General features: G+C 36.1%; 1 long non-coding RNA gene across 1 annotated transcript; it reads right to left on the reverse strand.

The window, feature by feature from the left end:
* Positions 1–15,563: 15,563 nt before the first annotated feature.
* Positions 15,564–109,481, reverse strand: LOC138823029 (uncharacterized). Its single transcript, XR_011370717.1, has 4 exons — positions 109,403–109,481; positions 98,747–98,821; positions 49,752–49,849; positions 15,564–15,634 (listed from the first exon to the last, which is right to left on the reverse strand). It is a non-coding gene; the product is annotated as an uncharacterized lncRNA (long non-coding RNA).
* Between the last annotated feature and the right edge of the window lie 34,698 nt (positions 109,482–144,179).

The following is a 144,179-nucleotide window of genomic DNA, read 5'->3' on the forward strand; positions in this document are numbered from 1 at the left end:
CCAGAAGTGACCTGTGGCTCAAGTGCTAGGACGCTAGCCTTGAGCAGAAAAGCTGAGGGACAGTGCCCAGGCCCAGAGTTCAAGCCCCATGACAGACCATCCCCCCCAAAAAAAGATACAGGGCACTGGAATTAAATACAGTGAAAAGAACAGGGGTTTTACCATGGGGGAAGAGCATAAAAAGAAACAAAAAAGCATATAGTACATCATAAGTACATTAAAAACTACAGCAAGAGGGCTGTCTGGAAAGGTGGCTCAGTGGTAGAGTGCTTGGCTTGCATGCATGAAGCCCTGGGTTCGATTCCTCAGCAACACATAAGCAAAAAGAAAAAAGCTGGAAGTGGCGCCATGGCTCAAGTGGTAGAGCGCTAGCCTTGAGCTGAAGAGCTGAGGGACAGTGCCCAGGCCCAGAGTTCAGGCCTTACGACCGGACCCCCCACCCCCCCCAAAAAAAACTACAGCAAGAAAGGTAAAACCTCTTGTGGCTCTATCTTGTGGTTCATTTCACTTAGCATCTTATATGGTCATATGTACATAGCTTTTGACCGTTTCTGCTTGTTCTAGACATACTAGTTATTGCAAATAAGGAAAACCATAGGACCTATGTTTCTTTGGGTCTGGCTTAGTTCACTTAATATGATTTTTTCCAAGTCTCTCTATTTATTAACAAATGGGATGGTGTCATTCTTTCTGATGAAAGCATAGAATTCCATTGTGTGTGTGTGTGTGTGTGTGTGTGTGTGTGTATACACATATATACATGTATACATATATATACATATGTATACATCTATATATATCACATTTTCTTGATCCATTCATCTACTGAGGGGCATCTGGGTTGGTTCCATATCTTAGCTATGGTGAATAATGCTGTGATAAGCATAGTTGTGCTGGTTAGCTGAAGAAAACTTGTTCTTCTGTAGGTAGAGCCCTTTGCTTTGAGGACACTGTAGTACTTTTCCAGAAAAAAGAACAAACATCTGGAATGAAATTGAGAAAAAGGGGAGGGCATTTATTTATTTATTTATTTATTTATTTATTTATTTATTTATTTTATTGGTTGCAATTTTCATAGGTTCTTTCATCTTCTTTAAGGCCATGTATGAAAGCTTGAGTGTGGCAATCAATCGACCTTATTATTTCAGATTGAACAACATTCTATGAAACAGTTGGCTTTGGCTGTCTGTTTATTAACTTTTCTTTTTCCTAATTGAAATGGTTTATTTTTATTGGGAAAATGGTGTATTTCCTAATTTCTAGCTTCATCTTAAATTTTTATATTTACTTCTGCTTTATTGAGCATGGGAGATATAAAAAAACATTTGACGATCAAAAGTATAAACTTAATCAGCCAGAATGGTGGCACACACTTTTTATAATAGCCATCCTATTGAGTATAAAGTGATAGTTCATTATGTCTTTCATTTGCATTACTCAAATGATTAGTGGTGTTGAACATTTCTTGTGTTTATTAGCTACATTTTATATATGCATGCCTTCTTTGGAGAAATGCTTATTCAATTACTCTGTGCTTTTATTGTGTTGGTTTGTTGATGACTTGGATCAGTTTCCTATAGATTCTAGATTTTAATCTCTTACCTGTCATATCATTTTCAAATATTTTCTCCCATACTGTGAGTTGCTGATCTACTTTGTTACTTGTGTACTTTCATATACAGATGTTTTTAATTTTGATGCAGTCTAGTTTTTCTGCTGTCTTTGTAGACTATACATTTAGTATCATAACTAATAATTTTGCCCAAGTCAATGTCACAAAGCTTTTACTGCATGATGTTATCTAAAATTTTATAGTTTCTAAACTATAAAAGACCTATAATTAAGTCTTTGATCCTTTTTGAGTTTGGAGGTTTGTTTTCTTTTGTATATTGTATAAGGCTCTAATGTCATTTTTATTTTTTCTTTTCATACTTTTTTCTCTTTTATGTTCCAAGCTTATTCTTTTACATATGGATATCCTAAAATGATTGTGGCATCATTATAAAAATCATTGATTTTTGTAAAAATCAATGATTTTTATGTAAAAAATAATTTAGCCATCCATGTGAGGGTTTATTTTCAGTCTTTCCAATGTATATTATAACTTTATGAAAAATCTGTTTAGCCATCCATGTGAGGGGTTACTTCTAAGCTTCCCCATTGTGTATTGCGACTTTTTAAAAGTACTTATTATTTTGACTATTCTGAATCTCCAGAGATCTTTAGAATATTTTTGGTTATGTGGAGAAATAGTTTGGGAACTTTGATAAAGTTCTGTTGATTCTGAAGTTCACTTTGAGTAATACTGATACCTTAACATTATTAAATTTTCCAGTTCATGAACACTGATATCTTTCATTTATTCACATCTTCTTTTATTTTGGAATTTTCGGTGAGCAAATCTTTTGTTAAGCCGATTCTTTAATTTTGTTGTTGTTATTGTTTATTGTTTGTTTTTATGCTGGTCCTAGTGTTTGAATTCAAGGCCTGGGCACTGTCCCACAGTTCCACTTCTCTTTTTGCTGGTTGATTGACGGTAAGAACCTCATAGATTTTCCTGCCCGGGCTGGCATTGAATTGCAATCCTCCCATCTCAGGCTCTTGAGTAGCGAGGATTGCATAAATGAGCCACTGGCACCCAGAAAACAACTTTGTGGTAGAACACTATAGTGAGGCTATCTGATTTATGGTGTGTGTGTGTGTGTGTGTGTGTGTGTGTGTGTGTGTGTGTGTGTGTGTGTGTGTGTGTGTGTGAGTGTGTGTGTGTGTGTTCATTGGGGATGGAGAGTCTCAGTAATCATAAGATTTCATATTGCTATTTAAAAATTTATTCAGGGGGCTGGGAAGGTGGCTCAGTGGTAGAGCCTTTGCCTTGCATGCATGAGGCCCTGGGTTCGATTCCCCAGCACCACAAAAGCAAAGAAAAAAGCCAGAAGTGGTGCTGTGGCTCAAGTGGTAGAGCACTAGCCTTGAGCTGAAGAGCTGAGGGACAGCACCCAGGCCCAGAATTCAGGCCCCATGACCGGACCCAAAAAAAATAAAAAATAAAAAAAAATAAAAATTTATTCAGAGTTTTCATTTCTTCATGATTTAATATTTGTATTTTTTTCTTCTTTGTAGTTTTGCATTTCACTTACATTGCCTAATTTATTAACATATAATTGTTTACAGTGTTCTTTTATCATACTTTTTTCTTTCCGTATATATTTTTATTGTAAAAATATATTTTTATTGTAAAAGTACAGAGGGGTTATAGTTACACGAGTAATGAGTACATTTCCTATCAAGCATTGTTATTTCCTCCTTTGTTTTTCCCCTACCAGCCCTTCCCTCCCCATATAATCCTTTTTATTTCTACAAATTGGTAATTAGGTTTCTTCTTTCATTTCTAAATTTAATTATTTGAATGTTCGCTCTTTATTATATATTAATGTTATTATTTCATGCTTTGATTGAAATTCATTAGCTTGAAAATAAATTGTCAACTATAGTCAAAATTAAATGATATTTAATAGAATTCAACTGATCACAAATCTGCTAAATTGTACAACCAGGAGCATATAAAATTTTCCCAATTAATCTCTCATGGCCTATTTACTCATAATATGGATACATTGTTCTCAATCCATATTTCAAATTTTCCATGTCATTTGATATAATTGGTGCCATTGTTTAAAAAGTGGAAAAATCTAGATTCAATAAATATGGTACCTTGAAGAGAAAATTGGAATTAAAGGAAATTATCAAACTACTTTGATCTATAGATCCCTCCCAGGGAAGAGTCTAGATCAACAACTTAGAAAGAAGGAATGAAATGCTAGAAATTCAAGTCTACACAAATGAGTAGGTAGAAGGGTAAGATAAATTGATGAAATCTGAAAGTTGATGGAAGTCGATGACATTTGGGATTCTATCCTCCATATTTTCTTACTACTAATTGACTTGTTCCAGTGTTGAATCAATTTGGGCTACAGGGCAATTTCTCACCAGGATATTATTGATGGCCACTTCTATGATAAAATTAGTTACAAATTAAATGATATATAGCCATATCCATAAAAATATCTTCTAAAAAATCAGGCCAGTCTCCAATCATATGCGTATGTATCAGATTTGTCATTTACATTAGTATTTGTCAAAGACTTCCAAACAGGGCAGTTGGCATTAATAGAATCAACACTAGAGCTTCTAATCAAAGTAAAGATTTGCTGATAATCTGTGAGTCGTATATTGCTTACTGCTAAGAATAATCATACTTTTTGAAGGGAGATGAAAATTGAAAAGCAAGTGAAAATTTGGCTAATTATTAGCCAATATTCTCATGTCTCCTAATTATCTTATTTTGAACAATGATTATTTTGTTATCTATATTAGTTTTCTTGAATTTTATGGATTTCAGCATATTGATCTTTTTATTCAAAGTCTTCATATTTGGCTCATATTACCTAGAAACTATACTTAAAAGGAGAATCAATCATCTTTTATAAAATCATATAATTATTTTGTCTGTTTTTCTTGTTCTTCTTTGAAAAGATTTATTCATCATTGCAATATAGTCTCATTTGAAACGTCTTTTTGTAACAAAAATTTGGGGCTTGTTTTCTGGTGCCTTATACAGTAAGTTACTTTAAGGTCAGTTTTGTATCTTTCATGTTAGATTAATGTTTACTTTCCCATTGCATTTTTAAATTTAATTAAATTTTAAATTTTATTTTATTTAGTGCTATTCCAGCATGAACTCAGTGCCCTGATCTTGTTAGGCAGGTCCTCTATTCCTTCAACTTTCAGTCCCTCTTCCATTCTATTATTTAATACCTATAACTCTTTGAGATTTTTATATAAGATGTTCAACATATTCAGGTGTCGTTTAACTGCTCTTCTTCATACCCGCAGAGGGCACCAGTGAACACTATCTAGTTGAAGTTATACTGATGGGGGGGGGGGGGGGGCTTAAGTCACTGTCCTTTTTGAACCTGATCTTTCTTTGGATTCAACCCTCAAACTCAGACTCAGCTCACCTCCTCCTTCTTGGACTTATCTCTCATTGACTTCTTCCTTGCTCTTCAGATTGGCAGGTTCTCACCAGTGTCTGTTATACTATTACTAAACAGGTTTTCTTTATTAAGCCTATAGTGAATTTTTCCTCCTTTTTGTGGGATCTTCCTGGCCCTCAGATTTTGTTTTTATTGATATATTTATACCATTCCTTTGAAAAGTATGGTATGTTTACATTTTAAAACTACCAACACATGAAAATAACCATTTTTCTTACTTTTAAGTAGCTGTACAAAAGAATTGTCATTTAAGAAAGCAGTCTATGAATGCAATATATCTTGATCAATGTCATCACTTTTAACATTCTCACCCATCCCTCACCTACTCTCCTCTTCCCTCTTCTTAATTTTGTAGGACATACATTGGGTTCTTATCTGCATTCCCCCCACTTCATTTATCTACTCCTTTCCCCTTGACTACACTAAACTCCTTTGAAGTACCAGCTTCCTGGTATTTTATTTTGCTAAATTTTGATTTTGGCTTTCTAAGGAATTACACTGAGATCTCCCTTAAATCTACCACATTTCAATGAATATATTTGTATACACTGGCACACTATTCAACATACTTACTGAAAAGAACATTTTTGCATGAAATTCTAAGTATTTAGCTTTTTCAAATACAGAAAACTTGGCCATCAAGAGAAGACAGTCACTTTTATATTATATGTCAAAGGCATGAGGATAAAAGTTTGTTTCATATTTTAAAATCCCTGTCTTGAGACCAGAATCAACCATCCCTTATTTCCAGTTGAAGTTAAAAGTGTTTGTTTTTTAAGGACTTTTCGTCATGCTAACAAACTCCTAATAGCAAATTATGCTTAAGTAGTTTATGACATACAGAAAGGAGAAAGAATTGTAAGAGTGTTAGGTAGGCTGGGCTAAAAAAATGAGTTAAAAGATGTATTCTTATGTAACTTATCAGCAATTTCAATAATTCTTAATCCACAAGGAAGGATAAATATGAAAGGAAAATAATGGCTAGAAAAATTACTTCAATGGATAGATACTTCATGGCTCCACAGAGTTAGAAAACAAGTTCTATTAATAACAACTTCCTCAAAGGCTTTTTTTGCCAAGGTCTAAATTTGTCTATAATGCCACCTCATTATTCTCATATAATTTACCTGCTTTTTAAATGTACTTACTGCTTATTGTCTCCTGTAATATGTACGGCAATGAGTAAAGAGACCATACTCATCTTCTTAGAAAAGTACCTGACCCATAATTTTCTATAAAAGTCATTATAGGATGGGCATTGTTTTCCAAAAAGAAAAAGCACATTATCTTTAATTACCTATAGAATATCACTAAAAGCTCCAGCCTTAGCCAGGTAGAGTGGCCCAAGATTGGCATTCCAGCTCTCCGAGGCTGACACAGGAGGATTTCATATCCAAGACCTGTGGCCTACATAGTTAAAGCTTGTCAAAATGAAGAAGGAGGAAGTGGAATGAGGAGAAGAAAGAGGAGGAAGAGGAAAAGAAATTGTAGGCCTATATTCAAATCTTATTTGTACTATCAAAAAAACTAGTGCTCTAAATTTCTTTTTCTTTAAGTTTTTTATTGTGAAAATACTGTACAGAGGGGTTACAGTTACATGAGCAAGGTAATGAGGACATTTCTTATCAAGCATTATCTCCTCCTTTGTTTTTCCCCTACTATCCCTTCCCTTCCACTTCCATAACTACACTCTTCCTCCCCTTCCCACCCTCCCACTCCTGCCTAAAAATTTCCAAATCCTTTTGCTCATGTTCTCCCTTCCTCTGATTTTATCTACTTTCTTCCATATCTCTTGCAGAAACCACTTCCGTCCACATGTTCTCGAAGTTGCCACCCTTTCCCACAGTCAGAATTCATCTCCCCTCTTTGGTTTCTTAGAGCATATTGCTTTCCCTTTATCCTACTATGCATTTTTATCTATCTTGCGGAGCTCCAGTTCACTGGGAATTCACTTCAGGCAGAGATACTTCCATCCCCGTCTCTCCCATTTGCTGGGCTGACAATCATGGCACTGTCCATGTGGCAGGAGCAAGACAAACATGGCTGCCCCTTGCCCAGCGAGAGCTCGCTAGCACACCAAGGCTTTCACTCTTCTCCCCAAGAACCTTCAGTCTGGCTTTCAAGTATTCAAGGCAGTAGGCAGTGCTGTTTTATGAGTTGTTTTTAATTCCCTCTTCTTTTTGTATCTACTTTTTTTTGCCTGGGGAGGTCTGAAGAATGAAACTTTTCCTAAACAGGAAGCAGCTCAATTCCTGATGTTACAGTTTGCTTTTCCACAGCAACTTTTATAGATTTTTTTCAGTCCTAGTGTCTAAATGTGTTCTTTCTTTTGCCCACAAATTCTTAACTGGGGATGCATAGTAGAGTCTTCAGTGTGGCATTCAGACAGGGTGTAACTTTTCTCAGCTCCAATCAAAAGAGAAAATGCATTGTTATCCCAAAGGTTCAAGGTCAGATAAAACTCAGTAAAAGCATTACTGAGATGTGCTTTGAAAGAAAGAAAAGGGAAGAAGGGAAGGAAGGAAGGAAGGAAGGAAGGAAGGAAGGAAGGAAGGAAGGAAGGAAGGAAGGAAGGAAGGAAGGAAGGAAGGGAGGGAGGGAGGGAGGGAGGGAGAGAGGGAAGGAGGGAAAGGAAAGGAATAAAGGAAAAAAGAGAAAAGAAAACAATTAAGAAAAAAATCAAATGACTAAAAACAGGAAAAAAAAATCATGTTCTTGCAAGAACAAAGGATATTATCTGCATCAGGCTCCTGATGTAGGAAGGACATTTTTAATTGATACTAGAAGTCTTATGCTCCGTTGGACAATTATATTAAGTAAAAGAACAATATCTTTGCTTCTCAATAAATTTCTCAATCTGATCAATAGATTACAGTCAATAATGACAAGACCACTTTGTACTGCCAAAGTTAATTTAATTTTATCTAAGTTTTCCAATATGGCAGAACAGCCTTTAGATCAAACAACTAATTTAATAGAAAATTCACTAATCTCCTCATTAATGGTAGGGGATTGTTTTTAATCTTCTTATAGAAAGAAACCTCATAATATTGTGCACCAAAAATCAGGAATTTGGTTCATTGGAATATTATCCATATTTCCCCTATTTGCCCTTACACATTGAAATCTAGTCTCATGTCTGACTTTTTTATAATAGAACTTTAGAGAATATAAATTTCAAAGAAAGTAATTTGAGAATACCAAATATCGAATTTTGAAATTTGAAACAATTTTTCACTTGTCCACCACCATCTGATTTTTAAATCTTCTCAGAAGTATTCCAACCACCCATTGCAACAATGAGATGTACAGGACATTATGTCGAAAACGAACTTTACAAGTTGGGGTGGGGGGGAATGGGAGAGTGGGGGATGGAAGGACAGGGATGGGAAGGGGAAACAGAGGAGGAGACAACAATGGTTGATAAGAAATGTATTCATTACCTTGCTTATGTAATTGTAACCCTTCTGTATGGTATTTTCACAATTAAAGAAACGTATTAATAAAACTAAAAAAATATGGAAAAATAAAGAAGTGTTCCAAACAGTTGGTAGTTTTTCCTGCTACATTCTGGAGTGCCAGGGGTCTCTGTTATTTCAGAAAAGGCTCCTGGGGATGGCAGCTCTCTCTTCAGTTACCCTGGGGTCAAGCTGAACAAATTGACTTCCTGCCTACCGAGCAGTCTTATAGCCAACACCTTCAGTTCTCCACCTGGCCCACATTTGACATGGTTTGCATTCTTGTTTCTTCCTGGCTATGCCCTTTGGAATGAAAACTTCATCTGTACTCTTTGGCTTCCTTGATTTTACCAGGCTTGACTTTCAGTGCTTACTGCACATGAAGTTACCAGGATTGAAAGGTCAATGGAAAACAGACCTTGAGGAGCATTCTCTGAATACCAACACTCCATGAAGCCAGTCTGGCAATGTTCAGGGCTATCCCTGTGGACTTTTTGACCCCAGTCAATTCTCAGGGGTTTACAAGAGTCTACACAATATTAATCAATATTAATCAAACTGTCAGGGAATAAGAAATCCGGAGGTTGCTTATATGTCTAATACATGTATACATACATATATTGCACTATTAGTATAAAGAGATTTTGCTTCTGAAGATCTGAATGTATACATGCAGTGGTTCTTGTTTTTCACATAGTCAGGAGAAGAGGAGATCAGTGGTGAACATTTCAGAAGCTTTCTGAAAGTTCCAGCTTCCTGTTGCTCATTCAACTTGTCCCTTAAACCAATTAAAAGAATGGGGAATAGCTCTGAGCAAATTCTCTCCCAATGGGTAATACTGACCCCCAATGATGGCATATACAGTGGGTATTATGGTTCTCAGGGGACTTAAAACAACTGGTATTGTTTTAAAATGCCTTTCCTATACCCAAGTAGCTTTGCCCTTGGGATATTTCAGATTACATCTCATATTGTCCCAAATGAAAGCTGAGATTCCATCCAGAAACAGTTTCTTTTCTTAGAACTGTGTAATAACTTAATGAGATTCATTGAGTTGCAAGTGGGACAGAATATGTTCCAATTTCCCCTTTCATTCTCTGATAAAATGATCTCATGAGAATTGCACCAACACTTTTTATTTGAGAAATTAGTTTCTCTGCACTGATCAGAATAGCTCATTTCAATTTCACTTTTTTCTAACCACTCTAACTCGTGTGCATCTCCACTCACTTATTAATTGTGATAGGTTTAATAGAACTGGTGGTTTCATCTAAAAATTGTTTGCCTTTTACTGCTCAGTATGTTCCACTATTCCTGGAGGGTGCCAAGGAATAAGATTTTATTAATCATTATCAGAGGAAAGACATTTATCAAGTATCTGATCATTCTTAAGATGAATTACTAGATTGATTTCTTTTTTCTCATTTGAGACCATTTGTCCAGATACATTTGTACAGGGAAAAAAAGATTTATCATTGCCAAGCAGGGGAGATTGCTTTTTAAAAACAATACTACTTTATTTCCTATAAATAAATAAATAATTGTGGTATCACATGGGATAGTAAGAACTTCTATTACTATCCTAATTTTCCATCTCCATCCCCCAAATCCTTCCTTGCCTGGAACATTTTTTAAATTAGACAGCTTGAATTGACATTCTTGAGAGTTTTATTATTATTATTATTATTCCTGTTTCCCACAGTTTCCTGAGGTTGGCTCTGTACATACCTAAATGCCAATAATTGCCTTGAATAGACTGAGAAAAAATAAATGAGATGGCTAAAATTCATTTTGTCTCATAAATGTTACACCTTGTCAATTAAAACAAATATTCTTTTGCTGTGCCAAGAAAACATTTTCTCTTGCATTCACAATCTGCTTCTCCTGCCATGAGGTACCAGGAAAACCTCTAACAGATGGAATTCAGTAAATGGCAACTGCAACTGGAACTGACTAGATGAATAACAAATGGATGCGCTTCCCGTGAGTTACCTTGGCAGGCCAAACTTAGTTAGGAGGACTTTGTGAGGTACTCTGCCATTGATTCTGAGATTAAGATCGAGGTCCGGACAACAAATAAAAGAAAGTATTGAGTAGATACAATATGATAGATGGATAGATATATAGATACATAGATATATAACATTTTCCCTTTATACAAAGTTGTCTCATTATGTTGTTCCTGAGAATATTTTAGAGGACTGAGATAAAATAAAAAGTGAAGATGCCAAGATTTGAAATATTTATTCTCAGCTGGGAGTTGTACATTCACTTAGAACATAAGGGCTACAATCATCTTTTTTTATTTCTTTATTGTGAAAATACTGTACAGAGGGGTTACAATTACATGGGCAAGGTAATGAGTACATTTCTTATCAAGCATTGTAGCCTCCTCCTTAGTTTCCCCTTTCCATCCCTTCCCATCCTCCCCTGCCCCCCCCACCCAATCCTCCCGCTAACCCCCCCCACCCCTCCCCCTGCACCAAAGTTGTAAAGTTCATTTTTGGACCCATTGCAACAATGAGATGTACAATCATCTTATATTAACCTTTAACCTTAGTTTTAATAAGGTAGAGACAAATATTATCTGGATGGGTAGATAGAGTTAATATGGATTTTCTAGTAGCACTAACTCTGTAGAACACTGGCACCTTGAAAAAGATTTAAATGTTATCAATGGACAAAAGGAAAGTGACTTCTGTTTCAGATATTTATTAGAAATCTCTGACCTCTGCCAAGGCAAAGCAATAAATTTGTCTCTCTTGGCTTACCATCCCCACCCAACCTTGCTCCATACAGCTCCTTTGGAATATCTCTTTCAATTCTGCTGAGCACATGCATGAACATGCCAATGAGTACATCCCAAGAAGGCAGGTCCTGGATTCAGGCAGGAATAGTTGGGAAGGAAAAGACACACAGGTGCATTCCCTCCATGGCTTTCTGTTTTCCCTAGTCACTTCTGCTCATGTCATTAAAACCTGGAACTTAGGAACAAAGAAAGTTAGTTATTGCTACACAGACTGGTGACAACTTGCATTATTTTTACCCTTTCATTTAGAAATAATTCCTATCTGGGAGAAGGGACTTTGCAAAATAAAGCTAGCAAGGGAAGAAAGGAATACCGGAGGGAAATAAATGGGAAGGGTACTACCTTCTGAATTGTAGCAACTTGCTACACTGTAGTTCATCCTTTGCCTTCCCTTCATCCAGCCTCCCATTGGTCCTGGAGCGACAGCCTTCCTCCAATATACACTCAGCTTTACTTGACCTTGTTTGCTTTCAGAAATCAGATGACTAACCACAGTCAAAGAAGATATATATATATATATATATATATATATATATATATATATATATATATATGTTCAGGTTATAAGCATGTGGTTATTTTCACTGATCTTTAAAACTGATTTAGTAAATCCCTCTAAAATAATGGAATACAATTTAGGTTGAACAATTTTTTTTCTGTGAGATTCAAAATATTACTATACCTGCCAAGGACTTCTAAGTCAGGTTTTGTGCTGATTGCTCATTAATGGTTCAATCAACAAGGAAGAAAACTGGAGAATATGCTGAGTTTTCTCAACTTCAAGTTGAGGAGAAATTTTATTTCATTTTCCACACAACGTAATCTTTGCCCAGATAATCAGAATCATGTTATATTTTGATTCAAAATCATCATCCACCATATCTTCATCCTTACTGAGACTATAATTTTTTTTTTTGGTTCTGGTCATAGGGTCTGAACTCTAGGCCTGAGTGCTGTCCCTCAGCTCTTCAGCTCAAGGCTAGCACTCTACCACTTGAGCCACAGCACCACTTCCAGCTTTTTTCTTTTTTTGCTTATGTGGTGCTGAGGAATGGAACCCAGGGCCTCATGAATGCAAGGCAAGCACTCTACCACTGAGCCAACTTCCCAGCCACGACTATAAATGTTTTTAAAGGTTTTTCTTGTGCATACCTCTCTATACTAAGTTTTCAAAATTAATTGAGGGGAGCCCCTGATTATCACTATCATAAACCTCTTTACAAATAAATAAATAAATCCCTTTAAAAAAGTCTCTTTTCATCCTTCCCCTGGTCCTTAACGCATGTGTTCTATGTGCACAATTCTTCCTGTGTGTCTCTTCGTGTTTCTTGTCACTAAGTGTCACAGAAAATGTTAAACCAAACTAATGTTCTTTGTATAACTTCATAAATGCACAATCTTGTTCAATGACAACATACCTATGGTTCAAGTGGACACATTTATATTTACTCCATGCATTCGTATATGCTCTATTGCTTTCAAACTTAGAAATGATCTATTACACCTTACTTTCTCCTCCCTCAAATACAACATATATTCACATTCATGAATATATTACACACATGCTTAATTCTATACCATTGGAAAATTTTAGCTTGTGGAAATATACACACATATTAGGAGATTGCATATGTTGATTACATAAGGACATATATGCTACTACAAGTCAAATATCAATATTTAAATAATGTGGCAGCACTGCTCCAAATAAATGAAATGGCAGATTCTATATTGTCTTTGGAACTCTTTTCAGAAGTCTCTGCTTTCCTCTACGAATTCAACATAGAGTCTTTACACTTTCTTTGTTTTTTAAAAAATTTTTATTGTAAAGGTGATGTACAGAAGAGTTAATGTTACATAAGTCAGGTAATGAGTACATTGCTTTTTTAATAGTATTACCCCCTCCATCATTCTCTCCTAGTTTTTCCCTCCCAAACCTCCTCCCCCAAGTTGTGTAATTCATTTCCAATATAGTATCTAGTGTCACTGTTGGATTGGTTCACCCTTTGTCCTACCAAGTTTCTGTGCTGCCCCTTCCCCACCCCAAATCAGATAAACTTACAAGACAAAGGATATAGAAATAAAAAACAATGCCAAAAGGGAAAAAAATAAACAGAAAAGAAGAAAGGGAAAAAAGAATTGCAAACAGAACAATAAAATCTTCTTGTTTCTACCGAGACTTTACACTTGCAAAAAAATGTTTTTGCTTAGGGTCCTTTCACTTTTATAGAATCATTACACAGGAGTATCACACATTGCTTGTGTTTACCCTTCTCCAGTTAGGAAATAAAATTAAAAAATTACATATTTTAACCTTTTGCATTGGAAAATTAGTTATAGAAGTAATAGCCATGTGGCAAAGAGGCAACAAGGGGGCCCCAGACACTGACAAACGCAGAACTGGTGTTGATAACTGTTGATGTCACTACCACATCAGTAGGCTAATTCCATACAGGTGTGCTCCCAAAGATGCTGAGCTTTGCACTGATGCCCTTAGCACAACTGCCAGTACTTTGGTGAAATAAGGAGCTCCCAGTCCTCATGCTGGAGGAGTCAAGGCCCAGGAGGACTGTGCTACAGAGGAACATCTGCTGCTGATCCACTGGGCCTGGGCTGCCTCATCCGGACCCAGGCTCATGACCACTTGCCACTCTGGTGACAAAAATGAAAGTAAAATAATCTTGGCTTTTTCTTCCTCTCACCTTCTAGTCAGTCACTTGCTGGTGCTTTACCAGGCCAGAAACACATTAATGTTTGGCCACAAAGGAGGCAATGTACTCACTACCTTATGTATGTAACTGAAACCCCTCTGTACGTCGTCACCTGGACGATAAATTAAAAATAAATAAATAAATAAAAAAGAGTCTGAGAAATGTAGTTTGTAGTTATCTAGCCCCCTGTGATAGAATGAAGGAGCACAGGAGATCAGGAGGAATGGGGCTGTGCATCAACAAATAACTGACATGCAGTACTTTATACAAAATAACTTTATAAGCAGAATTTGCTGTTGTAAGAAGTTTAGCTGGACATGTTATCTTTCTCTTTAAAGATTCCTGTTCAGCCAGGGGCTGGTGGCTCACACCTGTAACCTAGTTACTCAGGAGGCTGAGATCTGAGGATCACGGTTCAAAGCCAGCCCAGGCAGGAGAGTCCGTGAGATTCTTAACTCCAATAAACCATCAGAAAACCGGAAGTGGCACAGTGGCTCAAGTGGTAGAGCACTTGCCTTGAGCTGAAGAATTGAGGGATAGCACCCAGGCCCAGAGTTCAAACCCCATGACCAAAAAAAAAGATTCCTGTTCATCTCAGTTATGATGTGATATAAAGGCTTTGCTTTTGTTTTGAGATACAGAGTTAATACATCCCTCTTTCTCTTTCTCTGTCTCTCTCTACCCTACCACTCCCTCCTCTTTCTTTCTTCTTGAATTTTTTTTTTTTTTTGGTCCGGTTGTGGGGCCTGAACTCTGGGCCTGAGCACTGTCCCTCAGCTCTTCAGCTCAAGGCTAGTGCTCTACCACTTGAGCCACAGCACCACTTCCGGCTTTTTTCTTTTTGCTTATGTGATGCTGAGGAATCGAACCCAGGGCCTCAGGCATGCAAGGCAAGCGCTCTACCACTGAGCCAACTTCCCAGCCCCTCTTCTTGAATTTTTATATGCCACTTTATTTCCACTACTGTTAATCAACTGTTTTGGGTTGACCAGTGGCTCCTTGCCCCCATATTCTTTCACTCCAAAGACACTATATATATTTTTAATTTTATCTGATTTCTTTTCTCAGAATTTCCCCTTATCACTAACAAAACTAGACTACTGAGTTTTCTAATCACTAACAACTTGACCTAGGAAAACTCACTTCTTGGAAGAATTAGTTACTTCACAGGTGAAGTCAAAGGGTTGAATGCAATCTTGAAATTCTTGTCCCATTCAGTTTTATGAGGTTTTGTAAGAGTTGGCTGCTCCCTTATTCTTTTGAGAACTTTTCATGATTAAGTCTCTGAAATCTAAAAAAGAAGAGTTCAATGCTAGAAATAAAAATACATATGCTTATTGCATGATCTAGTACATGCATAGAGCCTAGATCCCAGTAAAAAATGTTGTTTCCAGATTTTCTTTCATTTCTCAACAAGTTTATTGAACAGGCTATGGAGTAGATATCTTTCTGGATTCTCACCTTCTTTCTTCTGTGTGTTACAAATTCTTAGTCTCTTTGGGCCTGGGTCCCCATCGTAGAGTTTGATGACTTTCTCTATTCATTCACCTTGGGAGACTTACCTTCTATTTCTCTTGGAAGATGCTTTCAGACCCTCGTGTTCTACAAATAAAAGGAAAATATGATAGCCACAGATCCTTTCTTTTATAGCTTTTTAAAAAAAAATGTTCAATGTGAAGAAGCTTCCTCTCATTAATTTTGACCATAATTCATGCTATAACTTCAGGTCACTGACATCATTCTATCTTTATTTTCCCTCATTTTTTCCAACATTTAATTTTATTTTCTTAGATTCCAAGTCACAAAAAGTACAGGTCATGGTAGAAAAAAAGAGGTGGAGAAAAGTTGGGTAAAGAAAATTCTACCTTGTCTCACAGCAGAATCTAAGTATGTTTGATGATATCATAAACTATAAGAGTAAACAAGTTCTAAAACTAACAAGCTTGTATCACAAGGAAGAAAGGGAGGAAAAGAAAACATAAATCTAATTTACTTAACTCCATAACCTATGGTCATACATTTCTGTGTACATGGTTAATTATATCCATTTTTTTTCTCTTTATGGCAGTGAATGCTTCAATAAAATATACCAGCCAGGGGAATTGAGAAAAGGAAATTAAGACAGTTAGAAAACAGCATTAATATTTATTAGTAACACTTAAATCAGAATTATATATTAAAAAGAAGCTTTTAAATTTCTTTTCAAATTTGATTTGGACAAAAAAATGCATAAGATGGTACAACATATTTCTAGGACTTGCTCAGGATTTGCAACATTAGTTTATTTTTTATCATTTTATCATTTACTAGGGGTGTTTTAACCATTTCTTAAATCAAGTGCTTTTAGAAACTGGTCTTACTAAGAAACATAATAAAACAAATGCTCATTTTTAAGTGTCAAGAGACTTTGAGGCATTTTTACCAAAAAAGTCAATAAAATTATAATAAACAGTAGCAATATGTTCATTTTACACACTTTGAGGTCCACCTTGCTTAAATGTTTTCAAATCAATTAAATGCATCTGTTTAAATGTACTGTGTGAAGTTCTTTTTTTTTTTCACTTTCCCCCCTTTGGTTTATCTCCTGTTGTCACTGTTTTTTTATTTTCATACCCTGTGTTTTATATACATATATGAGATTTGGGGGATGGAAGGGGAATAACAAAATGGTGAAACAATGAACAAAAGAATGAACCGGTATAACAGCAGTAGTCACAAGACACTATGTTGGAAATGAACTTTACAACTTGAGGAGGAGGGGAGGAGGGGGGGAGGGAAACTACAATACGTGAGCATGCTAAGTAATATTGAGTCTCTTTATTCTGTGTGCTCATTTTATCATTCATAAAACCAGAATTTGAGAGAGGAATAGCTTATGTGATACTAGCAATCCTGAGGCCCTGAGTTCAAACCCTAATACTGTCAAACAGAATTTTATTATTTGCCTCTTGTGAGTCTCATGAAGAATTCTGGTCATGTAAAGCAAGGTTAAAGCAAGTAGTTATCCCTTAGATAAGAATGGATATTATCATCAAATAAATAAAACCAACTAAATTTTTCCCTCTGTCTGTATCTGCATGTATTACCTTGTTTCCTATATTTGGTGTACGAATATCAATAGGCTGCAGATTCAGTCACTAGTATGCTCGAAAAGTAGCATATGAAACTGGAAGATGATGTCATAGCTCTCATATGAATTATTGACATTATATCCAATATTCTCTTAAGGATTGTTTTATTGTTACCTCCTTCTTACTTATCAAGGTATTTGGCAATTAGGAACATACAGAGCAAAACTTCTGAGGAACACACTGTATCAATGTTAATAAACATCACCTGATATTCATGGATGGCTTAATATATGCAGATAGTATATTGCCTAATATCACTGTCCAGGATGCACATAACTCTGCTGTGGGCAGCTTCTGTCCTTAACATAAGATGTCTTTCAACAATTGTCAACCATTTAGCTTTATCCCTTCTTCTAGTAAAGGAAATCTACTCTAATATGTGGAAATGGCTATCTTTATTCTCCTTTCCTGCATTTCTGTTGTTAATATAAAGGTGATATACAGATGAATTACAGTTACATAAGTCAGATAAAGTGTACATTTCTTTTTGAACAATGTCACCCCTTCCCTCACTCTCTCCCAGATTTTTTTCCCCACCCAGAAGTTGTATAGCCCATTTTCCACATAGTGTCTAATGCATACTGGATATATCTGGAAAAAGCCTGAATGGTAAAGGGACATATTAAAATAGCACAACAATTCACTTCCCTTACAATAGTAAGCTACCACATTTGTTAGTCTGTGTCTTCTGAATATGATTAAATATGTAAGGATTTTATTTTTTAAATTAACATGGACCATTTTTGTGTTAAAAGCTTCATACCATCTCTGTGCTAGTTATTCCTAAAATATGCAATTGGTTGTTATAAGCTGTAGTCATCCCTTTGTGCTATAGAAACCTGTAATTCATTCTTCCTTTCTAGCTGTATTTTGATAAGTGTTATTGACTTCGCTACATCTCTCAGCCCCTACCCATTGTAGCCTCTAGTGATCCCTAATAAACACTTTTCTGTTAAAATATCCATTTTGTCAGTTTGACCAATTAGTTAGCATGTGAGACATTTGCCTTTCTATGTCTAGCTTACTTCACTGAACAGTGTCTTTTATTTCTATTTATCCTACCACAAATGACAGGATTCATGGGAAGGAGATGGGAATGGTAGTTACCTTGGTTCAGCCATCACAAATTGTATACATGTGTTAAATGATAGCCTGCTCCCCAGAAATATGCATAATTATGTCAATTTTAAATGTTCTGAAATTTTAAAAGTAGCAATACAGAAGAGTAAAATAGAATAATACCCTTACCTTAAAACACAATTCTTATAAGACAAAACTGGAAAACGCTGGGGAGAAAGCAATTGCTTTCATGTCTAAGAAGTTTTGACATGGCCACTATGGAACATTTGGGTCACTCTGGGCCATCAGAGGAGACCATGTCTCCCAGGAACAGGAAACCTCAGTACCCCTGTTTCTCTTCTTGCAAAGCAGCTTCTTGGGTGTGTGGCTACAGTGTCATTTGAGATGGGTTTCAGGAGTCATACCATTAACATTTTGCAGGTGAATATCTGCAAGCTATATTTGCATGGTCACCACAAATCTCTCCTTGTGGTTCCTGCCGTGGTATTTGCTACTGAATCCAAAGGAACCACCTTTGATATAGTCTTTAAAATCTCACTCTTCAAGATGGCATGCAAAGAGTTTTCTTAAAATCTGTGACTTCATTTGTACTCAGGAAATTAGATGTTCACGAGAAGGATGATCACGTGGAACATCTCACCACAGAGTGAAGCTGTTATGCTCCATTTATTATGCAGGACTTTATCATCCAGCTTCTGTCTTCCCTAATATACTGAAATGGCTTCATAAAGTCATCAGTGTCATCTTAATTGCCAAATCTGTCAGACATTTCACCATCAGAATTGAGGTTCATGTGCATTTAACATTGCCAGTCATTCATTTCTTAAAATTTCCCTTTTCCAAGGCTATGAACATAACAGTCTGTTTATTCTCTTTATGTCTTACAGTAATTTCTATATTTCTCTCCATATTTTCATATGTGCGCTTGTGTGTGGTGATGTTCGATAACATGATCTCATAATGTAACCCAGGTTGGACTTAAACTCATTATCCTCATGCATCTATTTCTTAAGTACTGATACACAGGCATGCTCTAGCCAGCCTGGATAATTTTTTCCTTATTTTTTGTTCCTTCCAAATTATTAAATACCATTTTGCCCCAGATCATTAAATACAATTTCCCCCTATGTCTCTTAGCTTAGTCTTATACTCCTTTTATCCTACAGTCTTTCTCTAAAAATCCTGTCCTCTGCGGTATAAGAAACCTTCATTTTTTCATGAAGTATTATATTTATCAAGCACTTAATGAATGCAGTGCCCTGACTGTGTTATGCCCCAAAGATTGATTATGGGGGGGAAAACATCTCTAGTTTTGATAGATTAATTGCCCAGTTGGGAAAAACTTGAAATTTAATAGGAGATTCTATGTCAAGAAGGCTCTGGTACAATAGAAGAGTGTACGTGGTTTTGGGTATGAACTGAAGGGTAGGTACCTAATTTAGATTTGGAAAATTGGAGAATCTTCTGATGAGAAAATGACCACTACATGAAGATATTACAAGGCACTGTGGGGCATTCCAAACTCAGAAAACACCATATTGGAGGAGCTATGGGTCACTGTGATGTTCCTTTTATTGGCAATATTGAAGAAGGTAAAAAGGAAAGGTTACATCACAAAGATGTTTAAAAAAATAAGCTACTTTGATGAAGAGTGTGGTGTGCTGTATTACAGTCTTTGGTATTCATTCTGACTGAAATCCTTGGACAGGCTTCAAATAAGGTTTTTCTCATGATTTAAAGATGGGTGCTGGTGGCTCATGCTTGTAATCCTTACTACTCAGGAGACTGAGATCTGAGGATCACAATTCAAAGCCAGCTCAGGCAAGAAAGTCTGAGATTTTTATCTCCAATAACCTACTCAGAAAAATCTGAAAGAGGCTCTGTGGCTCAAGTGTAGAGCACTAGCCTTGAGCTCAGAGAGGTTCAGGAACAGTGCTCAGACCACTAGATCAATCTCCATTATTGGCAAAAACAAACAAACAAACAAAAAAACAAGCACATGATTTATTTAGAAAAATGCTTTGGAAGTTGAATGATGGAATAGAAACAAGACTATAATTGAGGTAGGCAAAGAGTACCACATCTCACTTTGATCAGATCTTATTTAAACAGTACATATCAAGCATTTAAAATGCTAAATGTAAAGACAGGCTTTAGATTAATGTGGACAGTATGATACAAAGCAAAATCAAAGAACAAAATTAAACCAAGTTGAACTTTGTAAGTGTGCGTGTGTATATATAGATAATGTGCTTATAGTGTTTATATAGATAGATAGATAGATAGATAGATAATGTGCTTATATGTCTAGTTTCATAGTTGTCTCAATCGACCATATAACTCATTTACTCAAACTAGATATCCTACTCTTTTATTTCCTTCTTCCTTTATATCCATTTAGCCTGTCTGTCCCAAAATATGTCTTACATCTATTCACGTCTTTCTATCCCACTGTTACCATCTCAATCCATGCCTCCATTATCCTTTGCCCAATTACTGACATTAGCTTCTTAAGTTGGTCTCAGCTTTCTACTCTTTACACTCTATGGTCTACTTTCCCTGTGTGAGAGAGAATAATCTTTCTGTAACATGATTCACATTATCTTATTCTACATCTACAACATCTAGTATCTTTGTATTGTATTTAAAATAATACATGACTCTGTCTTATGCCTGCAAGGTCTTATGCACTCTGACATTACGTAATTTTTAATGTCACCTCATGCTAGCCTGCTCCAATCTCTTGTCCCACATTAGATTTCTGAAGTTTCTCAATTAAACTGGTTTTTCTCATATTTTTCTATCCACCAGCTATATCCTGTATTTTCATTTTACTTCACATCATTGGTTGCCTTTCTGGTCCATGGTTATCATTCTGATCCATACTGCCCCATTTCTTGCTTGGCCACTGTAATAACTCATCTGAGTTTCCAGCTTCTGTTCTTTCCCCTATATAACAACAAAGTGATCTTTTCAAAATGTGAAACAGAGTATGCCATCCTTCATTAGCTACTCACCATATTAAAAATTAAATCCAACAAATGGACCATCTTTCACTGAACTTTGCCTTCTGACTGGCATCCTTTCTTCTACTTGTCTACATTCTGTTTCTTCGTCAGCCCCAGTGGCTTTTTCTAAAGACAGTAGCATGCCTGAGGGAAGGTCCTGAAGCTCATCTATCCAGGAATCTGCTCTTTCCATGTCTCCAGGGGTCTCAGTTCCATTGTAGTCCTCTGATCAAACAATATCTCTCTTGAGAGGTCCTTCCAGGCTCATCTTCTTGTCCTTTACCTTTCCTTATCATTTCCTGTGTCTGTTCTTATATTACTGTTATTCATCATAATGAACTGTTCTTCATCATGAGCTGTCATTTTACTGTACTTTGAAATGTACTTATTACCTTACTCATGTAACTGTAACCCCTCTATATATTATCTTTACAATAAAAATATAATAAAAAACTAACCAAAAAAAGAATTTTAATTAACATTGTAGTGTAGACCTGTTTATTGGCTATAACTTTTATAATAAGTTTCTTGTGAACATTGACTTTGTTTTTTTCTTTTTTCTTTTTTTGTTCGGTCATGGGACTTCAACTCTGGGCCTGGGCGCTGTCCCTCAGCTCTTCAGCTCAAGGCAAGAGCTCTACCACTTGAGCTACAGAGCCACTTCTGGTTTTCTGGTGGTTTATTGGAGATAGGAGTCTCACGGTCTCTCCTGCCCAGGCTGGCTTTGAACTGCGATCCTCAGATCTCAGCCTCCTGAGTAGCTAGGATTACAGGCGTGAGCCACCAGCACCCAGCTTGTCTTTGTTTTTTTTTTTTTTTTTTAATAATGCTTCTCCAATATTTAGAACAGGACTTGATGTACATTCAACAAATATTTGTTGAATAACTGAATTGAAGACTGGGAAGCCCTATCAATTAATAATTAAGACTATAGATACTTACTCATTAGAATAAGTTAAACAGCTGTCATAATCAACATCCTAATAATACATCTAAGGTTTACTTAGATGAGAGGACTTCAGTGTTAAATACAGGTCTGGGGAGATTAATGGCAAACTTACTGTTCAACTAATAATGAATTAGAAATAAAGCATGGCCTACTTGATTACAATCTGCTAATATATTAAATTTATCCATTATCTTATCATATTCACATTCTATTCTTTTTTAATCTCAGAAATTAACTTCATAAATGCAGGCAACTAAATGAAACTCAATGAAGATGTTGATTCCAGATTCCAGCATTTAAATGTTGTCAGGAAGAGAAAGAGGACTTTATGAGATATTTCACAAAGCAAGATGATTTTCTATGGCATTATTTTCATAAAAGAGCAAATACCAGGCAGGTGCCAATATCTCAAACATGTTTTTTTTTTTTTTTTTTTTTTGTTGGCCGTGGGCTTGAACTCTGGGCCTGGGCACTGTCCCTCAGCTCTTCAGCTCAAGGCAAGCACTCTACCACTTGAGCTACAGCGCCACTTCCAATATCTCAAACATGTAATTCTAGCTACTTAGGAGGTTAAGATCAGAAGATTGCTGTTCAAAATCAGCTAGAGAAGCAAAATCTCTGACTCTTACCTCTAAATAACTAACAAAAAGTTGAAAATGGAGGTATGGCTCAAGTGGTAGAGCAGCAACCTTGAGTGAAAAAGCTAAGGGACACCACTCAGGCTGAGTCCAGGCCCCAATATGGAGGAGGGAAAAGAGCAAACGCTGTGTGATAAGACGTTTGGACAGTTAAAAGGAAAAGATTCAAGACAACTATTTATTGTACATCTTGGTGACTATAGTGTTTGTGAATCGGCTTGATTTAGCCATTCAATAATATATAAATATATCAAAAATGTTATGTATCATAACATTCTTATTTTCCAGTTAAATAAGCAAAACATATGTATTATTTTAAGATAAATCAACCAAAGGCAGATGGCTCATGCCTGTAATCCTAGCTGCTCAGGAGGCAGCTTAGGCATGAAAGTTCTTGAGACTCTTACCTCCAATTAACTACCAAAAACCTATGACCAAAGTGGTAGAGCAACTAGCCTTGAGCAAAATAGCTCAGAGACAGGGCTAGGACAAATTCAAGCCCAAGGACTGACCTACTCTGTGTCTCTCTCTGTGTCTCTCTGTGTCTCTCTGTATCTCTCTCTGTGTCTCTCTGTGTCTGTCTCTGTCTGTCTCTGTCTGTCTGTCTGTCTGTCTGTCTGTCTCTCTCTCTTTCTCACACACACACACACACACACATACACACACACACACACACACACACACACACACACACACACACACACACACACACACACACACACACACACCATAAAGATAAATCAACAGTACAAAGTGAATTAGGAAACCAGCAGAGAAGCAAGGTAGAACAAATCCTTCCTAAGCCACTATTTTTTCTTTTTATTATCTTTAAGTAGTGATACAAAAGAATTCCAGTTAGCAAGGCAATTTAGGAATAGTTTGATCAGTGTTTAATAGTCTCATCCATCCCATCCATACTCAGCCCTTCCTTCACTCTTCTCAAGTTTATAGGTTATGCATTGAATTTTTAAGTGCGTTTTCCCCCTCTTCTCCTCTTCATTCCTTTATCCTTTTTCCCTTCACCATACCCCACACCTTTTGAATAGGTATTTTATTTTGATGAAGTTTGCTTTTGACTTAGTAAGAAATTATACTGTTTGAGACTTCACTTATATCTTATTTCAGTTAATGCAAATGTATAAAATGAACCACTATTCTCTGTCTTACTCCTAGCAAGTTTTGTGATCATGTTTCCCCCTGTACAATGAAGGTATATGACATAGAAGTATCGAGTGCCAAGTATTTCTTAAGAAACTCAAGAAATAATGCATACTACATCACTACCTATGCCTTATGGATGATTGATCAATCTTCACGAAAGGCACACAACTATCTTTTTTTCTATTTTCTCACAGTTTCTAAAGCATTGAAGCATAATTGATTGGACTTGGATCATTTGGGTCAACTGCTTCTATTTGATTTTAGATGCATAGAAAGAATAGTTGTCTTATTTTTAGTTTTATTCTTTTCCATAGTCATCCTAAGATCAGAGTAATACAGAAGATGGAATAGAGCCACATGAAATAGCAAAGAAAAAAATCAACTTGCCACAGATTTAAATTTTAGTAATACTATACTAGTTTCACAGTTTTCTATGTATAAGTAACTTATTCCTAAGTCACAGACTTCATATTTTTAAGAATGAAATATATACGTTTTGGTTTGGATAGAAATCTAGTTTTCCATGTGAAAGAATGAAGGTAGTTTTAAAACTGTTTGTCATGGTAATAAGGTAGTTGACAGAGTTTGCCTCTCATACTTCTGGGCCACATAAGACTTTGGGAATAATTATTTCTGGAAATATTCTCTCAACATATGTGACAGTAACTGGTCAAGCTCAACAACCTCAAGATGGGTTTTAGAGCATGTATAGATTACTTCCTTGTTTAGGGTACTTTCACCAATAAAAATTTGTGGCAAGCAGTGGCATCTTTATTACCCAACTCATCAATGGGATGCTGAGTTAGGGGAATGCTTTGGGTGATTGAGTGACTATTGAATTAGTAATTTGCCAAGCTCCAAGTAAGTGATTGAATAAAAAAAAAATCTAGAAAGGAAACTATTTTCAGGACTAGAACTGAGAAGGAAAACGCAAAATCTAAATCATGAAAGTCTCTGATACATTTAGTATTTAATTAACTGATATGATTCAATATCCTTTTTCAGCCTCAGCAAATATGATGATTGCTACAATGGCCTTGTATGAGAGTTTTCTGTAGGTAGCAAATTTTAAATGAACTTGCATTATCTGCTTTGCCTCATGGATATATAACAAAAGAACATGGAGATGTTGTTATTTTTAAATCTCTGTTAATGCAATGATTTTTCAATCCCATAGTTGATATATTTTCATGACAAAGACATGGATTCTAAGAATAATCACACTGTTAATATTTGCCCTCTAATGTACCAAGTGAAAAATCTTATAAGATATTTGTGTTTCCCCAAATAAATCTGATTTGACATTTTGCAGCTCCCTTGACTCTGTTTAGCCAACCAATAATGCTCAGTGAGGATACATAGATTGGCATCCATAACTTTCAAGGTGATGAGTCTTCAGGAAGGTGAAGGAAGTCAGGTGATCAGGAGAGAAGTAGGAACCCAAGCAGGGAGAGCGAAGCAGGCAACAAAGCCTGCCCTGCCTTCAATGACCTAGAGTTTCAAATCTGAGATCATCTGCCTAAAAACACATTCAGAAATATGGGGGAAAACATCCACCCAACTTCTTTTTTATATGTGAAAATACCGTACAGAGGGGTTACAATTATATGAGAAAGGTAATGAGTACATTTCTTATCAAGCATTGTTGCCTCCTCCTTTGTTTCCCCTTCCCATCCCTTCCCATCTCCCTCCCCTCCCCCTATCCCCCCTCCCCTCTCCCCTCCCCCCCCCCCCCGCGCCAAAGTTGTAAAGTTCATTTTTCGACATAATCTCTTGCACATCTTATTGTTGCAATGGGTCCACCCATATCCCTATTTAAACAATTTGTTTTTTCCCTTCCCCTCCACAAATTATACCAACATCAAAAACAGTGAAAACAGGGGTTATACTGTGGGGGAGGGACATACAAAGCAACAAAGAAATATCTTATAAAAATGTTAGAAACAATAGCAAGAAAGAAAAACAATTTGAGTCCTTATCTTGTGATTCATTTCTCCTAACATCAACTTATCTGACCATTTCTGCTTGTCTCAGACATATACTAGTTATTTCAAATAAAGGAAATCATGGAACCTATGTTTCTTTGGGCCTGGCTTACTTCACTTAATATAATTTTCTCCAAGTCTTTCCATTTCCTAACAAATGGGACAATGTCATTCTTTCTGATGGAGGCATAGAATTCCATTGTGTATATATACCACATTTTCTTGATCCATTCATCTACTGTGGGGCATCTAGGTTGGTTCCATATCTTAGCTTAACTTCTATCTTAACTTAGATGAGGATGGAAGAAATAGATGAACATCTCTCCTGATAATTTAATGTACACTGGCCTGCATTTGGCTTGGAGCCTAAATCCATATTGTTTATGCAGACCTCAATTCCCAAGCCCCAGATTATAATATAAAGTGGACCTAAGCCTAGAATGCTCACAGGGACCTAGAAGAAACAAACATAAATCCTACCAAGGTATATTTAGACTGACAGCTAGCTTATTCACAAAAAAATAACGAACAAGGGTAGAATATAACACAATATTGTCAATGTGTTCAGAGAAAATAGTAGAAAATCTTGACTTGTTTTCACTGCTGAAGTATCTTTCAAAAATGAAGACAAAATAACAACCTGAGAAGAATTTCAGAGCTCACAGCTAAATGACTCCTAATATAATGATTGCTGAAAGATATGATACAAAAAGAAGGAAAGGGTTCCAATCAGGTCTGAAAGAAGGGAGAGAAAAAGAGACATGTGCCTCTAATGAACAGTGTTGAAGATGTTAATCACTGCTGTGTTTAGGGATTACAAAAATAAGCTAAATTAAAAACATGATGATTGCAAATGTTCTCTGAAAGGGGTGATGGGAAATAACGCAGTTTAAGGACCTTAAAGGGAAAGAAGAGAAAATAGATTCACATACATACACCTTTGCAGGATGGCAATGAACGTAACATTGGAGATGACTTCTAAACAGTGAAGGATGTGAAAAATACATCTTAATTTAAAAAGAATTAAATTTTTAAAAACTCACTTCCAAAAGATCTGGAGCAGGGAGACAAGGAACACAAAAGATCAGGCCATATCAAGGGTCGATGACCCTTGTGTCCAAGACTAAAGGTGTTATATTTACCAGTGAAGCATACTTAACCACACCAAATCACTTTCTACTCACACTCATCATTCATGAAAGTCCTATTACTATCCAAATTTGCTTTTCACCATCATTATTGTTATTATTATCTTTAAGTAGTCATACAAAAATGTTGCAATTTAACAAAGCAACTTATGAATGAATGCATCTCGATCAGTGCTATCCCTTTCAACATTCTCATCCCTCGCTCCCCTACCCACTCTTTCCTTTACTCTTCTTATTTTGTAGATATACTTTTGGATTCTTTTGTCTGCATTTTTCTCCCACTTCTCTTCATTCATCTACCCTTTTCTCCTGGACCATATCCCTTTTGAGTACTTGGTTCCTGGTGTTACATTTTGCTGAACTTTGAGTTTGGGCTTTTTAAGGAATTGTACTATCTGAGATCTCCCTTGAATCTGACATATTTTAGTCAATACATTTATATACACTTGTTTACCACCTAACATATTTACTTACAAGTTTGTGTGCTAACTTTAGCTTCCAGGTATAAGAGAAAACATTCATCCTTTTTCTCTCTGGGCCTGATTTACTTCACTTAATATCTCTGGCCATAAAGGAAGTGTAAATCAAAACAACATTGAGATTCCATCTCACCCCACTGAGAATTGTCATTGTCAAGAACACTGACAGTAAGCTGGGCACTGTTGGCTCACGCCTGTAATCCTAGCTACTCAGGAAGCTGAGATATGAGGATCACAGTTCAAAGCCAGCCTGTGCAGGGAAGTCCATGAGACTCTTACCTCCAATAAACCACTATAAAACCGGAAGTGGCGCTGTGGCTTCCGGTGGTACAGCACTCGCCTTGAGCTGAAGAGCCCAGGGACAACGCCCAAGCCCGGAGTTCAAGCCCCACGACCAACAACAACAACAAAAAGTAAACTAACAGTAATAGATACTATTGGATTGGCCAAAAGGGAACCCTAATACACTGTCAGTGAAAATTTACATGTGTTCAACTATTGTGGAAAGCACTGTGAGGGTCCTCAAAAAATTAAACATAGATCTACCTTAGGATCCAGCAATTCTACTCCTCTTCATTTATCCAAAAGTTGATAAACTAGGATATACTACAGTTACCAGCATAACAGTGTTTATTGTAGCACTATTCACCATAATCAAGACTTTGAATCAACCCATATGACTGTGAGTGGGTAAGTGGATTTAAAAAAATGTGGTGTATATACAGAATGAAATTTTAACTTATTCATTAGAAAGAATGATAACCCAATTTTATAGATAAACTGTAGGCAAAGAAGCATTATCTTTGTCTGTTCAGGCATAACAAAAAGACACAATAGACTGGGTGGGTCAAACATTCAAAACTGATTTTCTCATAGATCTTCAATCTGGAAAGTCGAGGAGGAAAGAGACCATCTAGCCATCTTTCATCATGAGACCTCATCTCTTGGCTTCAGCTAGCGCCCTATGGCTTGGTACTCACTAGTGTTTTTCTTTGTGAACATGTCAAGGGCATAAGAGTGAAGGTGTGCAGGGCTCCAGTGTCTCACACCTGAATCCAAGAATCCTAGCTACTCAAGAAGGCTGAGATCTGAGGTTCAAAGCTAGCCCAGCCAGAAAAGTCCCTGAGACATCTCTAAAAAACTACACCCATGCCCCATCAAGGCCAGAATTGGGGCTGTGGTTTAAGTGGCAGAACACTAGCCTTGAGCAAAAGAAGCTCAAGGACAGTGCTCAGGCCTTAAGTTCAAGCTCCAAGGAGCGGCTTACAAACACATACAAAGAGTAAGCAAGCTTTCCTGCTATCTCCTCTTTCTTTTAGGGGTACTAATCAAATCAACACAAAGCCTCTAATTTCACGATACCAGGTATTAATTTCTTCCTCAAACACCCCAAGTCTAAATTACATCCAGTTAAGGGTTAAGACTTAGGAGGGACACAAATATCCCAAGATTAAATGATGGTCAAAAACAAAACAAATCAAAAATGGCAAGATTCAAACCCAGGCAGTCTGGCTGAAGAGTTAGTATCTTTAAACATTACCAGAAGAGGTAATATAGAAATAGACATCATTATGTCAAATACTTAAATGAACATAGTGAGTGAAATTTCCTATCTCCCAGTAAAGATAATCTTACTAAATTGGAGAAAAATCTATTTGCTTAGAAGGAGTTTATCTAAAAAAATGGTTACTGAGCATTTCATTCTATGCATGTATTGTGATATATTTTTCTAAGTTCATGATTTGATATACTTGGCATTAATATCAATAAAGCTGATGAAAACTCTTCTTTATACATATTTTTGTGGAGTATGTTTATGAAAACATGTTTTGTATTAAAGAAATGAAGATGCATATTTGAAGATAACTGTAACAAAAATATGGAAAATACATATACTGAAAACAAACATTGCCAAAGGAAATTTAACTTGTAAGTAAATGGTGAAGTATACCTTGTCCATAGATTGAAAACTCAGTATTTTAAAAATATTACAATTCTATGAATTGATAAAATAGATTAAATATAATTTTAATCAAAGTACCAGATAGAATTTTTGTAGAATTTGGCACGCTGACTCTAGTGTTTAAATGACAACATGAATATCAATAGAATAGCTAACATCTTACTGCTACTTAAATTATAAAGTGACTAAGATTTTCATCTTCAATCATATTTATGAAAATTCTCATCAGTATAATAGCTGTGCAATGATATTCTTTGATTAAAAGTGAGAGAAAATTCCTTTTAGCCTTGTACTGCTGTTTATTGTAGCTTAGAAAGAGAGATAATAAATGAGTTTTTATCAAACATCTTATTTTTGGACGCTTTATTAAATATGATTATTATTCTTTTATTTCCTCAGAATAGTATCGTAGGTTCTTCTATCTGTTCATTTTTCAGAGTACATAGTATTATAGAGAATGATGGGTTTCATTATGACTATTCCACAATGCACATAATATGCTTTGATCATTTTTCACCTCCGGCTCTCTCTTCCATCCTCTGCTCTTCCCCTTCTTCTTCTCAAATAATCCTTTTTTGACTTGCATGCGTTTTGCTTTTTTTTTTTTTTTGATTGGTCATGGGGCTTGAACTCTGGCCTGGGCGCTGTCCCTCGGCTCTTCAGCTCAAGGCTAGTGTTCTACCACTTAATCCACAATGCCATTTCCAGTTTTCTGGTAGTGTATTGGAGATAAGAGTCTCATGGACTTTCCTTCCCAGTCTGGCTTTGAACAGTGATCCTCAGATCTCAACCTCCTTAGTAGCTTGGATTCAGGCTCTTTTAAATCTTTTTAAATCTTTTAAATCTAGATTCCATAAATGAGAAAACATCAGTACTTGGTTTGCTGAGTCTTTCTTATTCTGCCAACATGATTATCCCCATATCCATCCATTTTCCTGCAAATAACATAATTCTCTTTTTTCATAGCTAAATAAACTTTATTGTATAGCTATGCCACAGTTTCCTTACACATGTAACTGCTGATAAACACCTGGCTGATTCCATAACTTGGCTATTGCAAAAAATGCTATAATAAACATGAGTGAACAAGTATCTGTATTGTATGCTGACTTTATATACTAAGGAACAGTGTAGCAGGATAGAATGCTTTTTAAAATTAAATTGTATTGTATTTTTGGCAGTACTGAAATTGTAATTTGGGGTTTCATAGTTACTAGGCAGAAGCCCTCTTTCTAAAGCCATGCCGTCAACCTGTGTTGCTTTTGTTATTTTTAATATAGGACCTCCTTTTTTTTTTAAGGCCAGACTGAACAGCAATTCTCCTATTTGCACTTTCCATTGTAGCTGGGATGACAAAGCATGGACTATCATCATCATTTTTTTTTCTGTTGAGGTGGGGTAATGAAAACTTTATTTGTGACTAGGCTTGCCTAGAACACTGGTCCTCTCAGTCTCCACTCCTCAAGTGTCTGGGATTATAGACATGATACCCAGACATCCTGCTGGCAATTTAAAAATGGGGCTATACTGGCCAGGTGCTAATGACTCACTCCTGTAATTCTAGCTACTCAAGAGACTGAAATCTAAGAACTGCAGTTGAAAGCCAGTGGGATTTATCTACAATTTACCATCAGAAAACTAGAAGTGTGTGGCTCAAAGTGGTAGAGCCTAGAGCAAAAGAGCTCAGTGACAGTGTTCAAGCCCTGAACTCAAACAAACAAACAAAAGAAAGAGCTATAGTTTTTGGTAGGCAAGACACTGCACTGACTTGGAAGAAATTGGAACAAACGCCAACTGAAATACTTCGTATAATGGATGATCCTGATAAAGCAACTTTAATCATTTTATTAATATAGCCACATTTGTGTTTTTAAATCTTTGCCTTCTGTTTAATAATTTTATCAACACAATGCAATTTGGTTATCAAAAATTAAACATAGCGGTAGTAATCCGTATCAGGTATTTCCGTTATACCCAGAGGTACTCACATTGAACTTGTGCTGGGCTGCTATTTACTCTTCATGTTTCTGCCCTTAGCAATGTACAATTTAGGAAAGAGGGAAAGAGATTAGAAGCAATGAGTGCTTTTCCTTTTGCTCAATATCATTGATCAAATAATCTGTCTGTGCCCATATAACAAGCCTGAGAAAATAGTGTAGTTTTATTAGTGGTAACTTTCCAGAATCAATAACTTTTCTAATGAACATAAAAGCCTGGGCACCTTGCAGTTCAAATTCATGCAATTGGATTGCTTGTTGTAATCAAGCAGTGGCATTAACATTCTGTTGTGCTAAAAAAAAAAAAATAAGTGTTTAGTAATTTAGTTCTCAACTGCTTTTGGCATTTCAACCCTTTGTTGGTTTCTAATGCAGAAATTTCTCCTGTAGTAAAAAGTAATTTATTGACTTCTTTTCCTTTATCACCTGTGACGAATAGGTTTTACCAGCCTTTCTCTTCAAACATTGCTGGACAGAACTTGGTGCTCTCCAACCTTAGCAAATTGAAGTTTAATCTTTATGGTAAGATTTCCTTTAAATTCTATTTGGCCCTAGATTATGAAAGTAACTATTATATTTTATAATAAGCACATCTAATTGTACCTTCTGAGGTTGTATTTATTCTGAATAATCAAGATGCACTACAGCCCTTGTACCTTAGACTGACAAATTGACAAGTGCATATGGATAGATATGTACTGGGTGTGTGTATAGTGGGGAACTGCTTATTTGTGAGGTAGTATGGAAGACCCTTCTTAGATACAATATTAAAAATGTGATAAACGTTAACCTAGCATTTAAAATATTCCCAGGATTTCTAAACAGCTATATTTTTCTCTAATTGTGTACAGAGGTTACAAAAATGTTGTTTTCCTAACATAGCAACTACTTTTTCTCTATGAAGTGCCTTCAATAATGAATATGAATGAAGTTAAGTAATTGTGAACTCAGCTATCCCAGAATGAGCTCTCAGAATTGACATGGTTAAATACACCGTCAGCTTTTGCTTTGGGACATAACCTCCCCTAACTTACTGGCTTAAGGTGATAACGATTTTCAGCTCCTTGTTCTCTGAATAAGCATTTGGGGCTAGACTCTACTAGTAGTTTAAACCTCATGTAGACTCATATAAGCATTTATATTTACATTGGTCATTGGTAGTGTCATCCAAGGTAATCTAGCTTCTTTGAGATCTGGTAGGTGATCAGTTGTTGACTGAGATGTTGTGGGCATGTGCCTTCCATTGCCCAGTGGGATTGCCTTGGGTTTTTCATTGAATAGGCTCAAGACTCTGTAAGTAGCAATACTTAAGCCTCAATTTATTTGCCTTTTCAAGTTTGTGAGCATATTATATTTGCTAATGTCCCATGTGTCAAAGCAATTTGATACACAATTGCAGAGTATGCATTAGAGGATAATACCAAGGTGGATAAGTGCAGGGTGTGTGGGAGCCAGTTGGGTTGTTGGTGCAATCATATATCTACCACACTGCTTGTCCCTTGTCTCTGTTCTCTTGTCATTCAATCCTGCCTGTTAACACATGCATTATTTCTCATTTCTGCAGGGCTAAACTATATTTTGAAGATTTTATATGCTTGACCTAATACTTCAAAACAAAATAGATATGTATGTGTCCATAAAGCTATAATTTTTAAACAAAAATATGATATTCACTGCTTACTATAAGTTTCAAAATATTTCCCACTATATTAGTTTAAATTTTCTTTCTTTATAGCTATTTTCTCCCATTCTAGATTTATATTTCACTCTAGATCTAATATTTTCTAAAATGTCATTGAGTATTTGTGTAATATTCTAATATGTTTTAATCGCTTATGCTATTTAAAATTGCAAACCCAACCTCTGCAATTCCTACCCTATTTTCTGTCACATACTCACCTTCATTAAAACTCTTTTGCAATTTATTTTATACTGCTTATTTCCTATTTTCTCTATCTTCAAATGTATACCAGGAAAACACTGTAAAGTCAGAAATGTATTACCTTGTGGTATATGTTGAATAAATGTTTCTTGAATGAAATGTTGAAACTACCAGAACATCATCTATAGATAGATCTAACACTCACTTTTATGTTTAAACTAGATTAGGTAGGGTTATATTTAGAGACTCAGAGCCTATGCAGACACTTGCTCTACAGGAGTCTTTGTAACTACCCTCCCTCTTCCATAATAAGCATGAAAATAATTATGAGTTCTAGAGTAAGAGAAATTCAGGATAGAGTACATGTACATGTATGTGCATGTCTCTATACATACATATGATGCTTGATTTTATGTGTCAACTTGATGGAACTAAGAGATATCCAGAAACCCAAATTCTAAATGTGTTTGAAAGAGTATTTCCAGATGAGATTAACATGAGTCAGTAGTCTAAGCAAAGAAGATCTTCCTTGGTCAATGTGACTAAACATCACTAAATTCAATCCACTGAAGGGCCAACAAAATAAATAAATAAAAGAAAAGGTAAGATTTCTCTGGACTTGACCTGGGATATCCATCACCTTGTGTTTTCAGACTCTTAATGATTTTGGTTCCTAGGCCTTTGGACTCAGATTGAATTATATTACTGGCTTTCTAGTAATATGAATATCATTACTCAGCCTCCTATAATCATGCTACCAGTTTCTCTCTGCGACTCTCTGTCTCCATGTCTTTCTGTCTCTGCTTCTCTCTGTCTTTTTCTCTCCCCATCTTTCTCTTTGTCTAGTCTCCAGTCTACTGAGACTCATCTGCTCTTTGCATTCTCTCCATGCGTGAATTTATACAAGAGGCCAATTAAGCATTTGTTTTGTTCTTTCATTTCTACATGAAATATTATATTCATTTTGGATATTGAATTTCCTTTCTCATTCTTAACACAATGTTTTTCTTGGTCCTATTGAGTTATTAGTGAAATGGTTATTATGTGTCTCATAATAATATTATTTTTACAATGCATAATTACTCTTAGAGTAATTATAATGTTATACAGTACCTTCATTATCTCCATATAATTTTTATGTTATGCTGAAATGTACTTATATATAATAATTCAACTTGATACATTTAGTGATTATAAAATATCTGTCTATAACGTGATCAGCAATATGGTCTAGTTATAATGGGTGGTTAAAGCCATCTATACAATCTTGAGCTTATTATATTCTATTGCCTTAATCCCTTAGATATATAATGTATAATTCTCTGAGGCTCTCTGATTGATTAGATTTTTCTATCAACTTTTTAATACTCTCTTAGATTCTTCAACTCAACTGCATCCATATATAGTCTTGAAAACATTCTGTATTCCAAGGTCTGTGCTAGACAGAAATAGAACAGAAGATAAGACAGATGTGGGGCCTACTTTCGGTGTTTTAGTCTATTGTTCCATATGGACAACCACAAAGCAATTATAACTGGTACAATAAAAGGCTATTGGATAAATAAAACACTATTGGATACCATGGCATGCAGAGAAAGATTTCAGGGACTAATGGAAAATGTTCCCAAGGTCAATTACCCAAAATGAAGGCTGAAATGAAGGATAAAAGTTACACATATGATGCAAAAGTTATGAGTAGAAAGCAAGAAAATTCTAGTCAGAGGTCCTTGTTTCAAGAGAGCATGGACCAGAACTCACAATAGCCAAAGTGCCTGGAAGATTATCTCCATATGCTTGACTATGGAATGAGACATGAATAGGTAGTCTGCAAAAGCAATACATGATATCAATAAGTTCATTTAAAATTTATGAAATTTTACTTGTTTTTTCAGAATCAAGTATCTACCTTAAAAATCTCTTATTTGGAAAGAATTGTCCTTTTTGTTAAACTTATTTGTGCACATACATGCCCACCCATACATAAACCTCAGTTCCACAGGCAGGATTTTGAAAGGCATATTCTTATATGCTCCTAAGTAAAACAAACCAGACTCAGGACACAGCTGCTATATGTTTTTTCTCATATTTAGAACTAGATCTTTAAAAAAAGTAGATATGAACTGAAATGGGAAAGTATAATTCAGGAGAGGCAAGAAAGGACATGGACAAAAGGGTAGCATATGACCAAAGAGATATGTATAAAAAATCATAATGAAATTTCACAGAAGATAAGGGAGGGAATAAAAATAAAGAGTAATAGATATGCCTATATTGAATAATTCATATGTCTTAACCAAATATGAAAAAAGGAGAAAGTTATAACGCTTTAAAACAAAAGAAGCAAAATATCTTTTGTGATGTAGCAATGAAAGAAGAAAAATATTATGGAGTTTAAAGGTAGCAGAACATATGATTTACTTTCTCTCCTAAGAAAAATCATCTGAAACAAATTGTTTAAATAGGGATACAGGTTGACCCATTGCAACAATGAGATGTACAAGACACTATGTTGAATACCATAGGAGAGGGGAGGTGGGAGGGAGGGAAGGGATGGTAGGGGGAAAACAAAGGAGATGGCAACAATGCTTGATAGGAAATGTACTCATTACCTTGCTCGTGTAACTGTAACCCTTCTGCACAGTGTTTTCAAAATAAAAACTTATTTAAAAAACAAAAAGGAAAAAGAAAAGTCATCCCATAGAGCTCCTCATGATGAAAAAGAGCATGCAGGACATGAGGTCTCAAAGGACGCTGTCATGCTCTGACATTTCTATGTCACTCCTTTTTTCTTTTTCTTTTTCTTTTTTCATGGGGCTGGGGTTTGACCTCAGGACCTCATGTTTGCCAGGCATGCAATCTATCTCCAGCCCCTCCCTATCATTTCTGTGATCATTTTTTTCCTTTTTCCTTTCATATTTTCAATTGTTTTTTGCTATGACTTTACCTGTCACCTCCAGGTACTTTATTAGAGACCCCAGGTAAGCAAGGTGACTAGCACAGGATGTGACCTGAGAATAGTCAAGGAAAATGGTAGTTACTGCATGACCTTGTGTTGACCTAGAAAGAAAACAGTAGAATTGCATGGTATGTCTAAGCTCCCAGAGACAGAATTCATGGAACCTGTAGCCTAATAAAACTAGGGAGTCAGAAAAACAGTCAAGTGCTTTGGTGTTTCAGAGGGATGAACAAGCAGCTAAACATGAGAAAGCTCCACAGGGAAGTGGGAACTTAGGAGAACAAAGAAAGTAATGTATATCGTATATCGGCAGGGACATGCCTTGCGGAAATGAGCAGGATTAAGGACAAGAATCATCCCACCTGGGGGGGGGGGGGGAGGAGAAGGATTGGGATGGGGGGGGGGAGGCTGGGAAGGGATGTGAAGGGTAAACAAAGGAGGAGGCTGCAATGCTTGGTAAGAAATGTATGCATTATCCTGCCCATGTAATTGTAACTCCTCTGTACAGTATGTTCACAAATAAAATTAAATTAAATTAAAAAAAAAAAAGAATTATCCCACCTCACATACATGATTTAAGACATGCTCTCAAGAATTTCAATTTATAATAATAGTTACATGGGAAGATGGAAAGCAAGAAGATTTGCAGCTTGGCAAGAAAAGTGAGAAATTACCTGAAAAAATGTTAATAAATAAATAGATAAGTAGTTTGGTCAAGGTAATTGGAATGTTTTTATATGTGCATTTGTGCATGTGTGTGTATGTGCGTGTGTGTCCCCATACATATGAACTGAATGGATTTCATATATATATGTATATATATGTATATATATACATATTATATATATATATATATATATACATATGCTTTTCCAGAAAAGATTCTCATCCCTGGAGATTTTTTTTCTTTCCTTTATAGTAAGAGAAGTGTTTCTTATTTGCTTTTAAAATGTAATGTGTCGCATTATTTACCATAGCTAAGATATGGAACCAACCCAGATGCCCCTCAGTAGATGAATGGATCAAGAAAATGTGGTATATATACACAATGGAATTCTATGCCTCCATCAGAAAGAATGACATTTCCCCATTTGTTAGGAAATGGAAAGGTTTGGAAAAAATTATATTAAGTGAAGTAAGCCAGGCCCAAAGAAGCATAGGTCCCATGGTTTCCCTTATTTGCAATATCTAGTATAGGTATGAGTCAAGCGGAAAAGGCCAGATAATGTGATGTTAGGAAAATGAACCCTTAAATATGTATTTTAATGTTTTCGTTTCTTTCATGCATGTATTTCTAATGCATTTATAAGATTATTCCTTTATTGCTTTGTATGTCCCTCCCCCACAGTGTAACCCCCGCTTTCACTATATTTGATATCAGTATATCATGTGGAGGAGATGGGGACAAACAAATCGTTTAAGGATTCAGGTGGACCTGTTGCAACAATGAGAAGTACAAAATGTCATGTCAAAACCAGCTTTACAATTTCGGTGTGGGGGGGGGGAGGGGGGTATAATTGGGTGGGGGGAGGGGGGTAAAATTGGGTGGGGGGAGGGGGGAGGCAGGGAAGGGAAGTGAAGGGTAAACAAAGGAGGAGGCTGCAATGCTTGGTAAGAAATGTATGCATTATTCTGCCCATGTAATTGTAGCCCCTCTGTACAGTATGTTCTCAAATAAAATAAAATACAATTTAAAAAAAAAATAAAAATAAAAATAAAATGTAATGTGTCTTCAGGCCTTGGCATTCTTAAACAGAAATACTGTTCTCCCAAGAAAGTTCTGAAGTTTGGAACAGATGATTCTTTTTCTTTTTTCTTTTTCTTTTTTTGGTCCATTATTTCTTTTTCGTAAAAGGTATGATAAGTTTACTTCAAATAATTAGATTATTTATTTATTGTTGTTTTCTATTTGTGGTTTTGGATAATTTCTAAACTTTTCTGTAATATACAAATCCTTGGGTGAGCTAGTTCTGTTTTTCACAGTTGTTTGTCATTGAGGCACATATCTGCCTCCCTTTCTTCTTCAGAGGAGCCAGCTAGATCTTAGCTACTGGGTAAGATTTATTGTCTCCTAACTGACACTTATTCTGAGCTGCCCACACTCATTAATCAGTCTGACTTACTGAATGGAGTGCTATCTGCAATGGTTTGTTTATATCAGATAGGTTGTGGCTAAAGTCCATCCATTATTTCTAGGTGCTCACTTCTCCATACGGTCACAGCTTAATCACTTTGGCAAATATCTGGATAACACTTAGCCCTGAGGGGTTCTATAACAATCTATGCTCCATGATTCAGAGTCAGATCTACAAAAGCTGCAGATGGCATTTGAAATCTATAGGCACTACAGGATCATAGATGTTCAATGAAGAAGAATATGTGCTCTGATGGTACACTGACTATGAAAAGCTAAAACAACATACGGCCAAAATTCTTTGTATTTTTGCCTTGGCAAACAAGTCAAGAATGCATATTGCAATACCTCGTTTTACTATGGTTCATTGATTTTGACATTTAATTAAACTGATCAGGTACAATGATCGCTAAAGCAATTGTTCGACAAACATTATTGGCAAAATAAACTAAGCTTATACTTCTGATTTATTTTAGGCTTTCTATCGAGACTAAAACAAAGGAGGAATTTGTTTTGAATAGAAAACTGTGCACCGTTTTACATATGAAGTATACTGCTGTAAAAACAACTGTATATTTGCTTCTTCCTTATTTTGTTAGTTATCATATTAACTTCAGAAAGTTTGCCATTCTTGGAGTTAATACAATGTTTCCTTCAAAAAAATCTTGGGACTATATTTAATTGTCTTTAAGAAAGGAAACTGTCAACTTTTGAGCAATATAATGATTTTGTTTAGAAATCAATCTTTATTAAAGCAAAATCATTTGAAAACATTTGATTAAATATAATTGTAGTGATGGATTTCTGGCCATAATATTTCACAATGATGAATCAATGTTTTTCCCCAAAATTCTAATAGTACATGTGAAGAGAATTTCTGAAAATAATAGTAAAATATAAGAAAGAATGATCAGTAAAGCTACTGGTAATTTTGACCCCTAGTTGACTTCAATTTAGAAAGCAGATCCAATGGTTGAATCTAAATAATGAGGTAGGATGAAAAGCGAGGGTTAGATTTTTTTTCTTCAAGAAAATGCTTGCTTCACTTTGGCAAGAGAGCAAGTTCACTCACAGGCATTCATATTCTAAAACTGTATGAATTAAGAATATGTGAAGTGGCTGATTGTAAGCTCATTATTCAAGAGGTGAAGACAGGAGAATCAGGAGTTTGAGACCTTGTAAGACCCTGTCTCAAGACCAAAAAAAAAGAAAAAGAAAAAAAAAGAAAGAAAAAAAGAAAAGAAAAGAAAAAAGTGAGAGAAACATGTAGTTTTTGTTCCTTCCCACTGATATATTATACTAGAATAGCCAAGATGTTTTTGAATATCATGTGAAGAACTATCTATGATAATCACCACAAAGGTAATGCTTCATATCAGTCCAAACAGTCCTATGTGGCAGGATATTTTATACACCTTGTCCCTCTGTCATTGCTCTCTTTTTACTTTAGTAGAAAAAGTCCCTGTTAAAAGAAAGCAAAGGAGGAAGTGGAGCTATGGCAAAAAGAGCTCAAGGACAATGCCCAAGCCCTGAGTTCAAGCCCCATGACCAACAAGAAAGAAAGAAAAAAGAAAGAAAATGAAAGAAAGAAAGAAAGAAGGAAGGAAGAAAGGAAAGAAAGAAAGAAAGAAAGAGAGAAAGAAAGAAAGAAAGAAGGGAGAGAGGGAGGGAGGGAGGGAGGAAAGGAAAGAAAGAAAAAAAGAAAGAAGGGAGGGAGGGAGAGAGGGAAGGAGGGAGGAACAAAGGAGGAAGAAAGGAAGAAAGAAAAAGGAATCAAGCAAGCAAGCAAAGGAACAAACCTAAATCCCAAGATGAATGTCATGGGTTAAAAAACTTGCCAGTTTACATCTTAGCTGAATGCCATTTCTTTTTCTTTAGATTTTTAAAAAATTATCTTTAAGTAATTGTACAAATAAGACACTATTTTAACAAAGTAGTTTATGTTAACATTTTGGTCAATGTCACCTCTTTCAAAATTCTTAACCATTTCGCCCTTATCCACCCTTTTCCTCACTCTTCTTAATTTTATAGTATATGCATTAGACTCCATGCGCCTCCTCTTTGCCTCTTCAGCTGTCTATTCTTTCCTCCTTGACTCCCCTCCAACCTTGAAGTTTCCACTTTCTGGTGCTTACTTACTGAACTTTGATTTTGCCTTTCTAAAGAATTACACTATTTGAGTCTACCATATTTCAGTTAATTCATTTATACATATGTTCATATCACCCAGTGTATTTACTTATAAGTTTGTAAGCTAAATCTAGCTGCTCCATGTAAGGGACATCCTTTGTATCTCTGGTCTTATTACACTTAACATGATTTTTTGCAAGTCCCTCCATTTCCAGAAAATGATGCAATATCATTCTAATGCACGAATAAAAATTCCATTGTGTGTATATATACCACATCTTGATGCATTTATCCTTTGAGGGGCATCTGGGCTGATTCCACCTTGGCTAGTACTGCAATGAAAATGGTATGCAGATAACCTGAGAATATCTTAGTTTGTATTCTCTTCCTTTTGACATTCCTTTGAGATAGAAACACCTTCCAACAGATAAAGATCAAAGAAAGTGTCCTACCTTCCTAAGACCATGTAGCTGGTATGAGTCGGCACCAATGTCTAAACCCATGGCAATCTGATTTCAAAGAATGTGGTGGTGGTGGTGTTTTCTGTGCCAACAAAGCATTTCTTAAGAAGTTCTCAAGGAAAAATTGCTCAAATTAGAAACAATATCTCCAGCCTAGGGAATTTGGGACTAATATTTTAAAATCCAGGCAGGGAAAAAAAAAAGTTTCTTCCATGTTTTCAGACACCACTGTTAAAATAATCAGGAGACTCAGAGGCAGTCAAACAACCAAGATTTTCACTGGCCTCATTGAAGCTCACACACACAGGCTTCTGGGAGTGTGCTCAGATAAGAGAGAGAGATGCCATCAGACTCAAAGATGTGAAAGTGCCCCTTGGAAGAAAGCGATCATTGAAAAAAAAACAAAAAAAAAAACAAAAAAAAAAAAAAAAAACAAAAAAACAAGCCCATTACAGGTTAGCTGGTAAACAAGTAGCTGAGATTCTGTGACCAAAGCAATCTGCATTTGAATTGCCCACACTGGACAAATGAGTAGAAAAGAAGGAAGGGGTAAACAGGATGTGAGGTTAATAGCTTTCATTTGAGGTGTCCCATAAAGAGAGATTGAACAGAAGGAAAGAAGCTGACAGTGGGGAGGACAGAGATACTGGATAACACCTCAGGAGATCTTACTTTTGGAACTGGATGTCATTAACTAAAAGCAATAAAATGGGACCATAAAACAAAAGCTTCAGGAAGAAAAAAGAAACTGGTAACGGGTGAATCAAAATTCTAGGGATGCTAAGATACTGAGTTTATTTGATGAGGGCCCATAGTTAAGGTAACTGACCTCTACAATTTTCTACCTTTCTTTTTTTCTTCAAAGGTGTCTGCTCTGCAAAATATCATAACCCTGGAAATACAAACATTAGTTCTGCTTGAATCAGGAGGAAACCATGAGTTTAACCTTGTAAAGATGCAGTTTAATGTAAAGATTTATATTTTAATTGTTTATATATTTATATAGTTTTACTATAAATTATGAAATCCACCACTTTAAAACTTGATTGCTTTTATGTTGCCATCTTGGTATACACAACAAAGAGTTATAAGTAATAAAATATTAAAGAGATTCTAGGAATAAAAATAAGTAAATATAAAAAAAAGAGGTTCTAGGAAGAGAATGGAAGAATGAGGAAATTTCAACCTGAAGTTTCCTTCAAATTACTCATGAGAAAAACTGTGTCAAACACAGGAATTTGAGCACCTATGTCATGTGATCATCTGTAAGAAGATAAAGTAAAGGGAGTGCAAAGAGATATCAATTAACAGACTAGTAGTAATTGGTTTAATAGGATAAAGAAAGTTACAATGTAAGTGTGGGAAAATGAAAAATATGATTGACCCAGAAGATCTCAGAAAGTTTGAAAACTTAGAATCACTGGTGGATCAAAAATTATGGAGTCAGTCTTTAGCCCACTTATTTATTGGGCAGTTGTTTCTTTGAGGATTTGTTGTTGGGGGATTTAATTTTTTGAGTTCCAGGTATATTTTAGATATGAGATCCTTGTCCATTGTATGGCTAGTGAAGATCTTCTCCCAATCCATGGGCTTTCCATTGATCTTGCTAGCTATGTCCTTTGCCATGCAGAAGCTCTGTAATTTCATGAAATCCCATTTGTCCAAACTTTCTTTGATTTGTTGTGTTTCTGGGTCTCTATTAAGAAAATTTCAGCCTGTGCAAAGGAGACTGGGTTTCTCCTATTCCGTCCTGGAAAGACTTACAGAGAAACTTCTCTGAAGAGGAAAGAAGGATGGCCAATAGACACATGAAGAAATGCTCAACCTCCCTAGCCATAAAAGAAATGCAAATCAAAACAACATTAAGATACCACCTCACCCCAGTTAGAATGGCTATTATCAAGAACTCTAATAACTACAGATACTGGAAGGGATGTGGACAGAAGGGAATCTTACTGCATTGTTGGTGGGAGTGTAAACTTGTTCAACCACTTTGGAAAGCAGTATGGAGGTTCCTCAAAAGACTCCACGTAGAGCTTCCCTAGGACCCAGCAATCTCACTTTTGGGCATTTACCCAAATGATCACAAACAAGACCACACTAAAGCTACCAGCACAACTATGTTTATCACAGCTTTATTTACCATAGCTAAGATATGGAACCAACCCAGATGCCCCTCAGTAGATGAATGGATCAAGAAAATGTGGTATATACACACAATGGAATTCTATGCCTCCATCAGAAGAATGACATTGCCCCATTTGTTAGGAAATGGAAAGACTTGGAAAAAATTATATTAAGTGAAGTAAGCCAGGTCCAAAGAAACATAAGTCCCATGGTTCCCTTATTTGCAATTACTAGTATGTGTCTTCGACAAGTAGAAACGGTCAGATAAGTTGATGTTAGGCAAAATAATCCCCAAGATAAGGACAAATGGTTTTTCTTTCTTGCTATTGTTTCTAACGTATTTATAAGATGATTTCTTTGTTGCTTTGTATGTCCCTCCCCCATGGTATAACCCCTGTTTTCAATGTATTTGATGTTGGTATAATTTGTGGAGGGGAAGGGCAAAAGCAAATTGTTTAAATAGGGATACAGGTGGACCCATTGCAACAATGAGATGTACAAGACATTATGTTGAAAAACAAACTTTACAACTTTGGCGGGGAGGGCGTGGGGGAAGATGTGAGGGCAGGGATGATAAGGGGAAACAGAGGAGGAGGCAACAATGCTTGATAAGAAATGTACTCGTTACCTTGCTCATGTAATTGTAACCCCTCTGTATGGTATTTTCACAATAAAAAACTTATTAAAACATAAAAAAATTATAGAGTCAAACATTGGGAAGAAAAGAAGGTGCAAACCAAATGAAGATGCCTATTAAACAAAAGTTAGGAACAACAGGACAGGCATCTTGAGCCTCCAGGCAGAATGCAATGATCCAGTCTTTTACATCTTCCCAGATGCCAATGGCTAAATGAGGAAGGAGACACATTTTTACTTCAGGCAGCAGCTAGACTGTACAGAAGACTTGATATCCCCTGTTGTCACTGTACTTGATTTTGGTAGCCTGAATCTTGTATATACATTGTCTAATTTGGGGAGGGGAATAACAAAATGCGAAACTAGGACACAGGATGACCCATTGCAACAATGATACCCACAAGACAGTATATTGGAAAGGAACTTTACATGCTCGGGGGTGGGGAGGAGTGAGCAAGGTGGGGGAGGGAAGGGATAGTGGGAGAACAACAAGGGAGGGGGTAACAATGCTTGACAATAAATGTACTCACTGCCCTACTCATGTAACTGTAACCCCTCTGTACAGCATCTTTATGTTAGAATGTCCTAACCACTCCTTTTCTGTGAACTTGAGACACCACGAGAGACTTTTCACCAATACCATTGCTGGCCTTCACAGCCACATCCACACCACTTCTCTACTCTGGTGAATAAAACTACTCTCTATGGTTCTCTATTGCTCAGTATCTGTCCAGATGTGGCACCATCTCAGAGAGCTCCTATAGCCTTTAGCCGAAAGGCTGGTCACATCCAGAGCCGAGGACACTTGGCTTTGGGGGCTTGGCCATTTCTCTCTGGAGGGCTCTGGGGGAAGTCGGGACGCCGCTTCTGCCTGCTCAGCTCTCCTTCACTCACCAGATCACCAGACTGACTCTCCTACTCATTAATGGGGTGCTGCAAATCACACCCGAGCCATGAAACCCCTTTGAAATGCCTCCTGCGCTCCCTGGAAAGCCAGAGCGCCTCATCTTTATGCCATTCTCAGATGTAGACAGTTTTTGCCACTGCAATGGTAAATGGTCAGAAGTCTGTTTGCTTTCAGGCTCTCTTTGCTCTCTCTCTGCCAATCATGTCCAACTTTCCCTATCTCTCCCTTTCTCTTTTCTACAACATTTTGGCTTGTGCCCTGAAGAGTGCGACTCAGGCTGGGTCCTGGGGACCCCCCTCTAGGTTCCCTCTCAAAGCCTAGCCACTCTACGTTTGAAAATTGTCAGAGTTTCCATTTGTTCAGGTTTTCTTTGCACTTCTTCAGAAATTCACCATCTTGAGTTTGCTATCTTGGCCACATGGTAGGTTAAGTGTTTGGTCTCATCTGACCCTTAACCTTTCACCAAGCTTATTACTCCCCCGCCCACCTTTTGCTGCCTCTTCACAGGCCCTACTAACTGAGGCCCAACTATCTGATGTGCTTTGTTAGCAAAGATGTCTAAACATTGTTGTCAAAAGTTTTAGGTTTTGAGTTTTGCCTTTTTTGTTTGGTGTTGTATATTCTAGATATTGGACAAAATAATGTCATCTTACTGCTGGAATTCCAAGAGTCTACAGCCATGATTCATTTTGGGGTACTGTAAAACTTAATGTGTACAGTGTATGTGTGTACGACTATGTGTGTATGTCTGTGTCTGTGTAGACTTATTATCTGGCATTGTAATCAAGTTATTTGGCTTAGATTGTCTGAGATTCTTGAAGTTTGCTCAGTCTGGATTCGTAGTTCAGTGCCAGCCAGTCTACATGCAGTCCAGATCCAGTCCATCTCTTCCAACCTGGAAGACAGGCCTCACTCCTGCCTAGACCATCCTGACTACCTCCACCATGGTAAAAGTAGACTGGAGTCTGGCTTGGATCTATCACATGCTGCTGATTTCCTGGTGAAAGATTGCTTTAGATTTGCAAAAGCTAAGGTCTTTCTGTAACTTTGGTTAACTTAAGCACTGTTAGGGTTACCAGGAAGAAATCAATACTATATCTGAGCTAAAATTCTCATCACATCTAATGAGTTTTGTCATTACAGAATATTTGTTGGTCAATTCTTGATAAGGACCAGATAAATTCTACTTATTCTATTTGATCTCCTTGTTGCTTTAATTGGAAATAATAAAAAGGTTTTGTTGCAAAGATTGCAGTTCAAAGCCAGCCGAGGCTGGAAGCATCTCCCAACTAACCTGCAAAGAAACAGGCTAGAAGTATGGCTCAAGACTCTTATCTCTCACCAGCCAAACACTGGAAGTGGTACTGTAACTCAAAGTGGTAGAGCGCTAGCCTTGAGCAGAAGTGCACAGGGGTAGTGCCCAGACCTTGAGTTCAAACCTTCATGAATACTAACTGGGACAAGTCATCTCAGAAATGAGCACCTAGACTCAGCCAGTCTGGGGAGCCAGGGAACATGGAGAGGAGTAAGAGGAGATGATGTCACATCAGCCACTTTGTGCCTGCCCTTTCAAAGTTAACAAGAGCCGGGAGGTCAATAGAAGTAAGAAGACTGCCCATCTAATGTCCATACCTTTTAACTGGACAGTAATTTACATTCTAGCCTTTGTTATCTGACTTCTCCTCTACCTAGTCGCCAAATGTCAGAAGTAGCTAGGTATATTTCTACCAACATTTTCAGCCCCAAGTCCTTCCTCTTGCCATTTATTTGTTCTCTAGTATGTTTTTTTTTCCCCAGCCCTTCAATGCCTCATGAGATTTTCTACAGACTTCATCCAAGAGACTTGCCTCCTCCAGACTTCATCTAAAGACTCACAACTACCAAGGGACAGCTGCTGCTGCTCACCGCCTTCTCTGGGAAGGGACTACATTCCAACCTTTTACCCCTAATGTGGATGCTCCTTGTCAGCAGGAAGTAGCCAGAGAGAATCCGCGCCCTATTTAATGATTATTAAAAGGCTGAAATGTAAGGTCCACTCCTGGATGGCGAGCAGACTCTACCCTCCTCGCAGTAAAGTCTCCTCCCAGTACCTGCATTACTAGGCAATTGGCATACCTGGAAGAGGTCACATCTGCATCCGCTGAGGTCACATCTGGATTCCTTTCCCCGCCCCCACCCTAGATAAGGCCTAGTCCAGAGCCAGATCCTCTCTTTCCCAAACTCGTTCCCAGCCACATGGAGTGCTAGCATGGCCTCGTGCCAGCCAGAACAATGAATAAACCTGGTACCCCTTACCTAAATACCAGGTGCATGATGTGGTTCTTACTTGGCCACCTCTTCTTTAAAACCTAACACTTTACAATAAAATAAAAATTTTTAAAAAGAAGACTTGATTCCATAATGGCCTCCTGGCTCCATTTCGAGAAAGGCTTTCAGTGTTGCTGTCAGTGTCGTTATAGTTTTTTATTTTCACAGGACAGTGGTGACTGAGGTAAGGTATAAGACTGATGTATAGAACATAAATAATAATATACAATTCAAAAGGTAGAACACAAGGCCCATGTTGCCTACTCTGAGTAAAAAAAAAAAAAATTCTCTGCCAAAAAAGTCACATATTGAACTTCTAGTGTTGTTCTGTTTTATTTATGAATGGAGGGTCAAAGATCAATAAACATAGAGATACATATTTAATATTCTGGCAAGAAAATTAAGGGTGAAAGGGAACTAGCAAGGAAAGACTGCAGAAATAAGAAATTGTTAAATGTTTAAAATATTTAAACAGTTTAAATATCTTTAAACATATTAATGTTTAAGATATATTTCTAATAGTTTTGAAAATAGATAGTGAAATTACACATCAAAATCAAGCAATGAATGTAATGGCAGAAAAACACATATTGGGATGAAAGTCGGTGAAGTATAGAAATTGGGAAAGAAACACCTAGGATGTTGCCAAAGTATTGGAATACAGGTGATAAGTTATTATGAGTTGAAAACATTAAAAGTCAAAAATGATTTTCACAACTGACCTATCAAATATCATATAGCCTCAAACATGCCAAAGAAGTTATATTAGCTTCCTTTGTGCCAAATTGTCTAACATAGTCTATTTTATAATGAAGCAATAGATATTTTACATGTTTCATTGAGTGCTATGCATAAAATGTAAAAAGTACATGAATACACTTACATAACAAAAGTTATAGGATTGTCTTGATACCTGCTTATTTTGATACATTTTTATTATAAAAATATTGTACAGAGGTGTTACAGTTACATGAGCGATGTAATGAGTACATTTTCCATCAAGCATTGTTACCTCCTCCTTTGTTTTTCCCCTACCATCCCTTCCCTCCCACCTCCACAACTAAACTCCCACCCAACCTCCTTCCTAACTTGTAAAGTTCATTTTTCAACATAGTGTCTTGTACATCTCATTGGTACAATGGGTCAACCTGTATCCCTATTTAAACATTTTGTTTTTTCCCTTCCCCTCCACAAATTAGAGAAGTGTATATACACGATGCAGGACACCAACATCAAATACAGTAAAAACAGGGGTTATACCATGGGGAAGAACATACAAAGAAACAAAAAAATCATATGGTACGTTATAACTACATTAGAAACAATAGCAAGAAAAAAAACACTTGTGTCCCTATCTTGGGGTTCAATTTGCTTACCATCATCTTATCTGCTCATATGTACATAGATTTTGATCTTTTCTGCTTGTCCCAGACATATACTAGTCATTGCAAATAAAGGAAACCATGGGACCTATGTTTCTTTGGGCCTGGCTTACTTCACTTAGTATAATTTTTCCAAGTCTTTCCATTTCCTAACAAATGAGGCAATGTCATTCTTTCTGATGAAGCATAGAATTCCATTGTGTATATATACCACATTTTCTTAATCCATTCATCTACTGAGGGGCATCTGGGTTGGTTCCATATCTGAGCTATGGTAAATAATGCTGCAATAAACATAGTTGTGCTGATAGCTTTATTGTGGTCTTGTTTGTGATCATTCGGGTAAATGCCCAAAAGTGGGATTGCTGGGACCTAGGGGAGCTCTATGTGGAGTCTTTTGAGGAACCTCCATACTGCTTTCCAAAGTGGTTGAACAAGTTTACACTCCCACCAACAATGCAGTAGGGTTCCCTTCTGTTGATCACTACTTATTAACGAATACATTTTGCATGTAATTTATAGGTATGTTATGAGTCATATACAGATATCTATATAAGATATCTATAGACAACATATATCTATATCTATGTATGTATCTGTATAATATAGAGATGTCTGAATCTATATCTATACACATACAAAAAATAAAGGACTCAAAAGAATAAATAAAAAGAACTTTTAGAAAATACAGTTCTGGTAGTATCCTCTTTGCCCTCATCCATTCAAAATAATGAAAGTTTGAAAGAAGCTGAACAGTAAGAGGGGAGCATCAAAGTGGCCTACTGGTAGTTTGAACATGATACAAAGATAGTAGTTGCCCAGAATAATCCATAAAACTTGAAACAGAAAATCCCATTTCCATTGAAAACAGTAGAGGTGAAACACATAACCATAAACTAGAGGGGAGCTGCAGGCCCAGTGCACACTAAGCAGGGCTGCTTGTAGGAAGAAGCCCAGAACTGACTGTCAGGCTACAGATGTTAGAAAGTCCAGGGAAAAAAATAGTTTTCCAGTTTGCAAAGAGGGAGGTAGTAAAGGGGAAAATGAAAATACTTTTCTGCCATGATAGAAGACTACTTACCAATTTCCCTAATCTTAAGATAGAGTCTAGAAATGGAGGGAGTGAAATTACATTAGATTCCATATACATACACACTCTTTGTTCTCAAGGCAACAGGCAACCCAATAGACTGCCCTCTCCTGATGTGACCAAACACCTTACAGCCAGCCTACGGGGTCTAGAACAATGCATGGCTACCTGAAATCTGACAGAGCTCTGCATGTGTCTTCTTTCCTTAGTCACTGATCTGGCTCCTTTATGAAACACTCTGCTCCAGCAAGAACAAAGCGTTGGTCCTGAAAAAATGAAACATAGACCCAGATTAGTCATCGGAATGAATTATAAGTGGCTTATTGCACAGTAACATAAAACAAGCATAGAAACTAACAAATGGGCAATGACCGGAGGCTGACACTATGCATGCTCAGTGCACTTGGCCTTTCTTGTATTGCAGTCTACTAGAACTGATGTGCTAACTTGTACCTTTATCTCTAGAACAGTGGAATCAAGATGGGGAATCAAGAGATGAGCTTTGTAATATCAAAGTGCTCCATAGTACCTTGCCTTGACCATTACATGTAATACCTATATGTGCTCTGGACAAGGAAAAGAGAAACTGGAGCTACTAAGTAACCCAATGAGATGAAGCTGCTACATACCAGCCTTGTTTCTTAGCCTGTACTCAACCGTCTGCTAAGATAACCAAATGCATACCAAAGGAAAGCTTGTGTCCTGTGAGTCCGATGGCTAAGTTGAATCTGTCATCACAAGGTCAGTGGTCTAGCTCTATTCATCTGGGACAGGTGACACCCATGAAATTCTTACAGCAAGAAGTGCAGAGCAGGAATTCTATACCAAACCATATCTTTATTCAAGTAGAAGAGCAACACAAACTGATTTAGAGGGTCCAAAGATAAGGGAACATTGTTTCCATGGGAACTGCTTTAAAAATCGACTACTGGACCAAGTTTGGTGAACCAAATGTGGAAAAGTTGCAGCCAGGAGGTTTCAATGGCTCTCAATCTGTTGATTGTAAGAGAAGCTAAATGCGAGAAATGTGAGCAGGAACAGAATGTTAAGTGCTGTTAAGTGTTAAAAAGGTATCTAGCTCTTGTATGACTAATAGGGGAGGTGGATGATTTGGGTGCCATCTTATTTTTTAAGTTCTTATTTTTAAGTACTGGGAAACAAAAACATAGTTTGTAAGGAAAGAGCAAACAAAAAGGGGAAAAATAAGTGAGTGTGTGAACTGTAATGTAGATATATTAGTTAGGAATTTTAAAGATTAAAAGCACAGTATCAACATTCTTATAAGTAGGCAATGTGTAAAGAAAGACACAGAAGCATAATCACATAAGAAGAAATTCAATCACCTTTTATCCGATTGTCACTGCTAAAACAAGTAATGGTATAAAACACTTCAGTAACATACTTAATTAGTTCTTTCTCATTAAGATAAACTTGGAACTTCAAATAAATAGAAAACCATTATTGTTTCAACAATAAGGTCATAAGAAATACATTTCAAACCACAAAATATTTTAATAATATCCAAGAAAAAAAACATAAAGACAAATGACACTGTTTTAAAATTCAGTGTTTCTAAAAAACAAAAACCAGCAAAAATAATATGCAATATAGTTTTTAAAATGTTTTCCAATATTACTAAGGACCAAAGGGGGAGAGTTATTGACTATGTTATAAAAATAGTATACATTTAAAAGCAAGCACACATTTAAAAGCTCTGATATAAAATATGGACACAGAAGAAATTCTGTAGCCTTAAATTATAGTTAACAGCAAACAAGAAAACCACAGAAAATATCAACAAAATACAGAACAAAATAAATGGTAGAGAATACAGAGCAGGATTCCAATTAAATTTAAATGGAAGTATTGTGGGATGGTGTGTGTGGGGTGTGTGTGTGTGTGTGTGTGTGTGTGTGTGTAATTTATGGACTTTTTCTTTTGGAGAAACAAATAAATAAATCAACCAGTTAACTACTTTATTCCAGAAAATATCAAACCAATAGAGATGATAAATATATACAGGAAGAAATAAGTGAATGTTACAGAGAGAGGCATTTGTAATAGAACATTTATTAAAAGAGCAAAGAGATCACATCATCTGCAGGTAATTGAGGGCTGGACTTGAGAGGGACAGCTGATCACTTTCTCTGGACCAGAGCCCAGAGGAATCTGTTGGTTGAATGTTGCGCCCACATGTTCCCATCCCACAAAACCTTTTCTGGCTTCCCTCTCAACCCACAATCCATAATAGGGTCACATGACAAGATGAGATAGGAAAGGACAAAACACAAGAAATTGTGGCCTCTTTTTCAAATTCCAGAGAGCTAAATACATGACATTCCTTTTGTGGTTGTCTGAGTCTTGGCTCCCAAGAGACTTGGACCATGTCTTATCCAGGAACTTGTTGTGGATGCTTTCCTTTAAAAAAAAAAAAAATAGCTATACAATTAAGGATCTTGAGTGTGGTCATATTGTATTATCTCAATCATTTACAATTCCATGAACAAATATCCTTAGAAGACATATAAGGGAGGCCCCTGTGGAGACAACAATGTGAAGAGTAAGAAGGAAACATTATGTGGTCTTTATTTTTAAATGTAAATCATATTTTTATTCTTATAGGGTGACTCCCATAGACTAGGAGACTGTCATTTAAAAAGGTAGTTTATTACCTATAGTTTTCAGGAAGAATGTAATAATTCCCTGTGTGGGAGACCCGCAGGACTGTGGAAGAAAATACTCCAAGTTTGTTTCAGGCAGAGAAAGAAGTATTGTGCCTTAGGATCTACAAAGGGAAGAACAGTCCTGCTAACATCTGACTACAAACCTCTGGAGTGCAGAAGCAAGCAAATAAATTTCTATTGTTTTAGTCCACAGGCTTGCAGTAATGGAAACACATAACGTGCGCATGCACGCGTGCGCGCACACACACACACACACACACACACACACACACACACACACACACACACACACACACACACACACACACACCTCATTGCCCTGGATGACAACCTGGTTCTGCTAGGCTGAGAGAGTACTGACATTGACATTTGAAGTTACGACCATCCTGCGTATTGCAGGACATTTAACAGCATCCCAGGATTCTTCTCTTGAAGTGCCAGTAGGAAATGCCTCTCCTGGAAAGGTGTGAGAACCACAAAATGTACTCAGACCTGTTAACTATCCCCAGCAGTGGAGTAGAGGGACAAGTAAAATCACCCGTGCTTGAAAATCACTTAGGCTCACACTAAGTACACTTTCGATGAAAGGACCAACACACACAATCACACATAACACATGCACAAGTTCAAATATCTATTTACTCATTTTTAAATGAAAAGTGAACACTATGTTATTAAATCTTGTTAAAAGTTTAACATATATAGGTATCTTTAAAAATTGTCAAAATGTAGATAGCTTTCACCTGCTTATTTATCCACTAAAGAAATATTTATTCTATAAATGCCAGGCAGTCTATTATATGCTGATCATAGCATGAAACAATTTACAGACATTACAGAGAAAATTCCAGATATATTTAAGCTACTGTTGCTATGTTGACATAGGTTCATGAAATTGGCAGTTAATTCTCAAGGTTTTTAAAGGATAAGTGGCTCCTATTCTAATCTGAGATTCTCATTTGCAGACACAATTCCTACCCTGTTCCTGGTTTACCGCTTTCTGTTACATGCCAATCATTTCCTGTAGAGGGAAAGAGTGTGATTAAAGAGCTCTTCTCTCAATATTAAAACCTGCTCTGACCAGAGCAGTAGTACACTGAAGGTATTTAATAAATAATGTATGAATCACATCGGTCTTTTGGGGGAAGATATTCACATTTTTTTCCACATAAACACACATCATTCATCAAAACCAAGCTGGGCACATGCAGTTCTGGCTTGATGAGTAAATCTATCTATCTATCTATCTATCTATCTATCTATCTATCTATCTATCTATCTATCTATCTATCTACCTACCTACCTACCTACCTACCTACCTACCTACCTACCTATCTAGCTATTTGTTAAGCACAAAACTAAATAAGCATACCAATGTAGTTCTGCCTCTGTCCAAAACCCATGAGTGGTAATTGTGAGAGTAACCTATTTTGACCAGGAGCTTATACTAATTGTAGTATGGAAAAGTAGGATTGGAATTCCTTTGTATAAATGATAAATAGACCACAAAAGGATAAATGAAAGGAGTTTAGGTGTTGGCAACACTGCCCAAGAAATTTTACTATAACAATGGAGCCCTAATGACTGCATGCAAGAAAAATGCCTAACTTTTCAGAATAATCTGTGCACCTTAGGAGCTGCCCAAGAATTGTCAGTGGAATTTCGCCTGTAACAAATTTCCTTAAGGAAAATTCAGTTGCAGATACATGGAATTTTCTTTCAAAGTTATATAGAATTTTAAAGAGGTTTAAAGTCATATCCATTGTGCAGAGCCAGGATTTTTAACAGGAGACAGACCAAACAAACTCTGTTAATACATTATTCACAAATATACCAGGGTTCTCATTTATACCATTTTTCTGTCCATATAAATGATTAAATAACCACATAGTAGTCATTGAAGTGTAAGCTCTAAAGTTATGAAGTACGTTTTTATATTTTCACATTTTGTTGTACTAGGGATTCAGCTCCAGGCCTGAGTACTCTACCACTTGAGACACACAGCCAAGTAGTTTATATATGTTCATATTAATATTTTGCTGTCTTCGCATGGCATAGATGACTATTCTTGTCATCCTAGTTACTCAGAGGAATGAGCTGGAGGATCATAGTCAAAAGTCAGCATGAATAGAAAAGCTCACCAGACTCCATTTCCAATTAACCAGCAAAGTGCTGGGTTAGAGGCATGGTTCAAGCATTAGAGCTCCACTGTGAGCAAGAAAGCTGAGCAAGAGTACAAGGCATTAAATTCCAACCCTACAGCCATAAGAAAATCTTTGTCTTAAAAGTGTTAATATCCTAAACACTAATTTTGTTAATGATTTTTCCTCAAAGACACAGTAATATTTTAGAGGTTCAAAAGGAAATTTTCATTTAAAGAATTCTTTGAAAACAGTGCACACTTGATTAAAAAATGTACCATGAGTATATGTAACAATAATGTTCTATATTTATGAAATAATAAAATGTACTAAAAATCTGTAGCTTTTATGATTGTTCAAAAGCAAGATTAACTTATACAGCTATCAAAGTTACATCCACTTGTTCACTTACTACATGCATCAAACTTCATAGAGTAATAATTACAAAATTAAGCCTGGTGTTCATGGCTCACAATTTGCAATCTTAACTACTCAGGAGGCTGAGGTCTGATTGTATTTTAAAGCCATCCCAGGGGGCTGGGAAGGTGGCTCAATGGTATAGTGCTTGCTTCACATGCATGAGGCTCTGGGTTCAATTCCTCAGCACCACATCATCAGAAAAAGCCGGAAGTGGTGCTGTGGCTCAAGTGATAGAGTGCTAGCATTTAGCTGAAGAGCTGAGGGACAGTGCCCAGGTCCAGACTTCAGGCCTCATGATCAACAAAAATAAATAAATAAAAATAATAAAATAAAGCCATCCCAGGCAGGAAAGTCTGTGAGATTCTTATTTTCAATTAATTACCAAAAAAGCCACAAGTGGAGCTATGATCCAAGTGGCTAAGTGCTAGCCTTGAGCATAAAAGCTCAGGGACAGTGCCCAGGTCCTCAGTTCAAGCCCCAGGACCAGGACACAGACACAGACACACACACACACACACACACACACACACACACACACACACACACACACACATATACACGACAAGATAAGTAAAAGTGAGTAAGAGAAAATTTGTAATTTGATGATGTTCACAGTTTGTAAAGACACAGATTGTAAGCACAATGCAATATGGTAAGGTGAAAAAACTGAAGAAAAGAAACACTGAAGAAAGATGGTAGAATAACATACAGAGAAAACGTATGATAGTGTGTCCTAGAGACAACAAATATTTGATTTAAATTAATATATGCTAGAAAATTTTCACATCAGATATCACAGGTAAATGGTAGAGAAGTCAGAAATTTTTGGAAAGAAATGGCAGTACAATAAAGTTACTCTATCAACTGATGTGTTGTTTCCCCCTATTTCTTTGAAAGATTCAATGGGCTCTCGGCACCTTTACACTCCCCATGTTAATGACTACCTGATGATTCACGGATGCCAACATGACAGTTTTCTCAGCCTTCTCCATCATAAAATACCAGAGAATAAACACAAGTACAATAGTCAGTAGAAATTCGTGTGTAAGTATAACTTTGTGGGTCCTGTAGCTCACTCAGGTACACAGTTACCCTCAGATTCTATAGAAATATTAAGTGTCCATGGTGATCAGTCACTTGAAAATGAAGCTTTGAGGGAGTTTTGTCTTTATTTCCTTCCCTGTCTCTCTTATTCTCATAGGACTATCTGCAAAATAAACCAGTTGCATTGAAATGATTTTGCTTTGGATCTAAAGTTAAAATGGATGTTGGGATGAAAGCACCCAAATAAAATGCATTCAGATAAGCAAGAAACACATATTACTTTTCTAAGACCGTGAAATGTTGAGGTCATTGTTTCCCGAGATGCTGAAACTTTGAGGTCATCTGTGATTTAAGAGTTATGAGGACTCAATTTTAATGACATATATATGCAAATAATATATATGGACATGACAAGAAGATACTTAGAAAAGAGACTCAGATATTTCATAAGAAAGAAACATGAGACAAAAACAGAGATTTGGAAAAGAAGGAAGAAGGTTATTCATAAGAGAAAAAATTAGATATTATGTGCAGAGAAAATCAAAAGAATACTGATCTATATAAATATGACTTCAATTTCTTCACACATCCTTTTATCTGAGATTTTTCAGGTCGTTAAATGTCACTATTATTTTTCTAGTCATACAAACAAAATTCTTTCATCCCTTTGCTTCACCTTATTCAATGGGCAGGCAGGTCTTAATTCTACTGCCTAAATAGTCTTCAAATCTATCACTATTTCAACTCCAGGACTTCTCTGAGTCAGATCTTTACTCATTTGATTCACTGTAATCGCCTGGTTACTAGTCATCCTTTATTCAGTTCTATCTACCCCACCTCTAGCCACCATTAGTCTAGCTGAATGAGTGATTACAAAGAAAAATCCAATCTCCCCACTCCTTGTCTCTGTGAAGTTGTAAATAATGTAACTGTCTTCAAAGGGAGTGAAAAAAAAAAGCTCTATTGGAATGTAAAGAAATTTCATGCTTTCACTTTATCCCACAAAATGAAACAAATCACTAATATTGATATGCAGATATCACAATATGTATGAAAATCTTAATATAACACATATTTTAAACATGACTAGTTTTGAAAATGGTTATGTCATCTAAAGATATCTAGCAGAAACTAGCAAAAAGGATTATGTTTGAATTGCCTAATATAGTATAACACTAATCCCAGCTTCTGTTTTCTGCCACCACATAGCAGGAACATCCGCAGTTAGTCACCATGGTATGTACTTTTGTCCCTTGATTTTTTTATTCTCTATTTTTCCTTATGTTGCCTGATGTCCAAAAGACTGTCTTCAAGTGTCTCCATATATATATACCCACACTCCTTTGAAACTGAATTCAGTGAGGATCTCTCTTAAAAGCCCTTTCCTGACTTGTCACAACAGGCTGACATAATTGCATTTTCCATGCTCATTGAATATCATTGTTATAAGACACATTCCATACTGTTGGTACATCACATATGCATATGCGATTTTTCCAACCATTCTAATCATTAAAAATATTCCAAGATACACATATGTGTATCTCTGAGTTACTAGAACCTAAAAATTTGTCTCAGAATATGAAGTCCCAGTAAATGTGTGTTTCCTAAAGAGTGAATACTTCAGCATCTATTGTCAAAGCCTACATGTGAAGCAGAGAGAAAAGAAACAAAAATATCTGGGCCTCCCCGATTCAATTTTGTGGAAACAGTAGATAGGAAATGCTAATTATAGAGGCCTGAGGTTTTCCCAAGTCTTTTACCAAATCCTTATGTCTGACACTTACATTAGTATTGTTTCCTAGATGCTGGCGGCCAACACAAGATCTGTAGAGCAACAGAAGTCTTTATTACTAGGACATTGGCAGCAGCATGGACTCCATGCTGCTTCGGTGTTCCTTTCATCCCACAGCGCGAGGTGCAGTGGCCAAGGGGATGTTAGGCATGAAATGGATTTTCTTCATGGGGAACGCTAATCTTTTATAATGGACCCTAAGTAAATTGTCTATTTTCCTGGAAGGAGATACTATCTACTTTTCCAAGAAAGCAAGAAACCCACCCTCAACTGGTACTAACAAGGCTGTTCAGACTGTAAGTATACCTGGAAACAAGGCTTCTGGAATCTTTGTGTACACGGCCAATACTAGCATGAACTATCTCAGGAGAGTCAAACGCAGTAATTGAAGTTTCACAAATGGATGAGAAAGCCCTTGAGCAGCTGGCTTGGCCAAAGCTGTAAGATTCTACTTAAAGCAAATGGTTTTCATCCTTTAATTTTAACTGGACATTAAATGTCACTCATTTCTGAAGCTTAAAAATGCCCCTCTCCCTGATCTAAATTTAAATTCGAAACACTAAAAATAGACTTGTTTAAATAAAAAGTATTTTTTCTTTCTCCATCACATCTTATTTCACACCCAGTTTCTTAGCATATAATATATATTGTAAAATATATATATATATATATATATCCAAAGATTCCTGTTCTCAAGGGTAGAAACATATAATATATAATTTATTATATAATTTTGGATTTCTCACAATGCACAGACAATAAGATTTTTATTTTTCTCTTTGTTATTTGTCTTTGTGTACCTAATTATAAACCATAACATTAGAATATTTATAATTTTATCCACATATAGACTTCATGTCCATATTATTTTATCTTCTAAACAAGATTATGTACATCTCATAGTTAAGCATGGATAAGAATCAACAGGAGTAACTGATAAAATGTAGATTCCCAAACTCTCAAAACACACATTTCCATGATACTGGGTAGACATGTACACTTTAATATGATTCTCAAACGATTATGAATTACATTGTTTTTGTAAGATTACATGAGTACTTATTACAAATGTAAAGATAATAATTCACTGTGTTTTTTAGAAGAAAAAGCTCAATGGAATGTTTTTTCAAATAAGAAAAATCACAGGATAACAAAGTGGAAATCCTTGGGTAAAAGGCAGAGGTCAGTTAAAGGCATTGTATATTGAAAGAACAGGATTGTTGGCTCACATACTCAGGAAAAAATATCTGGAAGGCAACTTGTAAATTCTAGATTGAATTATAGAATTCAAGTAACCCTGCAGTTCAGGGATTTCCACTCTGACTAGGAAGTTCTCTGTGTAGATGGGATTTGGAGAGGAGAGATATTTTTTGAATAAATGTACTTATGAATGAAGGGAATAGCACATTTTAATTATAGTATATTGAGACACTCCTGTGAAGAAAAGAAAACTATGACTGGGTAAAAAGAATATGAATAGAGGCAGGGGATAAAATATAGTAGTGTGATTTTTTTTTTATAAGAGCCAAAAGAGAAACTACCAAAAACAATGGGAATTGGCAGGGAAAGCAATACCTGCCTATAATCCCAGCACTCAGGAAAGTGAAGCAAGAGGATCGTAAGTTCAGTTAGCTTGGACCACATTGAGGTCCACAGTGAGTCATTGTTTCCAAAACAAATGATAAAAGTAGATAGTAGTAATATTCTTACATAGCACTTTCTCCTTCTAAACCATAGTCTTTATACTTGTCAACACATTTCAAAAACACAGCTCCTCTAGGAGATATACATCATGCACCTGTACACATATGCATACATCTATCTGCTGAATTAAATGGATGAAAAGGAGAAGAGAGCTCAACCTCTTGATTTTGGGCTAGTGAGTGGCAGACTCACCACAAACTAGTCCTTAAAATTAGGTAGGAGAATAAAGCTAGGGCTTACAGCTTCATCTCATTTATGGTGAGGTGGAAAATAAAGACGAGGTAATCTATTTTTAGGATCCCTACAAGATGAATAAACTTAAAGGTTAAAAAGGAACCAGTAAAGAAGGGAGAGATCTGAGATGAGAAAGAGAAAGAGATAATGAGCTACACAAATTTTCTGTGGAAGTTAAGAGAGAAAATTTGGACCCAAAGATGGGAATTAGTGTTGAAATGTGAGGCCAGCATCTCTTCTTTTAAATGAATAGATTAGAAAGGTCAAAAAGAGTTATCAAAATGAGCAAGTATTTTTAAATTCAAAGAAGAGAAAGTAAAAAGGATAAATAGGAGATGTCATTGCTCTCAGTAATTTAATATCAATTGATCTCTAAGGTACTTACAAAGTTAGATTAGGTAGATGATAAATAGATGACAGATAAATGACTGAAAAATGACAGGCAGATAAACATAGATACAGATATATAGATAGATAGATGGCAAGCAAATAAGGTACAAACTTTGATACTAAAAGCTAAGAAAATTAAATTACTATATAAGATCTTTAATTTTAGGAAAATTATGTTCTTCACATTCAGCTTTTAAGATAATTCAGCTATATAGTTTCATTCTATGCAAACTTTAAACATATCACTAACACCTTGTTATAAAGCTGGATTTGTTTTATTAAAGCAAGTGTAATTACTAGGTTAAATGTTACTCAACAACAAATGGCAATGATTGATTTTTGAAAAAAAAGATACAGTTTTGATACAATTAGGTTCTGCCACAGCTCCACCTATTATATTAATTAGGACTTTAGAAGTGTTCTGCTATCTTAAATGACATTCTAAACCAAACTTCTGCTAGCTAACACAATTTAATCATATCACTTTTCTCCTTGAATCATCCAAATGAATGAAGTAACATTTTAATTTCCTGCCTTTTATAAAGTTGTTTTCCTTGCATGCTATCATTACTCTCATTCCATATACTTCTATAGTGCTTTGAAATCATCAGTGAAAAGCTTTCCATAGAGTACACCAAAGCTTTTTCTCTGTCTTTGACTTGTATACAACTTTTTGCTATGTACATTAACCCTAACCATCACTTTCTCAAATTCTATTGTTTTCTACTTGATCATGCTGTCCTAGAAATGTTTTAAAAGTATAAGTGATTGTCTGGCAAGTTTTTCCATAATTGAAGCAAAAGATATTGAAAATAAAATGACCATGGCATTCTTGGTTCAGCCTTTTGTGTGAATGATGGTTACAGAAACATTGGGAGGAAATTTTAGGCTCTGTACCACAATGAGATGAAAATGATTTCCTGTATAAAAGAAATGCAGACTTACTGTGTAATTTTCTTTGTTTTGATGGCCGTTGGCGCCATTAAATTGATGGTTAGACCTAACAGACTACTGATGGTTGAAAATAGAACAGCCAGCATCTTTGTGCATAGCCAGTGGTCAAAGTACCTTAGAGGACCAGGCAAAGCAGAGCATTATATATTGAGAAATGGCCATTTGCAGTGATTTCGCTCTTCTACACAGTAATGGAAAAGCAGATATTTATAAACATTGGCTAAAAATTATTACATCCCAGGGACCATTACCCTTTTGAGATACATACAGTTGAATCAACCCTCCTCCTTCTCTGAAGTAGCATTGCAGTATCATTTCTCTTCTGGCTGGTATCCTGGAATCCACAGTTCAGGGAAATGCTGATCTGAATACCCCATCCAATTACAAAGGCACATATATAAGAGGATTAGGATGTGACATGGCCCAGGCCTCAAACACTTCTAACCTGTCATAAATAAAAAGCTCAGGCCAGGAAAAGAAACGTGAAAATTGGAAAGTTAATGAAAACCCAGGAGATACAGAATGGTAGTAAACTAATGGACAGGGTAAAACAGGAATTCAGACAGATGATTGAAATCTCAAAAAAAAAATCTCTGAGCCTACAAAAGTAGGGATTGCTCCTTGTGAATTTCTGCTTAGGGTAAGGGAAGCCCTGTGGACTAAGACTCATTTCAGAAAGAAAGCTCACTCCATCCAGCAAGACAAAAACAAAAGTAAGACAGCGTTTCATGGCAAACAATTGAACTGAAAACTCTCTACAATATGACATTAGCCTTCTTCTTGCATCAGATTTATCAAAATCAGACAGGAAGTATAGGGTGGACAAACCAAACAGATTTAGAGCAAGAAGACAAGGTGGGCCTTTTTTTTCCTTTGTTGGTCATGGGGCTTGAACACTGGGCCTGGGCACTGTCCCTGTGCTCTTCAGCTAAAGGTGAGCGTCCTACCAGTTGAGCCACAGATCCATTTCTGAGCCAATTTTTAAAAATATAGGAGTGACTACAAATATTAGAATGAGTGGTTTGTAGTCACTGGATATCCCTCATTCCACAGATATTTTTGAAATGGCAAAGGAGTATAACACCTTGTGAGTCACTTGGTAAATGGGTCCCCAATTGAGAGAAAATGTAAAGAAACAGGCCATATTTTCTAACATATAGACAGATACGTGCCAGTAGAGACGGATATGTACAAGAACATGTTTGGTTTTGCTTTACTGTTATGTTTATCTACTCATCATTCTTCCTTCCCTTTCCATAGTCTAGTGTCCTGATACTGGAGTCTTTATGGTATGATAATATGTGTGTTTGTGTGTGTGTGTGTGTGTGTGTGTGTGCTCATACATGCATGTGTGTTATGTGTGAGAGAAAAAGGAGGTAGGGATATGTTTCAGTTCATGTCTTATTAGCTATTTATGTAATAATATGCATTCTTTAAATTTAAAAGGTCACCAGTATCTGCCTTTTTTAGTTAAGACATATCTATTAAATGAGTTCAGGGAGATTGGAATGCTTGAGCAATAGATCCAAACAAAGCATTGGGCTGGGTTCCATCTACAAAGAGATAGCCAACTATGTTGTGTGTGTATCATGTATCGTGTTTCAGAATTTTAGATCTTGTCATGAGAAGGAATTGAGTGTTCACTCATTATGTCCATTATATAGATGACCACTAATCAATGCTCCAAAGTTTTTCTCCTTCCCTCTCCCCTCCACTGTGAAACATTTCAAAAGTTCATAATGTGATGTTGCCTAAATTTCAAATCCAATATTCAACTAGGATTTTCCAATAAATTTTGTGTATTTGAAATGACATTGATTCTGAAAATATTTATTGGCTGCCAACTGTCACCACAAAGTTCAAGTGCATTATGGTGGTTGTAGAAACTGAGGAGACAGCAGTTAACAAAACAGATAAAACAGAAAGAAGTCTTAAATACACAAAAAGTCTTAAATTCCCTTCCATTTCACCCACATGACTTGTTCTTGGAGTCAATCCTTACTTTTCATATATCTTATGTATCTGGTCCTTCCCTTTTCCCAATTTATGGGTGCTATGAAATACTTATGAGGGCTTATAAATTGCCATTTTCTCTTCTTCAGCTATTACTCACTTCCTGGATGATCTTTGCACTCTGTATGCCATCTATCCATATAAGGAACCTCAATTAACATCTTCAGCCCAATATCTACCCAGTAAAATATATCCAACTGCTCATTATAATATAGTCAATGGATGCTGCATCTGTTTGTGTTGTTCTAAATTTATCTAAGCTTAAGTACTTAGGGAAATAAAGAGGTTTACTTGTTAAAGCTAAAACTCTACTTCACAAATCTGATGTTTTGAGGGTCCAAACAACATAGTACTGTCATTCTGGTGAGTGACCCCTATCTGTATCAGAACATCATAGAGAAACAGAAAGGGAGCTCACTGTACATGGATGTGGGCTGCCTTTGCTTATAACTCCCTGCCCTCACTAGAACTAACTTGTTCTAGTAGGCCACTGTCACGACCGCCTGCCTCGACCCGCAAGGATGACGCGACAACAGGTTCTTCTTTCAGGCGGTTTATTCAGGACCTTGTTTACAGCTTCTCTCCTGCTTCTCTCCTGCCCGCTTCTTCCTGCTTCTTCCTGCTTCTCCTTCCCATTGCCCCCACGCTCCGGTTATAAGCCTCCTGGATGGCCAATCCCGAAGCGCCACGTGGCATATACTGATAGGACTGCAAACACGGAAGCAAACTAGGAGCCAAGTCATAGCCATATAAGGAGTTGTTTTTTACAGAGAGCACTCGTCACCGGGAAGACAGAAGGCGGGAGCCCGCGCCATCTTAGGTCGGAGCCGCGCCACGCGGTCCCGCCATTTTACCTACAATGTTGCTTTTGCGGCTGTCTCTGGTCGAGGCTCCCGCAGCTCTCCACAGGCCACTAATAATCCCTTTCGAATATAAACAACCAGGAGCCAATTCATTTCCATCAATCTCACCTTTTAAAGGTTTATTCCCCTCAGCTGCCATGCAAGGGACGTACTGTCCAGCATGGAACTTCAGGAGGACACACTTCAACCATATCCAAATCACTGCACATGCTTCATCGTCAAATCAAATTTAACCGTTTTCTATCTGCCTAGCTGACCATTCTTTCTAAATCATTTCCATCTGAAGAACTGTCAGAAACATCCAGGCAGGATCTCAGGTCAAAATTCTCTTGACACTTCACATCCGATACTTGGATACATATTCTTGATTTGACCAAATGTATTGGAACACTCTCTAAATCTTACTCTACTCAAGTCCACAGCCCCTACACTATGTTATCTGTTGTGACTGACTGATTAAATATCACATCAAGAAAACTGCCCAGGAGCATGGTGACTGACAAATAGTAGCTGCCGTATTTTGCCACCAGGTTCTTTCTAGTCAATGAATTAGCACAGGGGATACTAGAACAAAGTGGAATATTCCTGCCAGGCATAGGCTTACTCTAAAGAGTAACTTCTACTATAGGCCTCCCATTGATCTTGTCAACACATTCTCCTAACAATACAGTAATACAATCTGAGGCTGTGGTGCTACCTTTTCTTTCCTAAATATCACATCTGCATCTCTGTCTGCAGGTTCCCTACCTCTGCTCACACTATCTTTGTGTTTTTGTTTCCTAGCTGGATCTTGCCTGTGTCATGCCGTACAGAGATTTTTATCACAAACATGGTATAACTATTGCTTTTTAAATCAAATTTGCTTTTAAAATGTGTCATATCATGCCATTTGTTTGCTTAAAGTTCTCCAAAGAACTATTATTTTTGTAGCCAAATCTACTAATTGTCTCTATTGTTTGAATTTATATGGCAGAGATTGTTTCTAAGGCTTTGTATACCTTTGTTTTTGCAGAGGCCAAGAATGCCTTTTTTTGTTATTGTTGTTGGTAGTGAGACTTGAACTCTGGGTCTGGGTGCTGTTTCTGAACTCTTCCGCTCAAGGCTAATATTCTACCACTTGAGCCACAGTGCCACTTCTGGTGATTTAGTGGAGATAAGAGTCTCATGGACTTTCATGCCTGGGCTGACTTTGAACCACAATACTCAGATCTCAGCCTTCTGAGTAGCTTGGATTACAGGTGTGAGCCACTGGCACCCAGCTAAAAATGTTCTTCTTGACTCAGGCTTTACTAGTACACACATCTAATCCCAGTGCTTGGGAGGCTGAGGCAGGAGGATTGAAAGTTTGCGTCCAGCATGGGCAATGTAGTGAAACAAATAAATACATACATTAAAAAAAACATCATAAAGGAAAGTTCTTGTGGATAGTTTTTCACTTTCTTCCCCTCAAAGAGACTCTCTCTTAAGTCCATCTAAAACAGGAAGTACTTTCCATTCCAAAAAACCAAAAGTATTTGAAAGTCCAAGTATGTAAGCATTTCTTTCATCAATGAATCCTCAAATAAATCCAAAAGACATGCCAAGAAAGTATGCAAAATAAAATGAGCTGTTTTTTGATGTCACAAAAATGTTAGATATTAATACTTCAGAAGATTCTTTTCTCTGAGATTAGAACACATTTTCCTTTTCTTCAAAACATAAGAGGTTGGGTATTATTTCCCCTAAACTATCTATTTAGTTATTTGTACAATAAAATAAAAGTATTGTACAAACAGATATAAATGAAGCATGACTATTGGTGTTTGTTTTATATTCTGGGTACATTTACCATAGTTTGCATTTAAATGGTGTGCCTAGATGCTCTTTCAGAGTGTTGTTAGAGACCAATAAGTCCTTAGAGAAGTGCACATTATAAAGATAGAGATTTGAAAATGTGTTTATTATCTTGGTGGCTGTTTTAGGATTCAAGTCTAAAGGTCTTTTTAATGTATTAGTTTCTATGTGTCTCTTGTTGTGCTCTCCTGGTAAGTACTATAAGGAATTTATAAATTATATTATAGTTAAGACTCAAATTTTAATAAGCAGATTACCAAGAAAAGATTCTAAGGAAATGCTTGATCTTAAATATCAATTATTTTCTGATCTATTATATTCATAGCAAATACCAACATATGGAAAAACTCAACTATTAAAAAGAAAAAAAATCCTAGAGCTATTTGTGATGAGAGTTGAACTGATGCTTTATTGTAGCCTTTTTTTATTTCAGCAAGTCCTTCCATTTTCTATTCTGAAATTGACTTCCTTTTTGAAAAGTTATGAATTTTAAATTAGGGGGTGCATGTGAGTGATATCACCTGATCAAATCACCTTATCCTAGATCTTGAAAAGTATGTAACTTGCTTTCTGACTCAGAACTTAATTTCAGAACTCATCAAACTTAATCAGCACTACACAACATTTGAACTTCAGTGTAGTATCCTCAAGTAAATACATTTTCACTGTGATAGGGCTTGTCAAACCTCACCATCCATTTTGCTTTTGTGACTCTGTCTTAAAAAGAGGACTACACCCCCATCCATGAGACTAGTTCTTTATGGTTTGACATTTAAAAATATATGTAACCACTGCTCTGTCTGTGTTCCCAAGTAATGGGTCCTAGAAATAGGTTCTAGAAACATGCCATGCTGCCTAGCTCAGTGCTGTGCCTGGCCCTGTAACTTCCTGTTTGACATGCACCTGCAAGAAAAAACAGCAACTTTCTATCGCTGAACAAACAAGGAGGTGGGTTTTCTGTTTTAAAAGGGGCCCTGAAAACAGGCTTGAGACTTCATATGGAATAGCCCAGGTAGTTGCCGGCTGGTTAATGAAGACTTTCTATTGGTTATACTCTGTGTCTGCTTGGTCTCCCCTGGTGGCCTACCCTACACATCATAAAACTATAATATTGTGCTATCATAACAATTTTATAAAGGAATGTTTCAATCATCTTCCCTCCAAATATTTATTTAGCAAGTGTCGCACAGGACCTAGTTTCTGGCTCAAAAAGCTCAGAGTTTAATTAAAAAAGATAAGACACATTTAACAAGTAACAATAAAGCAATATCATGGGACTATGCCTAGAAATTACAACATGTAAGTTGCATAATTATCATTCTATTTGTATTTTTTCATGTAGTATATTGCGCTTGGAGGTGTTTAATGCTGTGAGGACAAAACTGAAGGGAGATGAATATGCACCATGGTGAGTCATGACCTCTATAATTCAGAGACTTCCCAGAAATTGAGAGGATTAAATGTCCTCACATCAAAGGATGACATTTTTTTTTCAAAGGATGTAACATTGGCAAAACATCTTATGGTTATCCCAATGTTTTCTTTACTCCATCATTTTTTTCTTTAAGAGAAAAAAATATATACATATGAAAGAGAAGGAATATTCTTATTTAGAGATGACAAATAAATCCAATGAATAGTCTATATATAAAAAAGCAGAGCAATTTTAAAAGGATTCATTTCCATAGCACTACAGCAATAAAATACTATTAGATATACGAATATATACTAAGAAATAATAATCGGTAATAGTATCAAAGATCAGTCAGGATACTTTTGTTAGATATGTTTTATAATAAATAAAATCTGGGAGTATAATAAGAGTGTACAAGATGAATTATGACCATGTATACAATATTATTTTGATGGACAATAAAATTATTATTTGCTGGAAGCTGGTAGTTCATGCTGGTAATCCTAGCTACTTAGGAGACTGACACCTGAGGATCAGACTTTCCAGGCAGGAATGTGCATGGGAATCATATCTTCAATTATCCACCAAAAAACAAAAAGAAACAAACAAAAACATGGGGATGAGACTCAACTTGTAGAGTACTAGCCTTGAGCACAACTGCTCAGGGACAGTGCCCAGGCCCTGAGTTCCAGCCCTAAGACTGGCATCAAAACTTTTAAAATTATGTTAGAGAGTAATATGAACTCACCTCAAATATCTAAAAGTTAAGAAAAATATTTTAAGTGTATGCCACATGTGTAGTCATGCATGCCAATGGTTAGAGTTGTATGGGGGGACATAGGTTAAAACACTGGTGACTCAGTGATAGTGCCCTTGCCTAGCTGGAATGAGGCCCAGAGTTCCCACCCCAGTGATGTCACAACAAAAATGATGCAGTAAGTCCACAGGCATGTATAAAGATCTTGAAGAATATTGAAATAGGTAATCATGTCCTTCTCCAGAATGTTTTTTTGAGACAGGATCTAGCTCCATTTCCCAGACCAATCTTAAATCTCTGGCTCAAGTGACCCTCCTTCTTGTCCTCTCCAGTTGCATGCAATGTATTGTTACACATTGACAGTTATAAAGTTAGTGATTGATTTTAAATTAAAGTTGATAGATATAGTTGCTTTCTTTTCTTACAGATGGTTTGGTTCACAAGCAAATATTACTGGAAGAATTTATTCTAGTGAATGCTCTGTAAATAATTTGCAAAGTGTTAACATTTACATATATATTTTTCAACAACAAAATTCTTCTGCTTCTTTATTTATTTTGGCTTTAAGTCATCTTAGACATACCATGAACATGAGGAATGAGTCTCTCACCTACTTGCCAAATCATAAGTAAACTTAATCAAAAGAAGGTGGTCTGTGTCTATCAACATATAGCTATTAAAATTCCTTGAAGAGTAAATTCAGCTCTACTGGGTTCAAACAGTAAAGACTATTTTTACTTCAGAACATACATTGAACAAAGCAGTGCCGTGCAACTCAGTATTCTTTTAAAAGTCCTTCTTCAGCAAGTTGGTAACTACATGGTAAAATGATACGAAAAGAAATAGAGAAACAATATATTTCTAATGCTGGACTTTATTTTAAAAAGTACAAGTGTCTGAAACAAGACTGCAATATAAGCTGTGTCTGCATGATACAATGAAGTAGGTGGTGGAATCTATTACACAGATAATTCAAGCAAAAATAGTACTTTTCTTTCAATCATGCAGGCATTTCAAGCAACATGCATTTCTTGCCTTGAACTTTTTGGCAATTGCTGACCTTTCTCTGCAGTTCTTTTGTAATCTTCTATTTGTAAAGTATGAAAGAAAGAAAAAATTCTAACTTCATAGAGAAAATGCAATGGCAGAGAATGCCCAGTTATACTAACCCACATTGATTGTTCCTACCAAGTTAAGGTCTTTTCTGCATTTATCTATACACATACGTTTTACACCTGTAGACCTAGAAGTGAAAGATTTGGAATAAAAGGTGTAAAGTTGTAAAAGACACATGGGTTGAAGAAAACACATTTGCTACTTAGAAAGACTATGTAAAGCTTCAGGGTTCTTTTGTGTGGGAACATTTATTTTTTTCTTCAATACTGAAGAGAGGGCAGCTAAATGTAAAGTGCAATGATATGGATACCATTAGAATTAAAAGAAAACAAAGCCTTTTAATAACAAAGACAAGAATGTTTCATAAATAGACTAGCAGTCTTACATCAAATAAAACAAATGTTCATACACAAGAATAAAATTCACAGAGGGGGAGGCAGATGTCCTGTGAGTCATGCTGTGTCTGGGGCAGGGATCACAACTGTCTTGTTTCTTGTTGTCTTAGGACACTTAAATAGAACCAACTCTACAGGAAGCTATTACTACACAATTGTTGAGTGAGAGAGTATTAACTACTACTCATCTTTGTTGCATTCTAGGAGCTAGGGGAGATGACCCAAAATCATGTGGAACACAACCTTGAGAGTTTTCCATGTTAGGTGAAAATCTGTGAACTTTACTCAGTAGACAATAAGGAAGGTTTTTTTTTTTAAGTAGCATAATTTGGAGCTTTACTTGAAAAACAATAAACTGGTGAATTGTGGTACAAAGTTAAGTGTCTAGAAGAAGAGGAGAGTGAAACGAGGAGGGTTGAACTCTAAGTCTGTATGGAGAAGGAAAAAAAACAAAGGCAAGAGGTTTGACAGAGATTGGTAAGAACTGAGCAGTGATTTTGTGCAGGAAATAATAGAAGGAATAGGGATAGCATTCCAGAGCAGCACCAGGGCATGTCCAGCCCATAGGCTGCCTGAGGTTCACAAAATTCATTTGGTACAGGACAGGTTGGACATCTATGTTTCTTACCAGCTGCCTGAAGCCCAGTTGCCTATATTGATGATTTTGTCTAGCCCAGGTATGATGTCATAAGTATCCTTATGATCATTAACAGATAAAAGGTTCTCCTTACCTGGTCATAGAACTTGAAGTCAGCGCCTTGATGCTGTCTCTGAGCTTCTTTTGCTCAAGGCAAGTACTCTAACCTTGAGCCACACAGCTCTACTTACAGATTTTTTGGGAGGTTAATTGGATGTAAGAATCTGCCAGGGATGGTTTTGAACTATGCTCCTTAGATTTCAGCCTCCTTAGTAACTAGGATTACCGTTGTGAGCCACCAGCACCCAGCTGAAAAAGTATGTTTTAGAGTTTCAGAAGGAGTGTATGAGACAAAGGGGAAAAGCATATATAAGAGAAGAGCTGAAGAGACAGTTTTCAAGTGTCCAAAAATCTCTAAATTACATCTGGATGAGGTGTCATGTTCTTCTCTAATATAAATCATGAGTTAAACATGAGAGAAAACAATACAAATAACAGTGATACCTTTTTAGTGCAGGGCTGGGGAACTGGTGATCTGAGTTTTATTTCAACAATTACTGTGATTTCCCAGATTCTAGACTGTTATTGACAAAGGTCCATGCAATATGAAGCAAATGTTTCTAAAACATTATTTTTCCCCTTTCTAGTTATTTTTAAGACTCAAGAAGGAACTCACAGATAAAGCAGAATGTGAATCACACCTATTGATAAACAATTAAGTGTCTTGGGTTGAAAAATATCCCTGAAGCATAGATTTTAGCTAATCAATTAGATTAATTAGGAGCATTTTACCAAAGGCTGGTCAGTTAAAAAAATGAAGAGAGTGTTTTGCCACCTGAACAATACATTGTAGTTATTTATAAAAATAGATGTGTATTTGCTATCATATGCATATGTTAAATATAGTCTGACAAAACATCAATAATTTAAGAAATGGTCTTTCAAAATAAGGGAATTTAACATTGTTGCCCTCAATCTTTATCTCTTAAGATAGTGCATAAAATCCCATCTATCCATTTATTTATTCATTAACACAGAGAGAATACTTTGTGTCAAATTTCAACTCCCCAGTTACTGAATATTTTTCGAGAAAGTTCTATAAGGATACTGATTTACATTTGAACGAATTTGTGGTCTCCAGCTCAGTTATATAGTACTCAGCAACATTTTGCAGTAAAATGTCAAAACAAGTAGGTCCGTTGTTACGGAAAGATATCCATGAAATTAAAATTTCTAAAATCTCTGATTCCAGTCTTACATTACTATCTTTAGATACTACCATTTTCTAGAAGTAATAATTAATTTACATCTTTCTATCAATATATTAGTGATAGTTGTTAGAGAATCATTTTATAAATATAGCATATAACTGACAAGGCCAAGTGAATAAATTCTCTTAAGTTATTTTCATTTATTTTGGATAGTTGTTCAACATTGTCAGTGATTAAAATATATCCCCAGGTACTCATTTACCTTGGGAAAAGTTTAGAAATAGTTGCATCTGCAAGGGAGTTGGGGATCTGAGATAGATATTTCAGGGTAGGGAATTGAAAGGTAAAATATGCGTTTAAAAATTATTCATGCAAAATCATTAAGGAGAAGTGTCAAAGTTCTTTGCTAGTTGACCAGACAACCAAGATATTTTTTTTTAGTTTTTGCTTTGTAGCAAGCACTGTGACTGTAATTGGAAGTACATACTTGGTTAAATATCCCACAGTATAATGCCACATACTGGCACATCAGCAGATGATACAGTGCTGGGTTATAGACTCAAAGACAACGCCCAAAGAGGTCAAGATAAAGGAAAGGCTTCTCAGGAGAAAAATGAAGCTATATGGTACATGATGAATAGAAATTGCAAGTTGAAGGGAAAGGTCTAGAAGGAAAAGAATAATATTCAAAAAAGTGTACTCTGCTTTGGAAAGGAAATATTCTTTTTTATTGTGAAAATACCATGCAAAGGGGTTACAATTACAAGGGCAAGATAGTGAGTACATTTCTTACCAAGCATTGTTGCCTCGTCCTTTGTTTCCCCTTTCCATCCTTTCCCATCTCCCCCCAACATCCCCACCCTCCTCACCCCCCGGCCAAAGTTGTAAAGTTCATTTTTCGACATAATGACTTGTACATCTCATTGTTGCAATGGGTCCACCTGTATCCCTATTTAAACAATTTGTTTTTTCCCTTCCCATCCACAAATTATAACAACAAATACAGTGAAAGCAGGGATTATACCCTGGGGGAGGTACACACAAAGCAACAAAAAATCATCCTATAAATATGTTAGAAACAATAGAAAAAAAGAAAAACCATTTGAATACTTATCTTGGGGTTCATTTCACCTAACATCAAGTTATCTGGCCTTTTCTGTTTGTCTCAGACATATACTAGCTATTGCAAATAAGGGAACCATGGGACCTATGTTTCTTTGGGCCTGGCTTACTTCACTTAATATAATTTTTTCCAAGTCTTTCCATTTCCTAACAAATGGGGAAATGTCATTCTTTCTGATGGAAGCATAGAATTCCATTGTGTATATATACCACATTTTCTTGATCCATTCATCTACTGAGGGGCATCCCTATCTTAGCTATGGTAAATAATGCTGCAATAAACATAGTGGTGCTGGTAGCTTTAGTGTGGTCTTGTTTGTGATCATTTGGGTAAATGCCCAAAAATGGGATTGCTGGGTTATAGGGGAGCTCTCTGTGGAGTCTTGTGAGGAAACTCCATACTGCTTTCTAAAGTGGTTGAACAAGTGGAAAGGAAATATTCTAAGATAATGACAATGACATAGAAGATGAGGACAGATCTTTCCATTTCCTAACAAATGGGGTGATATCATTTTTTCTGATGGAGGCATAGAATTCCACTACACACACACACACACACACACACACACACACACACACACACATGTATATGTATATGTATGTATGTGTGTGTATATATGTATGTGTGTGTATATATATATATATTGTATATATATATATATATATATATATATATATATATATACACCATATTTCTTGATCCATTCATCTACTGAGGGACATCTGGATTGCTTCCACATCTTAGCTATGGTAAATCATGCTGCAATAAACATAGTTGTGCTGGTAGTTTTAGTGTGGTCTTGTTTGTGATCATTTGGGTAAATGTCCAAAAGTGGGATTGCTGGATCATAGGGGAGCTCTATGTGGAGTCTTTCCAAAGTGATTGAACAAGTTTACACTCTCACCAACAATGTAGTAGCGTTCCCTTTTGGCCACATCCCCTCCAGCATCTGTTATTAGATTTCTTGATTACAGCCCTTCTAACTGGAGTGAGGTGGAATCTCAATGTTGTTTGATTTGCATTTCTTTTATGGCTAGAGAAGTTGAGTATTTCTTCATGGTTCTATTGGCCATTCTTTTTTTTTTTTCTTAAAAAAATTTTTTTTATTGTAAAGACATTGTACAGAGAAGTTACAGTTACAGGAGTAAGGTAATGAGTTCATTTCCTATTGAGCATTGTTACCCCCTCCTTTGTATTTCCCCTATTATCCCTTCCCCCCTCCCAACACCTTCCTCCTTGCTTCTCCCCTGCCACCCAAAGTTGTAAAGTTCATTTTCAACATAGTGTCTTCTATGTCTCATTGTTACAATGGGTCAACCTGTATCCTTGTTTTAATATTTTGTTATTTCCCTTCCCCTCTCCAAATTAGGAAAATGTATATACAAGATTCAGGGCAGTAGAATCAAAAACAGTGACAAAAGGGGTTCTCTTTCTTTCTTGATAACTTGCTTTCTCCTTTTTCTTGATGGCTTTCTTTCTTTCTTCTTTATCTTTGAAGAATCTTTTTAAAAAAGCAGAAACACCTGAGAAATAAGTACGAATAGACATGAAGAAAAAATTGTATAATTGGGAAACAATTAGAAGATATTTGTTGAGGTAATGCATATAAAAAAAACCTACTAGTAATATTTTTCACCCAATAGCAACTATAATTTGACTTATTTTTTCCTCATCTGCTTATGGGAACTGCTCCTATTAAGTCGGACAATTTCCTTAAAAACTTCTGGGTTCAGTGCCTGCTAGCCATGGGTTTCTTCCCCTAGCAAAATGTTGTTTATTGATGATAATGATTGTTAGGTAAATTAAATCGGCAGCCAAGGAAAAAGATTCAGGCAAGGTACTGGTCCCAGATCTCAGTGGTGGGTGTGGATGGCCTACCTCCCTGTCCCTCAACGACAGGACGAGTACCATGTAAAATAAAAGACTTTCCCTTTTCACACTTCTTCCTAATCTTACCCCACTGTCCTACCCCTCCTCCTAGGGAGGGACTTGCTCTTTAAATTTCAAATTTCCCTCTCATTCCGTGTCTCTAAACAGCCAACGCCTATTCTACTTTTATCCCTAAATGAACCTCCACCTGTAGCCTCTCAACTCGATCCTTTCCCGCCTCCCTTCAGATCTTGTCAACCCTCTTATCTGGGATACTTCCACACCCACTATGCCTAGACACCATACTCCTGTCCTCATTAAACTTAAAGACTCTACCCATTTCCCCATATGGGCCACCAATAAAGGGATACATGACATCCATTCTGGGGGACCACGCGGAGGCAGGCAGGCACAGGAGAAAGATTATTCCAAGGTTTATTGGGGAGCCATATTTCCCCCAAGAGGGAGCACATGCTATTGGCCATTCTTATTGTCTCTTCAGAGAAGTGTTTATTTAGGCCTTTAGCCCACTTATTTATCGGGCAGTTGTTTCTTTGAGGATTTGTTGTTGGGGGGTTAATTTTTTAATTCTAAGTATATTTTAGATATGAGACCCTTGTCCGTTATATGGCTAGTCAAGATCTTCTTCCAATCTGTGGGCTTTCTATTGATCTTGCTAGCTATGTCCTATACCATGCAGAAACTCTGCAATTTCATGTAATCCCATTTTTCCAACCTTTCTTTGATTTGTTGTGTTTCTGGGTCTCTATTAAGAAAATTTCAGCCTGTGCCAAGGAGACCAGGAGTTTCCCCTGTTCCTTCTTGTAATGTTTTCAGGGTGTCAAAGTAAGCCAGGCCAAAAGAAACATAGATCCCATGGTTTCCCTTATTTGCAATAACTAGTATATGTCTAGGACAAGCAGAAAAGGTCAAAAACTATATACACAGTACCATACAAGATGATATTAAGCGAAAAGAACCGCAAGATAGGGACACAAATGTTTTTTTTTTCTTTCTCTCTATTGTTTTTAACATATTTAAAATGAACTATGTATTTTTTTTTCTTTTTTTTTTTAATTGTATTTTATTTTATTTGAGAACATACTGTACAGGGGGGGCTACAATTACATGTGCAGGATAATGCATACATTTCTTACCAAGCATTGCAGCCTCCTCCTTTGTTTACCCTTCACTTCCCTTCCCCGCCTCCCACCTCCCCCCACCCAATTTTACCCCCCTCCCCCCACCCAATTATACCCCCCTCCCCCCCCCCACACCGACATTGTAAAGCGGGTTTTGACATGACATTTTGTACTTCTCATTGTTGCAACAGGTCCACCTGAATCCTTAAACGACTTGTTTGTCCCCATCTCCTCCACATGTTATACTGACATCAAATATAGTGAAAGCGAGGGTTACACTGTGGGGGAGGGACATACAAAGCAACAAAGAAATAATCTTATAAATGCGTTAGAAACACATGCATGAAAGAAACGAAAACATTAAAATACATATTTAAGGGTTCATTTTCCTAACATCACATTATCTGACCTTTTCCGCTTGACTCATACCTATACTAGATATTGCAAATAAGGGAAACCATGGGACCTATGTTTCTTTGGGCCTGGCTTACTTCACTTAATATAATTTTTTCCAAACCTTTCCATTTCCTAACAAATGGGGAAATGTCATTCTTTCTGATGGAGGCATAGAATTCCATTGTGTATATATACCACATTTTCTTGATCCATTCATGTACTGAGGGGCATCTGGGTTGGTTCCATATCTTAGCTATGGTAAATAATGCTGCAATAAACATAGTTGTGCTGGTAGCTTTAGTGTGGTCTTGTTTGTAAACATTTGGGTAAATGCCCAAAAGTGGGATTGCTGGATCATAGGGGAGATCTATGTGAAGTCTTTTGAGGTACCTCCATACTGCTTTCCAAAGTGGTTGAACAAGTTTACATTCCCACCAACAATGAAGTAAGGTTCCTTTCTGTCCACATCCCCTCCAGCATCTGTTGTTGTTAGAGTTCTTGATTTTTGCTGTTCTAACTGGAGTGAGGTGATATCTCAATGTTGTTTTGATTTGCATTTCTTTTATGGCTAGGGATGTTGAACATTTCTTCATGTGTCTATTGGCCATCCTTGTTTCTTCTTCAGAGAAGCTTCTCTTTAAGTCTTTCGCCCACTTATTTATTGGGCAGTTGTTTCTTTGAGGATTTGTTGTTGGGTGGTTTAATTTTTTGAGTTCCAAGTATATTTTAGATATGAGACCCTTGTCCGTTGTATGGCTAGTAAAGATCTTCTCCCAATCGGTGGGCTTTCTATTGATCTTGCCAGCTATGTCATTTGCCCTGCAGAAGCTCTGCAATCTTATGCAATCCCATTTGTCCAACCTTTCTTTGATTTGTTGTGCTTCCGGGTCTCTATTCAGAAAATTTCGACCTGAGCCAAGGAGACCTAGGGTTTCTCCTATTCCATCCTGTAATGTTTTCAGAGTGTCTGCTTTGACTTCAAGGTCTTTGATCCATTTGGAGTTGATTCTGGTGCAGGGTGATATATAAGGATCTAGCTTTGGTTTTCTACATGTAGTTAACCAATTTTGCCAGCACCATTTACTGAAGAGGCTGTCTTTCTTCCATTCTATTGTTTTAGCTTCCTTATCGAAGATTAGATGGCTATAGGTCTGTAGGTTCATTTCTGGGTTTTCAATTCTATTCCATTGGTCCTGAGGTCTGTTCTTATGCCAATACCAAGCTGTTTTGATTACTATGGCTTTATAGTAGAGTTTGAAATTTGGTATTGATATTCCTCCAGCAGTGTTCTTTCCGTTGAGGAGCGTTTTTGCTATTCGGGGTCTTTTATTGTTCCATATGAATTTTTGGATTGCCTCCTCTATTTCCTTGAAGAATGAGGGTGGAATTTTGATAGGTATCGCATTGAATTTGTAGATAGCCTTGGGAAGTATTGCCATTTTCACGATGTTAATCTTGCCAATCCAGGAGCATGGGAGGTTTTGCCATTTTTTAAGTTCTGTGTTGATTTCCTTTTTCAAGATTTTAAAGTTTTCATCATAGAGGTCCTTCACTTCTTTGGTTAAGTTAATTCCTAGGTATTTTATTTTTTGTGGGGCTATTACAAATGGAGTTGCTTTCCTAATTTCAGCCACACTTTTCTCATTGTTGGCATATAGAAAAGCCATTGATTTTGGGGGGTTAATTTTATAACCTGCTACTTTGCCAAAGTTTTGAATCAGCTTGAGTAATTTGGGAGTGGAGTCTATGGGATTCTTTAAATACAAGATCATGTCATCTGCAAAGAGGGAGAGTTTTATTTCTTCTTTCCCTATTTGGATCCCCTTTATGTCTGCATCTTGTCTTATTGCTGTAGCTAGGCATTCTAATACTAGATTGAAGAGAAGTGGAGAGAGTGGGCATCCTTGTCTTGTTCCTGAGTTAAGAGGAAATGGCTTTAGTTTTTCACCATTGAGTATAATGCTGGCTGTAGGTTTGTCATATACAGCCTTTATTGTATTGAGGAATGTTCCATGGATTCCTAATTTTTCCAGAACCTTCATCATAAAGGGGTGTTGGATCTTGTCAAATGCTTTTTCTGCATCTATTGAGATAACCATGTGGTTCTTATTCTTGCTCCTGTTGATGTGATGAATAATATTAATTGATTTGCGTATATTGAACCAGCTTTGCATCCCTGAAATGAATCCTGTTTGATCATGGTGTATGATTTTTTGGATGAATTGTTGAAGTCGATTGGCCAAAATTTTGTTGAGAAGTTTTGCATCAATGTTCATCAAAGAAATGGGTCTATAGTTCTCTTTCTTTGATGAGTCCCTGCCTGGTTTTGGGATGAGGGTTATGATGGCTTCATAGAATGTGTTCGGTAGTGAGCTTTCTCTTTCAATTTCATTGAAGAGTTGGAGGAGTATTGGTGTGAGCTCTGCTTTGAAGGCCTTGTAAAATTCCGCTGTAAAACCATCTGGTCCTGGACTTTTCTTAGCTGGGAGGTCTCTTATTGCTGTTTCTATTTCAATGCTTGATATGGGCCTGTTAAGCTGGTTTAACTCATCTTGGTTTAGTTTTGGCATGTCAATATTTGCTAGGAAATGGTCCATTTCTGTCAAGTTCTCAAACTTATTAGCATAAAGTTTTGAGAAGTATCCCCTTATAATGTTCTGAATCTTGGTTGTTTCCGTGGTGATGTTTCCATTCTCATCTCTGAGTTTATTAATTTGGGTGTGTTCTCTCCTTTTTCTGATAAGGTTTGCTAAGGGTCTGTCAATTTTGTTAAGTTTTTCGAAGAACCAACTCTTTGTTTTGTTGATTCTTTCTATAGTTTTTTTGGATTCTAATTCATTTAATTCTGATTTAATTTTGATTATTTCTTTCCGTCTACTGGATTGGGGTTTATCTTGCTGCTCTTTTTCAAGGAGGTTTAGATGTGTCATTAAATTGTTAGTTTCCGATCTCTATTTTTTTTTTTCTTTTATATGTTCCTCCCCCATGGTATAACTTGTGTTTTCACTATATTTGATTTTGGTGCCCTGCATCTTGTATATAAAATTTTCTAATTTGGGGAGGGGAAGGGAAGAAACAAAATGCTTAAATAGGGATACAGGTCAACCGATTGTAAGGATAAGATGTACAAGACACTGTGTTGAAAACAAACTTTACAACTTCAGGTGCAAATGGCAGGGGAAGGGATAGTAGGGAAAACAAAGGAGGGGGTAACAATGCTCGATAGGAAATGTACTCATTACCTTACTCATGTAACTGTAACCCCTCTGTACAGCATCTTTACAATAAAAAATATATATTAAAAAAGATGAAGATAGGAGATAATAGCATATAGAAGGCCTAAATAATTTTTTTTAATGTAGGATGGCTAATGGGAAGCAAGCAGACATTATAAGAAATAGATTCTTGTTCTCTGATCTAGAATAATAACTGGAGAGGAAAATGGGGGAACTATTAGGGGAAAAAAAGAAACTTAGAGGCAATGTATAACAGCCAACACAATGGCTAATGAGCACTCAAGGCAGCGTTCAGTCAGAATACAGGCTTTGTTCAGAGTCACATAGTCTTCTGCCTAGAAGCCTCTGAAACTGGCAATTGAGCACTTGTGTGCATGAAAGAGCAGAATAAAATTCAGCTAAAGGGACAGAACGCATCGGAATAAAGTGAAAAAAGAATGATAAAACCTCTAACTGATTTTGTTGAACTGGAAGGAAAATAAGGTACTAATGAAAGCAAGTTTGGTTTTAGCCATATTGAGATGCCTAGTAACTAGCAGATACATCAGTATAGTATAGAGGAGATTAAGCATTGGGATATGCACATAGAAGTCATGAACATATGGATAATTCATATCATAAATGTAGATCAGATTATTCTTGGGATGTGAAAAGGACAGACCTGATATTAAGGAATTTCAGGGAGCAAAGTCATGTAAGAGCCAAATGTATTATAGTTTTGGCATAAAATTATTTGAATAATATATTCTTCTTTAGCACATCTTGAGGTCAAAGATAAAATGATCACATCAATAAATGAAATTCTATGCCTCCATCAGAAAGAATGACATTGCCCCATTTGTTAGGAAATGGAAAAACTTGGAAAAATTATATTAAGTGAAGTAAGCCAGGCCCAAAGAAACATAGGTCCCATGGCTTCCCTTATTTGCGATTACTAGTATATGTCTGAGACAAGCAGAAAAGGTTAGATAAGTTGATGTTAGGGAAATGAACCCTAAGATATGTATTCAAATGTTTTTTTCTTTCATGCGATTGTTTCTAACACATTTATAAGATTATTTCTTTGTTGCTTTGTATGTCCCTCCCCCATGGTTAACCCCAGCTTTCACTGTATTTAATGTTGTTATAATTTGTGGATGGGAAGGGAAAAAACAAATCGTTTAACTAGGGATACAGGTGGACCCATTGCAACAATCAGATGTGCAAGTCGTTATGTTGAAAACGAACTTTACAACTTTGGTGCGGGGAGGGTGGGGGGCAGGGAGGATTGGGTGGGGGGGCCAGGGGGCAGGATGGGAAGGGATGGGAAGGGGAAACAAAGGAGGAGGCTACAATGCTTGACATAAAATGTGCTCATTATGTTCCCATGTAATTGTAACCCCTCTGTACAGAATTTTCACAATTAAAGAAATTTGAAACCAGAAAAAAAGAAATTGAAGTAAAAATGAATACTAGAAATATATCCATCATATATATTGGTATTAACAAAAAGGTATTTTAATTGATACAATAATAATAGCATTATTCAGGGAATTCTTGCAAAGCAGAATCTTGCTCTAATCTATAGTCACTGCTTTCTGCAATGTCAAGTTATATTTATGTGAAAGGAACCAAAAAGTGCCTAATGTATTGAAAGACAGAGATTTTCTTTTGACAAATTGTTCTGAAACAAATGACTCACCTCACCTTAATCTCTTATCCTAAAGTCTTTAAATATAATCATGTTTAACTAAAATGAGCAATCCAAATATGCAGATTCACTTGAAGGGGTATTTTTCTAACTAATGAGGAGACTTTTGAGCCCAAAGATGACAACGAGTATAAGTTCTTGTCAAGGTAAAAGCAACCTTCTGCCATACTGAATACAAATAGCAGATGAAGAAATTATAGGAAGGCACATCTCTATATACATATTTTAATACAGAGTTTGTAACTGATAAATGTTATCCAGTCTAAGTCCGCCACTCTTTTCATTATTAATGAATACTTCTCTAGGGATGAAGTCAAGAGAAGAAGAAGGTCCTACTTACCCTTGTGTATGACACTCTTTTATGATATGTATTATTATCTTCACATTACTGATAAGGAAGAAAATTTTCAGTACACTAAATATTTCTCAAGGTTAAATAAAAATTAAATTAAAAGAGAAAGCACTCAAGTCTGACTCCATCAGCAGCCAGTTTTCCTCTGTATTTCCCTTCCCGCTATTGGAATTAGCTGAATATTCAAGGAATGTATCCGTATTTTTGGCTTCCTAAATCCCGCTGCAGTATGACAGTTAATTCCCATGTGCCCTCTAAAAATGTTCGTTCAAAAAGTTAACTTGTTACCAGAATATTTTCTATGACTAAGAAAAGTGACCTTATATTTCTGGTATATAATTTACAGTAGCAGCTTAAAAAAATAATTTCACACCTTTCAATTTGACATGTATTTTGCAACTGAAGTGGGGTCTAACCGTGCAATAGGATACAAACTTTCAATACTATTAGAAAGTATGCTTATGTAAAGAGGTATGCCTTCAAATTATTTATATTTAAAATGTGTTTATAGGCATTTGCTGAATGCATGAATTTCAATACAAAGTGAGGATGACTAAATTTGAAGTGACCATCTAAATAGTGTTTTGTTAGAAGTTAAAAAAAAAATTAAACTACTCTATGATGCTGAGTTTCAGACCTCACCATATTATAAGATTTGAGTCTTTCAGCTTTTCTCAAAGATGAGTGCTCAAGGATTTCAAGGTTATCATTTCCATTATACAGGAAGATCTTTTTTCTCAGTGTTTTCTGCATGAATGTAAAATTCCCCATACTTTTCTGGTGCCTGCATTATAATGGAAGCCACTTAGAAATATCATTCAAATAGACTCTGGTTGATATGGATAGTCCACCAACTAAAGGGACATTTCTCAGCCCTAACTGTTCAGAACTTTGATGGCCATTGACTGATATTCAAAGCAAATGATTTGAAATAGGTGACTGTAGCTTTTTTTTATTGACTCTTCAGAGACAGGTCCTATGAAAGGTATTTAATAAAGTCCTATCTATTTTTTAAAAAATTACAACAAATATGAAGAGTTTTCTTTCAGTTCTTATTTATAAGGCCAAGTAAAATGTCTTATAGGTATCTCACTATTCCAAGAAGATAATTAATATACAAGATCAACTCATTGTTTAGCCTTCTTTGATAAATAATTGACAACATTGCTGGGAATGTAGTTCCCAGTGAAGGAGTACTTGTGTGTTCAAAGACATTAATTTGATCCCAGTACTGCCCCCCCCAAAATATTGACAATATCACTTGTAAGTTATTCAAAGGTCTAAAGAATTTCTGTATCTTCTGACTTTTATCATTGCCTATCATTAAAAGAGTGTGTGAGAAGGATTATGGAAGTGAAATGAGTCTGAAATGTATCCTATATTCAAGCAGTTGCTAGAGAAAGAGTGATGGAGATTTTCTCAGCTGTATCTTTTATCTTTGTTTACTACCTGATAGCTTATTTTAAGAAAAGGTGAAGTGAGAATATATGCATCAAAATTGCTGCTATGGTTTGTTAGTGCTTTGTTCTTCAGAGGTTTATACATTATAAACTGCTCCTGTTGAGGTAGTATGATGGACTTTTAAGAAGTGGCACTTTCTGTGGAGTAATTAGGACCCTGGAAACCTTACACTTAGAGGAAATTAATGTAGTTCTCTTGGGAACCCAGATAGTTTTCAGGATCTGAGAATCACTGTTCAAAGCCAGCCCAGGCAGGAAAGTCTGTGAGACTCTTACCTCTAAGAAAGCACCAGAAAACTGGAAGTGGCACTGTGGCTCAAGGGGTAGAGCACTAATCTTGAGCTGAAGAGCTGAGGGCCAGCACCCAGGCCCAGAGTTCAAGCCCTCCCCCCAAAAAAATAAAAAGAAAAAAGAAAGTAGGATGTCATAAAGCAAAGACACCCCATGAACTTGGATGCAGCCAAAATGGGTCTCCTGAGAGATCAGAGAGATAAGGCTGCCCCGACTGGAGTCTGAACCTCCGAAACTGTTAATAAAGTTTATTCTTTATAAATACTAAAGTTTTAAAATTAAAACAACAGAAAATGGACAAATATGGGTATCAACCGAAATTTGATTGAGCTTGATTATATGCTATTTTTGCTCTAATATTTTTCTTTTTAAAAATTTTTTGGTACTATCAGGAATTGAACTCAGGAGCTCATTTTTGCTATGCAAATCACTCTATCACTTCAACCATTCTGTTAGCAGTTTTTATATTAGTTATTTTCAAGACACTCTTTTGTTTGATGTGTGTGATGACCTGGCATAATAGTCTCATGTCTCTTGGAATGACAGTCATGTGCCACTGTGCCTAGCTATTAATTGAGTTTAGTCGTTAGTTGAGTTGCAGTCTTGTAAATGCAATGTGCTTTAAATAAGACAAAATAGAGTTAACTTACATATCTGCATTTGGAGTTAGTGAAGTAAGTTGCACAAGTCAGTCATATACAGCTTCAAGATGTGACACTTGGCTTCTTTTTTTTTTTGACACTTGGCTTCTTTACAAAAACATTTCTCAACATTTTATAGGCAGAAAAATTAAGAGCCAGTAGTAATCTACTCCAACCTGATCCAACTCATTCACTGTTCAAATGTTGCCTTATAAGTGAGCAAGAAATTTGCTAATCTGGGAAATATATCTCATATAGAGTAGAGAGCAATTAATGCTAATGGCCAAGCATTATTAACCAATATTGATTCTGACTTAAGAGATGAGGAAAGAACCTGGTATGAGAAATATAAATAAATAACCACGTTATAAGAAAGAGGTAAGTAGAATTTTACAAAGTACATTTGAATCCCTATTCTGTGGTTTTGGCTCCTCCCAGAGAAGAGAAGGGAATACGTGCAGATGGGTGGAGTATATGGTATAGAAATAACATTTAAAGCAAGACTGATTTCCTAGTGGAATTGACACACACCCAAAATCCACACTTGGCACGGTAGGAACTTTTTAAGCTCATGGAAATCTATTAAAGTGTAAAAAAAGGAAATAAAACTAGGAACTAAGCATCCATCTATAACAAAAATGAGACATGGTTCTGATCCAAAATTTCCAATTATAAAAATATTATTTACCAAAAATAATGAAATTTGCTCAAAGAAGAAAATTAAGTGTGGCACATAGATTTGTAAACCTTACCCAGCCTGACCTGGGAAAGGAATCCTGGCTAGGTAAACATAGCTTAAAAGCTGAAAGTGCCCTGACTGTATGGGTATCAGTCATATGGAGCCAAGCACCTCTTTAGCACTGGGGCCTCACTGGAGCCCCCAAATGTTGTAACAGAACACTCTTCCATACAACATTCAATAAGAAATCAATTATTTGATTTTATTTACATAAAAGCAGTGGGGAGTGAAATAAGGAGGCTGGGTCTAAGTAAGAGCACCTTGTTCTCACAGCCATTCTGGTGCCTTGCTGGTTGGAAGGGTTTTTTCATCCAGCTCCAGAAAGCCTAGAGGTAAGATAGGCCATTCTTTAATTGAAGATGTCAGGTTATTTAACCCCAGGAAAGCTTTACCACAGAGAATGCTAGCCCTTGAATATTTCCCTATTTGGTTTGTTTTGCTGGCCCTTGAGTATTCCCTACATGGTCAGCTTTTGTTGGGCTTGGATCTCCACCCCAAAGATGTGTTTTTTGTCTTTGAAAGTTTTGTGCAAGCTTGATTCTGTGCTGCAGGTCTTTGATACAGGAGTCCACCTGCAGTGACCAGCTTTCCAATAAAGACTCCCAATTCGGCGTCTCAAAATATGGCTTCATTGTTTCTCAAAAACAAGTTCTCATACTACAAAAGGATACAGCAATGAATAGCTTGCATATTCAGCATTAATTTTTCCTCAGCATGAATAATTAAACCAGAAAATGTCTAGTGAAGGAGAAGGATGACAAGAGAAGGTTAATGCACTGCTTTGAAGTTGCTTACCAGAGGCAATTACTCTGCAATAAATATGACTATCAATAGTCATACACAAATACCCATTTGCACACACACACACACACAAAGGAGCTCACTGTAGCTCTCTTATTTTTGTTCTGACCCTATCTGGTTTTTCTGCCTTTCTTCTCCATGAACTTGTGCTTAGAAAAATTAAAACCAGGGATATTTGTATAGCAGTCAATGTTGATGAAAGAAGAGAGATTATTTTCTTTAGATAACTGAAATCAATGCCTTCAGAAGCCTTGATTATTACAGAACAAAAAATGAGAGATATTATTTTCCCCCTCATAATTTATGGCATTGTTCAAATCAGTAGTCTTTTGAAGTTATACTCAATGCTTGATTTTGTAAATGTATTTTAAAAATACAGAGCAAAACAAATTTAAAGAAGTATTTAATAAAAGCCATTTTTAACTAAAAATTTAAAGGATCACAAATAAGTACTTAATGTAAATTGACATGTCCATTACCTATTGAATTTCAGTATCAAAAATAATTAAATAGTTCAATAAAGAATATTTGCTTAGAAAGTAATTAAGGAAGTCAACTTTTTAATGAGAGCAATTAACATATTCACAGTGCTTCCATTAAATGTAATTGCCAAATATTAATGTGTGGCAGAGTTTAGTTAAATTAGTTTTTATTTGATATAGAGCATCAAATCTTTTGGTTAGTTGATATTAGATTTCACCGAATAACCTGAATTCTCAGCTGCATGATTTTTTAAAGGACAGCGATTGGGAAACATGTCAACATAATTGAAAGTTGTATTAGAATATTCTCTTAGTAGATTGTTGAGTCTTTATGATGTAAATCTGCCTAATTTCAACAATACAGAATCTATAATAAGTGGATCTCTACAGAGGCAGACTTGTAATTACCCTGAAGCATTCAACTGTAGATAATTCTTTTTTGTTTTTGTTTTTTTTGTTTTGAAAAGGCAGCCAGTAATGTTCAAGCTCTACTACAGACTCACACCTGCTTTCTGAAAATAGTGTGAGGCAGAAGAATCCTGATAGGGATCATTGCAGGAAGAAAAAGAGAAAGAGAGGGAAAGAGAGAATCCCAATTTACTTTGTAAGTCATCCTATTTGTAGATTACATAGTAGATATCTATAGATCATGGTCTTCTTTCTTTTCATTCATTATTTTTATTATCCTTATGTAGTTGTGTTTCACCTCAAGTAAAGATGTTTCATTCAGTCTATCAGTTTGTGAATACAATGCATCGTGATCCATCAGTCTCCCTTATTGCTCCCAATCCCACCCGTCCTCTCAATTTACCAAGTTTCATTTTCATATGCGCACATTGAATATTATGGTTGTACTTGCCCAACCTTTCTCCATCCATCCCCTTGGTCTCACTCCTGCCCCACCAACAACATATATTCCAGCTTCCTAAAACTCATTTTGTTAAACTGCATGTTAGTTGTTCAAAGGGGCTACCACATTGGAGTCCTCTCCAGCATATAAGATACTTTAGTTAGCATGTTCGTGTATATATGCATATGACCCAATATACATTTACATATATATTTATTATTTAGTTCTCACTTCTACATATGTAGAATCAAAAAGAACTTCCATACTTTAAGGGAAGATATTGAATCCATTACCATCTTTATAAGTCTATCAGAATGAGAGGCCTAAAGGAAAAGCTAAGACCACACTAAGGCTGAAGTATTCTGCTGAGTTTATAATAATAAAAGCTATATAGGATGGTCTTATAAAAAGTTTTAATATCTTGCATGACACTCATTTGCAAATGCTGATCTTTATCTGCAATACAATAGTTCTTGGGAATGCAGGCTTTGGGAACAGATGACTTACATTCATATCTCCAATCTGTCTCCTGCCAGTGGAGAGATGTATGTAAGTTATTTTACATTCTGTTTCCTCACCTATGCCTGCTAAATAACAACTACTTCATAAAACTGTTAGGAAAGCTAAAGGAATTAATTCAAGTAAGGTACTCATAGTAATATCTAGCACATAACAAGCACCCAATACATTTGGATATTATCATCCTTACTAAATCCTAAGCTATATAAATACAAAAATGATCATATTTATAACTGTCTATTGCAATGTTTAATACAGTGTCTTGTACCATGTAAACAAATAAAAATACATTCCCATTTTCCATGTAACTCTGCTTTAAATCTGATGAGGACTTCAAACCTGAAAAGTCCTCTTCTGATTCTATAAACATTAGCAAGCACCTTCTGTATGGCCTTGTAACATGTGGATGCAATTATTCTTTACTTGATTACTTGATTAAAAAATATTCTCTGCTAGTAAATATTGGAGGAATTATCTGTTTTATTAATGCCATATGTCTTTTAGGAAAGATACTGGGGTTTGAACTCAGGATCTCTTTCTTGTTAGGGAAGTGCTCTTCTGCTTGAGCCATACCTGTAGCCAGTTTTTGCTTTAGCTGGTTTTTTATTGTTGTTTTGTTTTGTTTTTGTTTTTTGTCAGTCATGGGGATTGAATTCTGGGGCCTGGGTGCTGTTCCTAAGCTCTTTAGCTCAAGGCTAGTGCTCTACCACTTGAGCCACAGGGCCATTTCTGGTTTTCTGGTGGTTTATTGGAGATAGGAGTTTCATGGACTTTCCTGACTGGGCTGGCTTTGAACAATGATCTTCAGATCTCAGCTTCTTGAGTAGCTAAGATTACAAAAGTAAGCCACCGGCATCCTGCAGGATGTTTCTTAATTACTACCTTGCAGTTAGAGTAGGGACAGCCAACATTGTTATTCTCCTATTTTTGCTTCATTCCTAGATAGAATATTGTACCATACCTAGCTTTTTATCATTTAATATAAGTTCTCTTGAACAGTTTTCTCCCATATTTACATCAAACCATGATCCTCCTAAAAATATACTTGCCTGGATGCTAGTTGCTAAAATAAAAATAATTCCTTTTTGCTTTTTTTTTAAGTAAACCTGATATGGTGGTAGGGTGAATTAAAAGGGAATTAGTCAGTGAATATGTCATATTTGCACTCTTATTAGTGTTTTCTACTAGCAAAATATTAGTATCTTTTCTGTGTCCCTAAGTAATTATATTGTTTGATCAGGAATGTATATAAATGAAAGCAAATATTACCATGAAATAAAAACCAGTACTATCTTAAAGTTTTCCTTTTCAGCCTTTAGAAGCTCTCTCACTTTTCCCCTGATTATAGCTAAAATGTGACAATCTTTCTCTGTTCTCTATCCTGTATTTTGACATGAAGATTCCCTTGTTTACTGGCCACCCCTAGGAACTACTCCCTCCCCACAAACACACTCATCATAAAGACCAAGAAACCACACCCAAACTGAGAATCCAAGAACGATAGGAAGAACCCAGTTGTTACAGCCCCCAAGAAGGTGGATAACATGGCCGGAACTACTAAAAAGCTCTCATTCCTAACTCTCAATATTAATGGACTTATCTCTTCAATTAAGCAACACAGACTGTCTAGTTGGATTAAAATGCAAGATCCTTCTATCTGCTGCCTTTAAGAGTCACACCTTGCCCATAAAAACAGATTCTGAACTCCTCTGTACAGTATGTTCACAAATAAAATTAAATTAAATTAAAAAAACAAACAGATTCTGAAAGTGAAAGACTGGAATAAAATCTACCAGGCAAATGGCCCCCATAAACAGGCAAGAGTTGCAATCCTAATAGGCTTCAAATTAAAATTAGTGAGGAGAGATAAAGAAGGTCACAACATATTAATTAAGGGATCTCTCCTTCAGGAGGATATTACAATTCTAAATATCTATTCACCAAACAATGGAGCACAGAAATTTATCCAAGAAACACTACTTTCCCTCAAATCTCACATAGATCCAAAGACATTAATTGTAGGGGACTTTAACACACCACTATCCCCACTAGATAGATCAACTCGGCAAAAACTCAACAGAGATACTGCAGTTCTAAACAGCTGCATAGACTAGATTTAACAGACATCTACTGAATATTTCACCCAGCAGCATCAGAATACACGTTCTTCTCAGCAGCATATGGAACATTTTCCAAAATAGACCACATTTAAGGTCACAAAGCAAACTTGTCCAAAATCAGAAACATTGAAATTATGCCCTACATTCTCTCAGACCACAAGGGAATAAAACTAGAACTCAACACTAAAAGCCACCAAAGAAAGTCCTGTAACACATGGAGGCTGAACAACACATTGTTGAACCACCAGTGGGTCATGGAAGACATTAGAAAGCAAATCCAATGTTCATGATATTCAACAAAAATGAGCACTCAAATTACCAGCTCCTCTGGGACACAGCAAAGGCAGTATTCAGAAACAAGTTTATAGCTCTGAGTTCTTACATCAATAAATTGGAGAGATCTGAAACCAACAATCTGAAAAAGAGCAGCAAGCTAAACCCCAATCCAGTAGATGGAAACAAATAATTAAACTTAAATCAGAATTGAATGAATTAGAATAAAAAAAAAACATAGAAAGAACCCACAAAACAAAGAGATGGTTCTTCTAAAAAATTAACAAAATTGACAGACTCTTGGCAAATCTTATCAGAAAAAGAAGAGAACACACCCAAATAAACAAACTCAGAGATAAGAATGCAAACATCACCAGAGAAACAACCAAGATTCAGAACATTATAAGGGAATACTTCTCAAACCTTTATGCTAATAAGTTTGAGAATCTGGAAGAAATGGACGATTTCCTAGCAAATATCAACTTGCTCTGCATCTTGAATACACATTTTTCTAATTTGGGGAGGGGAAGGGAAATAACAAAATGCTGAAACTAGGATACAGGTTGACCCACTGAAACAATGAGATGTACAAGACACTATGTTGAAAATGAACTTTACATCTTGGGGCGGGGGGGGGGGGTGAGGGGGGAGGAGTTGAGGAAGTGGGGAGGGAAGGGATAGTAGGGGAAAAACAAAGGAAAGGGTAACAGTGCTCAAGAGGAAATGTACTCATTACCTTACTCATGTAACTGTAACCCCTCTGTATAGTATCTTTACAATAAATATTTTTTAAAGTGCCCCTCGTGGTTCTATAGCACAGGTGAACTGGTGAACCTTCCAGTAAAGTCTGCTCTGGAAGTCTGCATGCTCCTCCATTGTTTTCTAGTTTCTCTGAAGAGGCTAAAGGAGAAAAATTAGATCACAATTGACATCCTCAGTCCAGCACCTTAGATTTAAGGGAGTGAAGATGAAGCAACAATTCTCTGTTGTGCTTCCTGAAGAAACCCAGTGCTCAAAGCAGCTTTGTCCCCAAAGGCTTCCTTAGAGCCTGTTGAGTAGTTGCTCAGCCAGAAATGAAATGGAGCCATCTCACGTACATATGCATGACTCTGAATAGGCAAACCTCAGAAGAAAGGTAGAGTAAGGGGTCAGATTCTATTCTCCAGACAGCAAACTCAGAGCTTGCATGAAGAAATGGCTTGTTGCAGAGATTTCCCCTCAGGCATATTCTGTCTGAAACTGCCTCATCCCAAATTGACTCAGAAACTAAAGAATGGTGAATATCCACATTACAATTTCATACTTAAAGCCAAAATGAGCTGGAGAATAATAATGATGGTCATACAGTACATTGAACAATGTCTCGTGTGAAAAGAAAAGTTCTTTTAGAAACCTCTGTAAATATGTCTAAGGTAAATTATTATGACTCCCCCTTTCTACCTCATAAAAACAGCCTCAAGGAAATTTAAGATGCCCAAAGGCAAATTCAGAGTTCACATTCTGAACTACTACACAATTTCCTGTCTCAATCAGTACACTCTTAGCAGTACAGATTGACTTCAACAATAGTACTAATGAATGGAATTCTAATGTGAAATATATTTATATCTCTCCTCCTAAAGAAATACAAAACAAACAATAAACAAAAACATAACAAGGGCGTTAACACTTTAACACTTATCCATAATGTTGATCTCAAAATATATGACTACTGCAGTTCATTTTTTAGAAGAGGTTTTGATAATAAAGAGCAGATAGGGAAAGAGATTGTAAAGGAGCTGAAATGCTATTGTATTATGTGAAGGATTAAAAAAATAAGGTTTGGTTCCTAAAATATACAGTATGTCACAATTTGGCCTAGTATCCTTATCTGCTCCTCTATCCATGAGAAATCTATTACTTCTATTACTTAATTTACTTACTTAATTTACTTAATTAGAGAAAACAGATTTTGAGTTCTAGACCATTAGTGGAAGAATGACAAAATTATCTGACTTCAGTTACCAGTGGGTTCTGAATTGCCAAATAAAATGGTCAATGTTTGTTCTTACCATCCCGTTGAGTTTCATTTGTGCTTTCTTTCTCTGCATCCTCTATACTCTGTGTTACACAGGTTTCTTCTTACTATCTCTGCTCATTTCTGTTGATATTATCAACATGGCAGATTCTTTTTTTTTTAATATTATTTTATTTTATTTGAGAACATACTGTACAGAGGGGCTACAATTACATGGGCAGGATAATGCATACATTTCTTACCAAGCATTGCAGCCTCCTCCTTTGTTTACCCTTCACCTCCCTTCCCAGCCTCCCCCCTCCCCCCACCCAATTATACCCCCCACCCCACCCCCACCGACATTGTAAAGCTGGTTTTGACATGACATTTTGTACTTCTACTTCTCATTGATGCAACAGGTCCACCTGAATCCTTAAACGACTTGTTTGCCCCCATCTCCTCCACATGTTATACTGACATCAAATATAGTGAAAGCGGGGGTTACACTGTGGGGGAGGGACATACAAAGCAACAAAGAAATAATCTTATAAATGCGTTAGAAACATATGCATGAAAGAAACGAAAACATTAAAATACATATTTAAGGGTTCATTTTCCTAACATCACATTATCTGACCTTTTCTGCTTGACTCATACCTATACTAGATATTGCAAATAAGGGAAACCATGGGACCTATGCTTCTTTGGACCTGGCTTACTTCACTTAATATAATTTTTTCCAAGCCTTTCCATTTCCTAACAAATGGGGAAATGTCATTCTTTCTGGTGGAGGCATAGAATTCCATTGTGTATATATACCACATTTTCTTGATCCATTCATCTACTGAGGGGCATCTGGGTTGGTTCCATATCTTAGCTATGGTAAATAATGCTGCAATAAACATAGTTGTGCTGGTAGCTTTAGTGTGGTCTTGTTTGTAAACATTTGGGTAAATGCCCAAAAGTGGGATTGCTGGATCATAGGGGAGATCTATGTGAAGTCTTTTGAGGAACCTCCATACTGCTTTCCAAAGTGGTTGGACAAGTTTACATTCCCACCAACAATGAAGTAAGGTTCCTTTCTGTCCACATCCCCTCCAGCATCTGTTGTTGTTAGAGTTCTTGATTTTTGCTGTTCTAACTGGAGTGAGGTGATATCTCAATGTTGTTTTGATTTGCATTTCTTTTATGGCTAGGGATGTTGAACATTTCTTCATGTGTCTATTGGCCATCCTTCTTTCTTCTTCAGAGAAGCTTCTCTTTAAGTCTTTCGCCCACTTATTTATTGGGCAGTTGTTTCTTTGAGGATTTGTTGTTGGGTGGTTTAATTTTTTGAGTTCCAAGTATATTTTAGATATGAGACCCTTATCCGTTGTATGGCTAGTAAAGATCTTCTCCCAATCGGTGGGCTTTCTATTGATCTTGCTAGCTATGTCATTTGCCCTGCAGAAGCTCTACAACCGTATGCAATCCCATTTGTCCAACCTTTCTTTGATTTGTTGTGCTTCCGGGTCTCTATTCAGAAAATTTCGGCCTGAGCCAAGGAGACCTAAGGTTTCTCCTATTCCATCCTGTAATGTTTTCAGAGTGTCTGCTTTGACTTCAAGGTCTTTGATCCATTTGGAGTTGATTCTGGTGCAGGGTGATATATAAGGATCTAGCTTTAGTTTTCTACATGTAGTTAACCAATTTTGCCAGCACCATTTACTGAAGAGGCTGTCTTTCTTCCATTCTATTGTTTTAGCTTCCTTATCGAAGATTAGATGGCTATAGGTCTGTAGGTTCATTTCTGGGTTTTCAATTCTATTCCATTGGTCCTGAGGTCTGTTCTTATGCCAATACCAAGCTGTTTTGATTACTATGGCTTTATAGTAGAGTTTGAAATTTGGTATTGATATTCCTCCAGCAGCGTTCTTTCCGTTGAGGCGCGTTTTTGCTATTCGGGGTCTTTTATTGTTCCATATGAATTTTTGGATTGCCTCCTCTATTTCCTTGAAGAATGAGGGTGGAATTTTGATAGGTATTGCGTTGAATTTGTAGATAACATGGCAGATTCTTGACTCCTCTCCTGGATTACTGGTAGAACTGATCTTGACAGAAGTTATTTAATGACTTAGCACAGTTAGAATGGCAGCCACTTTTTTTTCTTGAATTTAATTTTATTGTCAAGGTAATGTACAGGGGAGTTACAGTTGCATACACAAGGCAGTGATTACATTTCTTTTTGAACTTGTTACCCCCTCCCTAATTTTTCTCCCACTTCCCCTGCCCCAGTTTTTCAGTGCATTTCTAGCATATTATCTTCTGAGTATGATTGCTGCATTGGTTCACCCTTTGTCCGTTTTCTCACCATTTTGTTGTTCCCCTTCCCTTGTGATTTCTTTTTTCTTTTATGTATTTTTTCCTGTTGTCACTGTATTTGATTTTGGTACCCTGGGTATTGTATATATGTTTATCTGGCAGCCACTTTTATAAAGCAAACATTATTGTTGACTAAGGATAACATCTTTGTAGCATGGTAAATGTCTAGCAAGAAATGATAATGTGCTGAATTGAAAATCTAGGAAGTTCATACTCATACTAATAATACTCTTCCACCTGACTTTTTCCTTCATACTGTAGCTATGACAATTTAGTTTTCACTGTGTGTGTGTGTGTGTGTGTGTGTGTGTGTGTGTGTGTGTGTGTGTGTATGATAGTGCTGTGGCTCAATGTCAGAGCCGAGTTCTTGCCTTTTCCCTCAAAGTTGGCACTCCACCATTTGAACCACCTAGTACTTCTGGCTTTTTATGGTTATTTTGAGATAAAAGTCTCTTCTATTTTTCTGCACAGGCTGCCTTTGAACCAGGATCCATAGATCTCAGCCTCCTGACTAGCTTGGATTACAGGAGAGAACTACCAGCATCAGATTTCATAGTGAATTGTTATAAACAGATCGAAGGGTCTCTGTTGAGTATGAAAAACATTGATTAAAGCCAAAAAAATCCTAAAAGAGTCATGCTTCATTGATGAAGGAGCCAAAGACATTTACCCTGCTCTTCTCCCTCTGAGAATGCTAAGAAATCAATCTTTATTAAAAAAGTTTTACTGATAATAATTTTTGATATACAAAATAATTAAGGTTTCACTAGAATCTTATTTATCTTTTGGCTCTAAGATGATCAAATACACAGGAATAAATACCTGAATAAAAGACAAACCTAAAACAATCCTTAATCATTTCTTCTATATGAGAGGATAAAGAGGAAAAATGCCATAACTATTCATGTGATTTCAGATCCTATTATTGCATTAATATTTCTCTGATATTAACTGTAATATTGTCTGATATTAACCTCTAGAACATATGTAATAATGGCTGGTATTTAAATAATGCTACTGACTTTTAAAAAATTTCTCCTGTCTCCTGTTGTGAAACAGACTAAGACTTATTAACTCCACTTAACACTTAGGAAAATGTACTCTTAGATTAAATGTATTACATAAGACACTTCACAAATAGTTGTGTTGGATTTACCAAAGATATTCTTACTTCTGATCCTGTGATCTTAAATCATTATCAAGGGTGAACTGGGTAATATTACAAGGTAGTGAAGTTTAACTTCTTTGCCCATATTTTTTATTATTATTTTATGTAGTTGTATAACAGGTAAGTTTATGAATATAATACATCTTGGTCAATGTCACCCCTTTCACCCTTATTCCTAGGTGTGACTTCTGTTCTCTTTATTTTAGATTCTCCATGTCTTCATATGGGCCCTAGATGAATAAGTTATCCATTGTCAGTCTATACCTATTCTTTCTACCCTCCCCAGAAATTTTTCTCTTAGGTCCGCTCCTTCAGTGATTTTTAGATTAGATTTTATGTGTCAGACACAGCAGGCACAGTGAGTTGCATGGAACTGAAGTACCAACTGCCTTGGAATATTCTATCTTGTAAGGAAATTTTGAAAACAATACATGGGAAATTCTTTATCTATGACCTCCTATAACATTACTCCTCCCTTTTCCTTCTCCTGTTTAACACTAGTAGCCTACTGAGAATCATTTTCAGTAGTAATGGCTACTCTGACAGTCATTCTCAAATTTTGTCAGAAATCAAGAACTAAGTATATAAAGTTTAAAAATCTTTCCTTCTCTCTGTTGTGCTCTTCCAAGGAGAAAGATTATCCATATATCCATAACTGGTTCTAACATTCCTCATATCTCTGTTGAAAATCAACAGGGATATTTGAGACTCTTAACCAAAGATGACTTCAGGAATGTAGTAGGCTAACTACAAAGTACAAGGATAAAGTAAAGTTATTATTATTATTAATTATTGTTAGTAAGGTAAAGTTACTATTGTTATTAATTACTGTTAGTGTTATTATTATTATTGCAAAGATGAGTAAGCTAGACTAACAACCACTTTAATCCTATCACTTCCTTATTTATGACAACAGAGACCTTGCTCTAGTCTGGTCTATGAAGGTTTAGTTTAAATAATATGGAAATACATATAAACTTAATAGCTATTTGAATGAAACAGCATTGAAACAAAGGCAAAGAGGAGAAAATAAATTAACTTCTCTTGAGAAGTTACTGTGTGTCAGATAATTTATATATATTAATAATAAAAAATCTCAAAAGACCTGGGCATCAGAGGTTCATAACTAATACCCAGGCTAGTCAGGAGGCTGAGAACTGAGGATCCCAGTTCAAAAGCAGCTTGGGCAGGAAAGTTCATGAGACTATCTCAAATTAAACATCAAAAATCCAGAAGTAGAGCTGTGGCTCAAGTGGTAGAGCACTAACTTTGAACAAAAAAGCTCTGGGACAGCAACCAGGCCCTGAGTTCAAGCCCCAGAACTGGCACACACTCACTCACACACACACACACACACACACACACACACACACACACACACACACACACAATCCCAGAAGTCATTATTTAGTATGTAGTATCCTTACTATATAAGCAAAGGAAATGAGCTTGGAGAAGCTAAATATTTCCTTCTAAGCCCTTTGCACAGTTAATTTATATGTATATGTTATACTTTAATAAGCTTATATTTTAGACTAGCCTGCTCTGTGTCTCATGTTCCTGGTAATGGCCAGACTGAATGTCAATCCCCTCATTTTTCTGCCACACATATACAGGCCATGTGCAAAGCCAGCTTTGGAATGTCAAGGTGCCCTTCAATAATTGTGAATCTACCTCTGTGAGCTCTCATGATGAAGATTAATTATTTGTTTAGTACTGATTACTCTGGCACTGTACCAGGCATGAAGAATATGTGATTAGTGCTCAAGAGACACACACTGTAAATTAGAAAGACAAATAGACGATTGAAGAGCTAAAAAGGTTGATGGGAACCTTGAATTGTAAGACACCGTGTTTACATTGATAAAGAGAGTTATTTTCCTTTTTCATGGCCTTAACAGCTCCTAAGTGCCATGTGATGAGGAGAATGACAATAAAAGCATTTGTGAAATGGCATGACACTGCTCAAAAATATTATTCATTGTAGTGAGTTTATTGCTGGACAGCTGTTTACAAATTTAGGAGCAGATTGGTTCATGGATGAATGAATTTTGGTGGAAGAAATAGGAACACAAGAGGCCTTGGAAGTGCTTGCCTACAGTATTCATAGTAACCAATGTTCCCTAACTTCGCATAGGGAGCAGTTGGGTTTATCCACACTAGTTGAGTCATGGTCACTATTGTCTGAAGTATGAAAATGAATACGATAGAAAACATACCTTTAGGGGACACTGAAACTCAGAAGCCTCATATGGAGCCAAAAAAAAAAAAAAAAGAGTTTTCAAATGTCAACACTAAAATGCAGAATGATTTGAAGTTCTTGAAGCTTATTGTCTTTATGTCATGAAACAGGACATATTCTGGCCCATGTTAATGTCAAAGGAGAAAAAAATATCCTAGAAGAGTCATTTTTGTAAATTGCTAAGAATATAAATTTTAAATCACCATAATTTATTTCAAATCATAACTCTGCTTATATGACTGAATTACTTAAATACAAGCCACAATTTCCATATATATGAATGATCATGATATCAGTGTCATTTTAAGAGAAATCAATCTATTTTTGTAAGACAAGCTAACATAATGCTTGGCAGAGCAGAGCTGCTGAATAAATATAATAAAGCTACCATTGTTGATATTACTATTCTCCCTTACATATCTTAACCCGTTTCTCATTAAGCATGGAGTTACAACTATAGTTCTTAGTGGTGAACTAAGAAAAGTGGGTTTGCTTAAATCACATAGAGTAAAGCCTAAACAATATATTAATTTTTCAAAGGTTTGAATTCACCAACCCTGAGTTACCTTAATTGAGGAAAAAAGAAGAGAATAATAAAACATAACTCATAGAACAGTTGTGGAAAATCAAATAAAAAATAATGTTGGCAAAAAGACCTGGTGGATCACAGACTTCAAAAAAGATGTTACCTCACAAACACTACACAGATTTATCTTAAAAGGTCACATTTTATTGTAGTTGATTGTTTATTTGTCAATTTCATCCATGCCCCTGAAAAGCTGGAAAGGAGTCAACTGGTGTTGGGATTTTTATTTATTTTTAAGTTTTCCTAACTTCAGTGACTGAGTATGAAGAAATCATTATTTTTTCCTGATGGATAAATATAATTTAATTTATTTCTCAAATCTGACCAGAAGAGGAAAAATGCCATTGAAAATTGTCATACAATTGATAAGCTAAAGGATGATTCCATTTTAGTTCACAAAGTATTGACACATATATATAGTCCATAAAAATTCTTCCGTAAAGGGAGTGGTGAAAGATATGATGTCACCTCAATGTCTAATTTGTCATTAGTTTATCTAGTTACAAATTTAAAAATGCCTCACGCTAGACATTGTGTAAGACTTTGAGAGCATAATCATAAAGGGACTCAGCTTGTAATGCTCATAAAAGAGGCAAATAGTGCCAAAGATGACTGCCAAAAATGTAAAATTATCACTTTGATAATGACTATGAACAATAAAAGCTGGATGCCATGGAGGCATATACAAAAACCAATGTAAAAAGGGACATTTTCCTTTTTTTCTAGTGGTTAATTGGAGAGAGGAATCTGGTTGGCTTAGAACTGTGTTCTTCAGATCTCAGCCTCCTGAGTATCTAGGATTACAGGGGTGAACGACTAGATCCCAGCTGACATTTTCCTTTTATCTTAGTGTTTTACCTAAGCTTCTCAGTTCATGACTACATAGAAGTCAGGTGATCACACTATTTAACAAAGATTCAGTCAAATATTTCCTCAAAGGCTTTATAAACCTCAATCGCCTACATTTAGGCCTAAAGTAGAAGGCTAGGAAATACTTCTGAGGGGAAGTTGAGAGAGAGAGAGAAAGCGACCCTTGAATGGAATTCACAAGAGTAAAAGTACTGTGCCATCTTCATTTACTTTTTTTGTCCTCCTCAATGAATTCACATTGCACTTGTCTTTCTAATGAGGCTGGGCTGGGCTGCTTTAGCAGATAATTAATCTAGTTCTTGGTTTATGTGTTGAACTGTACAGTGTCATGGGCCCACACAATATACTTACAAGAAAAACGTCTCCAGAGTTCAGTGGTTAGGCACTTGCCTAGCTTGCATTAGGACCTGGGACCAATCCAAAGCACTACAAACAAACAAAGAAAAGCAGGTTAATCTTAACTACTCCAGAAGCAGAAATCAAGGTTCTAGGCCATACCAAGCAAAAATTTCCGACATCCTATCTCAATCAACAGTTTAGTGTGGTGGTAAAAGCTAAAAGCTTGTCATCCTGGAAACTGAGATCTAGAAGATCAAGTTTCTAGAAAAGCCCTGGGAAAGAAAATTTATGAGACACCATCTAAACAGAAAAAAAAAAAAAAGTCACCTGAATTCTCAAGAATTTTAGGGTTTATAATTAGCAACTTCAGTCTCCACAACAGAATACTAGAAGTAAAAGAGAAGGTAAGATTGTTAGCAAAGCAAACTGTTCCTAGCATCAGGACAGAGGTTCCTGTGAGTCAGGCAAGATTTTTTTCTCCTTTTAAGTTGATTTTCTCAGGCATTTTCTTACGGTAAGGGTCAGCTGATCCACATAGTAGTATTGCTGCTCATCAGGATTTCTAAGAGGCTTGTTGGGTGTCCACAAACCCTTTTGTTTCAATGTTTTAGATGATTTCCCAAGATAATATGTACCTTATGTTACATTGTTGTACCTACTTACTCATTAGTTAGCTTTCCCACAGGTGTGAAATGAGATGCCATTACAGGCATACATGAAACTTGACAAATAGTTTACATGGACAGTATTTGTTACACTAATCTTCTTTACTTCTAACACCCAGACAATTCTAGTATAGATTTAAAAATAAAAAGTATTTCTACCATGCATGACACAGGGCTTGCTATTTAATTATAACTCATTATTAAGAAGGCTCATTACATTATTATTATTATTATTTTATAAAAGTTTTGCTAACTTCACATAATGTATTTTCATTTTTATCCAACACACACACACACACACACACACACATACACATACACACACACACACACACACACACACACGCGTGCATACAACATGCCAATCCTGGGTTTGAACTCAGGGCCTGGGCAAAGTCCCTAAGTTTTATTGCTCAAGGCTAGCGTTCTACCACTTAAACCAGAGCTCCACTTCTGGTTTTTGGTAGTTAATTGCAGACAAGAATCTGTTGGATTTTCCTGCCTGGGCTTGGCTTCAAACTATGATTCTTGGATTTCAGCTTCCTGTGTATCTAGGATTACAGGCATGAGACACCAGCGCCAAACTCTCCTCTTAAGTTTAGGATTTAAAAATATCTCAAGTATCCTTGCGATTTTTTTTCATCTTGTGAATTCTACCCTTCTCTATTCTCCCTCCACAGCTCTCCCCTCTCCCTCCCCTCCCCAAGTATTCCCACATTACTGTTTACAGATGTAACTCCTCTGTGACATGGCCCATTATATCTGCACAGCTTTCCCCTGTATTCATTCTTACATTTATGGTGTGTTCTTGGGCAGTCCTACCAAGTCCTCTGGCTTTGCCACTTCACCTTGTATTTCCCTAACCAGGAGGAAAAGCAAAATCAGTGAGTGGCATGTGATTACTCACATGCAAATGTATGCATGTCTTGTCTTTTCCCCACAGCACTTTTTCATGGAGCAAAAATATTTTAAAATTGAAAGCACTGAAGAGGCTTAATCTTCATTATTCCAATGGGTGGAGGAACTCAAAGAGACAGACAAAGATAGTACAAGAAAAAAAGAAGAGCAAAGATTACAAATAAGGGTCTTCAGGATTATCAAGGAGTATCAAGTAGCCAACTTTGGATTGTAGCTCTGTTGTGATTCATTACAAGGGTTAAATTTTTCTACATTTCCTAAAAATAAATCTCTGTTATTAGAGTTCTTGCAAAGTATAACATTACATTTAAGCAAATGTTCTGCTTCATAAGATATGTGAATTACCAATTTCCAATGAGTATAGAAGTATTCATTCAACAGAAAACTCACTGAACACTTCTGTATTATAAATAATGTCAGTTTATAACTTTACTAGGCTTGTTTGATGAAGTGGTTAAGATAAATATTGGCAAAAATCTTTCAGTTTTATTTTATTGTATTAACCAATAACTGCAGCTGATTCTGTGTTTTAGCTACAATTCAACTATGCAGATGTGAAATTTTAATTTTTCCATAATTGAATTCAATTTACAATAGTTCCATATAGTTTAGCTTCTGCTAATGTTGAAATAGTCCTATTCTTGCTATGTTGCTTCAAGTTAGTAGTTTCTGGTTTAAAATTAGGATTCCTTGAGGTAAATCTTTCCACAAATTTAATATTACAACAATGAAAACTTTAAACTTTTATCTAAATGTACTTCTTCTCATTATTATATTATTATTAATTATTATTATCATTATTATTATTGGAACCTGTGGTCAAAAGACCAATAAAATGACATACATACTAGAAAGGACATTTAGATATTTAGAACACAATGTTCACTGGTTTTCTGGAGATATCTGATCTGGCTGAGTTTCATCTTCCTTTCAGGCTGTCTCGGTACCCAATACTCAAAGGAGAGTTGGGCTTTGATTCCCCCTCTACCTAGAATACCTTCTAACCCTAGGAGCTGCAGGTGATTCTGAAAGACAAGGCCCTCAGAACACGTTTCCTTGTGTTGCCATCCCCATATTTTTCTCCTTATTCTACTCTATACCCCCAACTAGGGCAATGTTATGACTACTAGGCATATTTTGGTGATCCAGGTACCACCACAACCTGTACCCAAATTCAGTAAGTCTACCGAGCTACTTATCACCCCAGGAAAATTTCTTTTCTTTCCTCTGTCATGCAAAACTCTCCTTATATAATATCCTGTATCATGTCTGCCATAGACCAAAACTTGACTTTCTATATGGTCTTTTATATTTGAAAGGAAACTTGGAATTCAGGAAATTCTGTCTTCTTAGAAGTGCTTAACTCTGGCAATCAGACAGACACTAGACTGTTAAAATTAATATTTCTAATTTGTCCCTAAATAAAGTTCATTTTGAAATTTAAAGCTAAGCTAAAAATGTGTCTTAAATAATTTTCTTTTTAATTTTTAGAAAGAATATGTACAAAAGTGTTTTCGCTGACTGACAAGCTTAAGAATAGCACAAAAACTAAGTTAAAAAATAACTCACTTGAAAACTATATTCCCACCAATGGTGTAGCTTTTTAGTCTTCTCAGCCTCCTAAAATGGACTTGTGATTGGTCAGTAGAAACTACTTTCTCACAGTACCAGAGACTGGTAAGTCCCGTGGTCCATTTGTCTGAAGATCTGCTTTCTGGTGAGGGCTTCTTTCTGGCCTACAGGTGGCTTCCTTCCATCTGCAGCCTTTCTCCTGTGAGTGCAGAGAGAAGTCTGCTGTCTTCCCTGCTTTCCTAGTGTCATCTCTTGTAACATGCTTGCTTCTTTAGAAATCCTGTCTTTAAATGTTTCATTGGAGTGTAGGACTTCCACATATGAATTTAATGGCAATATTTCATTTTATAAAAATTAGTGGTAATTTATCTAAATAAATTTTCACAAATAATCTGTGAGAAATCAGTAATTCTTACATTTCTTCGAAAGCATAAGTGTCCAAATATTCTAGCCAATTGTTTTAAAAATGTGTGTTTTAAAAATGTCTTGATGGGGGCCTAGCCATAGGATTATAGGGGCACCTATAATCCCAGTTCCATAGGAAGCAGAGATGGGACAACTGTAGTTCAAATACAGCCCAGGAAAAACCTACAGAGATCTTACCTCCAAAAATAAGGCAAGCCTGCTTACACACACCTATAATTCTAGCTATTCAGAAGATGGAATTAGGAAGATTGTAGCTCAAGAGCATCTGAGGCAAAAGAACACAAAACTTGCCTAAAAAATAAACTAAACAAAAATGACTGGAATTATTTCTTACTTAGTAGAGCTCTTACCTAGTATGCATAGGCACTGAGTTCAAACCTGTTTGCTAATAAAAATAATAATAACAAAACAATTTGGTCTTGTTTTGACAGGTCCTCTCTGTTCAAATCATCAAGGAGAAGAACGGAAGAGGGAATTAGAAGAGAAAGATAGAGGATAGTTCAACTTCTCCGAGTCCTTGAATGAATGGAGAAAGGAAAAGACAAGTTCTCAAGTAATGCACAATACTCAAATGCAACTGTAGCATGAAATCTAAAGTTAAAGCTAACAAGCTAAACTACAATGACAAATCAAAATAGAATAACTTTTTAAATCTATGTATCCCGGAAATTGGGAAAATATAACCCAGGGACCCATCGCCTGTTACCTGTTTTTGTATAACTTGCACTGTAAAGATTTTTTTATATCTTAAGATTTAAAAGATTAAAAGAACAATACTTTGTGACAGAAGAAAATTCTATCAAATTCACATTTCAGCACTCATGGACGAAGGTGTATTGGAACCCAGCTCCATGTGCACATTTATGTATCCTGTGTAGCCGCCTTTCTCTCTAATGGAAAGTAGAAACAGTTGTGAGGGAGATTGAATGATCCATGAAGGATGCCATGTTTCCTGTAAGCCTCAACGGGAAGTTTTGCTGCCTTCAGTCCTAACCAGTTCATCCCCATGGAGCAGTGCTGTGAACTTGGGCTGCCAGGCACAGAGAAGCAGGTAGTCCCTAGTTGGGGGAACTGCAGCCTGTTTCGGGCCTCTTTCCGATCGGCAATGCAGATGAGCTTCTGCTTTTGTACAGGTGTCCAGGTCATCTTTATTCTGAATTCGGATTGACCCTGAAGTCCCATCTCAATATATTGAGTTTTCATTTTCACAAAAGGTTAGATAAAAAAAAAGACACAAAGCTATTTAAAATACAAACATATGTGTTTGGAGTTGCTTGTTTCCAAACATACTTTACTACATTTTTTTTCCTTTAAAATACTTTTCCTAGGCTAAATAGAGAGCAACATATCTACATTCATGGTCTTAACAAACCATGCTCTAAAGGAACATTTTAAGAAAGTTTCCAAGACTCGATGCTCTTAAGTAAAACATCAAAAGATTTTCATGAGTCGTGAACTTTCTGCCTCCAACGCTTTCCTGCAACTATTCAATATGAGAATTTGCTCCATAGGAAAACATACCAAGGTTATTAAAGCAAAACTATTTAATGAGTTTAGGCCTCTAAAGGATTATATGAGTTAAGAACTGGGCTCAGTGTCTTTATTCCACCTCCAGGCTGGCTTTTGTTTCCACTGGACTGGAAATACTAATAATCTTATTTTTCTCGTTAATGCTCATTAGTTATACATTTATTCAAACATATATTTAAGTGTGGCTTAATATAGACACAAAATAGGATAATACACCAGAGAGTTATATTCCCTTACTACTGATCCATCTAAAACCTAAATAAATGAGGACACATCTGCCATTAAAACAAGCCCTACAGCTATTGATAAGGGTAAATAATTATGAATTTATATTCTACATTATCTGTCTCTTCTCAGAGAAAGATGAGCCAGACACCCCCACAAGAGTATTAACTTTGCAATTTTTTGACTAAGTCTTCTGATTTCTGTATCAGAGTGAAGGATTTGTATCCTTCAATGTACAAAAGTCTATGTCAAAATTTTTGTAGCAACTAAGGAATGACATTCAGCTATTCCTTGCAAAAAAAGAGCAATTATCATTAAAAATTTAAGATAAAACTTTATTTTGGCTCACAATTCTGGAGGTTCTCAGTCCATACCTAGTTGGCCCATTGCTTTTAGTCCTGAGGAAGCACATCATGCTAGAAGCATTTGATACAGCAAAATCAATCAATTCATAGCCAAGGAAAGAGAAAGAGAGAGAAGAGAAAAGACAGGAGAAAGGGCCTACCATGTCCCAATTGCTTTCAAGAATACGTCCCCAATGATTTTAAGACCTCCCACTAAATATTATATCCTAAAGGTTCTACTATCAACCAAATGCACCTTCAGGCTAAGGACTAGGCCATTACACCATGGCCTTTGGTGGACATTTACATTTGAAAATATAAGAGAGAAAGATTCAAGGACAGTATACCCAGGTTTTCATGCTTTGCATCAGTGTCAAACATGTGGCAGTTAAAAAATCTTTGCTGTAGAGATGACAGTAGGGCAGTGGCAAGTAGGTACAAGCAGGTGTTAGTACAAGGTAAAAGGAGGACTGGACTCCAGCATCATAATAAACAATCTCGGATTCAAAATGACTTCTTTGTGATCAAACCTGTCTGAAACAACAAGATGTAGGAATCGGAAATCAAATGCTAAAATTATATCAAATTAATGGAGGAGGGGATCTTGGAGAATCTCTAGTTGAGGTATTGGCAAAGTATAGCCCAGAGGTAAAATCTATTCTTGTCCACTGATTTCCAGGTTGGCTGTGACAACCATAACCAACACTATATAGAAGCAATGCTGAAAAACATTAATCCCCTGTCTCTGAACAAGTAGGCATTTAATAACCACTGATATAAGCCAATTGCTGTTATTGCATGGCTGGATACTGACTACAGGGGATGATAGGAGGATGAAGTAAGACATCTTTCTTTCAGAAGCTAGTGTCTCAAAAATTAAAGTGATATTTATTCCTTTAGAAATCCATTAACAGTCTAAATACTACCTAGAATAATTATGCCCAGTTTCTGAAAATGTATGGCACCACGTTAATTATTATGTCACAGCCCACATGTTTCCTTCCATTTGAGATGTTCTTTTCTTTTAAAGTATCTATCTAGAAAACTCCTACTCATTCTGAAAGGTCCAATTCAGAGTTGCATTACCTCAGTAGCTTTACTTGGTCATCCTAAGCAGAAATAATTGGTGTGTCATTTCTATTTTTATAGCCATTCATGTGTACTTTTTCTAAAATTGTATGGTATACTAGGGAAACTATAGGAAATGCCAATAAACTGTACTCCTGTAAATGGATGAAATGGTAAGTTTTATAGTCAGTACACATGATCACAGTTTTTAGAAAGGATTTTTTTCAAGTGAACGAAAAATGGCTCTTTATTCTTTCATCACTTAGGGATGCTGATATGTCTAATACAGGAATTAGTCTTATTAGATAGCAAATGTCAGGATCCAGCCATTGAAGAATCTTTTAGTAATAGTACTTGAATTTGATGAACATATTCTTTCTGAGGAAGATGTATTAGTTAAGAATAACATAAAATTTTGTTCTGTTCTAGTATTAATCACTATTGTCTCTTGAGCAAGCATAAGCATTTAAAGTATTTATTTGACTGTGCTCTATTCTATATCTGTAACTTTTACCATTTTTCCCAGTTAGTTCTACTGAACTTGAACTTCATTTGTATCCTGTCTATACAGATTTCCAATCTAGAGTGTCCAAAAAAATGCTCAGCAATTTTGTGCATCAAGGAACTTCAAATCAAAATACTGAAATTTCGTCTCACTCTGGGCAAAATGGCTGATATCTAGAGCACAAGCAATACAGTTTTTTTTAAGTATCTGATGGTGCCAGACACATGCCTATAACGCCAGCTACTCAGGAGGCTGAGGTCTGAGGATCAGGATTCAAAGCCAGCCCAGGCAAGAAAACCTTCTAAGTTAATTAGAACTACAAGCATGATCCATTACAACCAGTTTAACCAAAGTTAGTATTTTGGGGGTTTTTTGTTTGCTTGTTTTGTTTTGCTTTATGCCAGTCTTGGAGCCTAGCTGCCAGCCCAGTCAGGAAACCTATGAGACTTTTGTTAGTGGTGGTGGTGGTAGTCCTAGAGCTTGAACTCAGGGCTTGGGTTCTTCTTCATGTTCAAGACTAGTGCTTTAACACTTGAACCACAGGGCCACTTCTGGCTTTTTCTGAGTAGTTTATTCGAGATTAGAATCTCATGGACTTTCCTGCCCAGGCTAGCTTTGAACCATGATCCTCCTATCTCAGCCTTCTGAATAGCTAGGATTACAGGTGTGAGCCACAGGTGCCTGGCCCTTGATTCTTACCTCCAATTAACCACCAAAACCTAAAAGTGGAGCTGTGGCTCAAGTGGCAGAATACTAGTGTTGAGCAAAAAACTCAGGAACAGCATCTAGTCTCTGAGTTTGAGCTTCAGGACCTGCACACTAAAAATAAGTGTCTGATGAAGAATCACTAGCTCCTTGCTTAAAGGATAATCTAACTATCACAGGCTTGACATTCTTTCTATCTGAAAGTTCAGATTGTTAAGAGAGAAAAGATTGATTTAATTATAACATATATAATTCTAGCTATTTCTACCTTCATTTGGTAACTACACAATTTTAAATAAGTGAAAAAAGTATAGTTTTTCTGCATTTCTGTTGAAGAGTGAATATTAGTTTGTTAATACTGACTGGTGTATTAAAAATCACTTTATTACTAGGAATCATGAGCTGTATTGCTACCTATATATTGCTTTAATATTTCCTCCTTCTAGCAATAATGGCAAAAAAGGAGGAACAAGGAAATAGAAGAGACTTCTGTGAAGGTTCCCTGATTAATTGCCACATGCCTGCCTTCAGAGCAGTTATTTATAACATTGTTCCTACTATAGTAGTTACTTGTTTAAAAACCTGTCTCCTTCTTTGGCTTTAAGATATATGTCCACTGTGACTCAGCCTAGACTTATTTATCATTAAACTTTCACATGTAATGTAAGACCAGACACCTAACAGGAAACATTGAAAACCTAAACATACTATATCAAGGGGAAATGAAGTTGAAGCATACTGATAAAGAAGAGGTCCTACTTAAGTTCTTGGTTAATTCAGACATTTGAATCTCAAGCATCTAGTTAGCCAATTAATTTTCCAAACTATGTGTTAGGTAATATCAATAAAAATCAAACTCAATGATTACATTGAAAGAAATTAATTTTATGGAATAAATATGGACTCTAGTGGTAAAAGAGATGCAAATAAAATGCAATTTGAATGATAATATTGCTCCAGGCTAACATAATATAAATCTTTTAATGTACAGGTACTAAGCCTTAACTGACCAAGCCTGTATGTGTGTGTGTGTGTGTGTGTGTGTGTGTGTGTGTGTGTGTGTGTGTGTGTGTGTGTGTGTGTGTGTGTTGAGGCTTGAACTCAGAGTCTGGATGCTGTCCTTGACTTTGTTCTTTCCTTCAAGGTAGCTCTCTACCAGTCAAAGCCCAGCTACACACATTTTGGGTTTCGGGTAGTTAATTGGAGATCAAAGTTCCTGGCTTTGAATCGTTATCCTCAGATCTTAGCCTTCTAGGTTAATTAGAACTACAAGCACAATCCATTGGCACCTAGTTTAACCAAGGTTGGTAGTTTTATGTTGTTTTGTTTTGTTTTGTTTTATGCTAGTCCTGGGGCCTGGGTGCTATCCTTGAGCTTTTGTGCTCAAGGCTAATGCTCTACCACTTGAGTCACAGGCCAGTTTATGGCTTAGTGTACAGGCTGGCTTTGATCTAGTATCCTCACATCTCACACTCCTAAATAGCTAGGATTACAAGTATGGGCCCCCAATACCCAGAATTAGCTAAGCTTTAAAAAAAAAAAAAAGCAATTTGACTAAATCTGTGGAAAGCCCTGTGCATATGTATGTTTTTAATTCTGAGATCAATTTCTACAAATATATCTACAGATATAATGTATAAAATTTGTTCTTTATTTTTGGTCTGGGCCTGGGCGCTGTCCCTCAGCTCTTCAGCTCAAGGCTAGCACTCTACCACTTGATCCACAACGCCACTTCTGGCTTTTTTTTTCCTGCTTATGGGTGCTGAGGAATCGAACCCAGGGACTCATGCATGCAAGACAAGCACTGTACCACTAGCCACCTTCCCAGCCCATGTATAAAAATTTTTATATACAAGATGTTCAGATTGGTATTTTTATATTAGGAAATTTTGTGCACTTATTCAATAAATATATCAACAAACATACTTATGATCAAATTAAAGAATTTAGAAATAAGATAAAATATACAGGCAAACAAACAAAGGAAAATAAATATTACCACCAAAAATATGTAAAATAAATAGCTATTGAACCCTTGTGATCCTCTTCTAAGAATATCCTCTTTTGTTCTCACTGTGTGAATGTTTACAGTACTGCTTAATTACTTTTACAATAAATATATGCATGTAAGATACAAAAATAAACCATGCAAAAAAGAATAAAAAGACAGAAAATATTAAAGGATGTGACAAAAACATTGCAAGGATTTCTATGAGATTTCTATAAATCATGTGTCTATCATGTTTTACTTTCCTTTTTTGTTTCCAAATTTTCCATAATCACTTTATAATATTCATAACATATTTAATCATTTTATAACATATGTGATAGAAAATAATAGTTTTATAATATTGTTGAATTATTTTCATGTTAGTTACTTTTGTATCTTTAAGTGATTAGTAAAATTTATTATTTTGCTCAAGGTTATTTAAATCTGGAATAAACAAAAATATTCTTATGGTTGATACTTTGTCAAGTTTTCTGTTCATATTTTGTCTTTACAATGAACTAATATGCCAGTTACAAAAATGGTCTGGATGTAGCTCAGTGGCAAAGCATTTGCCTTGGAAGTTCAAGATCCCGGGTTTGATCCTGAGTACAAAAGCAAAAATAGCTTTAAAAAGGTAATTTTACATAATCTTTGTGAGCCTCATTTTTTTTTTTTGCCTGAAAAATAGTAAGAAAATAGCCACGTGCCAATGGCTCATACCTGTAGTCCTAGCCTCTCAGGAGGCTGAAATCTGAAGATCATGATTCAAAGTCAGCCGGGATTGAAAATTCCCCATGAGATTCTTGTCTCCAGTTAACCAGAAAGCTGGAAGTGGCGCTGTGGCTCGAAGTGGTAGAGTGCTAGTTTTGAGTAAAAGAACTCAGGGACAGTGCTCAGGCCCTGAATACAGAAAGAAAACAAAAAGTAAGAAAATAATAATTAGTTTACAGGAATATTATTATGTATCAGATATATTGACAGCTGCCATTTCAAATTGCAAGGATATTTCTTTAAAGCTGTGAACCAGTGGCTCCTGCCTGTAATTATGACTACTCAGGAGGCAGAGATCAGGATCATGATTGGAGTCAGCCTAGGAAAAATTTTCACAAGACCTCTTCTCAATTAAGCACCACGACACATTTCTGTCAACCTAGCTATGTGAGAGGCTGAGACCAAGACGATTCGAGTTCTAGGTCATCATGAGCATAGAAAGTTCCCAACATCCATCTCAACAGGAAAAAAAAAAATACAGCTGGATATAATGGTGGGCCCCTGTCATTCCAAGTTGATGGAAAGTGTAAAGAAGATCATTGTGGTCCAGGCCAAAGTGATAAAGACAAGAAATAAGGCTTCAGGGGTGGAAAACCTGGCTAGAAAGCATGAAACCCTGCATTCAAAACACCATACCTCCCCAAAGAAAAAGAAAAATGATGAAAATATCATTTGACATCTGATACTACAACCCACCAACATAGTCTTCATTTGAGCCAACTACTATATGTTCCTTGGGTTTAAATTATTTCATGTGTTTAAAATTGAAGTCACAAGCATTAGTAATAATAAGTTTTTTATCTAGTGTTATGGAAATTATATACTCTTGAGGAAGACTTTAAATAGTTTTGGAATGAAATACTTACACCATTTCTAATGGGATCCAAATACTATTAAATATGTTAGGCTGTTTCTAGAATAATGGAACAAGTACATTTTGGAAAAAAAATATGAGTCTTGTTAATATGCTAATTTCACACGCATATTTCTACTTGACAACTGTAAGTATTATTTTAATTAGAGCCATACTACCATTCTAATATAAGCATTACTACTAAAAGCAGTCTTAATTTTCATCAAGAATAATTCATTGGATTCTTTCCACTTTAGTCTTGAATCCACACTCACTACAAATTATCTTGTCTCCTTTAATTAGTAGCCTAAAGCACTCTTCCTGTTTTCTAGTCTTGTGTACTATCTATATCTATTATCATTATTTCCTTTTTCAATTTTCCCCTCATTTAAAACTTGGTGTAATAAAACTTCACAATAAAATGATAATACAAGAGTTTTGCTGGCCTTTAAATAAAATCTTTTTAGTATAATTTTTCTTCATTTCAAAATAGTGTAGGAAAATAATGTATCTTATTTGAGAACAATAGAAAAAATAAAAGCTAAATCAAAATTATCTCTAAGCTGGAAAATGCTCATCTTATCCAACCACAGGGCCTTCTAGAACAGTTAAGAAATACATCTGAATTGTCTTATATTCGCCATCTTCCCTTTATGATAAAGGTCAGTTGTATCATAAAATATTCTTTTTCAAAAATATTCTCTTTTAGTGTGGCCTTCTTTGTGGTCATTTAGGTAAATGCCCAGAAGTGGGATTGCTGGGTCATAGGGGAGCTCTATGTTTAGTCTTTTGAGGAACCTCCATACTGCTTTTCAGAGTGGTTGGACAAGTTTATACTCCCAGAAATAATGCAGTAAGGTTCCTGTTTCACCACATCACAGAATCTAGTTATTAGATTTCTTGATTATAGACATTCTAACTGGGATGAGGTGATATCTCAGTGTTGTTTCGATTTGCATTTCTTTTATGGCCAGAGAAGTTGAACATTTCTCCATGTGTCTATTGGCCATTCTTATTTCCTCTTCAGAAAAGTCTCTCTTTAAGTCTTTAGCCCACTTATTAATGGGGTGATTGTTTCTTTGAGTTCTATGTATATTTAGATATGAGGCCCTCATCTGTTGTATGGCCAGTGAAGATCTTCTCCCAATCCTTGGGCTTTCTATTGAACTTGCTAGCTATGTCATATACATAGATATATCTATATCTATCTTTTTATCTATATATATCATATATATAGTCCTATATATATTGACCTATACATACATGCACACACACACACACACACACACACACACACACACACACACACACACACACATAATGGAATTCTATGCTTCCATTGCCCCATTTGTAAGGGGAAAAAAATCTTATTAAGTGAAGTCAGTCAGACCCAAAGAAACATAGGTCCCATGGTTTCCCTTATTTGCAATATATAGTATATGTCTAGGATAATCTTAGCAGATGAGCAGAATAGCCCAATAATTATGTACATATAACCATATAAGATGAGGCTAAGTGAAATGAACTCCAAGACATGGATATAAAAGGTTTTTGTTTGTTGTTATTGTTTTTAAAGTATTATGTGATGTCTTGTTTCTTTTGTATGTTCTGCCCCCTATGATATATTCCCTGTTGTTACTGTATTTTATTTTTGTTCCCTGATATTGTATAAATGTTTATCTGAATTAGGGATGGGAAGGAGAACAATGAAATGGTAAGACAAAGGACATGAGGGGAACAATGCAACAGTGATATTCACAAACAATATGTTAGACATGAACTTTACAACTTGGTGTTGGGGGGGGAATTGGAAGGGGAGGGAAAGTGGGAGAAAAATGAAGGAAGAGGTAACAAGTTTGACAAGAAATGTACTTATTTCCTTACTTATGTAACTGTAACCTCTCTGTACAGCACCTTGATAATAAAAAATAAACAAAAAGAAAGTAATAAAGAGAATATTCTCTTTTAAAACAGTAGCCAGAATATAAGTATATGCTCAGTATACATGTACAGCTTGCATATACAAATCTGGGTTTGATGGTAAACTAAACAGTAGCTCAGTCTATGTGTACAGCTTGCCTATACAAACCTGGGTTTGATAGTAAACTAATAGCTGAAGAGACACAGTTAAATGTCTGTATAATTCTTATTTTTCTGTAAATGTGATAAATACTTAATGCACAATAAATATTTAATTAATGTATTCAATTATTTTCTTACATGGGTGGCTAAGAACTTGGAGTAATGTCTTGTGACCAAAATGCATAATATTTTTCTTGGCAATGACTTTCATATATAGTAGGCCCATTTCCAAGTTAAAAATAATAATTGTGTACTACTAATACAGTTAAGTTTGAAGATTAATTTATCTGTCAAATATGTCCATTGTACTGAGACCTCCATGTGAATATATAACTTTAGAAAAATTTATCTGAAGTTTTGATAGAGATTAACATTTGGTAGTGTTATTATGTGAGCCAAAACTATAACTATAGAGATTTATATATCTCTTTCTAGGGAAAATTTGTGAATTTAACGATATTCTCTAGTTTTAGACATTTAATCACCTAAGGTCAGTTCATCGTGTTTGTATTTTGTCTGTGCCTTTCTTTCTAACTAAACTGACTCAAGCATCTTTTATTTCTTTGTAGAAATATTTGTTCAGCATAATTTTTTATGGTAGCCAATTGCTCTTCCAATTTTCAGGTAATTTTCTCCAATTTAATAATTCACTATAGAACTCAGACATGATCAGAAGAAGAGATTAACTGTGAGTAGAAAATACATTTTTACCATACAGAAAAATCATTCGTTTGATAGTTAAATTTTCCTGAGTTAAGGCTGATGTGATTTTTCAGTAATGTAAGGTTGTAAGTATGACTTTCTTACACATATTTATCTTCCAGATATTAGATTTTAATATCTCCCCATATACAAACTTCGATTCTGGAGCTAAATATTGAAATTTTTACATCTTTTATAATATTGTAGCTTTAATTTGGGGAGGTCTTCGGATCTCCTTTGTAAATCTTTTAAAATCCCAGGAAAAACAATAAACACAAACGCATATCTACTACACATCATGATCATAATCATTTTACCATGTCCATTCAGGATGCTCACAAATGAGAAACATTTAAAAATCTATTTCTTGGGGTCCGAGGCATGGCTCAGTTGGTAGAGTGCTAGCCAATAAGAGAAAGCGTCAGGTACTGAGTTTGATTCCCTTTCTTGAACCTAAAACACCAATCAATTTCTTAACTAAATGTCAGCATTTCCCTGGCCATTGATTATATTTTGCTGTTCTAAGCTCCAAAAGATCTAGTTGCTCTCTTGGGCATTTTTCTAACCACTTCACTATGTCCTTCCACTTACTCATATCCTTTAGCTTATGTAGGAACCATAAGGAATGGTAGCAGCAGTTCACTTGTTGATGATTTTAAGTATATTGAGACTAGCAAAATTTTTTCCATGTTTGTTTGCCTAATGGTGAGAGTTGTTAGAGTAAACTGGCATTGTGGCTAAACTGATGACTGTCTTGCCAAGTTAGTCTTTTGCAATTTCCTTCATCTTCGTTAGAACTACAGAGGACAGCCCTTCTGAATTGAAACTTTTCTTGTCTCCTTTGCCTTTCTCCTTGGACCATGAGCTACAAACAAGATTACACATCATTCACCAGCATGAAGGGCCAAGGTATCATATCTAACTGAACAGCAGTGCCATCAAATCTATGCCTAATCAGACTTTTTGCTTTAAATACTGTGTTGGTGGAGTTTATTACAACCTGAATTTTGGTAGCATTGCAAGCCAACCTTTCAGCCAGTGTAGACAACAGAGCATGCCATGTTTATTTCCCCTGATCTTTTACAATTATCTTTACTTTTTCATCCTAGAAAATGCCTTCACAAAAAGCAAGTAGTACTGAGACTAATGCCAACTGAAAGGCACTTAGAAATGATTGTTTGTGTATTGACCAGCTTTTCTGGCAAGGAATCCATATAAATCCTGAGAGCCACTACCATGTTCAATGATCATAATAATAATTAAAATAGTAACTTAAAGAAGAGTACTAATTTGAATTGCAAATCTGGTGTGTGTGTGTGTGTGTGTGTATGTGTGTGTGTGTGTGTGTGTGTGTGTGTGCATGAAAGAGAGAGGGAGAAATAGAAAACAGCAGTAGGTTAATATTTTCAGCCATTCCTAAGTTAGAAGGCACTGAAATTCTAGTTAGAGAACTGAAGAAAAAAAGTCAGAAGGAAGAGTTTATAATAATTGAAGGAAAATAACCTAATGAGTTTTCCATGGAAAATTAAAAGCTTAAACTTCCAGGGAAGATGAGAGAAGGGGAAGATTCAATCATCAAAGACCAACTATTCAGACAGCTGGAAAAATGTGAAAAATAGGATAGTCAAATGTGAACTAAGAATCATAACAGACTCCAAATGGTTGGTAGCACTCACTTGTTTTGGCAGACAAAAAAAAAGACCAAAATTGACAGTGAAATACTAAGAGATATGTTTCAACCTTGTGTCAAATTTTGTTTTTTAAAAAAAGATTTCTGACATGAAATTAGAAAGGTTTCAGAAATTAAGAAAGAAGCAGCTGGGCACCAATGGCTTCAACCTGTAATCCTAGCTACTCAAGAGACTGAGAGCTGAGGATTGCAGTTTGAAGCCAACCTGAAAAAGAAAGTCTAGTCCATGAGTCTCTAATCGCTAACAAGCAAAAAGCGAGAAGTCCAGTTGTGGCTCAAGTAGTTGTGTGTTAGTCTTAAGTGACAAAGCTCAAAAGGAGTGTCCAGGCCCTGAGTTCAAGCCCCAGGACAATGACTAATTGTTATTAAAATCACAAGTAAAATTTACGAATTAAATACACCTAACAGTCCCCAATTCTTCTAATCAATTCCATTCAGTAAATATAGCCGAAACCTTCTCTTTAGCATCAAGCTACCGTTCTCACCAAAACCACCAATTCTTACAAGGGTAAAGTAAGAGCTGCCTAGCCTAAATGACACCCATATACTCATTCATTCTCTAAATGTTCACTAGAGACAGGCAGAGTCTTATTTGCCAGCCAGAATACATTTCTTGGTATGAATTTTTAAAGGACGCTTTCTTCAAAACAATTTACTTCCGACTGTCAAAAAACCTGTCAGAAGATACTTACTTTGGTAGAACAAGCCATTTTATCACCATCTGCCAGAAAACCACCATCATAAATATGTAAGTAGAGAATGTCTACACTGAAAATAGCATTCCTATAAGAGTGTATCACTGGATCATGCATGCCATCAGAGATACATGTTACTTCCTGAGTTATAAAAACCCTTACGTATTCTCTAAAGCCTTAGACTCTGGCTTTCTGTCTCTTTGCCTTGGGGTTCTTTCCTCCATAATAAATAGTATTTTTTTCATAAGCTTAGTTGCACTTCAGACACTAATAGTGTTTTTTAATTTAATTTTGTCAAGGTAATATACAGAGGAGATAGTTGTATACATAAGGTGGTGAGTACATTTCTTGTCAAACACTGTCACCCTCTCCCTCATTTTTCTCCCTCTTTCTCCCCCAATCCTCCCACCTGATGTTATATTTCCAATATACTGTCTCGTGAGTATTGCTGTGGCATTGGTTTACCCTTTGTCCTTTGTCTTACCATTTTGTTGTTCTCCTTCCCTTCCCTAATTCAGATAAACATATATACAATAGAGAGGGTACTGAAATCAAATACAGTGACAAGGGATAAACCATAGGGGAATAAAAAATTTTAAAGAAAAAATAAATAACAAAGTACATTGAAAAACAACAAGAAGGAAAAACCTCTTGTTTCTATTTCTTGGAGTTCATTTAGCTTAGTATCATCTTGTATGATCATATGTACATAGCTATTGAGCTATTGTGATCCTCTTCTAGGACTATCCTAGACATATATTAATTATTACAAATGAGGGAAACCATCATGAAGTATATGTTTCTTCGGGTCTGGTTTACTTCCCTTAATATATTTTTTTCCAAATCTTTCCATTTCCTTACAAATGGGGCAATATCATTCTTTCTGATGGATGCATAGAATTCCATTATATATGCATATATATTTATATATGTACAATTATATATTTTTTTCTTGATCCAATCATCTACTGAGGGGCATCTGGGTGGGTTCCATATCTAAGCTGCAAAGAACATGTTGTGCTTTAGTATGTGGTCATTTGGGTCAATGTCCAGGACTGGGATTGCTGGGTCATAGGGGAGCTCTATGTTTATTCTTTTGAGGAACCCCCATAATGTTTTCCAGAGTGGTCAAACAAGTTTATACTCCCACCAACAGTGCAGTAGCATTCCTTTTGGGCAACATCCCTGCCTGGATCTGTTGTTATTAGATTTCTTGATAATGGCTATTCTAACTGGGGTGAGTTGGAATCTCAGTGCTGTTTTGATTTGCATTTCTTTTATGGCCAGAAACATTGAGCATTTCTTTATGTGTTCATTGACCATTCTTATTTCCTCTTCAGAGAAGTCTCTCTTTATGTCTTTAGCCCACTTATTAATGGAGTGGTTGTTTCTTTGGGGATTTATTTTTGGGCGACTCTTAAGATAGCTCTATTTTTATTAGCAGAGAGATTAAAAAATTGTTCAAGTGTCACAAAGTAATACACAGATATTAGTATATATTAGTAAATATACTTTAGTATATAGAGTAAATATATTTTAGTACATATATGATACGTAGAATATACTTTCTATATATTAAAAAATCCTCCTACAAGCAATTTTTTCTAATTTCATGATAAAAATTAAATTTATACCAAATGAAATCTAGCTTAATTTTTAATAAGTTCACCTTCTTGCCCCTGAATTCTTGCCATAAGAATTCTTATATCAGGTTTTGCTTTCATAATTTTTCTCTAGGATGGTAGATTTCCACTTATTGCCTAGTCTTTATTTTATTTTTGAATTAGCATGCATTTTATTGTATGAAACGTTCTATTTTAATAGTTCAAAACATGTACAGAGTGAACTGTAAACAAATTCACCTCCTTCTTACTCTCATCCACTCTTCTTTGTCCATATTTAAATTCTCAAACAGTATACCTCCAACATGGACCACTTGCTCAGATATCTCCTTACAAGCTATCGGTATAGACTCTAGAATTCTGTACTCCACAGCTGGAAAGCATCACGTTGGATATAGCTGAAAGTGGATCTGTCTCCTGACATGATCAGCTAGTCATATTTTCTTCTGGATGGAATGGTTCTGTTTTGGAATAAAATCATAGCTGTGGCTGGTTGCTATCACCCCTGCCTGTCTCCCTCCTCTCTTGCCTCTCCTGCATTATTTCCATTACATCTCTTTTTCTTTAACGTAACTATGACTTATTAAATCTTTCTATCCAACTGACAATGTACAAAGTATTCTCATTTAATTCTCAGAGCTATAAAGTGGCCATTATTTTTAACTAAATTTTGAAGAAATATTTCAGATTACTTACTGAGCAGGAGCTCTTTAACAGTGTCTCAAAAGTAGGTCTAACTCAAATGCCAACATTTATAATTGCTACATTAAATGGCTCCCTCAGCTCAGTGGTGGCTAAGTATTTAACCTTGCTTGGACAGATGCCCTTCTAACCTGAAGGAATCAAGATTGAAGTCCAGCCAGGAAGGCTGAGTCTTGGAGGCATTATGTACAGATAATTAATGAAATCAAAAGAACACACCTGGAAAAACCAGGCAGTTTGGCATGTCAGCTATGGAAGCAGACACATTCAGGTACTGCCCAGGCTGAAAGTGTGGGAGAGCCCACTCACAGTGACCATCTCTGTCACACACACTTGGTATATCTGATTCCAGAAGTTGAGTGGGTGGATCAGAAGTTGTTTTACTCCCTGTACTTAAAAGTGAGATGAAGCGATAAACAGGATTACAGACCTGAAAAAAGCTGGGCAGCTCTACAGAAGTGGAGACTTCCAGATGCTATTTAATCCCTATTAACGAAGGGGCAGGTGTGCTAGCTATATTAGTAAACTTTTCCAAATTTTACTTCTATCTGCAGCAGATGGTTTCCACCTTTTCTTCATTGCCTTCCATTGTGGAAAAATTCAGTGCCTGTTCTGCTATCTGACAGTAAAGATCATTAATGTATTCTTTAAGTGTAGCCATACTTTCTTCTTTTCTGGAAATTGTTTTGATAATAGTTATTCTCTCTCAATCTCAGCTATAATTCTTTTTTTTTGGGCGGGGGAGTCCGGTCATGGAGCCTGAACTCTGGGCCTTGGCGCTATCCCTTAGCTCTTCAGCTCAAGGCTAGTGCTCTACCACTTGAACCACAACACCACTTCCGGCTTTTTTTTTGCTTATGTGGTGCTGAGGAATCGAACCCAGGGCCTCATGCATGCAAAGCAAGCGCTCTACTACTGAGCCACCTTCCCAGCCCTCAGCTATAATTCTTATAATACTACATCTATCTGCTTTAATACATTGTTAGTAATTACATTGATTTATCAGTGTTTCTTCAGTTAGTTAATTTAACTCATCATATTCTTGTCCAACCTATGCAATCACTTCTTTCTGAAAGTAATTTTTACTTCAATGTAAAACCATAATTATCCCAATTATGTTAACTTTTCCTGACTGACATTTACTCAGCACATCTACTGGTGATAATTGCTATTGTATATTGAATTGTCTCCACCCAAATACTTCAGCTGAAAGCTTAGTTCCCATAAATGTAGAATGTAATCTCATTGCGGTCATTGCAGATATAATTAAATACATGTGTACTAGTATAGTAATGGTAGGCTTCTGATTTAATATGACTGGTATACTTATTAAAAGGGAGGAATTCAGACACAGAAATCACACAACCATAATTTCATATAAAGATCAAGGCAGGGATGGAAGAGGGATGATGTTCATACAAATCAAAAGACTGACAGAGAACAAACCAAACCATCTCTGAACTGCTAATAGAGATGATTTAAAGTATACAAAATGACGATCATAGGATATATATGCAAATGGTACATCATTTTAAATAAGATAATTAAGCATCCAAGAATTTTAGTATCTGTGGGGGTTACTGGAATAAATCCCCCATGGTTATTGAGACATACCTGTATATTATTTTAGGGACTGTCCTAGAAATTGTTAGTTGAAAATTGTTCAATTAAGCTATTTCTGATATCACATGCTTATAATGGGTAGAGTTTGGAGTTATGGTAGCATGTTCATAATGGGTTGAAGAAAGATGCGAATTGACCCTTGGAGAATTGGGATAAAGAACTATGTTTTCTTCCATGTGTTGAACCTCTACCATAAAAATACTGCAATAACTAATTTTAAGCAAATCCATATTTTCTTGTCCATTTTGATAAGCTAGCAACTCCATTGATGATTTAAAAATGGGTATTATCTTATAGTTCATAAAATATAACTGCCAAGTTTGTGTTTTCCAGTCATTGCCACAGTCTAGGACTTTCCATTAAGAGATCAAAATAACCATCTTATGCTCAGTGCTGGTGGCTCAGCTCATACCTGTAATCCTAGCTGCTCAGGAAGCTGAGAACCAAGGATTGCAGTTCAAAGCCAGCCCAGCCAGAAAAGCCCTTGAAACCCTTAACTCCAATTAACTACCAAAAAGCCAAAAGTAGAGCTCTGGCTCAGATGGTAGAGCACTAGCCTTGAGCACAAAAGCTCAAGGATAGCTCTCAAGTGCTGAATTCAAGCACCAGAATCAGCATGGGCACACACACACACACACACACACACACACACACACACACACACACACACACACACACACACACACACACACACTCACACACAAATAATAGCCATGCTGTGATTCACCTGTGCAGCAGTTCAGTAGTGGATGGAATTTTGTAACAAAGAACTTTACCAATAATTAACCTGGCAATGACCAATATATTTTAAACAATTAGCATATTTAAAATTTAAAACTGCAATTACAGTGTAATTTATCGTCTTGCTTTTTTATATCCTTAGTATTCTTCCCTTTAGCAAATGGCATCAAAAATATATTTCTCCCATTTTTATATTGTTTAGAAAAGACACAGAAATAATTCATAGGAATACTATCTTCCTTTGTTTATTTTAAACTAGTTTTTAGCAACATGTTTCTTTAGAAAGGAAGAATATTTGAGACCATTGTTTAAGAAGTATCTTGGAATGTTTCCCCCCATTACTAGATTAAAAAGAAAAGGTATACGCTTCTGAAACATGGTGAAATTTAAGTAACGAACCTAGTTTATCCAGGTTAGTGTTCAGGATATTGCACTAAATAGAAGCTAGAACAGCCTAATTGCATTTTTATTTCTGCCCACATAATTATCTTAACTGTACTGAAGTCTAGTGTGTTTATTGTTCTAGCATCATCATTAAGCTAAAAATTGAGCATTTCATCTTCCCCTGAAAAATTCCAATTAAACCCATTTGGAGATGTCTACCGAATGCCAGCACTAATACATTTTTGTAAAGATCAAGGGTGTCAGGATGTCACACCACAAACAGGCCACTAGTCAGCTCATTAGCAAGATTGATGAAGTAGACCCAGTTCTTCTTACTGAACTGAGCATCTAAACTCAGTGTGGACTACAGTTATATCCTGTGAGACTGACTGTATGGGAGATGAAAGAGGTCATCTCTCACTAAAAAATAAGTTTATAAGAATGCCTCCTAACTTAGGAGACATAAAACAAACTATCATAGATAAATACCTTAAGAAGATGGTGCAGGACAAATTTGATGTTTAGGATATAAACAGAAATTGTAATAGGGAGACATAGTCCCCAAATATTTTATTACGGAAATTCTAAAAGCCATTACATTTACTACCATGCCATCAAATTTATAAAATTAAGCATTGGGATTTTTTCGTTCTCTTTTTTAAAACTATTTTACATTACTGCAAAGGTGATGTACAGAGGGGTTACAGTTACCTAAGTCAGGTAAAGAGGACATTTATTTTTTAACAATGTCACCCTTTCCCTTGCTCTCTCCAAGTTTTTCCCTGCAGTTCCGACCCACAAATTGTATAGCTCATTTTCACCATAGTGTCTAGTGAGTATCACTGGTGCAAGTGTTCACACTTTGTTTCATCATTACTATGTCCCACTTATCCTCCCCAAAACAAACAACATAAAAGGAAAACAAAAACAGCAACAACCAAAAAAAAAACCCTCTTGGGGCTGGGAAGGTGGCTCAGTGGTAGAGCGTTTGCCTTGTATGCATGAGGCCCTGGGTTCGATTCCTTAGCACCACATAAGCAAAAAGAAAAAAAAGCCGGAAGTGGCATTGTGGCTCAAGTGGTAGAGTGCTAGCCTTGAGCTGAAGAGCTGAGGGACAGTGCCCAGGCCCAGAGTTCAGGCCCCACGTCCGGACCACCCCTCCCCCCAAAAAACCCTCTTGTTTCCACTTCCTGGAATTCATTTAAATATTATTTTATATTACATGGTCAAATGCACATAGACTCAACCCAAATGCCCCTCAGTGGACAAATATGATAATGTGAAGAATATATATATATATATATATATATATATATATATATACATATATAATGGAATTCTATGCATCCATCAGAAAGAATGATATTGTACCCTCTGTAAGGAAATAGACTTGGAAAAAAATATTAAGCAAAGTTAACCAGACCAAAAGTAACATAGGTTACATGGTTTCCCTCATTTGCGATAACTAGAATGTGCCTAAAAATCTACAAGTAAGCACACTTCATTGTAAAGGAAAAACAATAGACTGGGACATGATAAATTATACAAGCATTATTTTAAAAGCTTACACTGTAAATCCCTCTTTATGAAAATATATCAATAAGCTATTGAGGTGAAAGATGCTACCCTAAAAATATAACCGTAGAAAGTGAGGAAAATAACTGATTAACATTGTTCTTGAAATTGATAACAATTGAGGAAGGCCATCAGAGGATGAAATAACATTTCAAGAGAAAAAATAGAGAGACAGAAAACAGCAGGGCGTTGGGAAAGCTTGGCCTAACTTCTGTCATGAAACAACAACCACCTGATGCTGAGCTCTGAGTCTTTCACATTTTGTCACATTTTTCTCCCTGTGTCTTCAAAGTAAAGTCTTATATAAAAATCTTATCATTTGCTTATTTTTATACCATTTTTGTTTTGTTTTAGTGGAAATATTGAGGAAAGAAGAATGGGTTCATCATTTAGATGAATGTTAAAGTGTAAATGAAAGAGAAGAAGCAAAGAATGTAACAGAAATAAATGGAATCTTGGTATTATTCCAATTTTTATTGGGACCTCCACATGCATATATGTACATATGTACATGCACACACACATACACACATGCACACACACACACACACACAGAACTAATGGAGAGGGATTAAACTTTCCAGAAAATAGTACACTGAGTTTTAATTCATCTTCTGTGGCTAATAAGGAGAAGCGGGGGACAGAGAAAAAAAGAAAATTTCAGCAGGTGCCAAGGAGCCCTGGCGTTTCTCCTATTCCTTCCTGTAATGTTTTCATGGAGTCTGCTTTTATTTCTAGGTTCAAAGACCACAATTTAAATGAAATCATGCATTTTATTGAACTCAGTGGATAAAAGACAGTTCAACAAAAGGAAATATAAAATTGTAAATATTTTAGGTATCTTTTCCCATCTGATTGCCAAATTAGTAATAGTTTATTGTATAATTTATCTTTTAGATAATGTTTTCCTTTGTAGCCTAGGCTGACCTTGAACTCAGTGTGCTTTTAAATTAGCTTTCAGGGTGCTAGAATTATTATCCTTCCTGGCATTATAGGAAATTTGATAAACAGAAAGAAGAAAGAAAGAAAGAAAGAAAGAAAGAAAGAAAGAAAGAAAGAAAGAAAGAAAGAAAGAAAGAAAGAAAGAAAGAAAGAAAGAAAGAAGAAAGGAAAGAAGGGAGGGAAGGAGGGAGGGAGGGAGGAAGGAAGGAAGGAAGGAAGGAAGGAAGGAAGGAAGGAAGGAAGGAAGGAAGGAAGGAAGGAAAAGAAGGAAAGGTAGTCACCCAGACACATCACCTAATCTTAGTTGCTACTTGGTAAACTGTTCCAATTATCCTATAACTATGTATTTATTTTTACATCTGTGTCTTACTTGTATATATAGTTTCAGATGTACAAAGGCTTCTGAGAAAGATTGGGATGTAATTATAGTGCTGCCTCAGCTAGCTATATTTGTGAGTTGCAACTATAAAACTGACTGAAGGAGGAATAGCTGGGTTAAAAAGCACACAGGCAGAGGAGAATAAAGATAAAGGGGGTAGAGATAAACAGAAAGGGGACCTGAGAAGTGAATCTCTCCTTATAAACACTTTTCAAAGTTAGTCTCTTCCATTGCATTCCAAAGGAAACCAGAGATCATCTTACTCCAAAGGAGCCATAATTTCATAGTGGCCATTCACAAATAAATACAATCATTATTTGCCTTGTACTTTCCCAGTCTTAAAACTTCAATAAATTTACCCTAATTTTAGCAACTAGAAGAAAAAAAAGAAACTAAGGTAAGAGGATTAAATTTATGCCAATATGAAAACTTTCAATGCAGTGATATTGCCAGTACTGAGGCTTGAACTCAGGGGTATAGGCACTATCCCTTAGCTTTTTCGCTAAAGGCTGATGTTCTACCTCGTAAGCCACAGATCCACCTCTGGATTTTTGAAAATTTTATTGTATTGCAAAGATACTGTAGCGAGGGGTTACAGTTACATGAGTAAGGGAATGAGTCCATTTCCTGTTGAGCATTGTTATCCCCTCCTTTGTTTTTCCCCTGCTATTCCTTCCCTCCCCACCTCTCCAACTCCTCCCTCCCTCATTTTCAATATAGTGTCTTGTATGTCTCATGATTACAATGGGTCAACCTATATCGTTGTTTCAGCAGTTTATTTCCCTTCCCCTCCTGAAATTAGAAAAATGTATATGCAAGATTCAGGGCACAGGAATCAAATACAGTGAAAACAGGGGTTAGACCATGGGGGAAGAAGATACAAAGGAAACAAAAAAAAACACATAGTACATTAAAAAGGAACAACGGCAAAGAAAAAACCTCTTGTGTCCATATCTTGGGGCTCATTTCACTAAGCATCATCTGATATGGTCATACGTACATAGCTTTTGATCTTTTCTGCTTGTCTGGTAGGATTATACTAAAGGTATACTAGTTATTGCAAATAACTATGTTTCTTTGGGTCTGGCTTACCTCACTTAATATAATTTTTTCCAAGTCTTTCCAGCAAAAGGGGTGGTGATAGTTCATTAGGAATAACTGCCCAGTCTGGTTTCAAAGTACAATCCATAGATCTTAGTGTCCTGAGTAGCTAAGGTTACAGGAATGAGCCACTGAGCCAACGGCTTCCAAGGTACCTTGATATTTTGACCACAGCATCATATTGTTGATGTTTCTCAGAAATGTCACTAGAGCACATTCATTACTAAACTCTCAAAAACAAGACTATATGAACCTGGGTACAAGCCTACTTGAAATGCTGCCTTGGTGTGGCATACGCACATTAATTGCTTACTGAAAATGAAATATTAAGCTTTCTAGTTCACTGTCAAGTGGTATAGCTGATCAGATTTGGAGGTGAGTCTAGATTTTTCTTTGAAGGCTAAAGAATATGTTGTACACACACAGATGTATGTCAGGTACTTTCATAATTCAACATTGGCAGTAACTATTGAACTGTCTTTTTGCAGCAAAGAGGGCATTAAAATGAAACAGGATAGCATTTATACCTCGTCCTATTAACAGTTCCATCTGAAGCGCAGCATGATGTAGAGGGCAAAAGACCTCTTATGACTAATCAGACGATTGCTTAGAATTCTTTGGTTCCTCCTCAATGCGATGCTGAAGGGACTAATTTATATCTGAAATTACCATTGTTTTCTTTCAATTGACTTCCCTGTATCACTAACTTGAGCTGATTTGTCCCAGGAGAAGAGACACATTCACCATCAGGCACTGCTGCTTTCTAATGCATGCTGGAAGAGATAATCCACTTGCAATAGACCTTCCTGAAAGATTTGAATCAGGAACTCATACAATCAATGATCCTAAATCTGTAGGTCAAAGAAAACATAGAAAATTGCCACAGCTCATGTCTGTTCTTTATTTTAGAAAATAAATAGAATAATTGGACAAAAAGTTCCAACAAACAAATCAACAAATTTCCTACTCCATTTAGATTTACCAAATTATTAAGAAATAGAAAAATAAATTCAATGCAAAATGGGCTAAACCATAGATTTTTTTTCATTGCAAACAGTCTGAGGAAAAGATTTGTTCCAAATGGGTTTTTTGTTGTTGTTGTTGCTGTTATTTGTTGTTTTTGTTTCATTTTGGTTTTGGTTTTATTTTGTTGTTGTGGGTTTCTACTTTTTATTTGCCGAACTAAAGTTCACTAAATCTGGCTAAAGATGTCCTCAGTGATCAGAGTCATTAGGACAGCTAAAGATTTTTTCAGCTTGGTAATAATTTTCAAAAAACTGTTTGGGCAGGCTCCAGTGGCTCACACCTGTAATCCTAACTACTTGGGAAACTGAGATCTGAGGATCACAGTTCAAAGCCAGCCAAGACAGAAAAGTCTCCAAGAGTCTTATCTCCAATTAACTACTCAAAAACCAGAAGTGGAGCTGTGGCTCAAAGTGGTAGAGTGCTAGCCTTGAGCAAAAAAAACCCTCAGCACCCAGGCCCTAATTTCAGGCCAACAAAAAGAGGAAAAAATATGATAATATTTATGAACCTATATTTAAAATGCAGTTTAAAATTCATGAAAGCTAGGAAGCAAGCACAAATCAGATGAAAATAGAAGTTCCACCATGGTGTGTCAAGATGGAAGTTTTAATTCTACACGATTCTTTGACAGAAATACTGCAGTTGTGATTAACTCCATTTAAATATGTCACTGTACTTTCCCATCTGCACTTAAACAAATTTCTATAATAATTATGCTAATGAATATAGCAGGAACAGAGATTTCACTTAGAATTTTTTTTTAAAAAAGTGTCCAGAATGCCTTTGAGATCTTTTTTCTGAAGGTTTTAAACAACTATCCAGTTGGTTTCTATTTGCACGTATATAGCTCTTTCAGCCATCAGGATTCTATTCCAGAGGCAGATAAAGATCTAATTCCCTTAAAACTCTAACTGATAAACCATGTATTGATTTACAGCCACATAGGTACATTGACAAGCATTTCCTGTTTTGATCTTTGTTAAAGGTAGACTTTGAGACCATCTCCCTATTTCTAAGTTTTATTCATCAGAAATGTTGGGAAATCCATGCATTCTCTTTCACCATATGAGCCATGTTATTTGGAAAGTCAAAATTATTTCTTGTCAAATCAGGGTTCAGCTGTCCACCTGACCAACGTGTGTCAAAACCACTGGGAGACTTGAATTTTGTCTTTAGACTCAATTTGAAATTCTCCATCCATTTATTTATTTAACTTCTGACAGCACAGAAAAGACTGAAGGCAATACAAGTATCAGTTTCATTTGATAGTTCTTTGTTTAATGACTTTTTACCAAAAGAATTTTTGTAAATGTATATTAGAATTTACCTGGCCCTTACGTATAATTTTTCCACCATTTTTTGCGTTTTACTCTTTCCCATTAATTATACTAGAACCTCTATATGTAAATTTTTGCAGTATTTTTATCTTTAAAATTGGATGGTTAGGGGCTGGGAAGGTGGCTCAGTGGTAGAGTGCTTGCCCCTCATGCATGAGGCCCTGAGTTCAATTCCTCAGCACCACATAAGCAGAAAAAGCTGGAAGTGGCGCTGTGGCTCATGTGGTAAAGCACTAACCTTGAGCTGAAGAACTGAAGGACAGTGCCCAGGCCCAGAGTTCAGGCCCCATGGCCGTCCAAAAAAAGAAAAGAAAAGAAAAGAAAATTGGATGGTTATTTATTAAAAATAAATTTTTAAATTAAAAAAATGTTTCAAGTAACCCTCCCTCCTTTCCTCTCTCCCTCCCTCCCTTATCTACTTCCTTCCTTCCTTCTTTCCTTCCTTTCTTCCTTCCTTCCTTTCCTTCCCTTCCTTCCTTCCCTTCAGTTGTGATGGTATCTGTACTTACAAGGTGGTTCAATCCCACCCTTCCTTCTCTTCCCTTCCCTTCTTCTTTCTATACTTGTCTTCCATTTCATTTCAGAAATATGTCTAACTCTACTAATCTGAGTTTATTTATGGCTGCACTTTGTTTAATGAATCTGTATCTATTCACATAAAATATGTTCTCCGTCTGATATTAACTACCTATTTTAAAAGTATTAATTTGATTTAATTTTAAATGAAAGCTATTTCTGTTAAGAAATAATTTTTAGAACAAGCTATTATGTTTAAGGCATGGAATAGTAGCTAAACTTATTTTTCAGTGCTGGTATAAAACCCAGCACTGAGCTGAATTCTCAGTCACTGAGGAATATCTGGTTTAGACACTTCCCACTTTTCTCAAATTCTAGAACCACATGACCCTTTCCTACTACTAGCACAAAGTCAAAGATGACAATGCTGCTTGCTTTAAACTTTCTGCACTACCAACAGTTCTAGCAAACAGATTGTTTACTCTTATGCAAGTCTTTTTTCATGTAAAAGCTATCAAGATCAATTACAAAAGCATAATTAGATAGTAATGTGTTTTTCACATGTTCTGCTCTTAAATTCCATCCACCCACCTCTTTTATGTCCTTAGACAGGATCCATTTCTGTGTACTTTCATCTCCTTGGAATGGATCCATTTCTTCTGAGAAGCATGCCATCAAAAAATCAGCACAAGCCTGGCGCGGCGCGGGTGGCTCACGCCTGTAATCCTAGTTACTCAGGAGGCTGAGATCTGAGGATCACCATTCAAAGCCAGCCCAGGCAGGAAAGTCCATGAGACTCTAAATATCCAATTAACCACCAGAAAGCCGGAAATGGCGCTGTGGCTCAAGTGGTAGAGGGCTCGCCTTGAGCTGAAGAGCTGAGGGACAGTGCCCAGGCCCAGAATTCAAAGCCTACGAAAAACAACAAAAAAAAAAGGAAGAAAGGAGAGAGAGAGAGAGAGAGAGAGAGAGAGAGAGAGACAGAGACAGAGACAGAGACAGAGACAGAGACAGAGACAGAGACAGAGACAGAGACAGAGACAGAGACAGAGACAGAGACAGAGACAGAGAGGTGAGCACAGCTGGGTGCAGGTGGATCCCCATGGCTCATGCCGTTAATCCTAACTATTCAGGGATCTGAGATCTGAGAATCGTGGTTCAAAGACAGTCTGGGCAATAAAGTCCACGAGACTCTTATCTCCAATTAATCACCAAAAAGCTGAAAGTGGAGCTGTGGCTCAAGTGACTAGCCTTTAGCATAAAAGCTAAATGACAGCACCCAGGCCCCAAGTTCAAGCCTCAGGATCAGACTTCCTCCCCGCCAAAAACGGTGAGTTCAACAGGCAGGGGACAGGCAGCTGCCATCGGCTTCCCAGAATTCATGCAAGATGAAGTGTGAGCTTCTGGAAATATGGTCTTTCAGTCAGTTCACATAAGTGACAATATAGTGCACATTTTATTAAAAATTTCACACTTTGCTAACATAATGCTTTGGTACCATTTCTTATTGAAATTCAAAAATGCCATGTTAATGACATTTTTCAAATCTTCCTAATGCTTTTTAGATAGTCATATATTCAACTTCAGTTGCAGATATATATATAAAGATAGATAGATAGATAGATAGATAGATAGATAGACAGATAGACAGATAGATATAGACAGATAGATTTAACTCTTGTTAAACAATTGCTTTTGAACTATAATCTGATAGTCAAGTATCTAGACAATTTTAAAGAGTTAATAATTTGATGTTTGTCTTAATAAGCTTGCTCCACCTTCTAATGATTATCCTTTACTTTCTAAAAGCTCAGAGGCCATTTTAAAATTTATTCTAGAATATTTTATTAGTTTAAACTTGCAAAAACGGTGATATAATTTACAGATTCTAGCATGATGCTTTCTCAGAAATCACTGTACTCTCTTGGTCTAATGTACATTTCTGATCATTACCTGTCTTTACGGCAAAAAAAGAAAAAGTTCAACAGAGAAAGTTCAGCAAGATTATTAATTTTAAGTCTTAAGATCTAGACATTTCCAAAATAAGAAACAACCTGAATTGGACCACAAACCAAAATAGCTAACTGACAAGTGTTAGTGTTTTATGATAATGATGTCTAGCTTTCTGAACTACTTTGTAAGACTTTAATTCATTTATATATTATCATACCACCTACATTTAAACAAATTTATGTGCAGAAAGTTCATACCAGTCTACTCTATCCCATCTATACACCTACATTTTTTCTTTATATACAACAGAAAAATTGTATATATGTATATATAATTATATATATATATATATATATATCCATGTATATAGATTATTAGCCAGGCACTTGTGGCTCACTCCACTAATCCTAACTACTCAGGAGGCCGAGATCTGAGGATCATTGTTTGAAGCCACCCCTGGATGAGAGTCCATGAGACTCTCATCTCCAATTAACTAACAAAAATTCCAGACATAACTTTACAACTTTCGTGCAGGGGGCGGGGGAAGGGGTGGAGGGGGGGGTAGAATTGGGTGGGGGGCTGGGGAGGGAGGATGTGAAGGGAAGGGAAGGGGAAACAAAGGAGGAGGCTACAATGCTTGATAAGAAATGTACTCATTATCTTGCCCATGTAATTGCAACTCCTCTGTACAGTATTTTCACAATAAAAAATAAATAATCAAAAAAATTTTTAAAAAGTTAAAAAAAAATTTTCAGACATAGGACTGGGAAGGTGGCTCAGTGGTAGAGCGCTTACCTTGCATGCATGAGGCCCTGGGTTCGATTCCTCAGCACCACATAAGCAGAAAAAAAAAAAGCTGGAAGTGGCGCTGTGGCTCTAGTGGTAGAGCGCTAGCCTTGAGCTGAAGAGCTGAGGGACAGTGTCCAGGCCCAGAGTTCAGGCCCCACCACGGACCCAAAAAAAAAAAATCCATATGTAGGGCTGTGACTCAAGTGGTAGAGCACTAGCCTTAAGCAAAAAGAGCTCATGAACTGTATGCTGGCTCTAACTTCAAGCCTCAGGACCAGCACACACAAACACATACACACACACACACACACACACACACACACACAAAATCCCTCTATTGTTAGCCTAGAGACTAAAGGAAAAGACTCTATTCACATTTGATTGTTGTATTGTTGTTGTAGTTACAATTATTCATAACAATAGTAGTAAAGAGTTCTGTTTTTTCAGATCAGTATCCAAATATTTACCTCATATGCATGTCTTCCTGTATATCATAGAAAATAAGAACAAATATAAAAACTACTCATGATCAGTTATTTTATATAAGCAACCATAGTCTTTTTCTTTTTTTTTTTTTAATTGTGAAAATACCATACAGAGGGGTTACAATTACATGAGCAAGGTAATGACCATAGTCTTTTTCTAACAATAGCCTTCCTCCATAGAATTATGGAAGCTGTAATATATATTTATTTGAATATTTGGATTAGACTTTTTCAGACAATTTTTTCCCATGGGGTCTATGCTATAATATATATTTTTTTATCTCAAGGAGATTTTCCCATCTTTGAATGCTAATTTGACATTAATTAGTTTTAGCTTATTGATATTAAAGATAGGATATTTATGCACACATAACCTATATTTGTATAATCTAATTTGCATATTTGTGGTTTCTGTTTTGAATATATCATTCAACACTGGATGAACACTGTTAACAATAGTCATAGTCCTATACCTTGGCCCCTAAACCATGTATTTCTGTTATTCTTTTGCTTATTTGGCCATTTCTATTTATTTACTAATTTATTTGATTAAAAAATGAATGTGTGTCATGTGAGAGGTCTTCAGATAGAATCTAAATGATTAGAAAAAAATAACACTTTGACTACTTTAACTGTTCCTAATTCTTTCAGTTCTTTCCTATGTCAATAGGAACACAAATGTTTAAACTAAGAATTATTTTGCAATATGATAAAAAATATATACATAGAATATATGTGCTGGTATTTTGAAAACAAAACATAACAAAATATCCCCTGTCTGTGTCTTCCAGGTAATAATTAGGTACATAGGAAAAAGAATTGCTACTAATTTTCTGTGGCAGTTTTTCCTATGTATCTAATTTCATCAATAATTGAACCCTTTACTATTACATAATCCATCACATCCTAACAGATGTTGCAAATTTGTGCTCTATTTCTTCAATCAGTGATAGATAATGACATATTAGTAGTAGTTCTAAAAAGTGCAGAGTGCCTAACTTGCAATCAGGAAGCAACTAATAAACTTAGAAAAAAGAGTATGTTTGCTTAATATTAATTCATTATAGTAATATTAGGGTATTCAAGACTGTCCTTTCATCTCTAAAAATCCTTATCCTAGCTCATCCGGAGGCTGAGAGCTGAGGATCATGGTTGGAAGCCAGCCTAGCAGGAAAGTCTGAAAGACGCTCATCTCCAACAAAATTAACAAAATTAACAAAAAAGTTAGAAGTGGATCTGTGGCTCCAGTGGTAGGGAATTAGCCTTGAGCAATAAAAGCTCAGGTACAGTGACCAGGCCCAGAGTTCAAGCTCCAGGACCAGCACAAGAAAAAAAATTAAACAAGGTGACACGATCCATCAAATTAAAAGCTTATGATTAGAAATGAACTTAAAGTTTGAGGGATATTTTTCAGTAGCAAGGTTACCATTCTTCCTAATCCTTTTAGTGAGTTTGATTATATTTATTTTTAAGTGCATTTTATACCAGTATGAACACAAAACTACTTGTCAGCATTTTAAAAATTTGTTTTATGGAAGCTGGAGTTTAAGTAGAGCTATTCCAATATGAAAAATGTTGTGATAAAGTCCTCAGTTATCTTCACAAGCATAATATGAAGAACTTGCCATGTATTCGTCCTCTATAGCATCCTTGTGCATCAAACCAAAGAAGGAAATGGCTTTGTGATTGGATAAATCTTTTAAGTCATGACCATAATACTATGCTTTTGGATAGTATAAGATAGTAAACATTCTAATGTTATGATGTAGGCCTTGCAGCCCTCAGTACAGGACAACTCAAGCAAACAAAGGACATCATAACTCACAAGTTTTATATCTTGCCTATAAATTACCAGCAGCTTTGGATGGCAGTGAGACACTGACCCCCATCCATCTCTACATTGTCTCTCAGCTCTCAGCAAGTCTATGAACATGATTTATGATATGTTTCAAGGTACCATGTTTGAATATTGCTGTGTGCAGAGCACAGATCAATTTGTGGCTTACAAATTTGTAAGAGGACTGTGCATCTTCTGCTCTACCACTTTCAAATGTCCGAATTAGAGGAAATACAGCAGGGGGAAAAGAAAAAAGGGAAGGAAGGAAGGAAGGAAGGAAGGAAGGAGAAGAAAGAAAGAAAGAAAGAAAGAAAGAAAGAAAGAAAGAAAGAAAGAAAGAAAGAAAGAAAGAGAGGGAGGGAGGGAGAAAGAGAGGGAGGGAGGGAGGGAGGGAGGGAGGGAGACAGGGAGGGAGGGAGACAGGGAGGGAGGAAGGAAAGGAGGGAGGGAGACAGAAAGAAAGAAAGAAAAGATACCACACTTTGATTAGGCTGCAAAAATGGTGTAGGACAGGGTAAGACAGGAAATAAGAGATGTCATTTGATCACAGCTTCAACCTAAGATCTCTATGAGAGAAACAGGAGAGCAAAACTACACAGAGGAGCAACAGCAGTCCTGACAACCAAAATGAACATGGTATTGGTAATTATACTGTGCACAGACCAAAATCGACCAACGGGGCTCAAGGGGACTTTCTACCTTTTGTATTCTGTCTCCAAATAATGTCATGGAAATCACTTTGTAGCTTTACTAGTCAAATGAATTTATGTATAGAGACCATCATTCTGTGACTATTTACTTGAAAGCATTAATTTATGTACTTTATATTTATTTAACTTTAGGATTTTGATTGTGAGGCAGATTAGAGAAACATCAAATGTGATTGATTTTATTTCTTCCTCCATAATCATCTGTAAGTTATTCTGATTTGAAGTTTATGCCCTAAAATGAGTTATGGAACAAGTAAATTATTAAAACTTCTGATTCATGGAAGCATCATTCTGAAGATTGGCCTTTATAGAATGTTCCAGGATCTTTTTTTTTAGTTTAAGTTCCATTCATTCCAGTTGCTCGCATCTATACTTCCAGACAAAATCAGCAGATGAGAGCTTTGCCTTCCAATTTCTACTGTTTTAGACAGTGTAAAATGATAATGTTGTGCATAATAATTAAGTACAGATTTTTAATTTGACATAGAATTCAGTATGAGTAAATGCCCTCTTGGGTTTGACACATATTTTTTAAATTTAGTATGTCCAAATTGAAATTATTAATCTTGTTTTTAAAATCTGTTCTTAACTTTATCTCAGTAAGATACCTCCAGTCCCCCAGTGGTTTAGAGCATGTATCCAGGTAGCTCTTTGGTAATTTCTACATTACCCATCCATCTATTACACTCTTCCAAGTCATATCACCTATGCCTCCAAATTAAAATTCAGTTGCACCTGGTTCTCTTCCCATGACCACCATCACCAGTGAACCCACCAACCCTTTTTTCACCCCTGCAGCAACAGCCTCTTGCTTGGTCTTACCATTTCCTCTCTCCATCCCAATGTATTCCTGTTGGAACAGGCATCACCAAAGTTTCTCAGATAACACTCAACTGCTGATACTTCCAATGACCTGTGAAGTTCTTCCATTTCTGGCTAGCACCTCCATCTTTAGCTTGAACTCGTGTGGTATCTTTTTCCTCCCTTGCTATGTATGGTTAGGCTTCCACTTCTTTTCCATTCCATGAGTGTCACCTACTCCCTACTTATGTGGTTTCCATACTCAGAACTTCCTCTCCTTGCCCCATGCCCCTGAGTAAATAATTTTCACCCTTGAAATATTATTCTTCAGGAGAGATTTTCCTTGTCTCTTCATTCATTGTAAGTCCTTCTGTTATCCTTGCTCCGAGTTGTCATATACTTGAGAGGTTTAGTTTTGTATTTGCTTATTGTCAGGTTTACGTACTAACTTGTAGATTTTGTGAAGTTAGGTATGCATACCCACTGCTTCACATTCTGCATATAGCTCAGCCTTTGGTATGTGTCTGGGTGATCAGTTCCAATTCCATCTGTTGTCCAAATGACATTATTTTGTTCTTTATGGCTTAATAATAGTTCATCATTATACATGCATTGGCTATTGTGAATACTGTAGAGCTGCAATGAACATGTGTGTGCAGGTACCAGCATCAAATTCTGATTTACATTCCTTTGGGTGTAAACCCAGGAGTGGTATACAACAGAATTCTATGGTATTTGCATTGTCAGTTTTCTTGAGGAGCCACCAAACTGTTTACCATAGTGATTGTACTAGCTTACATTCCCATCAGCAGTGCATATGTTTTTCTCCACACCCTTCCCCATAATGTTGTCTTTATATTTTCCTGTGGTAGGTTCAAAGTTTCAGGTCTTATATTAAGGTCTTTAGTCAATTTATTTATTTTGCTACAGTGTGGGAGATAGATGCCAGGTGTGATGTTTTCTATGTACATGGGCTTATTTTTATGTCTTCTGTACAGTTATGTTGGTCTATTTCCTACTATAGCTCAGCAGTACAGTTTGAAGTCCCATCTTGTGAGCCTCCGGCACTGCTCTCTTTGCTCAGGATTGCTTTGGCTACTCAGGGTTTTTTTGCGATTCCATATGAATTTTAGGATTGTTTTATTACATTTCTGTGAATTGATAGATTGATGAAGATTCCATGATTTCTGTGGATTGTTTTCAGTAATTAGACTATTTTAATAATATTAAGCTTAATTTCTTAATTGTGCAATATCTTCCTTTCCCAGGACAAGAGAATCATTTGGGACAGCTCTCCATGTCCCATAGTACAACTTCCTTGTTGCCTTTGAGGACATTTACCAGGCAAACAAGATCAGGCTGATTGCCTAAAGAGAGGACTGAATCTTACTCTTCTTGTGAGCTACATGGCCTTAAGCCCCTCTAAACCTCACTCCCCTCATCTGTGCAATTGGATAACAATAGTACATACTTGTAGAAATACAATCAATTGATTAAATAAGTGTATATAAACTCATTAGCAAAGACAGTGGGTCTTATTAAGCACAGAATGAAATTTTATTTTAATTACCATGCTATGCACCACCTAGTAGCCTGCTGTTTTTTAACTGAGTATTGAAAACTTCCCCCAGGGCAAGGAGGCACAAAGAAGTCTGGCTTTAACTCTTCTCCAATATATATACTACAGCATAAGACTTATCTTTTTCACTGTATCACTTACACTTAGGACCCCATAAATACTTGTGGCAGAGATCGTTAATTGTCACTGACCAGTTCCAGTTCTGCTGGAGGAAAATGGTAAGTCACTGGGCCATACTTAAAGCCTGCTAAAACAGAAACGGTGGGATCTGAGGCCCAGGCAGGTAAGTTGTGTGGGGTTAACAAGGTACAAGGCAGATGGAACAGTGAAGTGGCAATTACACAAGACTCACCGAAGGAAAAAGGAGGAGTAGGATCATCCATTCAGGGACTAGGATAGGGTAAATATGTGTAAATCCTTGGGGAAATAAGATTCAGGGCTTCTTACAAGGCCAGCATGGCTGTATCTGGCCTGCCCAGATAGGCACTGTTGCTATTGCTCTAGGGACAAATGGTACCCACCTTGCAGGTGTTACTGTGAGGATGACCCTTGTGAGAACACATCAATGCTCTTAGAAGAGCACCTGGATGTAGAGGACATTTGGCCCCCACTCCTTAGCCCTCCCAAAACCTTGGGTTCTGGAAAGCAAAGCAAACCTATCTTACTAACGACTGGAACCACAGCACTTGGAGAGTAGCTCGCTTAAAGTCTAGCAGGGGCTCAGCAATGACTGGTTTAATTAATAACTTGGAGAGAGGTAGAGTCAGAGATAGGCAGCAATGCGTGTGTTGGCTCTTGAGAGGGAAGTTCAATATGCAAAGGAAGACAGGGAACAGCTTGAGCAAAGATGGAATAAAGAAGAAAGCGAGATGAGGCAGGTGCCAAAAGGTAGCGGCAGTTGCGTGTTCTGCACATTCTTTTGTTGCTAAGTGTGTATTTTTCTCTATCCAATTAATGTGTTAACCCCACTGAGGGAAAAGAACCTTGTTAAGCAGCCAACCAGGGAGTTTTAACACACATAATTATGCAACTCAGCTCGTCATCATTTTGTCTTGCTCTGATTGAACATCACCCTGCACTAAACTACTCTAAGTATCCTTATTTGTTCTTACTAGGAGAACAGGTGATAAGCATGCATACTGCTGCCATAATCTTCATTAACCACACACTCTGATGACATTTTCGAGGGACAACAAAGGCTCTGGGCACATTTGTTTATGCCAAAGTAAATCATCAGCATGTGAGATTTTAAATTGTTTGAAATTTTTCTATATGATTCGAATTTTTTGACAATAAGAAAGCCTTCAGGGCTTATAAAATTTAAAAAACACTATTTTGAAACTTATGGATAACAAATATTTCTACACTGATCAATACAACCTTGTTTTCTATTTTCTGTTCTACATAACATCTAAGGCTTTTCTTGAACCAAATAAGACATTCTTCCAAATGAAAAATTATTTATGATGTTTCAGCAGGAAATAGTGTTTTTACCCTTTCAAAAGCACCTGTATATTTTCTTCTTTGCTGGAAGTTGAAATGTATTTGATGTATTACTCTTTTCTTTAAGTAGAGGAGAAGGAACTAAACTGATTTCCAAAGTGACATGTGTCTCTTATATGCAATTTCTTTTTAACTTTCTTTTTTTTGCATCTCTTTAGTAATAGGGTGGATTTTTATTATTATTATTATTGTGAAAATACCCTACAGAGCGATCATGATTACATGGGCAAGGTCATGAGTACATTTCTTATCAAGCATTGTTGCCTCCTCCTTTGTTTCCCCTTATCCTCCTTTCCCATCCCCCACCCTCACCCCAGCACCAGTGTGGTATTTACATACATGGATTTAATGCAGTTTGTGTGTGTGTGTATGTGCGCACACATGTGTGTGTGCTGTGTTTGTGTGTGTGTGTGTGTGTGTGTGTGTGTGTGTGTGTGTGTGTGTGTGTGTGTGTGATCGTGTATGTGAGTGCTCATACTAGGGCTTAAATTCAGGGCCTTTTGCTCTTTTTCCACTCAATCTGACAGTACAATTTGAACCATATCTGCACTTCAGGGTGTTTACTACTTAATTGCTGATAAGAGTCTTGGACTTGTCTGCCTGGGCTGACTTCAAACCTTGATCCCCAGATCTCAACCTCATGAGTAGCTAAGATTACATAAATGAGTCATCAGTGCTCAGCAATATATAATGTACTTGTCATCAAATTCATCCTGTTTCCTTTTCTCATCTCCCTTCTTCACTTAAAATGATTTAATAGATTTCCCTGCTCTATTTTCACACATCTGAGTAAAGTATTTAGCCTTATTTAGTCTGCACCCTGCCTCACCCACTCCTTTCATTTGCATTTACCTTCAGATTCCCAATCAGAGCCTGTTTCACACTCTTGTCGTTCCTTTTTAAGGATTAACTTCTGTACCAGAGAGAGAATGTAAGAAGTTTGTTTTTCTCAGTCTTAATTATTTCACTTACGTTGATGATCTCCAAATGCATCCACTTTCCTGCAAATCCTGTAATTTTATTCTTCTCATTTGTCATATTGCATTGGGATTAACCATGTGGCTTGTGTTTCCCCTAAATGAAGTCCCTTGTCATGAATTTATGTCCAATAGGCCATTCTGACACACCATTCACAAACTCCTCAACGAATTCAAAGTGATCCTGTGAATAAAGGTCCTCAAGTTAGAATATATGTTTATAATAGAAATCCACAACAAATTATATTTCAGATTTCTAAATATAAATGCATTAATCAGATATAAGAAATGTGAATGTAGAGAATCATATACATTATTCTACCCTCTGAAGAGGTACTTTATTCTGGTACCCAAAGCATTTTTCTTTACAGCAAGAGCTTAAAAGAAGGTCTTTAGAATGGTGGCCAAGGGGAAAAAAAGATATAATTGTCCCTTCTTTTTCCCTTTTTGTTTTAAAAACTTGACTGAAATAACAGATTTTGCAACCATGTATTTCCTTACTTATATATGAGGCAATATAGGCACCAACATGTGGAGAAAATGAGTAAATAAAAAACAAACTACTTTATTAATTTATATTTTAAGTGAATTTGTTAAATATTCTATATCCTCCAAATGGCCAAATTGTTTTTAAATCGTCATGTTGCATTTTATTATCCCTTATATTGGTTTTTAAGCTCTTGTATTGCATAATGAATAACTAGATTCACACTTTTTAACCATATGATAGGCACAGTCAAGTGTATCCATATTTGAGGATATTAGATGAAGCAAAGTGCATCTAGGCAAGTGTAATACTGAAAATAACTACTGCAACCTTGAAGAGGTTATTGGCTATCTGAAAATTTTACTGATGTTGCATTTTATTATGTATGTTATGAAAATGTATACGTATGTGTGTGCTTCGATAGGTATAACAAGTTACAAGTATGTACATATTATATAGAACTATACATTATGTACAATATAGAACAGTATGTAATATAGAACAAATATATAATATAGACCAAGCATGTATATATAATTTATGCTTACATATATATGTAACATAGAATACATATTATATATATATGTGTGTGTATATAATTTAGAACATATGCATGTAATATACACCATATATGTAACATAATGTTTCTTTGGCTATAATAGTCATAAACTGAGACATTATGAAATGTGTTATGTTGCATCACATTATGCTATATTATGTTGCATTATATATTATGTACTAAGGGGAAGTGTATAAAGTGAGTAGAATTCTTCAATGACTATTAGCTTTCATATGTAGTATAAATATTATCATTGTCCTATAATGTTTGTACACTGCTCCAAAGGGTTGGAGGTCGGTAGGACTCCCTTCCTGCCGGGGTGCGGGGGGGGGGGGGAGATTTGTTTGCAAAGATGAGCTTTGGGGCCCATCTTCTTTGACCTTGCTTTTCTCTGGGGAACCCTACCTTATGACCTGGAAATTCCTTGTCATGAGCTACAGAAGATACGACATGTGAACAACAATACATGGAACTGTGAAACTAAAAGGTCATTCTAACTAAACATTTTTTTCCCTTTCAATAGTGTATTGAAAATAAATCTCAAGCAAATGGAGGAGGGAGGAAGAATAAAAAGCATGCAACTCTTCACAACTCTTCACAAAAAAAATAAAATAAAATAAAGAAATGTACTCATTATCTTGCCCATGTAATTGTAACCCCTCTGTACAGTATGTTCACAATAAAAAAATTAAAATTAAAAAAAGCATGCAACTCCTTTACAAGAATTCACCTACACCTCTAACATGAAGTCTGCCCCCTTTCCATAGATGTTTTATTTCTCCATATAAGGCACATAAAAACTTAAAAAAAAAACTTATTTAGCCTTCATTGCTGATGCCTAATGCATAAGCATTATCGATGTTCATATTCAATTTTAGGGAACTTCTGAGATTGGCAAACTAATAAAAATTCTAAAGGGTGCCGGATGTTATCAATCAACCTAATTAAAATCTTCCCAGCAGAGTTCAATAATTAAATGGAGTTGAACTTTTTACATTGACATTACGACATTTTAAGTAATGCTTTCATATACTAGTTAATTTATAAATTAAATAAATATGAGTCCTATTTAGAAAATCATACTGTGCGTGTTTGTTCATTTGTATAGAACATGTGTTGGATTTCAATGATGCTTAAGCAGCAATTCTTTTAAAGTGTGTTAGTGATGAGTGTGGTACATCACACTCATGTATAGGGATTTTACAACCCCCTCTGCACAACTAGCTACATAAGCTAGTAAAAATTTAATAAAAACAAATTGATAAATAATATGTTAATATTAGTAGCATTTTTCATAAGACTTTGGTAATATAGAAATAAAACAAGAAAAATATAAAATGGATACTTTTATTTTTAAAATGTATCATTGGAAGTATTAAGGCAAATTGGAAGATTTGACAAATTTTGATTGTGAGAATGAAAAATTTTCATTTAGAGCTAGAAACAATTATTATATATAACCAAGTTAACCCCAACATACAGTATCTCACAATCCTCATTACTCAGGTGGCTAATCTTTATGCAGTTATATAGGACTAGAAACTTAATTAAAGCTGCATTTCAGAGGGAACTAATTATTTACTTTGCCTAGGAGTCTTCAATATTTGAAGGTCATGAAATATGAATTTGCAAAACAAAGTAGCAGGACAACAGTGACTAAAACAACTTTAAGGAGAGAAAATACACAAAGCAATAATTTACCCAAAATGTATTGAGTGTCTACTTAGGCATGATTATGGGCAATGGGAGAGGATAGTGTCATACAAGGAAATAACCTTTCATAGCTTACCTTCATGGAATGGGAGGAGTCAATAAATAAGACAAATAACAAGGAAAATGTGTCCATCAGAATCACTTCAAAATTATTAATGCAAGTGATGAGAAGGGACAGAAAGCCATAAAGTTTAGAAAGGAAGAAATAAAAATGTTTCTATTTTTAGGCAACCTGTTGTATTCCTATAAATTCCCAAAGGAAACTATACAAAAGCTTCTAGCACAAATAAGGGAGTTTAATATGAGGTCAATAAACAAACATCAATCACATTTCTATATGCCAGGGGAAAAAAACACCAATTGGAGAGAAAAAATTCTGTAAAACTAGTGCCAATTGTACCCATGATCTGCTCATGACCTTCATGTCATGGCTGTCTGACCCATGAAGTTTGAGCTATTTTTGCCAGCTTTCACTCCCGGCTAAGCCAATTTCTTATAATATATATCTTTTCTTATCTTGCTGTAAGCAATAAATAGATGACAGATAAAAAGTAAGTAGACTGATATAAACATTTTACTGTGTTTATTTCTGTGGCTTAGGTCTGATTGAATTCATAAGTAACAAATTATTAAATAAACTTTACTAAAATTAAGAACTTTATTCTTATGAAAAACCCTATACAGAGTATTCAATACAAGCTATTGAAATATAATATGTGCAAATCGTTTCTCTGATGAAGTATTTGTGTCCCGACTATATAAAGAAATTTGAAATTTTAATAAGGAAAGAAAGGCTCTGGTTTTTAAAATGAGAAAATGAAGTCACTTTATCAAGGAAGATACCAGTAGCAAACAAGCTCATAAATTGATACATGTTTTCATTAATGGTTAAAGAAACTCAAATTACATTGGATGTTTCACTAATTATCAATTTCATTGGCTAAGAAACCCTACAATACTAATTACAGTTGAAGATACAGGAAAACTAGAACTCTTCTATATTGTTGTTGGAAATGCAAAATGATATAACTAGTTTGAGACCTTACTACTAGTTTCTTAAAAAGTATAGTCAAAAGATCTCATATTTATGTATGTACTTAAGAATAATTAAAACTCACACTCATATAGAAACAAGGATATAAATGTTTATAGTTGTTTTTGTTTATAATCACCAGAAACAAGAGGCAACTCAGATGTCCCTCATCGTGAGGAGAATGGACAAGAAAACTACAGTACTTTCGTGCCATTACACATCAGTAAAAAGGAATGATCTACAGAAATACAGAATAGCATGGTCAAATGATATTAAGAGGAGGAAGCTAGACTCAAAATGTAGAATAAAATAAGATCACATCTACATGCCAATTCAGAAAAGTCAAAATTATAAGGAAGAACAGACCACTGGTTGCCAAGGACTACAATGCAGGAAGGGCTAAGTATAAGAAGAAATCAGAAAATTGGGGTGTCAGTGGTACATATTAGTTTCAGTACATGTGAAAAAAAATGTGTAAAACCATGCATTTAAAGAAGAGATTTTGGACTGGAGATGTAGCTCAATGGTAAAGTACAGTACTTGCCTAACATGCATGGGGCCCTGAGTTTTACCTGAGCTTTATCCACAACAAACACACACACACCACACACACACACACACACACACACACACACACACACACACACACACACACACACCACACACACACACACACATAGAAATAGAGAGAGAGAGAGAGAGAGAGAGAGAGAGAGAGAGAGAGAGAGAAAGAGAGAGAGAGAGAGAGAGAGAGAGAGAGAGAGGGAGTGTCTCAGTTTTGGTATATTTAATTTACTCTAATTTTAAAAAATATGACAAATCAGTATATGTAAAGAGTAATGACTAGCCGGGCGCTGGTGGCTCACGCCTGTAATCCTAGCTACTCAGGAGGCTGAGATCTGAGGATCGCGGTTCAAAGCCAGCCCAGGCAGCAAAGGCCGTGAGACTCTTATCTCCAAAAAAATCACTAGAAAACCGGAAGTGGTGCTGTGGCTCAAGCAGTAGAGTGCTCGCCTTGAGCTGAAGAGCACAGGGACAGCACCCAAGCCCAGAGTTCAAGCCCCACAACCGACCAAAAAAAAAGAGTAATGACTGCTAAAAAGAAAAATAAAACAGCTTAGATATACCAAGTAAGAATTGTATACATATCTACAATAAAAACTTCAACCATAAAGAAGAATAAAATCCTATTGTTTTCAGCAAAATGGATAGAAGTGGAGGATATTGTAGTAAGTGAAATAAACCAAACAGAAAGATGAACACATTTTTTTTAGCATGGAAATTTTCTTTAAAAGTTTATCTGAATGTATAATAGCACTCAGTAGAAGTTGGGAATGGTGATGTGGGAGATGGGAGGGTAAAAAAGGAAGAGCTACATTTAATCATTGCAACTTATATGGTTGTTAATCAAATATAAACTATATAAACATATTACATATACACAAGTTGTTTTTTTCGTGGCTTTCTCTCAGCTTTTTGTTGATTTCTCTCTTTCATATATATACATATATATATATATGATATATATGAGATACATATTAGAGACAATAAAGGGGAAAAAGTGTGTTTTCTTGGTAGTGGTCCTGTGGCTTAAACTCAGGATCTGTGCACTGTCCCTGAACATTTTTACTCAAGACTAATGCTCTACCATCTGAACCATGGCTCTACTTCTGACTTTTGACTAGTTAATTACAGATAAGTGTCTCATGTACTTTCATTCACTAAGTAGCTTCAAACTGCAATCCTCAGATCGCAGTGTCTTGAACAAGTAGCTAGTATCTCTGGCATGAGCCACTAGCACCAGAAAAAAGGTTGCCTCCATGCAACATATCACAATAAATCCAGCATCCATAATAATAATAATTTTGGAATAATGTTGGTTTTCCTAGAAGATCTTAAACCATACTTTGTACATTACTCAAAGTTTAGGAAATCATTTGGCAATAAAGATGAAATCATATTTAAATATCTGGAATATACCAAACTGAGAAGAAAACAATTACTTATTTAAATGCAATTATAAATAAGAACCAAAAATGATACAACATTTTTAAGCGTAAAAATGCAATGTTCCCTTATCACCTGTTATTCTCATGCAAGCTTAAACTGCATGTCTACAAGGAGAATTCAGAAAGTAAAAAAAGGGTTGATGTATGAGAGCTGAATGTGCGTACATGCATTTTCACTGTTGAGTGAATATAGAGACCCAACACTGAGTTTACATTGCATTCTGTTCTTTACTGATAATGTAATTGGTCAACTTATTTCCCATAACATCTTAATGGAGTTACTAACATAATGAAATTAACATAGACCCTGTTAATTTTAAG

Source organism: Dipodomys merriami, unplaced genomic scaffold (genome assembly GCF_024711535.1).
Source record: "Dipodomys merriami isolate MVZ:Mamm:240054 unplaced genomic scaffold, mDipMer1.0.p SCAF_12, whole genome shotgun sequence".
Classification (NCBI taxonomy): domain Eukaryota; kingdom Metazoa; phylum Chordata; class Mammalia; order Rodentia; family Heteromyidae; genus Dipodomys; species Dipodomys merriami.